This window comes from Pygocentrus nattereri, chromosome 1 (genome assembly GCF_015220715.1).
Source record: "Pygocentrus nattereri isolate fPygNat1 chromosome 1, fPygNat1.pri, whole genome shotgun sequence".
Lineage (NCBI taxonomy): Eukaryota > Metazoa > Chordata > Actinopteri > Characiformes > Serrasalmidae > Pygocentrus > Pygocentrus nattereri.
The window spans coordinates 5841128-5966614 of record NC_051211.1 but is presented as its reverse complement, the minus strand read 5'-3'; the positions used below and the strand labels follow the sequence as shown (position 1 = coordinate 5966614).

The 125487-nt window shown below is 41.8% G+C and overlaps 1 protein-coding gene and 1 long non-coding RNA gene across 3 annotated transcripts; one reads left to right on the top strand and one right to left on the bottom strand.

The window, feature by feature from the left end:
* Nucleotides 1-4573: 4573 nt before the first annotated feature.
* LOC108429096 lies at nucleotides 4574-11985 on the bottom strand. Its single transcript, XR_001857978.2, has 2 exons — nucleotides 11449-11985; nucleotides 4574-4859 (listed from the first exon to the last, which is right to left on the bottom strand). It is a non-coding gene; the product is annotated as an uncharacterized LOC108429096 (long non-coding RNA).
* tshz1 (teashirt zinc finger homeobox 1) lies at nucleotides 11001-69407 on the top strand. 2 transcript variants are annotated; one of them, XM_017700603.2, is made up of 3 exons: nucleotides 11001-11299; nucleotides 13578-14247; nucleotides 64822-69407. In XM_017700603.2, exons 2-3 carry the CDS (start codon nucleotides 14208-14210, stop codon nucleotides 68208-68210), a joined length of 3429 nt encoding a protein of 1142 aa, XP_017556092.1. In that variant the 5' UTR covers nucleotides 11001-11299; nucleotides 13578-14207; the 3' UTR covers nucleotides 68211-69407. The 2 variants fall into 2 exon arrangements, with proteins under 2 accessions (XP_017556092.1, XP_037394557.1); XM_037538660.1 differs by lacking the exon at nucleotides 11001-11299 and having other exon boundaries at nucleotides 13082-14247.
* The last annotated feature ends 56080 nt before the right edge of the window (nucleotides 69408-125487 follow it).

Here is a 125487-nt window from a genome sequence, read left to right as displayed (position 1 = left end):
AAATATATATGAATAGAATAATTTTAAGCTTTCAATTTCATGTTTTTTTTTCTTCTACATATTTGATGGTGAGTGTAAATACTGGACATTCCTGAAGAGACATGTGGAAATGTTATAATAACACATTCGCATTCTTTAAATTGGTTATTCTTTTATTGATATTTATTATAACATTTGTATTTTTAACAAATAAATGCTTTCTTAGATTATATATACAACACACACACACACACACACACACACACACACACACATCTTCTAAGCTGCTTATCCTTCTGGGTCATGGGGGTAGCTAGAGCCTATCCCAGCAGTTTTATATATATATATATATATATATATATATATATATATATATATATATATATAATATTCATACAATAACAAGGGTAAAATAAAAATAAATGTAAAAAATGGATAAAGAAAATGTTTTTATGCCTGGAAAGTTTGAATACATACATTTTTCTATATATTTGCTAACATATTGGAAAAAAGTATATATATAAAATGTGCCAGGCCACGTTACATGTTACATGTTATATGTTTTATGTATGTTTTATTTCCTCCCTCATGTGTTAAAGCAAATAAAGAGTAATTGTGCATTCAGAATTGAGCGTTTGTATGCTCTCCACTCACTCTGGGTATATGTCTATTATATTTGTACACGCATATCTATACCACTCATATCATATCTTTACCACTCCGCCGTCCTTCTGCACTTCATATGTAAATCATACTGTATTTCGCACTTCTGGTTAGATGCAAACTGCATTTCGTTGGCACTCTGCCTGAACACTGCACAATTAGTGGGGTGCCTACACTTTTGCATGGTATATATTTTTTAAGGACTACACCAAACCAGCATCTGATCATTTACATCTGAGAACATTCCTCGAGCGTCCGTCAGGCCACAGAGGCGGCGTGTTCTCTCCCGCCACTGTAAACGTGCCACACTGGATCTTTCTTCATCAGCATTTTGTGGAAGTACAGGAGTAATGAGTTATGTAAAGCTGTGATGTCTCTCTCTCTCTCTCTCTCTCTCTCTCTCTCTCTCTCTCTCTCTCTCTCTCTCTCTTCTGAACGAGCTGACATTTTAATTATCCTCCCTTATCTGATGGATTCCCAGATATTCCTCAGCACACAGCACAAGCCTGCTCTTTATTGTTTTTTATCATATATCCTTAGATTCAGCCTGTCAATGAATGTATGAAACTCATTTGGTTTGTCGTTGATTGAAGGTCGAAGATTTTTATACGTTGCGGAGGAGTTTTTCTCTTTTATCAAGACCTTCAAATCTCTCATGTTCCAAAAGTGTCTGACAAAGAGGGAGAAAGTAGCTTGTTATAAAGTAAGTCAGTGTGATGAGACCTTTCATAGCAAAATGACCCAATCAGTTCGGAATGTACAGTAACTGACCGCTGGATTCACTGTATGCAAAGGTTTGAACACTCCTGGTCAAATTAATCGAACCTTTCTCGCACCTTTTACAGAGAATAGACTTAAATACGTTTATTTCTTCCTAAAACAGTGCACAATTTCTATGTATGTGCGGGGAAAAAAATAAATAAAACAAAGTATACTTTTGCACAGCTTAATAATCAGCAAATACATTTTTTAAAAAATGTGCATTAAAAGTAATTAATTACTTATTTTCTCTCAGAAAATCAACAAAGCGTAATATGATCGGGGTGCCAAAACTTTTGCACACAATTGTACCCATCAATGTAGCTCTTTTTATATAGAATATACCTTTACTTTGCATTTTGTGTTCGCAAATATATACATAAATATACACATATCACGTTTTGACTAAAGAACACACACCACTACCTTGTTTACTGTAGTTGTTTATTTATTTGTGCAGGTAAATCACCAATAAATACGTTATTAAATGCTCCATTCTCAGCCTCAGCCCTGGATTTGAATTCATTGTTACAGTAAACATTGTTTTTGCTAAAGATTCCAGCCAGACAAGATCGAGGGTGTTGTGAATATTAAAGCAGGACACGACAGACAGAAATGAGGATTTTGGTCCTGTCAATCATTTTTCAGGTTGTTTTTTTTTTCGGATTTGATTAACATCACCGCAACTGATAAACATGTCAAAACCCGGCGGAAACGTGTTTATTTCAGCGTGTTTAGTCTGAGTGCATTCAACACAGTCTAGCTGCATTTTCCAAAAGCAAGTTGCATGAAGTCTTAGCTCCGCCCACATTCAGCAAATGTCCTGTCATGTGTGGCTGAACAGCTCCTGTCCTGCAGAATCCAACTAGAACATCCAAATACGTCCGTTTCCTTTGTGCTAAGCACAAACGGCGCACGTTGGCTAAGGCCTCATTTTTGAAATCATTTTTTCTCAAAATCAGCTTTTCTCTACATTCAGAACCAAAAACCTCAGCTTCTCAAACATCTGCATGCCTGGAATTTCACGAGCTCGTCATTAAACCTTGTCCTGAAGACTAGAGCACAAGGATTTCCTAACATGTCATTCAGAGTAGGATTTATGCTGCACTTGACTTGATACAATGTTTTTTTTTTTAGTAACATTGAAAAAATAAAAACAACAATATTTCCAAAACTCTGCAAATTCATCTTTTCTCTGAACTAAATTTAAGAAACTGTAAATAAACATTTTCATTCTAATGTCATACAAAGGCTAAATCTATCTATCTGTATATCTATCTGTCTATTTATATATATATATATATATATATATATATAGTTTTTAATAGGTAAATATGCGAGTAGGAATATAGGAATATATCACTGTTGTCAGAAGAAAACCTCATATCTCCATATTGGTGACTTTACAGGAGAAGGAAAAAACCTACTTCACTTTTTATGTAAGTCAATGGAACCAGACGTCTTTCCAAGTCATTCTGGGTCATTTCCAGTAGACCTAGCATCATGAAATTTACACACAAAACTGAAAAATGACAAAAATGGAAATATGAGGTATATATATTTATATATATATATATATATATATATATATATATATATATATATATATATATATATATATATATCAGTTTTGGACATACTTTGAAAATGCCTGTTGCTCTTTATATTGTGTGTGTGTGTGTGTGTGTGTGTGTGTATATATATACAGTATATATATAGAGCAAAATTTTAAATACCAAAGAATATATACTTGTTAAAATGCTAATAATAAACTAACAGAGATTCACCGTTATCTCTATTGTTTTACAAAATTACCCTTTTCACTCTCACTGTCTCACCTTAACATGATAAACATTACCATTACCAAAAGCTCAACAAAGGCCACGGCGGCAGATGTAGGAGGGCCGATGGAGGCTTTCACGGCCCACTATTATAGAGGCCCCAACAGTGTCGTAGTGCAATGATCATTACAGCGTGGTGGGGCACTTATAGACTCACTTATAATGGGCTTGTTTTGAGGAAGAGGCCCTGGTCACCTGTATTGAGTCTGTCACTACAGTGTTAGTGCTAGTCGTATTGATAGTATTAATATAGGTGATTTATCTGCAATGGCCTAAATATGACTGCATGTAAGAGCACACAAAAGTCATAAAAGTAAAAAGATATGATGTCTTTAAATAAAAAGTCTTCATGTAATAAAGACAAAACGCATAATTAGGCCGTGAGTTCTTCACTATAGCGAGGCTGAGTGCAGCTGCTGTTGTGCTAGAAGAGCAATACTCACTACCGTATGAGTGCTAGTAGTATTGATAGAGGTGGTTTATCTGCAATAGCCTAATTATGAGTTTTATTGCATAAGGATTTTGCATTTATAGGCCCCATATCTGGTATGCTCTCTGTGAGGTCCATTTATGACACTATGTGGTATTTTATAGCGAAAAATAATAATAATAATAATAATAATAATAATAATAATAATAATAATTTTTACATGACTTTACAGCTGATATATGTGAGTGGACGGGGCTAAACTGCTGTGAGCTGAATAGGCAGATATATATAAATGTGCTGACATTACAAAGATAATTCATTTGAAATGAGCTGCTTCGCTTCCATATTTAGACCTTTTGTATTTTTACAGAAAATGTATTTATACTACAACAGTCTATATATATATATATATATATATATATATATATACTAGTAATAGTTGACAGATACTTCATCATAATTCCCCCTCCCCCTCCTATTTAATATATTCCAATATTTACCCCATATTTTTACCTTATTATTCAAAATTTGGAAATATTTGCCATAATGTTATAAGTAATAATAACTTATATAATGTTCATTTAAATGCTACAAACTGCTCACCAAGATGTTTTTTTTTTCCAGATGTTTTATTTAATATTTCAAGATTTGTGTGAATGAATGAATAAACGCATGAATGAATAAATAAATAAATAAATAAATACCGTCATTATTCATTTGCATTTTGTCTTTGGTCAGATTTCCTAGAAATTTGATCTCCACTATTGAAACCTGATGAATTCTGGACATTGCTTTTATTAGGACTATAGTTCTCCCAGCCATTTTTGACTCTACAGCTGAGGAACGTTTTTCTTCTATCGTTTACTTCAAACTTAAGACATTTCAAACATTAGAATCATAGTATGCATGTATCTGTAACCGTACTGGTTTAATATGATCGAAAACATTCATTCCAAACTTTTGAATGGTAATGCATTCATATATTTCCACAATTATCCATATTTCCATTAAGATTTAAAACTTGCAACGTCGGTACTTCATGCGTGGGAATATGAAAGGACCAGAGTGACCAAACACTTTAAGAAGCGTTCAGCGAGCTGCCGAGTGTTCGGCAATGTAACCATGAGCATTAGGGCCTCTGACCTGTGGGTTGCCACGTAGAGCGCTCTGAGGGATGATGTCATCACCTGTAGGGCGGGAGGAAACGTTTAGGAGTGTTTATATTTAGTGAAATTACATCATAAGTCTCTGTAAGCCTAAGTCTTAACCTACAGCATAACAGAAAATATTAGAATAATTACATTAAAGGGCCCATATCACCGAAAAGTCTCATCTTCTTTATTAATATGTGAGAGTCCAACACAATACAGCAGCTAGGCCCCGCCCATTCGTGTCATAACATGAAGTTACAAGAAGCTGTTTTAATGAGATACAGCATAGGGCAGCCAATCAGAGCACACATATCAGTCTTAAAGGTACAGTAGCAAAAACAGCCAGTTTAGGTCAGAAAATTTCAATGTAAAACCAAGTTTTTGGCTCACAAACACACCAAATGATGTGGACCTGTACAAATATGAGAAAAATGCCAGATGTGGGCCTTTTGACATAATATCATCATTTACAGTCGTGTGCAAAAGTTTGAGCGCCCCTGGTCAAATGACAGGTAAGAACACATCAACTTTATCTACATAGAACTTAAATATGACATTTTTCTGAAAGTTTTAGAGCTGAATTTCTACTTATTCACTGAATTTAACATATTGGAACAAATGGAACGAACAAAAAAATTTTTTTTTTTCCCAATATGATATTAAGATTTGACAAATGAGCAGTAATTGTGAATTAAACTGCATATTTACACAAAATCAACACTGCGCGCAACACGATCTCCCTCGCAGATATCTGCACACATGCGTGCGCAGCACAAGTCAGGGCATTCATAAAGTCACAAAATCGCTGTCCAACCACACTAACACAACATTTGCTGCCCAGAAATTCAAGTGTACATGACAATTATGTTAGAACATCGTGCTGCTTTAAAAGGGAAGCATGTTTTTTTTCTCCTTTTCCGAAGAGAAAACATTGTCATCGTGACAGTCGACATCTACAGAGGTGCTCCGCTGGCAGGGAGAGGGGGGCTGACGCTGCTCTACGTTTATTGTTTATAGATGTTTAGATCTTGACGTACATATCTGCGGACACGTCCTGCGCCGTATAGCTCGCGAGCGATCGGGATGAGAACGTTGATCTAATGTGACGAGCTGCGCTCCTTCAAAGACCAACACTTCAAATCTCCCTCTGCACTTCGCTTCTAATCCTGTCACAGATCCCGCACCAGATACAGCCTCGGTTTGAGGACCAGCTCCACAATAGTGCCGACTCTCAACGCGCGATTGCAGTGAGATTGTGTGATAGTCTAGATGGGAAAATACATAAACAATAAACGATACATGGTCTGGTCCAGGGGTGGACGTTAAGACCGCTTGGAGGAAAACCTAGCCAAAACGGGAATTACACAGCAGAGGAAAACACGTAGCCTTTAAGTTAAAAAAGACGGTTCTTCAAGGGTTCTCCAGTAAAGACATATGGAGCCATGAACACTTCCAGAACCATCTGCATGCTTAAATTGTTCTTTGTGTGGTGAAACTGTTCTCCAGATTGATGGAGAATGTGTTGTATGTGGTTCTATATAGAGCATTTTTCAACATGACACCAAAAAGGGCTCTTCTACTGCAAAGAGCTTGACATCATCACAACAGCAGAACCCTTTTTAAGCCTACATAGAACCATTTTCCATAAAATAAGCGTTCTCCATCAATCTGAAGAACAATTTCACCATGCACTAAAACATTTAAGCATGCAGACGATTTTCTATATATATAGAACACATGGTTCTAGATAGAACCGTTTTTTTAACTAAAGAACCATCTTTTTAAAGAATGTACAGGGTTTTATTTCAAGTGTTTTTCAAACATTTGCATGCGTAAATTGTTCTTCAGATTAATGGAGAACGTGTTGTATATGGTTCTATATAGCTCCCTTTTGGAAATGGCACCAAAATGGGTTCTTCTATTGTTACAAGCTTGACATTGAAACAATAGGAGAACCTTTCTGACGCTGCATAGAACCATTTTCAAAAATATACAACACAATCTGAAGAACAAGTTCACCATGCATAAAAACATTCAAGCACGCCAGTGGTTCTGTGTAGAACGTAGGGTTCTAAATAGAACCATTCTTTTTACGAAGAACCCTTGAAGAACCATCTTTTTAAAGAACGTACAGGATTTTATTCCAAGTCATTGTGAACCATTTGCCTGCTTAAATGGTTCTTTACATGGTGAAGTTGTTCTCCAGATGGATGAAGAATGCGTTGTATATGGTTCTATCTAAAGCCTTTTTGTGAATGACGCCAAAAAGGGTTCTTTTACAGTTACAAGCTTGACATCAAAACAATAGAACACTTCTTGAGGCTACATAGAACCATTCTCATTAAAATATACACATTCTCCACCAATCTGAAGAACAATTTCACCATGCTTATGGTGAAAATGGTTCTATATATAGAACTTATGGTTCTACACAGAACCATTCCCTTTACTAAAGAACTTTTGGAGAACCATTGTTTTCTAAGAATGTACAGGATTCATTCAGAACCCATTTTTATTCATCCACTCATGATGAAATGTGCAGGCAACGTAAAGAGCAGCTGAAGAAAAACACTGAAGAAAAGACTGAAGTTAAAAGCTTTTAACTGGCCGGTGAAAGACTTTCAGCACTGAGAGCTTTTAGATCAGCTCGTTTTACTGTTAAATAAACACCTATCTGCTCCGGCTGCTCACCGCCGAGGACCCCGATACGCCTAACAGTGTCGCAGTCCATCTCGTGCACGAGTCTCAGCACCGAGCTCCGGCGTGAAAGAGCAAAATGCAGGCGTGTGCAAAAGTTTAGGCGCCCCCCCCTCCCCTCCAGACAAACGCCACGTTTTGTTGATTTCCAAAGAGGAATTAAGTCAACACGTCCTCTATGGAGAACACAGTTCTGCACATTTTAATGCACGATATCCGTTTATTTGCTGAACCGAACATTTTAGCAGAAACAACAGACGAGAACAGAGGCCTGTGGGGATGACTGTCGATGTGTTTGACTAAATAAATGACAACAAAACATGCAATTTGAGCAGCGGGTTCAAACTCTTCCTCCTCAGTTCCTGAGTCACAAAAGAACAGCCTTTGGCTCCCTTAAGAGCAATGCTTACAAAAGAGAACGCAAGCATGAAGAACCTTTTGATGATCACAAGCCCGTTAAACATAACGTGAACCTCGGGCTTCTTAACAGCACGCTGCTGCCGAGACATGACCTTGTATCTCCACTTTCATCTTTTGGGTTTTTTTTTTTTTTTCCAGTTTTTAACATCATTTGAAAATGTGTTTCCCTTTACACTGTGTGCACATGTTAAGATGAACAGACCACAAGAAACGGCCCAAAATGACTTCATTCTGGTGGGAAAACCTCTGGTTCCATTGACTTACGTTCAAATGTAAAGCAGGTTTTTTTTTCCTTCTCCTGCAACGTTACCTTTGTGGAGATATGAGGTTTTGTCCCTACAGCAGCAATTGTGCGGTGGTTCTCTTTCTCTCAACTGGAAAAAAACCTTGATTTTTAAGGAGGCAGGGTTGCACTGATGTGGGAGCTGTGGGCCGATGACGATACGTCTGATATTTTTCACATATCTGCTGACATACGTGAATGTGCAAAAGTTTAGGCACATTAAATTCTATTTTAAAAGACATCGTTCTGGGCAGTAAAACAAGCAAAATCAATAAAAAAAATAACATTTTCAGCATGTCAACGATTCCCAAAGCCCTCTCTCTGAACAAGTACTGTTTGTAAACATCATCCAACGCCTGCTTGACTAACCAACAGTTCATTACTACACCGAGTGAGCTGGTTGTGGATTTGAACACAGCCACGCAATGACTTGGAGCGTCCAGGGGAAATCTAGAACCAAATCTGCGTTGTTCTAAGCTGCTCCCTGTTTCTATTTCATTATTTATTTATTTATTTTTTTTGGGGGGGGGGGGACACAACAACAAGAAATGATCTGTCTGCAACAAGACATTCATTATTGCCTGTTGGCATGCATTCTGACGGCATGCAGCGCTTTTGCATGCTTTATGCATCCAGCGTCCTAAGATAAGTGGTTTTTAAACAAAGCCAAAACTTTTGCACAGCACTGTATATTTACATTACCCGTTCATAAAATGTAGGAATTGGCACCTGCAGAGAACCGTAACACTTATACGGGGCTACAAATGCAATAAAACGAATGAAACGCATTACTGTAAGCCAGCGTCACCTAAACAGCCTGTAGTACAGTCTTTGGTATAATATGTACAGTTAATCATAATTAAACATCATTTCTAGGTTTGAAATACTGGTTCACCCTAAACATCCACCAGCACATATGTGCTGATACTCAGTCGGCTATCATCATGCGTCCCTACTTCGCAGAGTAAAGGGTGAGTGTGAGCCTGGCTGCGTTCAGGCTGATCTAGGCCACTTTTGTGATTAAGAATGCAAAAACGCTGCACTTTAAATGCCAAACACGAGAGAGCTTTATGAATTAAGGTTGATATCTCGGGATGTGTCTGTGGCACGAAGCCAGGTACGTTCTAGCCTGAGTGCAAGAGGGGGGAAAGAGGGTGTCCACGGTCCTTGCTCTCTTGCTGCTTCGCCACAACCTTAACATCATCTTCAGTCTTACGGCAGACGGACGGACGGCCAAGGACGGCCTGGAATCCTCCCAGAAATTCCCTTCATCGGCGACGTGGTAAGTGAGCGGATCACGGCTGAAGACGGGTCACGCCGGTATGCTGAGGCGCGAATACGCATTTCAGAGAAGCTTCCGCACTTCCAGACGATTAAATCGGAGTTCAGGTGAGCTCGCACCTCCTCCCCTCTACGCTGTGTCCGCAGGGTGACGTACGCGACCTACATACGTGCGCGTCTCCCCCCTTTAACCCGTCCCAGTAACCGCGCAGTCAGGATGGTATAGAGAGCCATACATAAGCCGGCGTGGCCCTGTGGTTTACCTGCGCTGTAAGTCAGGGCTCCACACCAGGTTCCACTCTCAGAGAGCTAGAGCTTAGTCAGAGAGGCAAACAGAGAAACGGGGTTCGGCAGCTGTGAGGATCTAGGCTGGCGCACAAGCAGACAAGGCGAGTTCCACGCATGCAGAATAATCAATAAAGAATATAATGATGACGCTCATAACAGTACGAAGGCTACCACACCCTTAAAAACGGTCCTTTAGTAAAGACGACGGTTCTTTATAGAACTGTGAACACACATCTGAATGCAGGAGTGGCTCCCTCTATGACGCAGCACGTGGTTCTCTGAGGAACCTTTTGGAGAATGGTTCTAAGTCGCAGTGAGACACTCAGGCTGATGTACAAGCAGACAAAGTTGTTGTTTTTGGGTTTTTTCTGCACGAATATTCAATGAAGAATATCAACGATGACCACGACAACCACCAAAACGGGCTCTTTATAGGAGTGGGAGCAGTTAAATGGTTGTCTCGATGATGCAACACATGGTTCTGTAAGGAACCTTTTCGGTTCTAAGTAGCAGAGAGACATTTGCAGACAAGGCCTTTTTTTTTTTTTTTTGCAATATAGTCAATAAAGAATATTAATGATGAATAAGAAGAATATAATGAGAATGATTGTGCTGATAATAGTACCACAGCTACTACACCCTTAAAATGGGTTCTCCGAGGTTCTTTAGTAAAGAAGACGTTTCTTTGTAGAACTGCGACCGCACGTTTGAATGCATGAGTGGCTCTGGGCACGGTTCAGTGGTTCTCTCTAAGATGGAAAAACGTGGTTCTTTAAAGAACCTCGTTCTAGTTAGCAACAAAAGGTTAAAGAACCCTTTTATGGGTACTACATGGAACCGTTTTTGCTGGGACGACTACAACTACTAATAATAATAGGCTTAACAACAATGCATTCAAATATATAATAATAATAATAATAATAATAATAATAATAATAATAATAATAATAATATGGCATTCTAACTCACCTAACATTTGTATAACGGTAATATTACTGGAATTAAACATGTAAACACGTTTATTATCACAAACACATCCAGAGGCTGGAGATATCTAACTAGCTGTACCACCAAATCTGAAAATTTCATTTATTATTATTATTAATATTTTTATTCTATGTAACAAACGCATGCACGCGCACATCTGCGGGCTGTTTATTTCTATGTATGTACATATGGATGCCCTACCGCTGCTGCCATGCTGAGCGCTGCGTGATGACTTGATGGAAGCGTGCGTGATGGAAGCCTGGTGACGTAAGAGCCGTCAGCAGCGACAGGCAGGCGCGCGGCGGTGGGCGCGAGGATGGACGGACAGACAGACCGGCAGACAGACGGATAGACAGACAGATGGAGGGACGGGCGCCCAGGCGAGCGAGCGAGCGGACGGACGCACGTCGGGGCGGGACGCTCTCCACATGATCAGCCTCCGCCGACGGGCGAAGGGCGCGAGGGATCAGCAGCGCGGAGGCAGCTGGCGCGAGCCGGAGGACGCGCCGCTCCGCCAAAGGTAAGAGGCTCCGCGAGACTCTTCCGTTCCTCCTCGGTGGCGAACGGGCTCCGCTTTTCTTGCCCCCCGTCTCCCCGCGCGGGCTAAGTTACGGTCGCGTGGCGGCACGCGCGCTACTAGCGAGCGCAGGCGAACGTGCAACAACTCACCGGAATCTCAATCGGTGCGCAGCGTCATCATCACCATCATCATCATCACCATCATCACCATCATCATCCTCCTTTTTCCCTTCTTCTTCCTCCACTTCTTCTTCCCCTCGTGCTCGGTAAAGGGAAAGAAGGGAGCGCGCGCGAGCGAGGAAGGGAGCTTTGAAAAAAATAAACAGACATAGGCGGCGAGGCCAGGCGCGCGCGCCACTACTTTTCAAGGAGGCCGGCCCCAAAAAAAAAAAAAAAGAGAGAGAGAAACAAAAACAGCCCCCCTCACCCCCCACCCCCCCTCACCGACTCCCAGCTCTCCCGGAGTGGACAGAGTGGACACACAGCGTCGAGCGGCGAAGTTCAGCTTTCTTTTAGTTCGCTTAGTGTCAGAGAAAGAAGGGAAAGAAAAAGAAGGAAAAAAAAAGAAGGGAAGACGATGTTTTTGTTTTCGTTCCGCGACGCGCGAGAGCCGCAATTTCGTTTACAGCTGTTTTTGCACTTGAATGAATAAGAATAAGTAACGCGCGCGCCTGCGGAGAGAGAGAGAGCGAGAAAGAGGGAGAGAGAGAGGGGGGGGGGGGGGGGTGCTCTTTCTCGCGCGCGCGCGGCCACGCTGATCCCGGCCGGCAGTCCCACCCCTTCCCGTGCAAAGTGCTCACTTCCTAGTAAGGTGGAACGAATCAATCCGCAACTTCCAACTGTCTTTCACAGGGGGGGCGCGGGGGGCGCGCGGGAGGGGGGGGGCGAGGGGGATACCGATAGGAAACACAGAAACGAACATGCCTAAATGATTAGACGAGCCGAGGGTCTCGGTTCCGTCCTCATTCAGAGCAAACAGACGGCAGAACCGCCGGGAGAAGCTGACTAAATCTGCCCGCCGCCGTGACCGCAGCCCGAAGGGGACGTCCAGCGAATTGGCGGAGTCAGAATTCAGCGACTGTAGTGTGAACCGAGTCCGAGGGGTTTGGTGTGGCGGAGAAACTCGTCGTTTCTTTCCAGTGTCCTTGGGAGGGAGGGGTGGGGTTGGGGGGCTTTGGGGGGGGGGTGTGTGTGTGTGGGGGGGGGGGGGGTCACATATAGGCAATATATACGACGAGTGACCCCTACGGACACTGCTTTGTGCGGCTTTTAGGCCAAAATCTTACAGCCATACTCGCAGCCTTTAGGCTTGTCAGTCGCGGGGTCCTATCAGCGGATTCTCTCTCCTTTCTGTTAAAAGATGAGTTTGAACGCACATCTACTGTTTATCTGTGTATCTGGCAGCACGCTCACTCTTCAGACGTCTGGTTCCTATCAGTTTCAGTATATTAAACCATAATGACAGAGACGACCCCCCCCCTTTTTTTTTTTTTAAATATTGGTGGAGTTTCCCTTCAAACCCCCTCAGAACCAAAGTTTCGGGAGCCTGAAAACGCCGCTTTGTTCGCGGGAGCAGACAGAAACCCAGTCCCGGCGATTCCAGCGCGCTGTTTACGTTGTTTCTTGTCGACTGTGTTTGACGAGAGTGAATAAGAGTAAAGAGTCGAGCGGTGTGATTTCTGTGCCCCCCCCCCCTCCTCCTCCTCCTCCTCCTCCTCCTCCTCTCCCTTCTCCTTCACTCCTCACTCCTCCTCACTCCCAGCCGACCCTGTTTTGGGGAGGAGGGAGTGGAGGAACAGGGGGAAAAAAAAAAGAAAAAGCTGAACAATTAAAAAGATTGACAGGTAGGTTTTCGCTGTCAGAGTGACGCTCCTCGGAGGGGTGGAGTGTAGAGAGGGAGCACGGGAGGCGACTCGATGCGTCTGTCTATCAGTTGAGGCTGTCTGAAACGCTCTCTCTCTCCGTAATTCCTCAGTCAGGAGACCGAGCACCGAGCACCGGAGCCCGCTCGCGCTTTCCTCCCCGGCTCGCGCCTTTTCGCTTAATTACTTCCCCGCGCGGCGAACGCCTTTCATTCCTCCTTTCTTCCTCCTCCTCTTCCTCATCCCCGCGCTTCCTAAAATCGCGCACATGCCTGTTTTTTTTTTCTTCCTCCCTCTCTTCGTCGAGGCTGCTCCCGCCGCTGAAGTGACTGACTGACTGACATTAACCGATTAACCGTCTGCTCTCCTCTCCTTCTCTCTCCCCTCCCCTCTCTCCCTTCTTTCGCCTCGGCCCAGAGCTTGAAGTCGCCCGGAGTGGACATACAGAGCGCGCGCAGTTGGACGAGGCTGTTTATTTATCTTGCTTTTTGTTTGTTTGTTTCTTTCTGCCGACCGTGGAAGTTTTTTTTTTGTTGTTTTTTTTTCTTTTTCTTTTTTTTTTTCTTCTTGTTCTGGCGAGTCCTCCGTCCTCCGTGATCCCTCCCTCCCTCCCTCCTTCCTTCCCTCTCTCTTTTTGATTCCGGATGGCAGCGGGGAGAATGAACGAGGCGGACGATCATGTCGAGTCCACCACAAACGCGTCAGCCTGAACGATCTCCGCTCGGGAGGAGGAGGACCGCGCCGGCTCCGCTGAGGGACGAACTCGCGTCGTTTTTCCAGAGCAAAGACTTTCATCCGCTCCAGTGAAGGACAGAGAGACACAGAGAGAAAGAGAGACAGAGACGGGAACTAAAACAAACAAACAGAACATAAAAGTAAAGACCGTCTGCTTTGATCCAGAGAACGGAAACGACTGAGAAAAAAAAAAAACAGAAAACGTCACACGTATCATTTTCACGTTTTTCCGTTTTTTTGCGTTTTTACGTTTTTTCACATATATATCCCCTTCCTGTATGAAAAGTCAAGTGGAAAGAGTTGGAGACCAGCATGCCGCGGAGAAAGCAGCAAGCACCGAGGCGATCCTCAGGTAATGGACCGGCCACAGGCACCAGCACTACACTGTTTGTTTATTTATTTACTTAATTGTTTGTTTACTTGCATTTTGTAAATAATACCCATCATAAGAATAATGACACAAACCAGCCTACACAGCTTGCGGCGCAGGCCTCATGAAAACAGGAGCCAAGCCGGGCTAGTTGTGTCACTGGACCCCCCTGTAGTGACCAAACGGTGTAATAAGTTACTTTTACTTTATTTTTTTTTCTGTGTATTTTAACATTTTGGTAAATTCTCACAACAGCTAATTGGTAGAGGCGTGCAGAATATGGCACGGGGTGGCCCCCAGAAGATCAAACGCACTTTGCAGAGTTTTCCAGCGCTCGTGTTTTGGTCGCGCGTTGCCATCCTTCATTTGATGCTTGATTGATCGCCTGTCATGTGGCTCCCTTTGATCTATTCAGTCCCGATAACCATCAGCGAATCATTCACCATGGAAACGCGCGTGTGCGTGTGTGTGCGCGCTCTCTAAGAGGAGGACAACTTTTGCCCCCACTGGTGGTGGTGGGGGGGCATTCTTTTACTTTTTTTTCCTTTTTAGAGAGAGAGAGAGAGAGAGAGAGACATTGAGAGAGAGAGGGAGAGAGAGAGAGAGAGAGGGAGAGAGAGAGAGGAGGTTGCTGGGGCGTGTCACTGAAAGTAACACCCAAAAACATCTCTGCCCTTGATAGAAGGTGCTGATTGGGAGCTTCAGAAGTGCTTGTAGGTCATGATTTGGTGGTAGAACAAGGCGCCCGGATGAGGACGGGCTTCTCGCTTGGTTCTTCTGGTGTTTGTCTGCTTTTCCGAGGGATGTGGACGTGTGCCAGAGATGGACACATCAGTCCACCCCTTCATAAAGAAAGTAAGAGAGTAAGAAAGAAAGAAAGAAAGGCATGGACAGACTGTGAGGTTCTAATGAAAGGCACATTTAACCCCAGAAACAATGAGAGGAAAACGAGCCCCGATACAAAGCCGCCGCAATCGGGTTACGTTGCGACGTGTTAGAGCCCCCCTGCGAGGTGGTGTAACAGGCGGGCTTCAAGGTTTAAGGCTTCGTCTTTAACCTGAGGTCGATGCCGTACGGCTGCGATGAGGGACGTCGTCCTGAAATGGAATGTTTCACTTCCGAAACTTTCCTGGCGGCGTCGGCTCATCTGGAGAGACTGTCATCGGGAGTTAAAAGACTGGCGGAGTTGAGATGGCGGCTGGTAATCTGACCTGGCAGGTCCTACCCAAAAACAAGCCATCAACCCCTGCTCCCCCCACCCCTGCACCCGCCTCCGCTGAATATTGATTTAATTGTCTGTCTTTTGACAGGCATATACATCATTGGCTGTAATGGTCAATCAGAATTTGGCAGGGCCTAGTTTTCCATCAGTCCCAGAGCCTGACGCTTCCCCTAGCACCATCAAAAGAGTCCAATCGGGGAGAGGAGAACAGGAGAGTAACCAGTTTGATAAGATTTAGCACGCAGCTACGATAGATTGGAGCAATCAGGCACTCTGTTTTTCCGCTGCTCCTCTGTCTTAGCCGTTCGAGCGATTTGGCCGCGGAGTCCGGTCCTGCTATGGTCGTTTTGGTGCAGTGGGATCGGAGCGGCCCTCCCAGTGTCGGCCTGCTGCAGCCATTCGTTTTTATTTGCTGCTTTTCCACCGAAGCTGGCGCAGGCCTCCCGTGTTGAGCCTGAGCAGCAGCCGAGGAGGGCAGGAGAAGCTTGTGTCTACATTCGAAGGGATCTAGACAGTCTGCTCGATCCCTCGAACTGAGCGGACTTCAGGTCCAACCTTTACACAGTTTATAAGCTGGCTGACTCGTCTGTCGAGTAAACGTTGTGCACCTTTTTTACCAGCTGGCTGGCTAGCTTCAGTTAAATCCTTCTGCTTCCAATCCTCTTTGCTATTGTTGTGTTTAAAACAGGCAGACAAATTAAGAAGCGTGGCCGTGGCAAAGCAGCAGCAGACAAGGAGCCACCGAGCGCTTGGTTTTGAACCAGCACAGGGAGTCATTAAACTCAGCCCTTTCCTGAGGACGAAAGGCTTCTTAATTATCGGGGAGAGAGAGGCAGAGAGAGTGAGAGAGAGAGAGTGAGAGAGTGAGAGGGGGGAAAAAAAAGGTAACAGTTCCTCTGCTGCTTTCGTTAGATAGGGGCCCTAATTATCTGAGCTTCTGATGGATTTGTGACAGCTCCTAACGATTAAAGCTGACAAATTCGGCTAGGTGTCAGCTCGGCAGCTGCCTTGATGTAATCAAGTTGATATTATACAGTTCCCATAGCCCGTAGTGCCGTATTAACTCAATTTTCAGGCGCAGGTGACAAATGGACTTTGCTACCTGACTAATCACGTCACCGCGGCGATGCTGCTTAATGACCTCGGTAATCCTGGCTTTTAACCGCACCGCTGGGCCCACCGAGGCTCTCGGCCAATCAGGGCCCGCGCTTAGTCAACACGCCGCCATTATCTCCTGTGTGTTAAATCACCCCCGCCATTCCGTATGTTATTGAACACGCCGCCGGTCCGGGCTGCTCACTAACCACTGAACTCCTTCTGAACGTGTATCCCTATTTGTGGTCCGCTCTTACATGAGACGGTAAAAGCAGAATTGTTTATGTAGTGTTTTTTTTTTTTTTTTGTCACTTTTAGTTTTTTGATCGCTCTTTTATTTCCGTTTTTTTACTGGAGTAATTCGGCTTTCGTCTTGCGGCAGCTCGCAGATGTGTTCAGCCTGTAATCTCGCCCTGATCTGATGAGGATCAGGAGCAAGATCGCTGCTGTTGTGGTGTGTGTGTTTTCCCTACGGAGTGACCTTGACTGTTTTAAGCAGTTTTAACATGAGATTTGCTCATATTTGCACTGTTGCATGTGTCTGATTTTATCTAAGAAGAGCTTTTTTACTATTTTTACACTCACACAAACATGCTATTGTGTTTCTGCGCATTTCCTAGTTGTGTTCTGATTCCGATTTTCGGTGCCCGTTTGCTTTAAAGAACCAAAAACAACATGTTTTCTATCATAGAGAACCCTTTTTGTCACAATTCTTTAGAAAGCCTTTACTACACTGTTAGAAATGAAGCTTCTGGGCAGGTACGTTTTTCAGTCACCAAGGTACGAACAATGTAAATGTGCCCTCGAAGCTCCAGCAGTGGGTTGAAGGTCTGAAGCTTAAATCAGTTTCTCCAGGTGAAACGTTGGTATTTGTACCTTTTCATAACCGAATGCATTAAAACAGATCAGTAGAATAAAAAGCCTGGAGGCGAGTCGGGGTGTGTGGAGTCAGTACAGCTTAGAAAATATAATTTCAGTGGATTATGGTCCAGGTATGTTCGCTGTACCCTCGAGGGTCCCACCCCAGTGACAAGAGGGGTCCTGCCCCCTTTATTTCTGAGTGTACTGTTAAAGAACTGCTGTTATTTAAGGGTGTAGATCGGGGTGCCAGAACTTTTTGTCTTGGGAGCTAAAGCGTAAATGATGGGCGGAGGGCCAAAACGACAAAATAGAGTTTTTATAAAATGTGATCTGTGATATTATGTTCTATATTGTGACCAAAAAGCTTTAAATAAAGAGTAATAAAACTAAAAACGCAGCTGGGCGGAGTTGAAGTTTAATCGCACAGATTTAAAAACCAGTGGATGAGGCCCAAACGGTGTCCTGGGCCAACTTTGGCCTGGCCTGCATTTGGGGCAGCCCTGGTGGAGATAATCCACCGCGCATAACACGATAGAAAACAGCACGGCCGGACGCCCGAGGCGACTCGCTGTCATTAACCGGTGACATTGACCTCTTTAGTCGATACTCATGTTTACACCCACCACTCAAAAGTAATAGTTTAATTTGCATTCGGGGCATCAAAGTCAGTGGCCTATAGGAAATCAAAGAGGATCCAGTTGTTGGGGAGGTGATAACCCCCTCCCCTCGCTCAGAAACGTGGAGGTTGAGTTGAGTAATGAAGACAGACGACAGGTTTTATGGGGAAAGCACAGATTGAAATGAAAATATGCTCGGGCTTTACAGTACGCCAAGAGTATGACTGCATGTAGCAGCGCCGCGCTGCGCTGCGCCACTAGTAAAGCTATCCCCGAGCCTAATGAGCTTTTTACACGATTGGGAGTTTTTAGTTTCCACATAAGTTATGTCAACTCTCCATCTCTCCTCAGACTGAATTAGGAGTCTCTCCAGACTGCTTTCTCATTTTCTGTGCGCGCCTCCGGTCGCTCGACGCCTCGGTCAGGAAGAAAAAAAAAAGCGCACACACACACACACACACACACACACACGCAACTGCTAAGAGGTAGCGTGACACCAGCGCAGGCTTGGAATAGCATAGGGGCAGCATAGCATTATGGGAAACTGAGCTATCAAAGGGACCAGATGCATTTTATCTGGCTATCTCTCTCTCTCTGTCTTCTCTGTATCTCTCTCTCTCCCTCTCTTGTCTATTCTGATCGTTTCTCAGCTAATTTGGTCCGCAGTGAGTCAGATAGAGAGAGTGAAGAACGAGTACAAAAGAGAGAAAAGCCGAAGTCGTGACCCAGAGAGGAGAGTTTCGGAGCTGGGGGAGTACGCGAGGGTCAGCGCGGACCCCTGGGAGCCCTAGTCCTGACTGCGCTCCGTCCTGCGCCGCTCTCATCTGTTGCGGTTTTTCGCTCTGCCTCTTTGTGTCCGCTCCGAGCGGGGAGGGCGGCGGTTGTTTTTAGAGGCTCGCTCGAGTTTTCTCATCCCAGTGTGGCGTTTTCCTCGGCGCACATCCGCATCAGATAAGACACAAACTGCAGGACGGTACCACCGTCACATCTACTCCGGGCTTTAGAACACGCCTGCAGGGGGGGGGCGGCCTTTGATGTGCGCAAGTGTGTTTTCAGTCCCTTCAGGAATTTGCGATCGCAGATTCACACAAATTCAGCCGACCCTTACACTATTCACACGGTTTGTTCCTGCGCCACATCATTTGCGCATCAAACATGTAAAAGCGCAACATGCCTTGTGCCGTGTGCACCATGTGTGCTCATCATGTCAGCGCCACGTGTCATGTGGTGGGCTAGGGTGGGATGGGGGGGGGGGGGGTATAATCGATAATCACGATTCTTTACAATGAGAAAAGATGAAATGGCTGAGTGATTCAGTTTTGTGTCGTAATTGCAATTTGAGCATTTTTTAAATGGCGAAATCTGAATTGCATCACAATTCAAAGCTGTTTTAACCCGTTTTAAGGGGGACAATTTGACCCGACAACACAATTTATAGGAAAATAATCACAATATTGAGAAAATAATTACAGTCAGATATTGACATCATCCATCCTGAGAATATTGTGGTCATAAAATGATTTAGACTTAATTCAGAGGCACACTTTTTCAGACTGCACTTTTTTTTCTTTACTTCTTTTCCTGAATAATATGGAGCTTGTTGTAGCTTCATTGCATCACTTCGATCCAAAAAAATGTAAAAAGTCTTTTCTTTGAGAATGAAAAAAAAACAAAACATTAAAATAATTTGTAAGCCTCATTTTTCAACTTTTTAATTATTATTATTATTATTTTTTGCAACAAAAGCAGCGCTTCATTACACAGAAGCTAGTGTGCTGGTTAACCTATAGCGATGTAATTTGCCACAACCTGATACTTTGTGTTGGTACATCTCTATGAAATCGGATTGAGTTGCGTTTGAGGCCAGTGTAAATATGCTTGACATATGCGACCGATGACGCCTCACAGCAGCTTTATTCTTTATCGTGCACTCACTAAAAGCTGCTGTGATATGAATGGACTGCCAGCACAGACCACTGCGTGTATCTGACAGATGAAGTAAGAGCCGGTCATCCAATCAGTTTGCTTAGGACATGAGGCTGACAACTCATTTTCTTAACAACTTATCACTTACATGTGATAAAAACAGTGTAATGAATGGAATAAGTCACTCGTGATAGTCACTCGTGACTTATTGCTCATTTGCCTGCTTATATAACACAAATCAATTAAGATGCTACGTTAAAAGGAAGAGGACAGTGTCATGTATAATAATGCTATGACATTTTGGGGCGGGTGTAGCCGCAGTATTGAAATCCAGTGCCTCACGTTATTAACCTCATACAATCTCCACACAGGTCTGCCAAAATCAAAATAATAAACTAGCTGATTATGTTTAGTGCAGAAAGCTACTGATTTGCGAGCGACCGTGCATCCCTGCTATGTATGTGTGATAAGTGGGCTTGCTATTGACCAGCAAAGGGTGAAGCTTTTGCACTCTGGTGACAGTCCGGTGACATCTGTGGCTCATTGATTGTTCACATGCCCTCAGTGAACAACAGCCAGTGAATCTAAATCTCTGTGTAAAAGATTGACGTGACTCCTCTCTGTGAAGCCAAGGCTAACAGGACCGTAGACGAGCCTGTCTGTCTGCGTTCAGCCGCATCAGTTTTGACAGATGAACATGAAACAAAGGGAAGCTCTTTGATGATGTTGGGTAAACACGTGTAAAGCCCCCTTAAACTCGGGGAAGTCACGTCCTGGGACTCTGTGTTCCTCCTCCTCTACGCCCCCTCCCCTACTCCAAATATCCTGCGCGGGTACAAAAGACCAAAGATGAAAGACGAAAGAAAACGCACTTTGTTGTTACCTTATTTTCTTAAACAAAGGCGTTTTAGCTATTTTGCCTCATTGAGAGAACGAGATAGGGAGGGAAATAAAGAGAGTGAGAGAGAGGAAGAGAGGGCGAGAGAGAGAGAGAGCGAGAGAGCGAGTGAATGGGGCCTAAAATAAGAGATTGGAGCGCGGGAATAAAGGAGCGGTGCTCAGAAAGGTATTAGAGCTGACAGATGAACAGAAGTGGGGAGAAATTCTCCCGCAGCAGCTGGCACCGCAGTCATTATCCTGACAGGTGTCAATTAAGAATTACTGCCTGCCTCAGTCCTCCGCATGGCCCAGCTGTCTCCGCGCCGCAGAAATAACACTTTACCCTTGTCACTTTGTTAGTTCTTTCGCCCTAGCCTCCGAAAATGAGCCGCCCGAGCAGTAATCGATAACCAGTGTATTAGCAATTATTTTGCACATTGATTTACGAGGGCCAACGACTCCTACTGTGCTGTTATTAGCCCTTGATTAGATCTGCCCGAAAACACACTCACACACGCACGCACAGCCCTGTTGCCAGGTGGATATATGTTTCCTCTGAGGCCCTGAGGTCTAGAACAATCTTAGTGCACAGCGTTAGTGGCCCTGTTGGGCCCTCCATCACGAGTGGCCGTTACAGAGACAGGCCCCTCTTTAGAGCCCCCCCACCCCCCCACTCCACAGTGCACATATACGCACACCCATTTCCGTGGGCTGTGAAATACAGTCCCATCTAAGGCAGGGTCTGGGTGGATGCTGGAGGAGGGGGTATTAGAGCGGAGTCGTGGTCTGTTTGAGCATAATGGATGGCCGTTTGGCGTGTAAGAAGCACCTGCTTACTTAGAGCAGGATGAACAGGGAGGGAGTGTCTGTTTGAAAACACATCCGGTCCTGTTTAGATGCCAAAAATCTGGGCTTTGTTTAGACGTAGCCAGCTTTAGATATCAGCTTCACGTTTGGTTAGAACACAATTTTAAACCGTAGTCATTTGAATGCAGTTGCTCCTTTTTGTGCATGTGCTAGGGACCTGAGCCATATGCAAATTACTAACTATACTATTACTACCATTTGACTGCTTTTATTGGCCAGTATAGGGAGAAAAAACATTGTATAGATTGGTCTATATTGATTTATACTGGTATATATTTTTCAGTACTAGTATTACAGCCTTGGGAAGAGAAAAAAAAGACTGGGGGAAAACCGTGGTACTTTCAGCTAGGGAATTATTTCAATATTGCAGTATCTTGCATTAAACATTAACGTTGCATTGACTCTACACACCTTATCAGGCTTTTCATTGTAGTCTTCTTTTTAAAACCATACAAATATGCACCTTTCCTCTGGGAGCGGGAACATGGCTTGAAAACTCATTTTAAGGTACACAGCCGGAACTTAAAGACCCTTGCTGTTGCCTTAAGGATATATTAAAAGCCCCTTGATACAGTAAAGGGTACAGTAGAGACCACTTGACTATAGTTGCATTGTTTGCACCTCTATCTGTGCAGTATCCCTTGTCTGACCGTGTAAGAAGATGACATGGGCAACAGAAACTGTGCTGGTAGGAGAAGCTCATGACAAACTGCCCACATAAAGCTGCTGAACTACTCTAAGTAAAGTCCATTATGCTGGTGGAACAAAGTGACCTTTAGCTACAGATGGACTGGCTATATACTGAGGATATGTATCTTCTCAGGGTTGCGTATTGCATTAATATTACACCGAGACATATTCCTCGTATGTCTGACTGTACGGATCCAAATTGCAGTGTGCATTCTATAAGATTATTTGTGTTTGCATGCATATAAGTGATTCTGATATGTTTATGACAAAGAGCAGTCCATTCCACTGCTTGACCACAGAAAATCAATCAGAAAACCTCCAGAATGTTTAATTAAACAGTTACTTTGTAAAGCACCACACTACAACTATTATTATTATAAGTATTAAAAGTGATGTCAAGTTGATTTAGACTCCTGGGATCCATAAAGGCTGCACGATATGTTGTTAATAATTGATATTCTGTATGTAAGTGACATATAAGTGTATATAAGTGATATACTGTAGTGCTGATTTTAAAGGCTGGGCTTGATCATTTTAAACAGCGTGTTGCATTTACAGTATGAAGCCATAACATTGTATCAGTGTTTATTCCTATGGGGCAAGTGATGAGCATTTTGAAATGCTTTTAAAAGCACTGAAATATCAACGCAGCCCAGAAAGTTCCAGCCTTTTAAGAATGTTGCATATCGCTGCTGTTGGGACAAAACCTTGTATCTCCATTTTTGTCATTTTTCAGTTTTTGAAGGAATTTGAAAACACCCGTTGCCCTTTACATTGTGTGTAAATTTCATGTTGGAAGGACTTAAAGAAATGGCCCAAAATGACTTGGGAAAAATTCCGGTTCCATTGACTTGCATTAAAAGTGAAGTATGTTTTTTCCTTCTCCTGTAAAGTTACCGTTTTGGAGATATGAGGTTTTGTTCAGACAGCAACGACATGCAGGGTGAAGTTCAACATTTCCATTCGTTTACATTCCTCTGTTTGCATTGCTGTGCTTTTAACGAAGGTGTGCCTTCTTAAATTCAAGTATTTTAACACATCCAGTATCTTCACCGTTTAAATCTGCATCGAGATTGCTGCAGATCTATAGACTAAAATGTCTGTAGACTTAAGAACGGTTGGTTCTGGATCATTGATTCCAGGCTTGATCAGGGTAAAGACGAAGCTTCCTGATCCGCAGTAATCTTGACCACTTCTCAGAGCCACAGCAGCACACATTATGGAGACAGAGACAAGCCTTCAGCCGCCGGTGACACCCTGTCTCTTTCTCTCTCCGAGCCCGTAATGCATTACTCCGAAGTGGCCGAATAAAGACTCCTCTCGTCTTTTATGAGCCAGCTTGAAGCACGTCTTAAAACGGCCACGCAAAAAAAAAAAAAAAGCCTCAGCCTCCTGTGTTTTTCTCGTGACACTTTCATTGGCCATTTTTCGCAGAGTGTTTAGGGCCGAATTTGCAGTCCATCACTTCTTAAGCTGGAGAAAGAGGCCTCTGTCACCCCCCCAATCTTTTATTACCACACTGATAAAGGCCAGCCTGCACTGGGTAAGACAATAGTGAGGTAGCGTGTGGAGTAGCAGTAATTTCCAGCCAGCGGGGGAGAAGTTGCGTTTAACTGATAGCAGGCAGAGAAGTAATGAATATCATTTTTTGGGGCGCCAGTTTTATGGCACTGATAAGGCAACTGGGAATGGATACGGCAGAGGACCGTCATTCGGCCTGGAGATGGACAACAGACAGGTCATCGGCTACGATTTAGGCTCTCCCACTCTCAGCCTTGTTTCTTTGCATGCATGTCGTTTACTCTCGTTTACTATTTTGCCTCCCATGATCTTATTGAGGATCTCTAGACTGTCTAAAGGGGCAGATACAGCAATCGATGTCATTTCTCAAGCGATATAATAACCAGAAAGTGCTTTGTCTCAGTTTTAAAGCAAAGAAAAGTCTGATGTAGACTGTTTTCCTCTTAAGATGGACAAATGTACACCTCACAATGGCTGCTATTACTCTTTTAGCTATGCCACATGTCTGTTTACATAGACAGCCGTATCACAAACTACATCGGTAAGGCCATTTGAGATGGCTTAATGTTTTCAGGCCAGGATGTGATGATGTGCAGTCAGCATAGTGCTAACCGGTCAGGTGTGAACGTCCAATACTTGTTAGCTACAGGAGCTTTATAGCTCCAGGGAAAGATATGTTGGCTGACCGAGCTCATTCAGACTAAATCTAAGGCCTTATGAACACCTCGACTACATAAGTATTCAAGTTGGCTTGCGTGTGGTCAACACAGACAGGCCAGCAGGTTCCCGCATTGACTTTAAAGGTATTTATAGAGATCGGACACGATCGCACCCAAACGCCAAATGCCACATGTTCCGGTGGACTAAAGCTTATTTTAAGACCGTGTCAGACAGGCAGCGTCAATCAGAGCTATAAGCTTATAAGTCTTACATCTGAGGAGATCTGGTGGGGGGTACTCCCTCCAAAATCTGTCCCCCCTCCTAGACTGTCCAGTCAGTCTAGCTGCTGCTGTTTTGGCAGAGCAAAGCAAAACGTATCCCGCTCACTGTTATATGATCAAGGCCTTGTGGAGTATATGGAGCCTCTGACTCACATACAGTCAATCACCAATACCTGTCTCAGAAATGACTGAGCCTACATGTAATACACTCAGGCTTACATAAAGGCTTAAAGGTGATCACAATGTCTGCTTAATTCAGTTATGGGCATATAAGAGGGAAGTGATGCAGAGAGGTTTGATGTGAAATGTGAAAGACTCTGATTTCTTCACAGCGGTGGTGATAGGATCCAGGGACAAAATGCCTACAATATAAATAAAGCCAATTTTATTTGCTGTCCAACTCACCATTCAACCTATACATCTTCTGAGTTTTATATGCGATATTGATGCTGGCAGAATAGTGATAAATCTGACCAAATAAGTTTTCTTTGGGGGATATTGCACCAGATCAGCACACACATAAGCAACGCAATAAGTAAGAGATTAAAATATAAAAATAATAAGACGAGTTACATAAAATAGGGAAGAAAAAAGTGAATTAAAGAGGTAAAAGAGCAAAAGCGAAAAAAAAAAAAAAACATAAGATGACGAGTAAAAAAAAAAAATGGTATTGAATTAAAACTATTAAAACTATCTTACTATTTAAGATTATTTTATGCAGTAACTTTCTGGGAGCTTTTAAAGGCTGTTCAGACGTCTGGTTCCTATCACCGCCACTGTGAACACTTCAGACTTGGGAGGTTTCTCCAGCATCTCTAGCATTGCGCATGACTTTGTTTACATCTCATCAGTTTAACTGTGCAGAATTTGTGGTGGAATGCCCCTGTAAGGGACAGTTCAGCAAAAATCTCACTTGTAATTCTGAATTGAATTCAATTAAAATGATAAATTTACATATTAACCCAAATGAAATAAACCTGGAGTAAAGTACAGATAAAATAGTTGCTAACACATTTTTTAGCTAATGCCACATGCTTTTGTCCATTTTTATAGACAAACATTTCTATTCCGTGTTAGAAACCACATACGCCAGTCTATTTGAGATTACTTAAGAACTTAACACAGTTTGAGGCAATTGTTTGATGAATTAGGCAATGCTAATCGATGTACATAAGCTTTGTTAGTTAGTTAGTAAGTCCAAAACCAAAGAAACGAGCCTTAGACACCAAACAGACAGTACTGTGCGAAAGTCTTAGACTTTAAAATCTATTTGTGTAGTTTCTGTTTATTTGCTGAGAAAAGTGTTAATATTTGATTTGAATAAACAAAATTAATAGGATATATATATATATATATATATATATATATATATATATATATAAAATAAATAGTGATTTTCTGGATGTTGGTGTGTTTGTTTACCCATCTCCAAGCCTCTCCTCGAGGAAGCCCAGTATTATATGTAGTTATAAAGCAACTCCTGGTTTGACCAATCAGTGCTCAGTAAATTGTGCTGTAATTTAATGTGCTGCATGATGTAATTAATGATATTAACAAGTGGTGGCAGTCTCGGGCTGGAGGTTAGGGAACCAGCCCTGTGACCATAAGGTTGCCGGTTCGATCCCCTTGGCTGACAGTCCATGATTGAAGTTCCCTTGAGCAAGACACCTAACCCCCAGGTGCTCCCCGGGTGCTGTGGATAGGGCTGCCCACCGCTCTGTAGTGTGTGTGTTCACTAGTGTGCGTGTGTGTGGGTGTTTCACTGCACGGATGGGTTAAATGCAGAGGTCTAATTTCACAGTGTGCAAAACACAGAGACAAATGGTTCAGTTCTCTATTCTATTCTATTCTAAGTCTCTGTGGCGGCTGTGAAGGTGTCAAGGAAAAATATGGACCCAAGAAATTCTTGTTACTTTTTATTGTTTTTATGTTTATTTGAAATATGAATATGAATTTATTCTAATGTATATTGTGATAAACTCACTGCTAAGGTAAATTATTTGCTTAGATGCATAAAACTTTTGCACAGTACTGCATCTTGGCTGATCGACTGCATTTTACATTACATTTTACATTTACAGCATTTAGCAGACGCTCTTATCCAGAGTGAGTTACAAGAAGTGCTTTGTCTGTCTAGAGAAAGTATCTTTATTAGTTATGAGTAGGTTAGAGAGAGAGACGGTCCTGAGCTCAGATACAAAGTTACTGTTGATACCCAGAGAAAAGGAGCAGAGTTGAACACAGAACAGTGCAATACAATACAAAACACTTCACTACACTACAATACACTACAGTACACTACATTCCAATACACTACAGTACGCTACAATACATTACAATACAATACAATACAATACAATACACTACAAAACACTTCACTACACTACAATACACTCCAATACATTACATTACAATACAATACAATACACTACAGTACGCTACAATACACTTCACTACACTACAATACACTACAGTACACTACATTACAATACAATACAATACAAAACACTTCACTACACTACAATACACTACAATACACTACAGTACACTACATTACAATACAATACAGTACGCTACAATACATTACAATACAATACAATACAATACAATACACTACAAAACACTTCACTACACTACAATACACTACAATACATTACATTACAATACAATACACTACAAAACACTTCACTACACTACAATACACTACAATACATTACATTACAATACAATACAATACACTACAGTACGCTACAATACACTACACTACAATACACTTCACTACACTACAATACACTACAATACACTACAGTACACTACATTCCAATACACTACACTACAGTACGCTACAATACATTACAATACAATACAATACAATACAATACACTACAGTACGCTACAATACATTACAATACAATACACTACAGTACGCTACAATACAATACAATACAATACACTACAGTACGCTACATTACAATACAATACAATACAAAACACTTCACTACACTACAATACACTACAACACACTACAATACAGTACGCTACAATACATTACATTACAATACAATACAACACACCACAGTACACTACATTACAATACAATACAATACAATACACTACAGTACGCTACAATACACTACACTACAATATAATAAAATACACTACACTACAGTACGCTACAATACAATACATTACAATACAATACAATACACTACAGTACACTACATTACAATACAATACATAAGTGCAGTACAATACATTACAATCAATATTTAATTTGGATTGAGGGTGAAAACTGTGTAAATGTAATGGTAATGTAAAACCCATTGCTGTTACATAGACACCTAGAAAGAGATGAGGCTCCAGTGTTAACATGTCCCCACAGAATAAAAACAGCATTTTTCAGTGTAAGTTTGACAGCAGTGTTGGTTACTGACCTCTTTCTTTCAGATATATTTGTGCATGTAGGACGCCACACCTCCAGAACGCGACTTACCATCACACAGTTGTGAGATAACAGCAGATGCAAAGTTAGAAAAGAATGAGTGACGTTGTTTTGTAATCAATAGTAAGACAAGAATAGATTCTGCATTTTTAATCTCCTTATGTCTGTTCAGAGTCAGCGCGAGTCACTTAGCCTGAATCAGTGCTGCGCATGATAGATGCTTGTTTGTCATTTTACATTTTCGCGTCACATAAAAATGCCCTGGCTAAGTAAATTTCTAACGACTGTTTTCTTAAAATGCAAGCACTTTCAATTCATCTCCGCTCTCGGGTTGAGACGAATGACGCTGTGTGTGTGAGCGAGTGTGAGTGAGTGTGTTTAGCTTGTCTGGGATACTGCATCATCCCCATGTTAAATTGGTTATGGCAGTGCAATCCAGCCCTACTTATGGCCGTCAGAGCAGCCGCAGCGGGTGACGAGCCTCAGTGACGATGGGTCATAAATACTGAAGCTGCGAGTGTAGCACTGTTTCAGGGATCACTCGTCAATATTCCCAACCCCGCACAGCGCTAACTGCTTTGTGTGAGTAAGGGATGTTGAAAATGAAGGTTAGGTTGGTTGCGTGAGCTTTGTGAGAACACTTTGTGTCATATTTAGGGGTGGGAAGTATAGCAATATTTATCATTAGTGTGCTAAACTATGTCACAGCATTTGCATTTACCTTTCTGAATTTGGCAAATGTTCTTATTTGGGGCAATTTATAATTTAATCATGTTAAAGATGTAGCTGACTGTAGAGTTAGGAGTCTTGCCTAAGTTCTCTTATAGAATAAAGACAGGCTCACTGTTTTTATTCAGCCAACTATAATACTTCATTGTTTTGGGCCAATCAGATATAAGGTAACATTACAGAAGCGAGACCCTTGTTTTGTAACTTTCACAAATTCAGATTTTTTTTTTCTTTAGTAGCTTTTAAAAGTTGTGTGGAAAAGGTTAGTGTAACTTTAGAGTAAAAGAATAAGAGGAAACTATCATCAAAGAGATATCAAAGACAGTCATTTATTTCATTTATTTTTTGTTTATGAACTTTTATAACTGCTGTGGCAACCGTCTGCAAATTCACAAGTGGTGATCATCGGGGTCCAAGCACTATGAACCCATAAAGGAGCAATTCGCTGCTGTCGGGACAAAATCTCGTATCTCCAAAATGGTAACTTTACAGGAGAAGCGAAAAACCTACTTTACTTTGAATGTAAGTCAATGAAATCAAACATTTTACCAAGTCATGTTGGGCTGTTTCTTTTGGTCCAATCATCATGAAATTTAGATGCAATGTAAAGAGCAACAGGCATTTTTTGGATGTTTTTGGATGTGACATTTTTGTATAGTTGCTGAACTCAGTCAACTAAATAATTCCACAGCAATTAATAGCACCTTAGTCTCAGATTATACCAATATTTTTGTGTTAAAACACTAGAATTTCCTCCTAAGAGTGTTGCCACTGGACCTTGCTTCATGGGATTTTTTTAAACGTCTCACCTTTTTCAATTTTTCGGAAGTTTTCACGTCTGTTAAAGATAGAGCATGGTACTCTCACAAAGGCAGCGTATCAAATCCCAGTTTACTCATAGTGTTACTCACTATAGTGTCTTGTATCATGGATATCAACAGAGCTTAAAGATCTTAGATCTTTGCCTTACTGAAAGAACTCCAAAAAGAACATAATTGCCTAATAACAAATTCTATATTGTGCAACCCTTTCGCTGTATCGTCACTGTCCAAAGAAAAACAAGTATCTCCAAAACAGCAACTTTACAGAAGAAGGCAAAAACCGTCTTACTTTTCACTGTAAGTTAATGTAAAGATGTTTTATTCTAAGCTATTTTAGAGTATTTCTATTGGTCCATTCATCATGAAATTTTCACAGTGTGTAAAGGACAACGGGTGTGTTTAAATGATATAGAAAAATAAAAATGGACAAAAATGGAAATAAATGGTTTTCTTTGGACATTGATGATGTATAAAATGTGTCATAGTATTTTGTAATTCAGAGATTTGATAAGAACCAGCAGTAACATTGCATATATTATGCTGCCCGAAATCCAGTTAAGCAGGACTTGTGGTGTCTTTGTAATGTATTGTTTGAGTACTGATGATATCTGCAATATGACAGGTCAAGTATATTATGGTAATTTGTAATAATAATAAGTATTGTCGTAACACCCACCCTTCTGCTGTTGCTGTAAAATTGCAATAATGATGAATAAATGATATATCATGCTGCCCTATTAGTCCACTAGGGCAGCATGAGCTACTATGCACTTTAAGTAAGTTCTGAAATTATGAGAGTGAGGAACTGAAACGTGAACCCACGTTAGGCCCTTAGAGCTGATAGGGTTTAAAAGAGAGTTCAGCCTGAATCCTAGTGCTGGGTTTGTGTGAGCCAGGCCAGAAAGTGTGAAGGGGGGTGGGGGGTGGGTGTGGGCTGGGTGTCAGTGTTGTCTAACGCTCATCACTCACTGGTTAATGATACTCTTCTCTCGTTTATTCTCGCCATTCCCTTGCCATTCCCCTGCCATTCCCTCATTCTCATGGGCCTTCGCGAGGCAGAGCGGGGGTCATCCAAAGTTCACGACCCCCAGGTGGTCACCATAATACTGCTGTGTCCTCAAGCATGTGTGTGTTTGTTTTTGTTCATTTCTAGGACCTTTGGGGCCGGTTTCCCAGACATGGATTAAGCCTAGTCTTTTCACCGTCGATAATTCTTTTTAGTCCAGGTTTCGACTTCATTTGTAATGCCAGAGAAAAACAGGGAAAACTTACAATGCAGGCAAAAAAAAAAAAAAAAAAACGCTCCCACCTTTGTAAAGTATTTTACCAGCCTTTGCTTTACTTTTAAAGTATTTTAATCGGACCTCCGTTAACACGCATATTACATGCATATTACGTGCACGGCTCTTATGAAAACACCAAAAGTTCTAACTTCTGACTGATGCTGTGACACTTTTAGGGGGCGTCAGTGATGCTTGTTTATTTGAGCTAAAGCTGTGCTTGTCTTCCATTGGGAACTACTAAGTACTGGCAACCTGCAGCTAATCAGACAGTTTAGTGACTTTAGGCAGCATAGTTTTTGTATTTTAACCCCTAAAATCCCAGTATTATTACATACTAAGGCTTATTAACCGGTTACTACAGAGACTATAATGCAAACTGGCTGAGCTATTCTTAGTTTATAGAAGAGTGTAATAAAGCCTTGGGCCTCCTGGTGGGCCTTGACCATTTAGAGAGTTAATTATCTTATAGAAGAAGAGAATTCACTCATTAAGTTAGTTCTGTTGTTTCTACCTCTGATATTGTGACCAGTGCATGTGTGTGCAGTAGGTCAGTTGGGCCAAAATGGACAAAACTTTGAAATTTGTTTTACATTTTTTTTTGCAGCCTGTGTGTAGAACGACTACTATTACTACTTCTGCTGCTACTAACAACAATAATAATGCTATACATTTAGCACCAGAGGCCTCTATATAGTACCATGTAGAAGTATATACAACAGGTTTTCCATCACGGAGAAGGACCATGTAAGTTTGCGGATGACAATTTAAACAGTCAAATGGTCCTTTGAGATGTTAAGGTTCTATACATGACCGCTGCCTTTAATAAAGGGCCCTTGAATAACCCTACACTCAAAATCAGAAGTAGAAATAAATGTTGTCTATGATGTTAATCCAAGATCTCACATCTTGCCCTGGTTCTACATTTTGTTCATTCTACCACGCTTGTTTTTGGTCAGTGGAGTCAGGGATCGGGTTAGGTTTAGGGTTAGGCTTTGAACATTCCCCGACCTCGCTGGTTCTCTCTGCCTCTGTGAGCGAGTGCGAGGTGTTTTGTGAGCAGAATGGCAGATTTATAGGCTTTGTGCTGTTCTCGTGGTGTGAGAGTTGAAAGGAGTCTCTCTGGTGCTGTCACTGAAATATGTCAGCCTGTGTGTGCTTCTCTTTTTTTCAGAGGTGTTGGTTGATTGTAACATGCTGAAAGTATTTAGTACACGATTGTCTGAGGATGTTTTTTTGGCCGTGTTTGTGCTGCTCTTGCGTACGTGTGCGTTATTCGATCGTTTCTCGACGCGTCCTGCGAACCATCACATATCAAAATGCGTAAAAAGGAAAAAGCTCCATTTCTCCCACACCATGCTGCCCTAAAACCCCACCCCCCCCTTCCCAACTCTTTTTTTTTTCTCTGCGCTGCTCCCTCACTCACTCTTTATCTCTCCTGCATCCTTTCCTCACACCAAATTTGGGTCACAGCTGTAAAGGCAACCGGCCTGATTTGTCTCGTTCCACTGTTTCTACCTCTGACAGTCTGAATTGTGCAAGTTTACACAGAAATAAAACATTCCAGGGTCAGTTCGGCCAAAGTGGACACAATTTAGAATAGTTTTACATGTTGTGTAGCCTGTAATAAGTTTATAATACTATTACTTTTGCCATTACTCCTGCTAATAACAATATAATAATAATAATAATAATAATAATAATAATAATACTTAGCAGAAAATGCCTCTATATAGTACCAAAAAGTTTTCCCAAAACTACTTGGAAAAACGTCTGGTTCCATTGACTTACACTGAAAGTAAAGTAAGTTTTTCCTTCTCCTGTAAAGTTACCAGTTTGGAGATACAAGGTTTTATATTAAAAGTATCATTGTCAGATATCTGAAGAAAAAAAAACATTTCATTGTGTATTTGTTCTCCAAAAGAGCAGAACATGCAAATTATATTTATTTTTGTTGAATTTTTTTTGCATTTGAAAGCTTATAGAAGTGATTGAGTCCCAGTTTCTGCATTTTATAGAGTTGTGTTTGACCACATTGGACCACAATTCCCATATCGGCACATCCTAAACAAGCTAAAGTTGTATGGAAAAGTTTCAGCATCCTGGTTAAATGACATGTTTTGCTGATCTTCCGAGGAAAAATAGGTTAACGTTCTCTAAAAAGTAAAACTGTGGCCTTTTCGTCATTGTCAGAGCAAAACCTCCTATTTTCATTGTTTATGTTTTATTTTTTTTCACATAATTTGAAAGTCTTCACTGTTGTTTACATCAAAATTTCATGGGAAACAGACCAACAGAGATGGTCTAAATGACTTACAACAAAATCCTGTTACCTGAATCTTTAAGAATTATATAAAAAATTTAAAATGTTCTTCTGTAACGTTACTTTTTTCGGAGATGTGAGGTTTTGTTTCTGACGATATGTTAAATTCAGTAAATACATAATAAATTGTTAAATGTGCAGAAAAATGCCATATTTATGGTTATATAATAAATGCATTGTGTTAACTTGTTTTAAAAAATCAGCAAAATGCCTTTTGGGTGTTCAAACTGTGCATATGCAAATATATGCTAATATTTTGGGCCTATTCAGCTTCTACATCATCAGAGCGTCTTTCTTCATATGAAGCGCTGGTTTTCTTTTCTGAGCTCTTAATAAATGCTAGAGGTGACATGATGCCACTTTTTTAAGACCACCATCGTTGCTGAAATCTTGAATGAGTTAAACTGAAACACCACTTAAAAAAGAGCCTCTAAGCTTCTCCGAGGAAGGAATATTCAGAGAACACTGTGTGAGTGAGCACTGCTTCAGGATCGATTTAGTACAGATTCCATCTTCTGTCCGATACCTGATCCAGCATTTTGGGCTGATACTGATGAGTGGTGTCATCTGCACTGGAATACGTGTAGCCTAAAGGTGCTTTAAACACCAGAAAGGTTTGAGTGCTGACATCACAGCGCAAGGTATATAACACAGGGTGTTCGAATGATTTGATAACTTGTTGTCTGTTGTGATTATTAAGCTATTGTGACACATTTGGTACAGTTTTCACCTGGTTAGTTGCAAAAAAGCCTGGTGTCCCGGTACTTTTGGTTCAGGCAGCATATTTTCGTCAGCGTAGGTGTGCGCACGCCTGCACGATCAGATCGAGAAAGCCCAGAGCCGCGGAATTAGAGTGTTTACCCCGGCTAACGTCCCTCTCTGACCCGCGTCCAGCATTCAGCGGCTGGCGGCCTTAAATCAATCTTCGCATTCAGCGGCCTCACAAAGGGCCCTCTCGTTAAAAACGCAGGAGAAAGGAGAAGGGGAGGGGAAAAAAGAGCCCAGCAGTTACAGTGCTCTCCTTTGGAGGAGGAGGACGAGGAACGGGGGTGGTGGTGGTGAGGAGGGGGGGGTCTAGGTTGGGGGGGGGGTGCTTATATAAAGGGCACGGTCTGCGTCCATGCCAGAAAAGACGGTGATTTCCTTTTGCAGCGGGGCCATACATCAGAGGGCCTCCCAGCTGCACTGTCACAAACTGACAGAATGACATGTGTCATTTATCAAAGGGGGGCCAAGGCTTGGGAAAACTCATATGACAAAGCCTGGGAGAGTTCACTCCCCTGCCTACACACATACACGCTTTCACTTCATCTCTCTCACTCCCTCTCTCTCTCTTTCTCTCTCTCTCTCTCTCTCTCTCATTCCATCTCTCTTCCCTCTCGCTCGCTCACTCTCTCTCTTAATCTCACACACACACACAGTCCCCTCCCACCTCGCTTGCCTGTTGCCAAAAAATGGGCCTGCAATATTTCTGTCATCCCTGCACCAATGCTCCCTCTTGTCCTCTCTCTCTCTCTCTCTCTCTCTCTCTCTCTCTCTCTCTCTCTCTCTCTCTGTATGCGTGGGGCGAGAGACATGCACAAACAGCAAAACTTCTTTCCTCCTCGCCTGTTTACCAGCGGTTATTTACCGTTATTTACAGTTATTTATATTTCGCCGCCTTTGACAGTCGTTGTACAAGCGCGGCTGGCATTGTTTAATCAGTATTACCAGTTAATGGGACTGATTAAGGCTAATCAGCATGCTAATTATATAATCCTCTATAGTTAAAGAGATAAAGTGCTCCGCGCTAGCTATATGCACACAGCCGCCCCGTGACCAGACTTTACTCTTTAAGTCCTGGGTGGGGGTGGCGGGCGGGGGGGGTCAAATACAGTTCAGATCGCATTGCTCTAGTCTCCGGGGAACAGTCCTGTCTTTCACCATGTGATCTATGTATTTCTTTGCTTTCTAGCACCGGATCTTAACTCATGTCAGCAGTTTAGTGTCCTTTAGTTTGCGTGCTTGACTATTAGAAGTCGCAGTTATGGCTGACAGTAATGAAAAGCATGTTTATTTGAATTATTTCTGACCTGCGTCTCATTGAAACAAGGGCAGATGCTTGACGTTCAGTCTGTATCACATTTGAGTTTCTGATTAGAACAAGAACGCCTCGCTTACTGCTGTAGAAAAAAGCTGTTTTTGGTAGCCTGTCAACACAGAATGCCAATATAATTTGCATAACTAACAATGTAATTAATCGTTTCATTATATGATTACATTTAGAGTGTCTAGCGCAGAGGTTGCAACCCAAATGTTAAGAAGAGCCATTTTGCAACCAAAATCAAGCCACCTTGGGAGCCACAACGTTTTATGCCCATTTTAGTGAAGTAACACTTTACCACCTTGGTTGTAAACGTGTCTTAATATGTGCGAATGTCTTAGGAGAGACTAAAAAATACAAACGAAAACACCGACGAAAACAACTTGCTCTGCTTTAAGCTTTAGTTCAGCTATAGCCGCTTTTCTCACATCTCTGGCAGGAAACTTTTCTGCAAAAGTAGAAGTTTCTCGTAAAACGTCTCTCAACTTTTTACGAGGCTGAGGTCGGCGTCTCTTTCACCAGCTTCTCATTTTAATTCCATTGTTCCACTTTAATTAGTGCCTGAAATGCCAGAATGTAGCTGCTGCACTGTTTAAGGTGGAGTGGGAAAATGACCGCAAGCCGGCAATTGAGAAGTTGACTTCAGCCTTGTGCTTTCTTAGTGTTCGACCATTAAACATATCAGCAAACCAGCTGGAGTGATCCTAAATGCAAATAAGTCCATTCGTCTGTAAATCATTGATGTCTTAAATCTTTCTCTTTGCCTTCTTTTTAGCTGCTAGCTGGGCAAAATGTTTGTCTGCATTGCTATGGTGATCATGATGATTTTATTATTGACCTAAAATCTAATTCTGATGTGGAGCCGCAACGGGGCATTAAGAGAGATGTTGCCGAGCGCTGAGCTAGCAAATACAGTAACAGCTGCAAAAAATTACAGATGAACCTCTGCCTGCGGTGTTTCATCATGTCGTGATAAATGATGTCACATTGCACCACAATACACTTTTTTTTGGATGCACTGTTTTTTACTAAGGGCACTGACCAAATGCATGTTACATGAAAAAGCTAAACTAGGCCTGTTGAAGTGGAATAAAAGTAAAAAGTGAATAAAAATGACATATTATTTGATAGTATTTTTTAAAGGGAACCCTGACTGTTAAGACTTATGAGCTTCAATGTGGCATTGAGAGCTATTAAAATAGCTTGTACAGTATAAAACAAGCAACAGGTTCTGTGTGTGATTAAAAATAGAAAAAGCTGCTTGACTAGTAGGTCACCATTTTTTGTTGCAGCCTTCTTTAAGCGCATTGAGTGAGGAGCATATGATTTAGCTCAAAAAGGTAGTTCAGCCTTTCAGACTTGGTGGTGTAGCGCGTTTTATAATAAAGCAAACATTTCCATTTGCCCTGAATATCAGTCACATGATTTTGAGGCATAGAAGTCTGAACTCTCAGGTTTCCCTTTAAGGCAGTTGCCAGCTTATCGAACTTCGAGATGCATATTGTGTATCGTGAAAATAGTATCGTGATATCGTAATCGCCCACCCCTAGTGGCAGTTGCGTAGTTATGAGAAAGTGAAGCGCAGTTGTCGGCCATCGCGTCCCACAAGCTGGGAGGGAGAGGAAGAAAGGAAAAAAAAAAAAAAGAAGTGGATGATGTGGTCAATGGTGCGTCACACACACACACACACACACACACACAGACAGACACACACACACCGAAACGTTTCTTTCTGGAACACACTCTCCCCAGGCCGCCTCTCATCCTTTCACCCACCCCTCTCCTTCCCTCTGTCTCTCTCTCTTTCTCTCTGTGTGTGACAGGGCAGGGTTTTTCATTTGTCTTCATAAGCTTAATTTATTTTTGCAGCCAGATGTGAGCTGACAGGCATCAGTCAGTGACCCCCCCCCCTTCAACCCCCCCTTCCTTTCCCCCCATCCTGCCGTTCCTGGGTCAGTACAACAGGCCCGTCTCTCCATTTGACTGAGTCCCCCCATCAGCATTACACAAGATGGATGTGTCTTTAAAGGCCAGATTGATTGTGGATATCAGAGTTATGGCATCATTTATCATGGGAAATATTATTCAGGTGCAGGGGGACAGAACAAGCCAAGGGGAGGCGGTTGAGTGGGGGGGCATTGTTAGAGGGCAAATTGAAGGCAGCTAAAGTTTAATTGTGTCCGTGTGCGCGGCGTTTTCCTTAGATTTTCTTTTCATGGCGAGCGTTAGACCTGTCGAGGCTACTAGTGGTCATCAAATGGGCCGCAGTATCACCACAGAGTTATATTTAAAAATGATTGCAGTTAATTAAGCTGACTAATTATTCTGGGTGTGCTTTCATCAGTTGGGTGGAGACCAAATAAATTTGACCATAACAGCAAAAGCTCTGACTTCTGGTGCTATAACACCTTTAGAGGGCAGCAGTGAGTAATGTTTGTTTATTTGAGCTCTAACTCTGTCATCATTTGGGAGCTACTAAAGTATCAATGGCTTCTTTGGAAGGTTGCATAGTTTACAAAAAAAGGCAATTACAGTTATTATTATTATTATTAATCGCGGTTATTTATATGGACAGTAGTCGTCAGCTAAAATGGCATGATTAGTACAGAACTAGGTCTAGTGAATACACTGTGAATAAACCAAGGTTTACGCTCTCTGTACATGTATTGTGATGGATTAGGAGTTTATAGTCTTATATTTGTGCTCATTTTAGCCCGTTTAAATCAGAAGGATTTGAATGAATGAGCAGTTCATTCTAGACCAAAGATTATTTTGCATGTATTTCCATATTAACTGCTTAGAGCAACACTAAATATTGTCCGAGCATGAAGAGCGCTATAGGAATTTTGCAAACATCCAGGAGGGGGCGCTCTCACTGGTTTTACTCGTTGATTAAAGGACAAAGATGGAATTTTCGTGTCTTTTCAACATCATATTTCAATAAAAGGATTATTCCCTTTTTACAGGCCCCCTTAGTGTCCGTTCCAGCAGTTGAATGGAAATCGATTCATATTTTTAATATAATCAGACAGACAGACAGACAGATAGAATAACTAGGTCTCTGTGTGTGAATTGTCTCTTGTGTTGAGCTGCTAGTGAGCAATGCATGTTAAAAGGGGAGGGATGAGAACCTCAGGGGTGAGAAAATGTTTTATGGTTACTGAGAAAAGGGGCTACTTTTGTGATTAGAGCTGTGGCTAAGCTAAATGTTTAAAGACCAGAGCAGACACATTATAATAGAGCTAGCTAGATGCTGCTCCTCTGAAACAAGCCAGCTCTCCTCTCCGCTGCTGTATCTCGCTGCTGTGTCACCTGGGATCTGAAAGAGGTGCATCTTTACATTTGAGATTAGCCTGAGCATTTTACTTCGGCCAGGAAATGAGCACATGGTGCGTAAAAGCAGACTTTAGCCTACCAGTTGCATCCAAATGTCTGTACCTCAGCCAAGATGGGTGTGAGTTTGGCCTAACGGACCCCTGGCTTATTTAAGGATAGAGGAAACACTGCATCTGTGTAAAAGGACAGATGTTTTCCCTCGTTCACAGCGGCCTGGTGAATCTTCAGTGCCTCGTCTCTCTCCGGCGGTATTAGGTTTTGATGAGAGATGGCCTTTTTTTCTCTTTTCTCTCTCACTCAATTGCAAATGCACATGCATACTCCTCCTTTCTGCTGTCGATGGTTTGCTAAGAGATGTCTTCCTGCTGAGAAATCTGCTCTCTCTCTGTCCCTCTCTCTCTCTCTCTCTCTCTCTCTCTCTCTCTGTCCCTCTCTCTGTGTTATTGATTGTGTGTGGTGTGGGCCTCTGTATGATTTAGTGCTCCTCTCGGACCCTCCACACACCCTGCTCCTCCGTCCGCCCACTTTCACAGATCCTTCTGGAAAACAGAGCACCTCCCTCCTCCTCTACTTCTTCGTCTCCGCCCCCTTTCTCCTCTCCAGGGTCAGCGGATTGTGACTTTCAGCTTCTCTCACCACGGAATCCATCATTATGAGTCCGGTTTGAGTCACTCAGCGTTCAGTGGGAGAGGAGATTTCTTAGTGATTCTTCACAAGGCACAAGCGCTATTACCAAACATTAGGCTCAGATCACAGAGATGTAGTTCTCTCCCTACTTTGGAATGAGACAGAGACAGTTTTACAGCTTAAATGTACGACAACTTATTATATCAAACGGTTTAAATGGCTGCAGCAGTAAAACACACTAATTAGGCTAACGATTAAGGTTACAGCAGCAGGGGTACTGAAACTTTTTGTCTCGAGGAGCCAAAGTTGAACGTTTGTGGGGGCTGAAGGCCAATAAAGATGAAACGGTGTACAGATGAAGAAGATATCGCTGCTGCCAGAACAAAACTTCGTATCTCCAAAATTTTACAGGAGAAGAAAAAAAACTTGCTTTACATTTAATGCAAGTCAATGGAACCAGACTTTTTTTTCCAAGTCATTTTGAGCTGTTTCTTTTGCTCCATTCATCATGAAATTTATGCACAATGTTAAGGGCAGCAGGCATTTTCAAATTACGTCAAAAAGTAAAAATTATAAAAATGGAGATACAAGGTTTTGTTCCAACAGCAGCGATATGTAGGCTCAGAGTTTTTAAAAATGCCCTTTTTAAGCATTACAATATATTTTACTACATATTTTCCCATTTTAAAAATACAGTTTAAAGGCAAAATAAGAGTTTGTTAAGTTGCATGTGTTTGTTCTCTCATTGGGTGAGTGGGGTGGCATGCCAGACATGCTCAAAAGCCACGTTTGGCCCGCAGGCCACAATTTGGGCAGCCTGGCTGGCAGTACAGCCTCAAAAGTTGAGTCTCACTCATTTCTGAAGGTCTCGTGAATCATTTTATGTAGAAACCACTGTCAGTGATCAAAACTAGGCATCTAGGTGAAGCCTATCCGAGAACAGCAAGCACAGATGGGGGCGTGGCTTATGTTAAACGTGCGCCAACGCTGAAATGACTGGGCTGGTGTGATTTTTGGTGTTTGTTTTTGTAAGAGGGGGCAAAGTAGGTGGTGAAAAAGTTCTAATGGAGACCCTGTGTTTATCTGAGCCAGACTAATCTGTGTATAATAGAATTAGAGCTCTGTACAGTTATGTTTTAACACATAAAATATCGGAAATTTAATCAAACTGTGACCTCGGAATTGAAAAATGATATCAAACCAGAAAGGATTATGAATAAAAGTACCCCATATTCCAGAAAATCTTCATGTATCCTGGTACATATTAATTTGTGATCACTTACCGCATATTTATCGTGAGAATTAATCAGCCAATTGCAGTCTGTTGCCAGCATCGAAAATGCATGAGTGAATCAGTAATGTGACACGGTTGAAGAATGGCCTGCATTATTTTGAGCAAAATCATTATATCTTGATACATCAAAGCTCACAGAAACACTCACGTGATTGGTCACAGCGTATTTGCATATTGCAGCCTTCTGCAATATCAGTATTGCAAAGGCCAGTATCACAATAACAGTTAACAAATAATAGCCCTGTTAGCCGATTAACACTCCTGTCTGTAGTTTTATATTCATCAAACTGAAACACACGGCTGAGCCCTTAGTATCTGAGCCTAAAGCCTCGCTGCGACGCATCACCTTCTTTGCTGTAGTGCTTGTGACTGCTACACCTTCTCCGTCACCATTCGTCTCCTTCCCCTGCAAACATCATCAAAGCAGGAGCCTGGATCTGCCCGGGAGCGGCGATGGGACGAGGCGCTGCACAGCAGGCGCTATGCTACTTGTATGTCTGTGCTTGTATCATGTGTGTCTGCTAAAAGGCCTCAGCAGCATGTCCTGCTTTATGAGGAAGTGTTATTTACGAGCGCTGCCCTCAGAGATACTCTTCAGAGAGGAAACTGACACCAGCTGGTAGCGTTCTGGACTGTGGCTAACGTTTATGGCGAACTGACCTACTGAGGCCCCTGCAAGCTTAGTGTGCAGTCAGAGACACCACAGAAAAAAACAAGGCGTCTTGCACGAGAGCGCATTACAAGTCCACAGACATGCCACCTTCACCACCTTCCTGCAGGATTATCGTTCAGATATTAGTCTTAGACTTAGGCGGTAAATACTAGGAAACTTTGGGAGTGAGCAACTGCAGTGTGGGCCCACCGTAAGACCCCTGACAGTTTGCTGGGAAATCACGTTTTTGTATATTTGTCATTTTTTGACAGTAACATCAAGTCTTGTGTCTTCAGACTCAGCACAAGCTCAATTAATGAAATACATCACTCAATAAATACTCTGTATCTTATAGTAGGAGACATGTTAGACACAAAACAAGGTTAGAGAAGGACTTTAACGCTTACAAACCCAGCAAAACTGTTACAGAACAGAGCAGTAGAGCCTGCAGCGCACCAGGAGAAAGAACTGTCACTGTTTCACAAATCTATGTGATGAAAGAAGGAAACAGTCCACAAACTGGACAAACTACGGTTCAACTAGTATCGCAAGTTTAATGCGACATAAATTGTAATGTCTCCAATTTACAGTCCTAAGAAGCTCATAACTTCAACACGTATCGATTCATTCGTATAGTTATTTAATAAATCGTAGCAGCTAATATGTTGTCATGAGTCTAGGGTTACAGTGCGTTTATTATGAGGGTTTGCATGAAAGTAACGGATCAGCCAAGATCAAAGTTGTTGTTTTTTAACGGCTTAAATGACCACAAGCTGCGTGTCCAGGCTACTTATCCTAACTCCTATAACTTAACAGTAACTGAGACAGTTTGGATCAAATTCCATCTAGAAATTCAATATTAATCCTTAAAAAAGTGGTTCTTCAGGGGTTCTTCAGGGGTTCTTCAGGGGTTCTTCAGGGGTTCAGAAAACGTAAACAGTATTAACAGCATAAATTTGGTCTTTGCATGTTTAAATAGTTCTCTGTGATGGAAAACCTGTTAAATGTGGTTCTTTAAAGAGCTTTAAAGAAATGTAGCTAGAACTTTTTTATTGTTTGAATGGATACTAAAACAACCATAAAATGTGCAGTATGAAAATAAGTAAGTAAAATTTGATAAATTGGATAAAAATAGTTGGTTGTGAACAATTTGGGGTGAATATGTAATTGAAATTATCCAGAATATATGTATATATTTTTAAATTATTATTAATATTTTTTTGTTTTGTTTGCGAGTGCAATTTAAATGTGGCTATTTTCTTCAAACCAAACTCCGCAGTGTGCCAGTTCATAAGTTGTGCATTATTAGGTTATATTTCTCCAGTTAAAACAACAGAAAATAATGTAGGATAAAAATAAATTTGCAGATTTAAAAATTGCTGTCTAAAATTTCAGTTGCAGTGTACAATCTATTACTTTGGGGGGAAAAATGCATTAAAATAACTTTTAAAAACTACGAATACAGTGACTTTTATTGAGCGTTACACATCGCTGTTGCTGGAGTATAAGAGTAAACTATCATCAAGCAGATATCAAAGACAGTCAGCTTTCATTTATTGTTTGTTTATGAACTTTTATAACTGCGGTGGAAACCGTCTACAAATTCGCAAGTGGTGATCATCGGGGTCCAAGCACTGTGCACCCATAAAGGAGCAATTCACTGCTGTCGGGACAAAATCTCGTATCTCCAAAATGGTAACTTTACAGGAGAAGCAAAAAACCTACTTTACTTTGAATGTAAGTCAATGGAACCAGACTTTTTTCCAAGTCATTTTGGGCCATTACTTTTGATCCGTTCATCATGAAATTTACACACAATGTTAAGAGCAACAGGCATTTTCAAAATATATCAAAAACCGAAAAACGTTAAAAATGCAGAAGAGTTTTCTTCTGACAGCAGCGACATCCAGTCCAGCTAAACAGGACTAGTTAGGCTTTCTTTGTAATGGAACGGGCAGCTGGTCAGTGCTCTCACTCACAGTAGAGATAAGACTGTCATATCGCCCATTATTAATCTTAACCCTGTAATAACAGTGGATGTAAGTATAATGTGAGTCTGAAAGAGAGAGCAGAGCTGAACGAACGTGTTCTGATTCGAATCATCCTCTGAGCCACATGTGCTATCTGTATGTGTCACAAATGAATGGCTTCTGCCCATATTTGTCTCCAGCTTGTGCGGGGTTTCCCGGTCAGAGAAGGGTCAGATTCTGGGAATGTGCGCGAGTGCGCGTGAAGGGAGGGATGACGGTACTGGGGGAGTTGATTGATGGGTTATTGTGCAACCAGACTCAGCTAGACTGAACTGGTGAGGTCATGGCCTGAACACAGACTCTTTTTTTTTCTCCCCCTTTTCTTCCTCTCCCTGCCCTCTCATTTCCCACTCCTTCTCTCCATTCTGCCGTTTTTCTCTCCCTCCATTCGCACCTCTCCTCTCTCTTTTACTCACTCGCTGGCTTAATCGCCCTCTTCATCTGCTCCCCTCCCTCTCCCCCCTTCCACCCTCCCTCCCTCCCTTTTCTGCCACACATCTATCTCTTTTTTTTTTTTGCTGACCATCCCCTTTCAGTGCTCTCTCTTCTCTCTCTCTCTCTCTTTTTTTGTTTTCTTTGTCTCTCTTCCACAGATTCCTCCTGTACTTTTTTCGTGAATTATTCTCTGCAGCCGCATGTTGATTACGGCAATTCATCAGACGTGTCTTCCTTTCGAGCAACTTTTCAACAAAGTGCTCTCGTCGCAATCACTTTTGTTATGGTTTAGAACTTAATCTATGATCTGCTATCAAACCGTGTTTGTACTTCGCTGCAGCCATCTTTTCCTACCTCGGAGAGAGAGAGAGGGAGAGGTGGAGAGGGGGAGAGAAAGAAGGAGAGAGAGAGAAAGAGAGAGAGGGAGAGATCATCACTGTGAGCGATGGCTTTTCTTGCACTTGCTGCACTACAAGGCACTGAATAGTGCTCCAGTACATGGTAGATCTCTCTCTCTCTCTCTCTCTCTCTCTCTCTCTCTCTCTCTCTCTCTCTCTCTCTCTCCTCTTTCATTCTCTCCAGATTAAATCACAAAATATGCTGCCTCAAACTATGCGCTGTCATTCAAACACAGCCATAGCAGAAAGTCTTTGAGCCGTGATGAATATGATAACAATCGTAACAATATCTTTTTCTTATTATGTATTTGTGTCTTTATTGCAATATTGCAGTTTCCAAAAAAGCAGTGTGTCCGAATCGTGCGGCCTTATCTTAAACCATGACACATGGAAGTACGAAGAGCTTCACTGCATCGCAGGTAACACCACTGTATCCTCTGCCATTCAAAAGTCTGGAATCACTGCGTTCTGTAATATTAAACCTCTTTGTTTAGTGCGCACAAAAGTCTCTGATTCGCTCGTCCTGTGCAAATTCATCGTTTTCACATAATGAGTAAGGCAAGGAAGCTGTAAACGGACTGTGCTCAGAGTGAGGAAGACTGACTGAGAAAGATTGAGAATGTTGAGAATGTTAATAAAATGTTGAAATGTTGAAAAGTTAATATCCAGGATTCATTATAGGGATTCAAAAGTGATCAAATCTTGAGATAGATGATAAAAAACGAATGTAAATATTTAATCGTAATATATTGATTATATATTAATGACTTCTGGTATACAATTTTTTTTTAAATATTGAATAAAATAAAATAAAAAATAGTAAAAAAAAAAATCATGATGAATTGACCAAAAGAATTTTGGTCCAAAATCTAGTTGCATTGACTTACATTAAAAATAAAGTATGTTTTTTTTGCTCTTTATATATATATATATATATATATATATATATATATATATATATATATATATATACGCATTTCTATTAAAACAGGAAATATAAAGAAAAGAAAAAGAAAACATACAAAAATGCCCTTTTAATACCTTTCAGATCTGTGAATATAGTCTACATTTAAACCTAATTTCTGATATAAAACTGGACCTTAAGCACCACTTTGAGGGTCCATTTACATTATCTGTACCATGGGGGACAGAAATGTACCTTGTTTCTGACAGTGCATAATTGCATTGTGGTATTTCCTCTGTGCTGTGCCGTCCTCTGAGCCACGCGGTTAGGTCGCTTTAGCGTGTTCGCTGTGTTTAGACACCCTGTGTGGTGTTTATTGCCGCACTCCCAGCAGTTGCAGAGGGTTTTTAAGCAGTAAAGCTGTACTTCAACCTGTCAGCCCTCGTCAGACAGTCAAATGGGCGGCCCTGGGAAAGAGAGAATAAAAAGGCCTGCGATTGTGTTGGAGCAGAATGGAGCAGGGGTTGCTGCGGGGTCATCAAGGTGTAGTGCTGCGCCTCTAATTGTTTTCCATCTCCACTCTCCTTCAGAATGGCCTGATTTATGGCAATTATCCATCTTTAGGATCATCTATCAACCTGGTAGTTGCTAGGCAATGGGAGCAGCTGCTGGTCTGTGTGTGTGTGTGTGTGTGTGTGTGTGTGTGTGTGTGTGTGTTTGGTCTACTGAGTTTTTTGTCAGACATTCAGCACAGGTGACGGTCTGGTCGAGACTCTGTTCTCTGGGATTTACAGAAACAAAGGCTCCCTGTCTCGCCTTTTCTGGGTCTGTGTGAAACATACCATGTAGCGATTACGTTGCAAGATACTGCGATATAGCAATACATATCGATGAGCCCGGTGAGGCACGTGGTAAAGGACTGGCTGCATTGTGTTCAGCTCAGTTGATTCTTGTTTGATCAAGTAAGTGGTGTAGGTTTTGGCACCCCTAGACAAATGGTGTTCAGTCGCTTTATTGCATCCTCTACAGGAACGAAACTTAAAGATAACAGCTTTATTTCTTTATTTATTTGCTCGGTTTAAAGGGCCCATATCCTGCACTACTCATTCATTTAAGGTCCACATCTGCTATTTAAATTGCACCAATTTCTAAGCACCAAAAACAGCCATAGTTCATTGTAACATGACTGTGTGTCAGTCTCTCTTTTATCCCTGAGAGACAGGCAGGATCTGTTCCTGTGCCTTTAAGACACGTATAGGCATATGACCTCATTCACATTTATAGGCGGATACGTTTAAATAAGTTGGGTTCACCACAGATGGGAAGCTTTGGTTTTATATATTATACATTATATAGTGTATATACACATATACTCTACTTTTAACATAAGTCAGTGGAACCAGACTTTTTTCACCAAGTAATTTTGGGTCATTTCTGTTCATTTATAGTACATTTTACACACAATATGTAAAGGACAATGTTCAAGTTATGTCAAAAACTGAAAAATGAAAACATAAAATATCAAATAAATGTCACATATTAGTAATAGTGCATTAAAAATAGGCAGAAGCATGTTGACAGGACATTTTAACTAATTTGATTGGCATATTCAACCAGAGGTGCAAAAACTTTTACACAAAACTGTACAGACACCCATAGAATGTCTGTGATTGGTCATAGTGCAGACAATACAGTGTCAGAGGTTCATTTGCATACAGACATCTGCAATGTCTATAATTCAAAGGCTGATATCTGTCTCTCTCTCTCTCTCTCTCTCTCTCTCTCTCTCTCTCTCTCTCTCTCTCTCTCTCTCTCTCTCTCTCTCTCTCTCTCTCTCTCTCTCTCTCTCTCTCTCTCTCTCCCCCCCATCCCTCTACATGGGGGTCCTCTGTGTGTTCTGACACTGTTGTGTCTTTCTGCTGCTTGTGTGGAGCCTTATCAGTCTTCCAGTGGAGGAATGACGTAGGACGCTCCTCCGCTCTCCTGGTGTGTCCGTTCTGACTGTGTTTGGATATTTGAGTGTCCGTAGGAGTTCAAAAATCATTTTACACGAGTTTTCATGATTCAGCAGTGCCTGTATTTGTGTTTGAAAGTATTATAAAAATACTGCATTAGAACATTGAATGTACAGTAAATTCCTTTCACCTGGCCATATGTAGATTGTCTGCCCTGTATTGGGCTTCAGTCAGAAAGCAGGCTGTGCTGAAACACTCCTTATAACTTCAGTATGAATGGGTGGGGCTAAACTGCTGTAGGCTCAATAGGCAAATGTATTGCAACTACAGTATGCATGCCTTGAGGGCACATTAGTGTTTTTAGTGACCCAGGTCACATTTTCAAAATCTATTTATTTGTGTTTATTTGCTGAGAAAAGTGTTAATATTTGAATAAACAAAATTTATAGAATATTTATTAATTGTGATTACACACACACACACACACACACACACACACACATATATGTATATATATGAATAATAAACAGTGATGTTCTGGATGTTGGTGTGTTTGTTTACCCATTTCCAAGCCTCTCCTCGAGGAAGTCCAGTATTATATGTAGTTAAAAAGCAGCTCCTGGTTTGACCAATCAGTGCTCAGTAAATTGAGCTCATGATGTAATTGATGATATTAACGAGTCTTTGTGGCGGCTGTGAAGGTGTCCAGGAAAAATATGGACCCGAGAAATTCTTGTTACTGTTTATAGTTTTTCTGTTTATTTGAATTATGAATACGACTTTATTCTAATGTATATTGTGATGAACTCACTGCTGAGGTCAACTGTTTAAAAATTTGCTTAGATGCCTAAAACTTTCTCACAGTGCTGTGTGTATAAAATGTGTGTAAATATAAAAGTTTTGTTCTGATAGCGGCAATTTATAACTAGCCTACGTCTCAACTTGCGTATAGCTGGCTGAACCAACCCCTCGACATTAAATTATTAATCACAAAAAATCTGTGCTTTATTGAATGGGTATACATTTGACAAATATGAGCCTGGGACGCGCAACAATCCGCCATCATGACCGTGTTACTGTCCGAGTAGTAGCTACTTTCAGGTGTGACTGTTTCAGCTTAATAAATGCAAAACGTAAAAACTGAACAATAATATCCGTATTTAAATACTGGCACCTGTAGCGATTAACCAAGCATCTGATCACCTGTGCGCACCCCTAGTGCTCCAGCGTCCGGGACAAGAAGGCATGGAAGGTGCCGATGGGAGGAGGGACTTGAGGCTCTTATGATATAATGGCCATTGTCTCACGGCTGCACGGCTCCTCTCTGACAGCACGGAAAGGTGATTTATAGACTGCGCCTGACGGCATGGCGGCCTCCGCCTGCTCCCACAGAACAGAGGGAGTGAGAGAAAGGGCGAGAGAGAGGGAGAGGTACAAAGGCAAAGGAAAAAGATAGAGCACTGCAATGCAGGAGCACCTGGAAGGAGAGAATGTCCGAATTGTCTTCATGTGCCGAAAGCAAAACACACATTTTCTTGTGGAGCGAAAGCCCTATTTTACATCTGATCAGCATGTAAACTCAAACCTCTGCCTTTTTCCCCAGAGCTTTCAATTCCATCATCATTCCAGCCCAGGTTTATTGTTTTCTGGGGAAAAAAAAAAAATCCCTACTGATTAACACTCATAAAAGCATAAGACGTTTATTCAATTAATTAAATTAATTAGTTCAGCCCAATAGCCTATCAAATTAATTTCCAGCCATCGTTAAGGATTTCCATCGACCCCTCTTTTGAATTCCATGGCAATACGCTTGTATTTAGGATCCGTCATATAAACACTCTCTCAGCAGGACTAATTGGGTGCAGGTAATTATTTGTGGAGGTATTCAGGTGAAGACTGAAGCGCCCTCAATTACTCAGCAATCATGGACGGTGTTTGAATTAGCTGAGCCGCAGCTTCGGCCTGTGTCCCAAACGGCTATGCTGGACACGTAGTAGCCATTATTTGATGGCCTACGTGTGCACTACATAGGGAGCAGGGAGCCTTTTGGGATTCAGCCACAGCCTCTCGTTTGCATTCCACAACAAGCCCGCGAGCAGCGGCAGACCTACAACTGCTGGAAAACTCGGCCGAGATACGAACGTTATCCTCTTGAAAGGCCTTTTAGAAATTCAGGTGCGCGGAGACAGGAGGCTCTCCCAGGAGGGCTTCCATTCATCGCGTAAGCGGTCTTGTTGCACACAGAGCTTTATCCCTTCTGGATGGAGAGAGGTAGATTTGCAGTTTGATATGTCTTTTTTTGGACTGCAGGACATCTGTTACCTCACACTTACCGTATATTCTTTGGGAAACCATGCCGGGGGGCTTTGATTTAGCGAGCCGCTAATGTTGCGCTTATACTGATTCTTCCTGCTAGGCAGTGTTGAAAATGTATTTATTGATTTGTTTTGGCAGTCAGTTCAGTGAGTTAAGTGATACTTTTTTAATCCCACCTCCACATTTAATCCATCTGTGAAATGAAACACCACACACACACTAGTGAATACACACACACACTAGGGGGCAGTGAGCACACATGCCCGGAGCGGTGGGCAGCCTAATCCATGATCCACGGCGCCCGGGGAGCAGTTGGGGGGTTAGGTGTCTTGTTCAAGGACACCTCAGTCATGGACCTTCCGCTCACAGGGCCAGTTCCCTAACCTCCAGCCCACGACTGCCCCCAGTTGATCCCCTACTTTTTTTGCATTTTTCAGTGTTTTTTTATTCCTTTGTACTAGCAATTCAAAACTAACCACTCTTCAGCCTCTGATCAGCACATGCTCACGTGCTAAGCTACATCATAGGTCACGTCATTACGTCATGCCGCTCTTCTAAAAGCTCCTCTGCTTCTTGTTTTGGCTGTTCACTGCAGTCGTGGGCTGACAGTTAGGGAACCCACCCTGTGGCCGGAAGGTCGCTGGTTCAATCCCCAGAGCCGACAGTCCATGACTGAGGTGTCCTTGAGCAAGACACCTAACCCCCCATGGATAGGGCTGCCCACCGCTCTGGGCAAGTGCTCACGTTATGCTGCTCTTTACCATCTACTCCGTGTTTTTTCTTGGCTTTTTATTATATTTTATTCCCTGAATTAGCAGTTCGGTGAGAGCTAACTGCACTTCAGCCTCTCATCCCGTGCTCACGTGTTGAGCCGCATCACAGGTGGCTCGATTCTTACGTCGAGTTGCTCTCCTCAAAGCTCTTCTAGTTCTGTTTTTGGCTGTTTTTAAGAATTAAGGACTCATGGCTAGCTAACTGCACTTTAGCCCCTTCTGGCTGCGTGCTCACATGCTGAGCCACATCACAGGTCACGTGATTTTCACATGATTTCATGCGGCTCATAATAAACAGTTCTTTTTATTGCATGTCATTCCCTGAATTAGCAATCTGGTAACGGCTAACTGCACTTCAGCCTCTTATTCTGTGCTCACAGGTCACGTGGTTCTTACGTCATGCCGCTCTCCTACAAGCTCCCCTGAAAAAAAAAAACACAGCCACTAGCCTGGGCACTACCTCAGAGATGCAAATGGCTGTTAATAATGTGTTAATCGAGCTCTTTCATTATTCAGCAAGCGTTTTGGTTTTACCGTTTAAGCGGTGTTGGCGGGAGCACAGGGCGCGAGGGCTTTGTTGCGGTTAGCGTGCGCTGCTGCTGCTGTCGCCTCCCCTTTGGTCTCCCCTCTGCATTGTCAGGAGGCTCATGTGAACCGCACTGTCTATATGACCCATTTTAGCAGCCCATTAGCATAATTTGGCTGTCGCGTGGCCACTGAGTTAATGTACTTGCAAATGACAGGGAAAGTGTGTTATACGACCTTAGGGTTTTTTAAAAATGAAATGACAAAGTAGGCCGCACTCTGCATCGAGGATGGGCCTGGCACTCTTGCATACGCATGTACAGTAGCAGTGATGTTTGTCTGCAAGGTGAGTTTAAAAGGTTACAGTAGACTATATTTAGTATTTTGGGGCTAGGGAGGACCGATGATTTTAAAAATAACAAAAATGGTAAAAATAGCCTACAGTAGACGCAGCATTGAAGACAGTAGAGTGGAATTCCTATGAAAGATGAATTCTGCCATTTTTTCTAAATTTCCTAAACTTACTGTTTCTTACCAGGGGTAGGGATATCAACAGCATAAATATAGGCATTTTATTTTCTGTCCAAAACAACCAGTGAATGTACACGTGTCTTCTGAGTTTTTAATAACTGTAAATAGTTTTCAATCTGAGAGAAAAAAAAAAAAACAGTTTTTTCTTTGGGGACTAATTTGGCACAAATTTGCATGTATGTCTCGGCAATGAATACATTCTTAATATATGTTTATAGCTTATTGCATAACTATTGTAAGGCAACGTGTGAGGTATTAGGTATGGTATTTCTAACAGTTACATCCAATAAATGCCTAATCGAAGCTCTACTAAACTCTATAGACGTCTGGTTCCCATCGCCGCCACTGTAAGCAATACAATTCTTTTTGCTAATTTAGAAAGGAATCACTAATAAACATCAGCTGAAATCAAATGTGTCCATTAGTTGCTGGCCCAGAGTGAATCCCCCCTGTGATATCAGTAAAATATTTATTAATGTTAATGTTAATTAATTGATGACAGGAGCCAGAGGTGGGGGAGTCCATAGCACAAATATGGCCTTTGTATTTTTTATCCAAAACAACCAATGAGTGACATCTATCTTCTGAATTTTGGGTAACTGTCAATAGTGGTAAATCTGATCATTTGCAACACAGCGCCTTGCATGTACGTCTCTGCTGTGAGCATATTTTTAAAAAAAGATATGTTTTATTGCACAACTATCATAAGACAATGTCTGAGATATTCGCATATGTGCAACCATTACATCCAATCATCTTCTAAACTAAACTCTTCAGACGTCTGGTTCCCATCACGACCCATGAAAGCAGTTCTACTCAGTAAGTTCCTCTAGAGCCTTTCATATTTAATCAAAGTGCTCTGAATGACCATTTTCATCTTAACCATGTAATTATGCGCCACGTTTTAAAAACCTTTAGAACTTCACTGTAGATGTTATGGTTCTGGTGTGATGAATGGCTTTCAGTATTTCTTTCTGCTAATTTAGAAAGGAATCACTAATAAACATCGGCTGAAATCAAATTTGGGCTTTAGTCGCTGGCCCACAGTGAATCCACCCTGTAATATCAGTGAAATTTATTTTGTGGACAAATCCATGTTGAGAGGCCGCACAGAGATCACATGCGGGCCTGGAGTGCTCCCATCCGGCCATATGGCAGCCTGTTACGTTCAAACTGGCCTTTTTCATGAGCGAGCGCTCAAAGGGATTCATTTGGAGACGCCGCAGATCGCTGACAGCGGGCGAGGAGAGGTGGGCCGGGTCCTGTGGAAAACGCCCGTCTGCACTTCAAAGCCTCCTTTTGTTTAGTCTGTAATAAAGTTAGATGTGTCTCGCGGAGAAAAGTGCCAGAAAAAGCCCACCGACAGACGACAAAGACGGTCCTCAGAGCGAGGGATGATGAAAAATGCGAGTGCTTTCTCCTCGGCGAGGTTCACGTTGGGCCAGAGGCGGGGGGGCGGGGTCGGGGCGGTCGGGGCGGGCGGGGGTGCGGATCAGAAATCTGTCCATCCCTATAGCGAGCTTGTTACTCCTCCAGCCGGTTCATTCATCAGTGACCACGCTCAGAATGGAGGCTATAATCATTAATCACCATTCACACAGCGCTATGAGTAGGGGAAGAAAAAAGTGCTTACAAAAGGGAAAAGCATTTAAAGCGGTGTAAGAAAGTGAAACGGGCTGTGATCCCACACAAGGCCAGTGTGGAGCCAAACTATACTTACTAAAGTACCAAATCAGACACCGTCGACGGAGCCGTCGCTAAAGGCTCCTGTTGGTTTATAGTTTTGCCCCGATTGAGATTTTTCGCGCCCCCACCTCCAAATCTGATGGATAATAAAGCCACACAGTTCACACTTTATATAAAGTTACCTAAATCAAGTACAAGAGAAGTTCGCTAGTGTCCTGTTTACTTCAAAACATTACAATACATTGTTTTTTTTAGCTTTTATTATTATTATTATTGTTTAATAATTGTGTATTCATGGTGCTCCAACATTAACACATGCTGCTAGGTAATTTAACCCTTTAAGGCCAAAGCAAAACATTATTTCTGCTATTTAATCTGCTCTGAAGCTCTGAAGCTCATGATTTCTCAACACTGCTGTTACTATTATTAATGTATGTGATGTAGCAAAGATTTTTATTTCATTTTGATCCCACAAAACTACAATTTTGATCAAGAAAACGTGGAGGAATATACAGTACTTTACAAAAATACCTTGTATCTCCAAAATGGTAACTTTACAGGAGAGGGAAAAACTTACTTTACTTTTAATGTAAGTCAATGGAACCAGACTTTAGTAATTTTTGGGCCTTTTCCTTTAGTCCATTCATCATGAACTTCAGACACAATGTAAAGGACAACAGGCATTTTTACATTATCTCAAAACCTGAAAAACGAGGTTTTGTTCCGACAACAGCGACATGTTTAAAAAAACTGTTTATCTGGGCCGTAAACATTTTTTTACTCACAGAAACATCATTATAAACCTCTCCTTGATGAAAGCCCTGTTTTATTTGTAGCTATCCCCCAGTACCTAGTTTGTCTGATCAATCCCTCTTTAATTAAAGTCAGGTGTTCTGGTGGCTTTTAATAAGCATATGATGGCAGGAGTGCAAGGACTTTTTTAAAGAAGAAGAATTTTTTTTTTTTTTACTTCCAGTGCATAAACATTTGCTTAATTTATGCTAATGTTATACTGTGTTTTTGCAAGCAGAGACACACTCTCTGCAGAGATAAATGGTTTTAAGCAGTGTGTTTGGGTGCCAGGACTTTTTCACAGCACTGTAAGTCACACAGCAGTGGTGTTTTATCATTCCTCTGATTAAACCAGACAATAATAAGCACCTACCAGTCCAACCTGCGCTCTAAATGAGCTTGCACAGTCACTTGGACTTGCACTTACAGTGCATCCAACAGTAAAGATGGACTCATGCATCTTTTATACACAGATAGGAAACACAGCAGCACGCAGTAAGGTCTGATTCCGTCTGATAGCTGGAAGCTCACATGTTTCGCTGTGTCTAACGTGCTGTATCTCCTCTGGCGGCAGATTTAACACGTTTAAGGGTCCATCTGGAAGTTTTCAATAGATGGCAGGACGCTCGGTTCCATAGGCTTAGCATTAATTGTGTTTGGATAAAAGGTGGTTCGCTTAACTGCAGTTCAGACAGTGGCACCTGCAAATATTTTGTCTGTCGGTCTGTTTTTTTTTTTTTTTGTTTGTTTACATCTGAAAACATTAACAGTGGAAAAAACTTGGCTACACTGATGTAAACAGAGCATGGCATGGGACAGAATAGCTTGAAGAAAGGATCTGGCTTTGTATGTTCATTAAAAAAAACGCCCTGATCGGCTCCACTCCTTTAATCATTCACATCAGGGAGTTCCCTTGCAGTTCTGGGACGAGCGCTGGCCTGGCCTAGGTGCGGAGGCTGCGACCGCTTCTCCGGCAGACCTAGTAGATCACTGCAGGCCATGAACAGACTGGAGCAGACAGCATCCAACCGCCCTGGAAAAGAGGGGGGAAAGAACGAGGGAGAGAGAGAGAGATTGCTGCGTTCCCACTGACATGCTGTGCATTACCATAATTGGCTTTTCTACATGATAGGACAGAGGAAATAATAATGTCATTTTATTTACAGCCTTCAGTGTCCCGGCCTTCCCCCTTTCCCTCCCTCCTCCTCTCCGCCCCTCTCTCTCTCGCGCTCTTCCCCTCGTCTCCGTCCGCCACTTCAGCAGGCCGCGTAGGTCAAATGACATGGTTTGATCAGGCCTGTCCAAAGGCATCAGGGCTGAGTGGCATGTAATGGAGACCCGGTGACAAACCGCATCGGCCGGCCAAATAAGACTTGCCAGTTTTCCCATTAAAATGTCGGCTAAACAGCGCGGCTCTCCGCTGGCCACTCCAAAACCACTGTGACCGGCTAAATCAGCCGACGGAGAGGAGGCAGAATTGGACATTAGTACTGCAAATGACTGCTGTGATTGCCCCCTCTCCTCCTAAATAAAATAAATAAATACGGATGGGAGGGGAGGGATGTAAAGGTGGGAGATAGTGGCGGCTGGGGTAGGAGACAGGGGGCGATGGTCTTTTCTGCTTCGTCCATCTGTGCACCCCTGCTGCATGTCTTCTTTCGGTTTAAACTGATAAAATTCACCTGAAGGGCTCCATAAAACCTCTGCTGAAGGAATATTTGGCAAAATAAAGCTCCCTCCTCACCCCGAATGAAGCTGATTAAGGAAGACACGTTTGTTGTCTGAAGTTTGCTACTTCAGTTTTGCACTTGAGCAGTGAGGCTACAGAAATGGGCCGGCTCCACGAAGCCCACTGCTGGTTTATAACGCGCAAAACGTCATACAGCATCAGAAACCAGTCAAGACGATTAGTGATTACTTAACCACTTCACACGGGCGCTAATCGCTGGTGTTCAAGTTTCCACTTCTTCGTACCTTAGACGCCAGAAATGTCTTGGCTCATCAACGTAGCCGTCTGCCAAACTCATGAATGATTCAGCTGCACAGTGAACACAGACTAAAGCTCATGAAATTAAAATGATAATAATAAAAAAAAAATAAATAAATAAAAAACCTACTTTAAAAAGTCATGCCAAACTCCAGGCTACGATACAGTAGCGTCTCAGTTCGCTACATTTTTTAAAGAATAGCAGAAATAAGAAGTGGCTAAAAAAGTGCTCTGTGGTAATAGCTTAAGGCTTCGGTTTTTAATTTGAGCAGTGAAAAATCGTAAAAATACAAATAAATAAATAAATAAATACATGACGTCTGTACTTTAAAGTGTCCTGGTCTAACGCTGTAGCCAGAAGCTAATCTGTTAGCCCCACTAACTACAGGCTTATGGGCCAGTCATGGATACAGTGATGCTAAACGCTGGGATGCGGTGCAGTGTGTTGCGTTGTTACATCTCTACTGAAATAAAACCGTAACTGAACTGGGGACTTGGGAAAGTTGGTTGATTCTGCTGTGCTGGGTATTTGATCCATGAATCATTTGCCGTGGTTTATATGTTTAAAGGAGAACCGATTTTCCAAATGTGTGCGTAAGTAAAGGGTCAAGAAAAGTCCAATAGAGTAATCCATAGTGTTTTGATGCGAAATGCTCTGGAGAAACCACGTGAGTCAGAGTCGTTCCCAGTGGTGGTGATAGGAACCAGACGTCTGCTCCGTTGGAGGAAGGTATGGCATGCGCTGGCTGTGAATTCCCTGCATGATGCTCATTGTTTTATGACAGTTGTGAGAATGTTTTGTTCATTTTATTTATTTATTTATTTATTTCATTCACTCGTATGGTATGGAATAACGTGTTAGAAAAATAGTAGCCAAAAAAAAGTCTTTTTTTTTCCAGATTCATATTATTTAATCATGAAATTGTCATATAAAAAATCATGTAGCTTCACATGGAACACATAAAATGGCTTTATTTGTGTTGTAGTCTTCGTGACGCCCGGTTCCTATCACCACCACTGTAGAGAAATCACTAGTTTCTCTGTAAGGAAAGATTTCACGATTGTGCAAAAATGTTCAAATTTGGTGAAATTCCCCTCTAAAGCCTGTTCTTTTTAGCTTCCTGCAGCTGAGCTGTTGTTTGTGTGCGGTTTGTGTTTGCGTGAGTTGGGGTTGTGTCATATTCCGCAGCTGATCTTTGTTGGTTGTGACAACGAGCGCTGTGTGTGTGTGTGTGTGTGTGTGAGCTGCTCATGTCCTGCTCGCGTCCCGTTGCTGTGTCACCTGTCCAAACTCAGTGAGGTCTCAGCAGCCGCAGTGACAGCTCCACTCTGGACACAGATGGCCTCGCTCTCCTTTTGCGCCACACACACACACACACACACACACACACACACACACACACACGTACACTCACACAGCCTCCACACAGTCTGATTGCTTCAGATACTGGTATGTAAAGATGCACAGGTCATAAATTGTTATGCATAATTCTGATTTCTTTACAGCCATATTGGCCAATATTTTGGCATTTTTTTATTAGCTGTTAATTTTTAACTTGAAGCTCACACCGTGTGGGCTAAATGAACACATGAAGCACACCAGCACCTTTCCAGTACTTTCTATTAGCCAAAGTCACAATATGAATAACATTGTTTCCTCTTAATGAGCCAATCTGGCTTTTTCAATTAATAAATGAAAAGAATAACCTGTAAAAATGGCAAGAACTGGCAATTTAACACAATGTGTTATGCATACAAGCAATGCGACAGTGTGGGAATTGCGAGCTGGTGCCTGTATCTGATATTGTACACATACATACGGTCGTGTGCAAAAGTTTGTGCACCCCACTCCCCCTACAGAGAACACGTTTCTGCACATTTTATTGCACATTTGCTGTTTATTCACTGAAATCAACATATCGCGGGAACGTAAAGCATTAGTATGTGGCCCGTGCAAAAGTTATGGCACATTTTCTGTTTAATGTGATTATTTTTCAACATGTCAAACTGAAAGATAATAAAAAGGATGCGTTTAGATTCATAAAATGCCATATTTTTGTTTCTCCCGTCACCAAAACACGTCATTTGTGTGGAATTTTTCTTTAAGCGAAAGTCTCCAGAATGATTCCGATATCATCTCTTTTCATAACACTGCAAAAAAGGATGACACCTTCAAAAAAAATGTCATTTTCTCATAATTTTACAAAAATTATGCATTATGCAAAAAATACATTTTTTCATCTTCCATTTTTTCACCAAACAATGGTTAAATAATAATATTAATAATAGTAATAATATTAATAATAATAATAAGTTCAGTTTATATAGCGCCTTTCACAAACCCAAGGACACTTTAAAAAAAAGGAGCGTTATCTTCCAGTGGATTGACAATTTCTCTAGATAAAATGACTCAGGACAGGCAAAAAATGTCACATTGGCAGGTGACATCTCAAATATAAGGAATATATGTAATATTTTTCATTATGAGTCTGTTATTTACTTTATTTCACACTTTAAGTATCTTTGCTTTTTTCAATGCTTGAAATCAGCATCATCTTCCCCTGAAATGCCACGTTTACTAGATAAACTGACTCAGAACATTAGAAAACCTTATGAGGCAGTTTCATCATTATAAATATGATGGTTTTTTGTCATATTTTCAGTAGGTTTAAGCATTTTCACTCGCAAAGGCATCATTTTTCAGCAAAACGATACATTGGGCAGCCCTAATCTGCAGTATCCTCTTTCATGTTAACACAGTTAGCACTTCATTACCATCATTTCGTCACTCGGAGCTGCGCTATATCTGGGAATCCAACTTTTTTTTTTCCTTCTCTCCCTCCATCAAAGCATCGTTCTTTTTTTAGTCACTATTGATTCGTCTAATTGTATGTATTCTTGAAAACTTCTCTGTCCCTTTCCCCCCTCTTTGACAGTACAATGTGGGCTTATTTTTTTTTTTTTTTTTGACTGACAAACACAACAACCCCCCCAATTCCTCTCCTCCCTCCTCCCCTTCCTCTCCTCTTAATCCCTCTCTCTTTGTTCGGCGTGACGCTTAAAAGCAGAGAGGCTCAATGAAAGATGTCAGCAGTCAAATTTCTGATTGGGTTATTAAGTGCGAGCGCCATTCGTGATCGTCTGGCGGCTCCTTGACGCAGATGGAGGAGAGAGAGAGAGAAAGAGAGAGACGGAGAGAGAGAGAGAGAGAGAAATAATAAAAAATTGCCTAGTCTTGATGTGCGGACAGTGACACGCCAACACGCGTGCCTGTCACACGCCACGTGGCGTCAAAGGCTGAAGAGAAACGTTCGTTTTAGTGTCAGGTTCTGCCCATCTTCTCTCAAACGCCTCTCTCTCTCACTCTCTCTCCCGTTCCCTCTCTTCTTTTCTCTCTCTCTCTCTCGCTCCCTTGCTCTCTGTGTAATTATAGTGAAGAAGAAAGTTCTCTTTTCTTGTTGTTTTTAATGTGATAAGCTGTCGTAAAGTGCCGCATCGACTTGAGGGAATTAGCCGGGGCCTTCGGTTCTCAGAGCCAACGTTATATATTCCTTTTCACAACAATTTCAGATAAGTGAGTTATTTGACAGTTCGTAATGTTTATTTCCAACGAGTCCTGTTGGTTTACCGCGTCCGCTTGATTTCTCAGCGGGTCCTGATGGATTGAGAAGTTTAAGGCTGAGCGAAGTCGGTTCCCTTTAAGAATATTCCGCTAAAAGATCAGCGGCTATAGTCTGTTATGTAAGTACATGCGCTGCCCATCAAAAGTTTGGGGACAGCTTTTCTGATTTTTGAGGCACTATGTAAGGTCAAAGGATTACAGGACGCCCCGAAATACGGTGAGGACCCCCTGCGAAGCCTGAAACAGTCATTTAAAAGTCAGGGATGCTGGACTAGAGTTCGCGGGAGTTTTTCACGCCGTGCCGTACGCCTTTACGTTCATGCACAGGCTCAAGAAGGAGGTCCAGCTCAGTGTTGAGGTGTGAAATGTATACTCAGCACTATACCGGCGAAGGTATGACGACATAGTAGATGAATCACGCATCCTTCGCCGAGTTCTGACCGAGGTGTCTTTGAATTATGTTACAATTATAAGAGTCATCCACTTTGGGAAGAGCTCTGAAACACAACCGGCACTACAAAGACACGTTGCATGCAATTACACATTTCCACAGGAGTGGTGGAAAATCCCCAAAACTCAGTCTTTTAACATTTTGAGGTCTCAATGATCATGGATGGATGGATGGATGGATGGATGGATGGATGGATGGATGGATGGATACATCACTTTATTAATCATCTGTCATTAATTGTCTTAAGGCCTCTATTATTAGGCAAACCATCACAATGTAAATGTAAACGCTACACATTTTAAAAAATGGTAGAACCATCTAATACAGAACCACAAGTTCTATATTAAAAGACACTGAGTTTCTATATATCACCAAAAAGAGTTCTTCTAATGATGAAACCTCGACATCATAACGATAGCAGAACCCCTTTTGGTGCTATTTAGAACTATTTTCAAAACAGTTCTATATAAAACATCCATCACCAAGCAGAGAACCATGTAAGCATTAAATGGTTCTATATAGAATTAATGGTTCTAAATGGAATCATTATCTTTACTAAAGAACGATAGATCCATCTTCTTATGAACAATGCCAAGTCCTCCTTTTTTATGATGGCAGCACTCAAACCTTTTATGTTTACACCACTTTTGGTCTAACAGGGTTTCAGTGCTGTTTGGAGAAGAAAAACTGTCGGGTCGCAGTTTTAAACTGCGTTTCATACCAAAGTAGATGAACACGAAGCTTAGTGTGGAATGTAGAGCTGACACGATACCACTTTATCTTTTTTTTTTTTTGATATGGAAATCACCGGAGTAGGCATGATGATAATATTTTAACATCTTGATGAAGTATCAGGCGTTCTTCCATGCTTATAGTATCCAAAGACACTGACAAACTGCATTTTATATAAGGACAGCAATATTAGGCCTGTTTAAGAGGATGTACAGTGTGTAAAACGTTCCGGTCAATGGATCTGGTCAGTTTGGATAGTAGTTTTTTTAAAATTGTTTTGGGTAGTTAATAAAACGACTCTTCCCGTTTCATCAGGCCGCCCCGAGCGACTTCGTTCACCTCTCATCCGCTGACTTGCGCAGACATTTCCACGATGCGTTTTTCGCGCATGGCGCAAACGTCACAGCGAGAAATGTCAACAGCCGGGCGTCCCCAAACTTTTGACGCGCAGCGCGTATCGATAAAGGCGAATGAAAGTAGTTCTGGAGAAGCGCGCCGCCGTTCCCGTACACGTGCGCGCTCGCATCAGTCAGTGGCATCTGCTCCTGCGTCCCCCCCACCCCCCCACCCCGCCCTCCTTTCAGCTTCTCCCATGCAGCCATAAATGGCACCTAACAAACATCAGGTATTGTGTCCGGTCTGATTACAGTACGCTCAGTAGCACGCTGTTTGAAGCTGACAGCACATCTGCTTGGAGCGCCTGAGACGGATGCTGGCATCTAGGACAGATAGCTGCTGGTGGCTCAACCGACGTCGAGGAGCAACTCTCAACTCTCAGCACTGTCTGTCTCGCTCTCTTCTCTTCGCTCTCGCCCTCCCTCCCTCACCCCCTCGCTTCATCTCCTCCTCTGCTCCTTCTTTTCCTCCTCTGTCTCTTCCCATCGCCTTCAAACTACTACTACCGGCTGCTGCTGTGTGTGCTGTGTTCAAAATGGCTGATAAGAACGAGCCCCCCCAACCCCCCCGAACCCCCACCCACACCCACACCCGAACCCCCCCATCCACACAGGAGAGAATAGGAAGGCTTTTCATAGCTGGACACATTACAACCAGAAACGCACGTATCAGGCGGAGGCGCTTTGATGTATTTCAGTGTTGCTCATTTTGTTTATCTCCCGCCGCAGATCGAAAGCAGCTGATGAAACAGAAATTTAATCCAACCACTCCTCATTAAGAACTTGGTCTCATGGCCCTTTATTCACTTTTCATTAAGCAAATTAAACAAGTAGTGTACCTCTCTCTCTCCCCTCTCTCCCCTCTCTCTCTCCCTCTCTCCCTCTCTCTCGTTCTTTGTCTCGCGGCTGCCGCGACAGTGTGCTATTATTCTGTTTTCTGTCATTGCTCTGACTGCATACAATACGAGGAAACAGCTTTTTGTGTCTCGAACATGAAACCTCACATTTGCGAACGTCGGTATTGTTTTCGGCTACAACCGGCAGTGTCTCTAATTCAGACGTAGGTAACCGGAGAGAGGAAGATTTCTCTGCCAGTCTTGGGCGATACAGCCAAATACAACGACTCTGCTGCTGCACATTTTCTCAGTACTCACTACACATCACAGGATGCAGTTTTGTTAAGTTGGGACGGATAAAAATAAAAGTAAAAAATGATCAGAAACTGCAAGCCGAGTGATTTTTATCCAGAGTTTTACAAGCTGCTCTAAATTCAGCGAAATCATTTAGTTACCATTTCAAAACATTTTTCAAATGTAGTATTATTATTATTGTTATTATTATTATTAGTTTTAGTAGTATTAATAGGGGTATTGCCTAATATACATTTTTCACATTTTAGAATAGTAGTAAAAAGAGCAAAAGTATGAAATGACATTATGCACAGATCCAAAAATTCTATTAAAAGTCTATTTTAGATTATTTTTGAAAGTTATTGGCCCTAAAACGGCTGCAGTTTTACACACTTGGACAGTTTAAAATAATAGTAAATAGTAGTGATATGCGTAAGTGGTATGTGTGGTGTGTGTGTGTGTGTGTGTGTGTGTGTGTACACATAGTCAAACTGTATTGTACTGATTTAGAAGGAAAAAAAAAAGTTTAAAAAGTGAACACATCAAATTCTATTGATTTAGTTGAACATAAAAATATAAGTGAAACAGAAAATGTAAAATCTGCCATTACCTGTTTGGCAGATGTTTAATTTTTTCTCAACATGCTACATTTAACAAATATGCAGCAATTGTGTGATAAAGTTAAGCAGAAGTGTGTTTTTTCACAGAGGATGTGTTCACACGATTTGACCAAGGCTGTCCAAACTGTTGCACATGATAATATAATGGGCATTATATATATATACAATTATAAAATGATGTATATAATTTCATACATAGAAATAAATAACTGCCATGAGCTTCACTATTTGTAATTCTCTTAGAAACAAATTCCATTCGTGTTTAAGCTCAAGTCATTTTGAGAAATGCGAACACACGCTCAGTTTTGAGGGGCACGACTGGGTCCTTCAAGACGTTTTCACTGTACAGAACTGCGTATCATGATATTTAGGATTTCTGAGGACTCCTAAGTTAAAACAGATGAAAAGCTAGTGCCACTCACCATATTGCTCTGCCCTAAATCCAGTTCAGCAGGACTAATCGTGATCTCTTTGTAATGAAAACATGCAGCGTGTTTTAAATACTGACAATATCCACAATAGACCTTATCATAATAGGCGTGATATGCTACGGCATAACATCATAACTAACAAACTAGCAGTACTCTGAAGCACTACCACTGCACTTCGTCGCACTCACAGCACCAGAACACCCGGGATCTGCTGTTTGGTTTGGATAAACGGTGAATGCAGCTCTGTAGATTATTATGCACCACAAATATTTCGAAATTTTAATATTTTTAATAACCAACTGAAACCCAGAGGCAAACCAGCAGGCCAGGTTTTACATCATTTTCCACTCTCTCTTTCTCGCACGCTCGCTCTCAGACATGCACACAGTAGGGCAGCACACACAGTGGACTCCCTGAGATTTAGTACAACATGGACCGTGACAACATGACATGTCATTTCCACTCGTGCTTCTGCGCGACACTCTGCAAGAACTTCTACCGCTGCTGCCAACTGCACCGGGGTGAGCTGTGCGCAGCGCCGCATCTTTGGCAATAACTCAGATGCAATCTCCTACCCAGAAGAGCCTGACTTGAGTGGCACAGTGGCAGGGGAAACTGGATCAAAGTCACTCACAGCCTGTGCCCTCTAACTACCAGGAAGAGAGTGAGGGAGGGAGAGAGACAGAAAGAGTGAGGGAGCGAGAGAGAGCCAGTCAGTGGAGCTTCTTTTGTAGGTAGTCTGATATGTCTGGTAAATGGGCTGGCTATCGACACGTGGCGGTTCATTTGCGAGGAGGCCTCATTTAAAATCGTCTTTCAAAGAAGTGGCCAGTGGTTGAATTGATCTGTAGTAATAGGCTCTATAATGCTGGCTGTTCAAGTAGTGGTGGACAGTATGGCAAAAATATGGCACAACACCATAAGGAATTTTCTTGATGCACAAAATGAATCGCAGTGTTTTTCTGAGGTTCAATAAGATGGAAAAGACCAAAAGGATCACATTTAATAATCAAAAATACCATAAAAGCTATGAACACAAAATTCCACTAAAGCCAATTAAACAGGTCTAATTTTTAAGTACGGGTAATTTCCAAAATATGCTCACGATTGTAATAAATATGATCATGTTGCCCACTTCTATTTTCAGCCAGGCTCGCTGTATAGTTTTTTTTTTCTTTTCTTTTTTCCTTTTTTTCAAACTGTCTGATCTCATTTTTTCATAATGTTCTTTTTTGCTGTTGTCCCTGGTTTTCATCCTCAAGGGGACTTATTTTTCTTGCTCATCCATGCTCCCCTTTACCCTTGCTGAGCTGTAATATTCGATAGCTTTGTTAGTCTCAGCAGTGAAGGGTACTATCTATCATAGTCAAGATATGGATGTTTGCCACTTTATAATTGCAAACCTGTGTCCTCTGCCAGGACTATTGACAAGAAATCTCTTTAGGATCATTATGTGGACGCGCACACACATACGCTCACACATGGATGAAAAATTTATACAACAAGCGATGCCTTCGACGATTCAAAACCACAATAACTTCTCAACATCTAAATCCATTTTGAATGTTGCATTTTACTCTCTCTTTGGACCTCATCATCATTTTTTGTTCTTTTTTTTCTGCTCTGTGTTTTCACAGCCTATGTGCCTGAGGACGAGCTGAAGGCAGCCAAGATCGATGAGGAGCACCTGCAGGATGACGGCCTCTCCTTAGACGGCCAGGACACAGAGTACCTGTGCAACGATGAGGACGATGCACGTGAGCAGCTAAGCTATCAAAACTCCCCTCTCAGCAATGGCACCAACCCAGACGCTGGGTACGGCTCACCCCTCAGCGACACCAGCGATCACCTGGCCGACTTCAAGAGCACCTCCTCCAAAGAGGGCCAGGACAAGGAGGAGGGCGAGGACATGGAGACAGAAGCTGGTCTTTCCTTGCAGGACAGCCTGGCGCAGATGAAAGCCGTCTATGCAAACCTGATCTCGGACGCCTCCTGGTCCAGCATTGCAAAGGACATTATGAAAAGCAAACAACTTAGCGCCAGCAGCAACAGCACGACAAGCAACCACAAGGGGAGCAATAGCATTGTGAACAGTCATGCAACTAACACAAATAGCAGTGGAGGCAGCAGCATTAGCACTGCTAGTGGTAGCGCTAGTGCTACAACAACCACCTCCACCACCACAAGCACCAACCCTGCAAAGGCTGCTGCTTTTACCAGTCCTAAAAATGGAAACATAAGTGGTACCAGCAGTGGAGGTGTCGCTTATGACTGGCACCAAGCTGCACTTGCTAAAACTTTACAGCATACAGCGTACCACCTCTTGCCAGAACCCAGTCTCTTCAGCACGGTGCAGCTGTACCGGCAGAACAATAAACTGTATGGGCCTGTATTTACTGGTGCCAGCAAATTTAGATGCAAGGACTGCAGTGCAGCTTACGACACCCTTGTAGGCCTCACAGTACACATGAACGAAACAGGCCATTACCGTGATGACAATAAAGACCAGGAGGATGATTCAGGCAAGAAATGGTCCAAGCCAAGGAAACGTTCCTTGATGGAGATGGAGGGCAAAGAGGATGCTCAGAAAGTCTTGAAGTGCATGTACTGTGGACACTCATTTGAATCCCTGCAAGACCTCAGTGTCCACATGATCAAAACAAAACACTACCAGAAAGTGCCTCTCAAAGAACCAATGCCAGCTCTTGCCTCAAAGCTGGTGCCCTCTACCAAAAAACGAGTCTTTCACGACTTAGTGTCCCCATGTTCACCCGAGTCCATCAGTAGCACCACTGGTGTTCCACTGGCAGAGTCCACACCCACCAAAGACCAGAAGGTTTCTAACCCCTATGTTACCCCTAACAATCGCTATGGCTATCAGAACGGTGCAAGCTATACCTGGCAGTTTGAGGCCCGAAAAGCCCAGATTCTCAAGTGTATGGAGTGTGGAAGTTCTCATGACACCTTGCAGCAGCTAACAGCCCATATGATGGTCACAGGGCATTTCCTCAAAGTCACCAATTCTGCTTCGAAAAAGGGTAAACAGCTAGTATTTGACCCAGTGGTGGAGGAAAAAATTCAATCCATTCCTCTTCCGCCAACCACAACACGTCTGCCAATTCCAACCATCAAGTCGCAACCAGAATCTCCATTGCACTCCTCCTCAAATGAAGACAGGAAGGATTCACAGGAAGAAAAAATGGAGTTGGGTGAACCAGAGAAGAAAATCAAAGAGGAGAAAGAGGATCCCTCTGAAAAAACTGAGAAGCCTGAGAAACCTGGTCAGTACAAGTATCTCAGAGAGGAGGATCTGGAGGAGACTCCCAAAGAGGGTCTTGATATTCTCAAGTCTCTAGAAAATACTGTATCTAGTGCGATCAGCAAGGCTCAGACTGGTACCCCCACATGGGGAGGCTATCCTAGTATCCACGCTGCATACCAGCTCCAAGGTTCAGTGAAATCTCTCTCGGCTGTTCAGAGTGTCAAAATGCAACCTACATACAGCGCTAGCAGCTTGAAGTCTCTGTCAACTGAAACCAGTGCCCTCATCCATTCCCCAAGCAGTCCGTCTCCACCACCAAATCATAAGAACAATGTCCTGGCCATGGAAGAGCTAGTGGAGAAAGTAACAGGTAAAATTGTCTCGAAGAAAGAGAAGGAGGAAAAGGGTATTGAACGCATCCCAAAACATGTCTCCGCGAAATCACCTTCACCTGTACCCAAGGAGAAGAAAGATCTGCATCAGCCAACTGACCTTAGCAAGCCTACAAAGAATGGCACCACAGAGGAGATTGAGTCAGCTGGGAGGGAAGGAGAACAGAGGGAGCGCCATGCAGATACGCCTGACAAGAACGGGATGGATGCCCTCAAAACGCCAGTCAGCAATGGTTGCAGCAGTTTGGGAATTATCACTGATCACTCACCAGAACAGCCTTTAGTCAACCATCTCAGTGCACTGCAGTCTATCATGAACACTCACTTAGGCAAGGCTTCCAAAACTGTCAGCCCACTCCTCGATCCATTAGCAATGCTTTACAAAATCAGCAACAACATGATGGAGAAGCCCATTTACAATCCTACTCAGGTTAAACAAGTTGAGTCCATCAACAGATATTATGACAACGATGATCAGCCAATGGACTTGACAAAATCCAAGAGCAGCAATGGGCGCACAAACAATGGCTCCTCCACTGTCATAAGCAACAGTAACAACAGCAGCATCGCTAACAGTAACCGACCCATTCTGTCCAACTTATCTGAGTCAGTGTCTTCCCCTCTGCGGGAAAATGCTTTGATGGACATCTCGGACATGGTGAAAAACCTTACGGGCCGCCTGACACCAAAGTCATCGACGCCCTCTTCTGTCTCAGAGAAGTCAGATGCAGATGGCAGCGCTTTTGAAGATGCTCTGGAGGATTTTACCCATGTGCAAAAGAGGAAAGGAAGACAGTCTAACTGGAACCCTCAGCATCTGCTGATTTTGCAGGCTCAGTTTGCATCCAGCCTTCGTGAGACCCCCGAGGGGAAGTTCGTCATAACAGACCTGGGTCCTCAGGAGCGTGTACATATCTGTAAGTTCACAGGTCTCTCCATGACCACGATCTCTCACTGGCTGGCCAACGTGAAGTACCAGCTTAGGCGGACAGGCGGAACCAAGTTCCTAAAGAACATTGACTCGGGCCAGCCTCTGTTCCTGTGCAGCGACTGTGCTTCCCAGTTCAGAACTCCCTCCACTTACATTAGCCACTTAGAATCCCATTTAGGGTTCAGTTTGAAGGACCTTTCAAAGTTATCTCTAGACCTCATGAGGGAGCAGCAGGCGGTCACAAAAATGATAACGGACAAGACCTTCAATTCCCTGGCCTTGACCGAGGAGGACTCTAATTCCATCTATCAGTGCAAACTGTGCAATAGGACTTTTGTCAGCAAGCATGCAGTCAAGCTGCACCTCAGTAAAACGCATGGCAAGTCTCCAGAGGACCACTTGATCTTTGTCTCTGAGCTTGAAAAGTTAGATAAAGCGTAGAGGAGGAGCAGGCCAGTGGCAGTGAAGTGACTTGCTCAAGAATCCTTGCACTACATCACTGTACTGCACTGCACCTGAACTGAGCCTTCAGTCAAAATCAGTCAAATATTTGTTGTGCAACTGCCTGACTGGACCATGATCTGTTTCTTCTTTTATTATTTTCTTTGTTTGTTTTGGTTGTTGTTTTTTTCACTCTCTTGATTTCTATATCTTACTTTGTATTGTATTTATATATGTGTTAACTTTGTGCATGTTTTTTTTTTTTCCACCAGTGACCAGATTCAAGCAGATTTTTCCACTGTTTGTATTCTGTGGAATTGAGAATGAGACCAGCATGGTATCCATGGGCATGGTCAAAAACAAGACTGAAGAAGTAATACGTGAATATAGTTGAGTCTATCATACTGTACACTTAACCGATAAATGTGCAGGAACCATTAAGAATATATATGAAGTGAGAAAGTATTTTGTTATTTTGAACTCAAATTCCCAAATTTGGCTTTATACCAATACAAATTCAACAAAACGATCTGTGAAAATGATACATTGAAGGCAGCGATCTTTCAAACCTCAAAGGATGTTGATGATCAATCTGCTGCTTCAGATGATACAGTTTGTGTTTTCAAATGACTTTGTTTTTACGTATTTGTTGGCAGTTGTTTTGTTGTTAAGTATCATTTTTTTACAGTAGCAATTTGGAAATGTATGCTTTGGTACCGACTTTTCTCTTTCTATAGGTTTGCTTCGATTTCGACCTGTAAAGACTTAATTAAATCCTTATATACAGTACATATATATTTAAATGATCTGCAATGATGTACATGTACATTTTCATCATCATATCTTGCCAATTGCCGCAGCATTGTTTGTATGGTGTGCATTCTTTTATATTGTCATTTTATATATAGTAAACAAAAACGAAATAATATGTACATAGATATATATGCAGACAGTATGTGACCAGTAGCGTCAACGTTCATCCTTTTGGTCCTCCAGTGTGGTTAATATTAATTGATTTGATGGAATGCATCCTCAGATGCACAGTACGTGTGAGTGAAAAGAGCAGTGCACAACAGGAAATCCAGTGCATTTCAATGTTTTTAATCATTGCCATTGTGAAATGTCCCATCAACTCATGAAAAAATATTGTTTTTGTCCCTCAATTGTAAAATAAATCCTGACGCAGTTCTTGACTAACTCTCTGTCCACCAGTTTTTGATTCTAACTGAGTCATGATGTGCCACATTTGAGTGTAGAAGCTTTCAAGAAGCAATGCATCTTTACTCACCGCATAAAGGAATCCTGCTAGAATCTGTCTACCAGCTGGAAAAGCTAGTCCTGACGGGGCCTTTGAACAGTGGTGGCTTTTTCTAAAATGTCCAAAGCTAATAGTGATCAGCAGCACGAGTGGGACTTTTTTTAGACCAACTCTACTTTCTCACGCAAGACGTTGCCTTCATCCACTAAGAAGCCAACAAGAACACTCTCAGATCTGAAAACCGCCAATAGGTCTTTTTTACTACGCAACAGCTACTGCAGTAACTTAGGAGAGAAAGGCTAGTTAATGGCTGTGTTCAAATTAGGTTAACTGTCTTTTCTAAAATATCCGTGTTTTCATTTTCACATTTCCTGCTCTCATTCATTTGCTACAGCGAGTCTAACAAGCTGGGATGGAAGAAAAAAAGGCTGTTAGATCAGCTGATTTGAACACACGGGTTAACCAGCCTACTGCAGTAGCTGTTAGGTTAAAGAGTCATTTGCTGCTCTCATCAATGTGCTACAATGAGACTAACAATCTGGGCTGACTAAATGAACATTGGAGAGCTTTAAATGAGAGAGAATTTTACACTAGCTGCCCACCTGCTCAGATATATGAGGTATTTTGGAGCATCCTCCTTAATTGCTGCTTTCTTCAAATGATTCACATATGACTCCTGCAACACTGGTAAGCAATGCAGAAGTGGTGTAATTTGTAGAATGCTGTTTTATCAACTTCTCTGCCAAATTTAAACAAACTAATCCCTACCAAGCTGACCAATTACACACTGTTGGAAATAAAGCTTCTGTGCAGGTCATTTTCATCCATCAAGGTACAAACAACGTAAACGTTCCCTCAAAGGTTCAGCTGTGGTTGTAAGCTCCAGTTGTGCACCTTAAGTAAGTTTTCCCAGGTGTATTTGTACCATTTCATAACAATGTTTTAAAACAGAACAGTAGAATGAAAGCCTGGAGGCGAGGCGGGGTGTGTGGAGTCAGTACAGCTTAGAAAACATCATTTCAGTGGATTATGGTTCAGTTATGATCCCTGACTGAAGGTACTGAGATGGACCCTTGAGGGTTCCACCCCAGTGGCAGTTTTGGGCCTTTTTGCAGCAAGCAAACAGGGGCTGTACCATTTGAGGAGAGGGTCATGCAATGTTTACACTTGTCTGTGCATACTTCTGTTTATGTGTGTGGGATGATGCGGATGCTGTTAGCCAGGCCAACATATTACTGGCCCACCGTGATTTCCCCTGACTCTTCCGAGTACCCACTTTGGTTTGATTGAACTCACCACAGCCAGAGTGTGTCAGCAATGGATTGCTTTTGCAGATAAACTACAAATTTTTGTCGAAATGTTCTGGAACATTTTCACTTTCATCAGGCTGTCAATGCAGCTTTATACTTTTGTTTTGTATGTAAATGAGGGAATGTTTCCAGGGACGAACCCTTCTAGTAAGCAGCGAGCGCTCTCTCGCCACAAAAACACAAACTTGTGGATTTAACGCTGCTCGGTTAAACCCGTATATCTGTCTCGCCAGGACTGATGGCAGGAACACAGATCCAGCCTTCTCCCTTTGTTAAGGATCTTAGCGCAGTCCCTGTACGTATTCTATGTAAATCACTGTAATCACAACAAACGGTACAACCTGAGTACCTGCAGAGCAAACTGAGACATCAGCAGATAGACGCTGTTTAAGCAGATTTGCGTGGCTTTTGCCTGCACCAACAAACATTTTTCCACAGGGATTCACGGGGCTTTTCCCAACTTGTAGGTAAATGCCAGATTTCTTTTGGGAATCCAACAATTTACTCTTTTCAACTCAATTACTTGGTGATAATGTGCGTGGACACTGGGGGTTTTAGAGGGACAGAAACCTGAGGGGGCCGAGGACTGAAGCGCATGGCGTTTGCACAATGATCTAAACCTCCATTCAAAGCAGCTTCAGGGAGCTGCAGCAGCAAACCTCCTGTTAGTTGTCCTATTTGAGAGTACAATCTCACTCAAATTGGCATGTTTTGATTTCCCAGCGGTCCCGTAGTGTATATGCTGAGCCTCAGCCTTGAAGTTCTGGTTTCCTCCAATTACTGCAATTTGTCATTCAAACGGCACTTTGTGCTGGTGGAGAAATAACTTGAAATCGTCAGAGATCAAAATGCATACTTATACAATTAGATCTATACGTTTCAGCAGAAGGTCAGAAGACTGCTGTGGGCGAGAAATGTTTTTAGGAAGCCGCGGTAGAAGGGAGGAGGTGTAGGAGTTCACGCCCCGAGTAGGCCTCGAGAAGAAGTTGGAATAAAACTGACTTAACAGCGAGCAAGAAGTAACATTTTTTATTTTTTTGCCTTCAAAATAAGATGAAAGGAACATTGTTATTAAAATCATACCTTTTGGGGACTTAGCAGATTCAGGTGTATTATAAAATTAAGCCTTCCATTTTTCTCGACACATGGGGACGTGACTCTCGGTGAAGATAAAGGGGGCACGGCAGGTTCCTCTCCAGAGGAATTTCAGAGAGTGACTTCCTGCCTCCCTGCGGTTTTCTTTTACACTTGCCGGAGGCGTCGCGTCGAGAAACAATAGGACGTCACCGCGTTTCACAGCTTGTGTTCCGTACCTTAAAGCTAGGGTTCGATTCAAGCCTGGAAGCTTAGGGTGAAATGGTTAAAGACAACAGAGAAGGTAAACACTAAGGCGCGGAGATTTAAGAGGGGCCTCGTTGGGTTTGTTTTTGTCACTCTTTTTTTGAATATGTAATGCCAAGTGGTGGTTAAGTACAAGATGAAACTTTGCTCATTCCTTCTGCTTTTCTACAAAGCACCCTGTGTCGAATTGATAAGTTGCATTGCTGTTTGTGAGGGGTTACTTTTGACAGACATCCAAATTCACGGCCCACTTTTAGCATTTTGTAGTCCTCCTGACGAGAGCCTGCATCCACCGCTGCAGTGCACACGTAAGAAATAAGACGCTATTAAATCAATCGAAATGATAAAGGTCTCTTATAATAGCCCGACTCTTTGTCTGTATCCTCCTACAGTCATTTTTCTCTGAGTGTGCAGACAATGTATCCTGTAATATTAATTTCAGAAAGAAAAATATCATGAATATTGAATAGCAAGTCTTTGCTCACAGTGTCGGATGTTGTCATCTCAGATGTAGACAATCAGTGCGACTCCACCAGACGGATCCATGTGCTTTTCTTTCTCTCTCTCTCTCTCTATTTCACTTTAAAGTAAACAGCATAAATTGGCTCTGTTTCATTCCTCCTACTCGACCTCATGTGGGGGGGGGGGGGGGGGTTGGGGGGGGGGGGACTAGGCAGAAATATGAAGCTACACAAAAGCATTCAGTGACAGTGGGAGGATGATGAATTCTATCTGTTTACAATTTGTAATAATCAAAAGGCAAGGCAGCGCAACCGGGCTCGAGAGCAATTGAAATGTTACGTTTTTTGAAAATGACACTCGTTCCGTGTTCGCCGCACTTGACGTTAAATGGAAAACAATGAATCTGAAGAAAAAAAATAATAAAAGGCCTCGCATGGCCCACACGGCACTGAATATTCATGTTCCTCTCAGCAAATTAAACAATGCGAAAGCAGGAAATCATCACGGAAGCATCAGCTCATCCAGTGCGCTTTGCAGCGTTATATTCCTCTTGTTCCAGACCTGCAGTTCCCAGTCCCAGTCTGGCAGACTTCGCGCTGTGCACCTTTTGGTGCATTCCCAGAAATAAGACACCTGAGCCATGCTTGACATTCAGCAGACGGGATCAATCAGGTGTGCTAGATTACGGAAAACACGAAGGCGGTTTTGTAGGCCTGAAGATGGTCTATGCCAGGGGTCGCAACCCAAATGTTAAGATGAGCCGTTTTGTCCTTTCAACAAAAATCAAACCTCCTTGGGAGCCACAACATTTTATGTCTAGTTTACCATCTTGGCTGTTAATATGTCTCAGTGTGTGCTAATGTGCTAGTACAGGATAAAATAAATCGAATATCAACAAAAACACGGATTTACTTTGCTCTGCTTTAAACTTTTACTCAGCTATAGCTGCTTTTCTCGCATCTCTGGCAGGAAACTTTTAGGCAAAAATGGAATTGTTCATTGTAAAATGTCTCTCAACATTTGAGTTTTAAGTGGTTGAAGTCTCTGAAGTTTCTCATGCACCAACTTTTTGTGTGGATTTTCCTGTTCCACCTTAAATGGTGCCTGAGGCGCCAGAATGTAACTTGCGCCATTTAAGATGGAACGGGAAAAATCGAACAAGAAGCTGACGAGTGAGAAACTGACTTCAGCTTCGCGACGTTTTAATGTTTGACGGTTTCTCGCTGCAGATTAAACGTATCGCAAATAAGTCCATTTGTCTCCAAATTATCGATGTTCATCTTAAAACTTTCCCTTTGCCTTTTCGTTAGCTACTGGCTAGACCAGGTTATCTACAAACCCAATTCCAGTGAAGTTGGGACGTTGTGTAAAACATAAATAAAAACAGAATACGATGATCTGCAAATCCTTTTCAACCAATATTCAATTGAATACACTACAGAGACGAGATATTTAATGTTCAAACTGATAAACTTTATTGTTTTTTGCAAATATTCACTCATTTTGAATTTGATGCCTGCAACACGTTCCAAAGAAGTTGGGACAGGGGCAACAAAAGACTGAGAAAGTTGAGGAATGCTCAAAAAAACACCTGTTTGGAATATTCCACAGGTGAACAGGTTAACTGGAAACAGGTGAGTGTCATGATTGGGTATAAAGGGAGCTTCCCTGAAAGGCTCAGTCGGCCACAAGCAAGGATGGGAAAGAATTCCACCTTCAAAGCTTCAACAATTAGTGTCCTCAGTTCCCAAACGCTTATTGAATGTTGTTAAAAGGAAAGGTGATGTAACACAGTGGGAAACACGCCCCTGTCCCAACTTCTTTGGAACGTGTTGCAGGCATCAACTTGCTTTATACCCAATCATGACACTCACCTGTTTCCAGTTAACCTGTTCACCTGTGGAATGTTCCAAACAGGTGTTTTTGAGCATTCCTCAACTTTCTCAGTCTTTTGTTGCCCCTGTCCCAACTTCTTTGGAACGTGTTGCAGGCATCAAATTCAAAATGAGTGAATATTTGCAAAAAACAATAAAGTTTATCTGTTTGAATATTAAATATCTTGTCTTTCTAGTGTATTCAACTGAACATAGGTTGAAAAGGATTTGCAAATCATCATATTCTGTTTTTATTTATGTTTTACACAACGTCCCAACTTCATTGGAATTGGGGTTGTACGTTGCTATGGTAACCAGTCATCTGGATGCTAACCTTCAGGGTTTTTTGCAATCCATGCAAAAAAAAATTGCCAAATGTATCAAATAAGCCTTGAAATGTTGCAACCTCCTCTAATAAAATCCTGTCATATTAGACTAGCTTGTAGGTCAAAATGTTTATGTCTGTCCCAACTAGCCTTTGCTGGTGTTGTGCTGAATTCCGATTCCCTGAGAGAGTCCGACCTCCCTCTGCATGCACGTGCATTACTCAAGGATATGGACGCTACGGATTAGGTTATTTACACACAGAAACAACTAAAATCACGAGTGTAATCATCATCAACATCATCATTAACCGCTTAGTCCAGATAGGGTCACGGTAGAAGTTGGGAGAGCAGAGAATCCCAAATGATCCCTAAGTGCTAAGATCCCTAATCTGTAGTGTCCATATCCCAGCATGATCTGTGTGCATGTGAAAGGGAACTGGATTCTTTACCCTTCAGCTTGTCAACAAATGCACATGTACAGCTGTCCATGGGTGGCAACTGGACAGTCTTGAAGATGGCTCAGCTGCTGTACCACAGCTTTATTTGTTTGGTGTTCCTGCAACTAGGCAATGGAGACTCAGACCACAGGGCCTCCAGGACTGGGATTAGCAGCTCAAGGTTCCCAACATATTCCAAGGTAAGCACTACTTTTGGATCAAAATCGTGAATTACCAAACCCATCTAGCTTGTGAAACTCACAAAACAGCTTCTATAAGATGTAAAAGGTGTCAGTCAATATCATAGCCTGGTTTATGAAAAGATATGACTTTCAAAAGTGTGGCTGTAAATACACCAAATCAATCGGATAATAAAAGGGCAGTTTGTGACGTTAAAAAAATCCTTTCTGCCCAAACTACTTTTCAAGCTGAATTTGTCTTTCTAAAAACAGTCCACATTAGGTCTATCTCCCAGTCAGATGATGGCTGTCAAACGAGAGAGAGTAAAATTGAATCACAGTCGAACACACAGACGAAAACAAAGGCCTGTCAGATAAATACACGAGGCTGAATAAATTGTTAGCACATTTGATTGGCAGGCCTAGAACGAAACGTGCGTTTCAGAGAATAAATACCGGGGAGAAAAAACTTTAGAGTCCCTTCCTGTGATGGACTCCGAGATCATTTCAACGAGACTTATTTGAAGCTTTCTTCGGAACTGACATGCGCAGCGTTGGAAGCCGGCATCGTAAACGGTTGTGTTGCTGTCAAAAGTGAGCCGTGTTTGGAGATGGGACGTCTGTGTTAGTCATCAGAGCGAGGAGAGCGCCGTGAAGAATGGAGATGTGACAAAATCGCTTCTTTATAGAATAATGATGGCTGACACAGGGCGTAATGGATGCAGTGTTTTTAATCTCGCCTCAGTGATGGACTCTGCTGGCAGGCCTACAGGTGTGCTGTGACAGCCCGTCTCTTCCCCTACTCATCACTTACACGCGGCAGACAAGGCTTCAGCCTTTTCCTCTTAAGCGCTACGGGTGATGTGGAAGAGCCGAGAAGGGGTCAGTGCCGCTTGAACCACAGTTTGTCCCTGAACGGTGGTCGGGAACTTGGCACATCTTAATCTTGAGATCCCAAATCTTGAAAAATCTTTTTTTATGGAACGAGAAGCTGGAAGTCTCGGTGATTCAACCTCTATAAAAGTGCTCTCACTGTGTTGTTCTCACAATATCTTAGGTGTAAAGAAGCCCAGAAGAAGCCTAGCTAATCCCAGTGCTACTACATGTTGATTCAATCTGTGACACTTTCAAACCTCATGCATTTCCTACATCAATCTCTTGCTGTTTCTCACCTTATATAGGCTGTTGCAAATGTTTATATCACTTAGATCACCAACACATATAAACAAACAGGAGATGAGATGATGAGTGAAGCTGTGCAGCTCCTTTCATCTTTGCTGTGAAGACAGCCAATGTGGGTTGCTGTTGGGAACAAATTGGGATGCGGTAGCGTTCACGTACAAATGTTGTGAGGTCATGAGCATTTACTGTGATCACAGTGCATCTCTGAGATGCAATGGACCCTGTTTACACCTTTACTTAACAGTGTCCGCTTATGATCGTTGGAGCTGGTCCATGTTTCTGAATAGGGCCTTAAACATCTCTCCACCTCACGCATGTTTCTCTTATCTTCTTCAGACACTTTTTGGCTAGTCTTAGTACTCAGAATGCTGGTCTTCACCATTTACAACATACAGTGTGCCCCTATATTGACTTTCATACTGTCTAATCGTGTCTAAACGTCTGCTTACAGCAAATTGATCAGCCAAAAGAAGGTTTAATTTGTTTGGACAAAAATATTTGTATGTTTTATTTTCAACATGTTCTACGTAACATATTCTCTTTGCAGAACTAAAGATGAAACAGCTGTGTATTAAACAAGTAAGGGCTCAGCACATCTGCACCACACAGTGTGAAAAAAGCATGGTAGGGAAAGTTTATCCAGACTAAAGAAATGCTTGAATGGATGTACTTGCGATTAATCAATTTGTTAAAGCAGAATTGACTTCATTTGAAACAGCTGATGATTTTCTCATAGCAGATTATTTTATATTGTTTTAAGTTTTATATATCTGTACTCGTCATTACACATTAACCAGCACCATCCTGTCAGGACCTAAAGTATCTCACATAAGTGAGCGCACCCCTCACATTTCTGCAAATATTTTATAATATCTTCTCATGGGACGTCACTATAGAAATGAAACTTAGATATCACTTACAGTGGTCAGTGTGCAGCTTTAGATTTACTGTCCTCTGAAAAGAACTCAAGACACAGGCATCAATGTCTAAATAGCTGGCAAATAGTTTTCCAACATGATAACGACCCCAAACACACCTCCAAGATGACAAATGCCTTGCTGAAGGTAAAGATGATGGACTGGCCAAGTATGTCTCCAGACCTAAACCCAATGGAGCACCTGTGGGGCATCCTCAAGTGGAAGGAGGAGGAGCGCAAGGTGTCTAACATCCGTGATGTCATCATGGAGGAGTGGAAGAGGATTCCAGTAGCAGCCTGTGCAGCTCTGGTGAATTCCATGCCCAAGAGGGTTCAGGCAGTGCTAGATAATAGTGGTGGTCACACAATATATTGACACTTTGGGCACAATTTGGACCTGTTCACTGTGAGGTTGCCAGCTGTTTAGACATTAATGGTTGTGTGTTGAGTTCTTCTCAGAGGACAGTAAATCTGCACTGCTATACAAGCGGCACACTGACTGCTTTAAGTTGTATCCGAGTTTTATTTCTACAGTGTCGTCCCATGAAAAGATATAATATTTGCAGAAATGTGAGGGGTGCACTCACTTTTGCGAGATACTGTATAACATGAAAGTTTGGTTCAGGTGGGGTCAGGATCGGAGAGAATTTTTGGGGGCTCGGGACGGGTTCGGACCCAAAATGTGTTGTCCTGCATCAGGTTGGGCTCAAATGGAAAAGTTTCAGCTATGTTCAAGTTCAGACAAAACTTTAGATCTGATTAAAGCCAACAGACCTCTGACTAGCATCACTTTGACTGACTGGGGGGCCAGCTGTGCTCTCTTGGACTCCCAGCCACGGAGGGTTATCGCATCACCAGGGATCAAACTCAATCTCCTGATGATAGGGCCAAAGCTTAGATGGTTACATCACTCGGAATAAATGTTTCAATGGAAAGTTCTACCTGATTTTGATGAATGTAACCTTGTTCAAAATGGGCAAGTTGATCTGAAAAGGTTTTTTTCCAAACATTTTACAAAATCTTTAATGCATTCTACTCAGTCAGCCTGGGACACAGTAACTTGATTTCTCTGAAAATGCTCCCACTGTGTTGGTATGCACAATATTTCTAAAGAAGCCAAATGTGTGGTGCTGAATTCATGCTGCTGCTGTTCAGCCATGCACAGAATGATGGAAAGAATCTGTGCTACTTAGGAGTACCTCACATCACATTAGAAACTTTAGAATCATTGGACATCACATTAAAAAAAACCCATATCTCCAGAATGATGACTTTACAGGAGAAGAAAAAAGCCTAATTCACTTTTAACGTAACTCAGTGGAACCAGACTTTTTTCTGAGTCATTTCTTTTGGTCCATTCATCAAAACATTAAGACCCAATGTAAGGAGCAACATGCATTTTCAAACTTTGTCAAAAACAAAACAAACAAAAAAAAGAGACACAAGGTTTTGTCCCACAGCAGTGATACATACCTCACATAGACATGAGAACCACCTTACATCAGTGCCATGTGATATTTTATTGGATTTTAGCTACATCGGACATCTTCAGACACATTGGACACTTTTGACTAGTCTGAGTACTGGCCATAATCATGTAACCACACAAAAAGCCTATATATTAACATTGATCTATTATCGCATCACCAGGGATCAAACTCGATCTCCTGATGATAGGGCCAAAGCTTAGATGGTTACATCACTCGGAATAAATGTTTTAATGGAAAGTTCTACCTGATTGAATGTAACCTTGTTCAAAATGGGCAAGTTGATCTGAAAAGGTTTTTTTTCCAAACATTTTACAAAATCTTTAGTGCATTCTTTAGTGCAACCACACAAAAAGCCTATATATTAACATTGATCTATGTTTTAATAGAAATTGCTTAACATACGTGACTTTTGGCAAATGCAAAACAGATCTTAGACCTAAAAGCTGAACTGATCTCGGACCAGAAGGTGATAGAAACCAGCCCGCAACCTCCTATTTCACTAATACATCAGTAGGTCTTAGACATGACACTGCGCATAGCAGAACATCTCATAAAAATCCAAGTTTAGTCCATTTTTAATGCGGCGCTTTCAGTTGTTGAGGCAACTGCATTAAATTGCTCTCAGCTTGGGACTATTTTTTATAACTTGTCTCCTGTGTATCTTTGCCTCGGGTCTTTTTTTCATGGTTTTCTCTTTCCTTGCTGAATTAAAGGTTAAACAGTTGATTCAAATCATGCAAAGCTCCCTTTAAAGCAAACATCTTATAATTTCGAACCTCCTTCCAGTAGTGGCTGTACATATTTTCCACTTAAAGTGATTTACTGACATGCATTCACTAGTGAATGATTGAATTTTGCCAGGCCTGAGTGATATTTGCACAGCATGTAATTGCAGAGGGCGGCATTGTGAAACAAAAGCCTCTGCACATGTTGCTATGGGATTTCAGTGCAATCTCTTCTTAAATTGGTGTTTAAAAAAGAGAAAGAGAGCGAGAGGGAAAGAGAGAGGTTCCCTGGCAAATTAATGATAGAGAAAAATGGATCTGTACCCATTTTCAAGAAAAATATAGTATATTTCTACTCCCTGGTGCCCTTAGCAGTCAGGGAACAGGAGCCAGAGCCTCGAGTACAGCTGAGTTTGACAGTCTGTGAGATTCAGTAGTGAGTATGTGGCTATTTGACTGCTGTTTGCCAAAGATAATCTGATATGTTGCCACTATATTTGTACACCACACATAACACACTTCATCTGTTGATTTTACATCATGGTGCAGAACAAAAAACCCCCAGTATAATGTCCTGTACACGATAAGTTTGATTTATTAGTGCAATTTATTTCAATATTTAACGTATCCAACTTCTATGGATTTCTATGGGTGATGATTGGTCGGCGGTGCCCCTTGACAAACTTCGAGTTTGTGCCCTGGTTCAGTGCATGAAGTGTTACTATCTCCAAAGCAACTCCACGGGTACCCAAAGTTTATATGAAAGGGCTTAAAAAGTTTCAGGTCCTAAATGAGGTGATAAAATCTCTGAGCTCATTTTTCTTTTCAGAAATGGCAAGCAGATTGTACTGTAAACAACAACAACAACAACAACAGTAGTAAGTGCAGCAGGGTGCCAGACTTAAACCTGTTTGTTTATTTTTAGGAGCCCCATTAGCTGCTACCATGATAGCCTTTAATCTTCCTGGGGTCGGGAAGACATACAATACATTTACATACAAAATAGTGCAGTAACAATCAACGAAACAAGTCATACAAAACACAAAAAAGAAACGGAGAGAAAAAAGCGCACGATAAATGGAAAAATAACATAGTACGACGGTTTAAAACATAAAATAACAATAGAAAGACGTATGAAAACGGAAAAACCACACTGAAAGAAGAGGTCATGTGGTATATCTCACAAAGACCTTAGCCAGCTCTATTCTGGTAAGTATCTACATCCCTTAGTAACAGTAGAGGTATGTTTTCTCAAAGATGGTCAAAATCTGTTAAATTACAGTCTTTATTTTTAAAGAAATACTGCCTTTTGCTGTAATTTAACAGTTTCCTTAATTCAACTAGTCATTCCGACATAACTTACCACAATAATAACTACCATTAGAGTAAATACAAATGTCTGTAAGATGAAAGTGATCATTTGTTTTTGTGAGTTTATGTTCCATTTCTGTGAATTTACAGCAGCAGTGTTACAGTATAGCATATGTATAATTTATTCACATGCACTTAAAATCTGGATCATCATCCTTACTGCAAAGTAGGCGATGACCATCATCCTATGGATGGTCAATAATAAGAAAGCATCAGTGCTGCCAGAGATTAATCATGGTGGAGCATAAACTGGGCCACTTTATCAGGAAAATATTGTTATTAGCTTTGAACTACATAATGATGATTTCAGGGGAGGATGTCCATTAAAAAATGTAATTGAGTCCAGAATGTGTTTCTCTAAAAAGCTCGCCCTTAATATTTCTCTAAATATAGAGGCTTATTTGCCTCATAATCAAATAATGAAAGAATGAGCATTCATTCAGTGAAAGAAGATTGTCAAACTTAGTCTAAGGCCGCCTTTGTGGATAGTGAATGCCATTGTGCCCCCCCGTTGACCAGCGGTCTGACCAGAACCTTGTACGTTTTGCTAGCTACCGTTGCCTATACACACAAGAGACGGGTCCCAGTATTATAATATCACAGATAACTTGTTAAGTGGACTTAATAAGTGACCAAATTAAAACTTCCTAGGTAGATATACTTCTGAGATTTTTCTGCAGCCCCCTTTGTGCTCCCATGCTGCCTTCCAGGGGCCATGACCCCTATTTTGAGAACCACTGTTTTAAAATAAAGATGAGTTATTTCAGGCAGACAGCAAAACCTTTAAAACAAAATACAACCACGAGCTTTGAGAGCTCTTTGAACCAGAAGGTGGAACACATTTATCTGCCTACGATAGAACCAATTAGGTTAACGGCGAACACCTTTATTATATAAATATATTGACATATATGAAACAAATACAGTTCATAGCAAGCACGCCATGTGGTATTAAAAGTGTAGGCCAGAGGCGGCCCTGCTCTGCTCTGTTCCGAGTTGAAGTTTTGGCCCTATGTGGCACAGCATCCCCGCCGGTGCTACAAACAGCACAAGCATGTCCACCCCATTTCTAGCTTAACCTGACACTAGCCCATGCTGTTTCCACATGCCTTTTCTTGTTTTGGTTTGTTTTAATCAGATGGAGGGTTCTAGCGACGGTGACATGTCTTGGCTCACGCACACACACACACACACACACACACACACACATGCACACACACACACACACAGAGGCACTCGCACGCCACACAGGCAGAAGGACAGTGGGCTGTCCGGCGTAGCATCATTAGCTCAGCGGAGACATGGCGGCCCTGACACATGTCGGCCCGCTCGCAGCCAGCCCACGGACGAGCGCGAGACGCGCGCGCATAATTTGGAGGTAACGCCACGTTTGTGTGCAGGCATGCTGTCAGCCCATGCAGCGGGAGCCAGGGGGACACTGGGGCGGGGGGGTACGTGGAGATCAGGAGATGGAAGGGTATTATACGGAGAGTTCTGCTGGGCTCAAATGACTCGCTTCCTTGTGAAGTTATAAGCAGGCAGGGCGGAGGGGTGGGATGGAGAGAGAAGGCTTGCGTTCCACAAAGCCACTGGAGCGATCACAGCCTTCGTCCGAGAGAGGACCTGCCAATGCCGTTCCTACTCAAACACCATCCAGCTGGGATTCACTGTTTGGTGAGTTTTGGACATGGCCGTTCAGGCAGATGCCTGATGTCATGCAATTGAATCAGCATAATTTGGCAGAGAAGACGTGGCTGGCGCCTGGTTTTTTTATGTTAAGCATAGGGATTTTTTCCACAGTGCTGCTAGCTGCTACTCTTAACCAGCAAAGCCAAGACGAGGAAAGGTAATAGGACAGCTACTCCCTGTACCTCCATCAATTAGGTAATAAACAGCAACGTTTTTTCCAGTGAAACCCTTCTGATCTAATATACTTTAATCATGTCTTAGCAAGTAGCCGTACTTCATCTTATAGGTACAATGCAGAAACCTTCATGTTCTATCCGCGGACAATCGATCAAAAGTTGGGAGTGAGTTCTTCCTGTTTTCCAGCTCGGTGCTAATGTATGCAGCCGTGTTGCTCTGTGGGTATTTTGCCCCCCTCATCCATCAATCCATCCATGCATTATGCATATCAGGGGTCATATTGGTGGCTGCCTCCCCTGCAGAGGCACTAATCCTTATCTTAGCTGTAATAACAAGATTAGCCAAGGTAAGGGGCTTACAGCGGGCTGCTGGGGGTCCCGGCCTGACCACAGCGGGGTTGACAAGGCCAGGGCGGTGAGCAGATCCCACATGCTCTGCTGAGTGCAGCTCATTGATTACCTTAACACACTACGCAGGCCTGGGGTTGGACTCAACGCGCAAGTCTCTTGGTTAAATGGCAGTTAGCTTCACACAGCAGGGGCTAATGTCATGCAAGTGGTGCTGCGTGGGTTGTGGTTGGGCAAGCTGTGACTAAGACTGACTTCACATTAGGCCCTCGTTAAGTGGTGGAATATCGTGTAATTGTTTAAAAGAAGGCTGAGGCCTGCAATGCTTGGCGTTTTGCTTCTCTATGGACCTTCTTTAAGGAATTGAGACCAGCAGAATCTCATTATTCACTTAGCATGTGAACAGGTACCCGAGTGCTCGGTTACCCATTCATAGATGCCAGTATTGAAATACTGAAGTCCCTGTTTTTATGTTGCATTGCAGCAAGAGAGAAAATACACAGACCAACAATCCAGCAAAACACAAACTGTGAAATGCCCCAGATGTGCTGATGTTTGCTATCATGTACGTATATCATATTGTACTTTTCTAGGGATGTGTTGCTAAGGACATGGCCAGGAAGGCAGAGCTAGTGTGGCTTCATCACTAACAAGGAAAGTGCAGCTACTCTAGCTGATGTTAACTATGTTCAAAGAGAAATAGTTCAAATATGTATATTTTTTCTAGCAAAAATGAATGTTTGCACATCGTCTGCTAAGGTTAAAAGATCACTGGGAAGCGAATGGCCCTCATCTGCTTCCAGTGCTCCACTGGTTAGTTGTAGTTTTAGCTCATTAGTTTATTTGAGGCACTTCTGTTGCTCACACAATGTGAGAAACATGCTTTCAAATGTGTGCTAGTGCATGTTGTTATTATTATTATTATTATTATTATTTGCAACACCAACACATTAAAATCAGCTTTTAAAATCAGCTTTTAAAATCAGTTTTTGTGTTTTTTTTTTTTACCTTCCCTGCCTAAAACATTACAATTACAATACACGTCCCTGCACTCTTGGAAAAAAAAGATATGAAACTGCCACTGGGGCAGGACCCCTATTGTCACTGGGGTGGGACCCTCAAGGGTACATCTCCGTACCTTCAGTCAGGGAACATAACTGTTCCATAATCCATTGAAATGATTTTTACTAAGCTGTACTGACTCCACCCACCCCGTCTCGTCTCCAGGACTTTATTTTATTGAAACATTTGGTTATGAAAAGGTACAAATACGAACCTTTCACCTGGAAAAACGTATTTATAGCGCACCACTGGACCTCAAAAACACTGTTGTAGCCTTGAGGGCACATTTATATTGTTTGTACCTTGATGAACGGAAGATGTACCTGCACAGAGCCACAGTGTAGTGTTCATACTCATAAGAGATGTTATTGAAAGATTAAGGTTAGAACTACTGGTGGGTTTGTCTTAGTAGAGCCCTCGCATTGACTTTAGAGGAAAATGCTTGAGTTTACACGTCATGTTGTTGCTGATTGTGTTTTATCAACACATATTTTGTTCATGTGAACCTTTTTCAGCTGCTTTGTCCCAAATACCATGAGATTCAACACATTCCATTCCATTCTTGACCCCTTACTACCTCAAATCCCATGGTGCGCTCAGTGCTCCGAACGGCAGTCTATGACGCTCTCACTTGGGGATGCCCAGCATGAACACAAGCTCCATAAAAGCATCAGCCATTAAGTTTTTCTTCTTCAAAAGTACATGTCCCATATCTGTCATGGACAGATGCTCACTGGGACTGATATATGCCCACTCAGGACGACACGGCTAGCTGCTTTGGCTGCCAATGTTTAGAGTCTATTAATTTTACAGTGCTATTTGGAATTATTCATCTGCTTAAAGGTTAACTGCCTCCTTGCTTATGAAGAGTGCATTTCCCAGCCACACCCGTGCCGGACGTGAGCGTAAGAGAGTGTCCGCAGCTCTGTTGGTCCAGGCAAAGCCCATAAAGGTACGACAAGCTCAGCACGTCCCTTCCTCCGTTTTTATCACCGCGGTTCGGACGTCCACTTCTTTAAGAGATGTATTAATAGGGGGACGAACAATCCACTTAATGCCCAAAGTGAAGCGGGGAGGCGTTTTTACAAGTCCGCGGATGAGCTTCGCTTTCATAGCCGCTGATTTAGTGCACTGGCTGCCACTCGCCTGTCATTCGGGGCCAGAGTAATCTCCCTTTGTCAGCTGCCAGAGGGGGTGAAGTTCATCTTTGCAATAACGTTAAATGCACCGGTGCTCCTCGTCTCATGCATATGAATGGATATATAAATAGGGAAGTTGAGGAGCAGATAGATCGGTTGGCTGTCACTTCAAACTTCCTAATCATCTCCACTAAAAGCATGCCATGCCAGGCAACACAAGCCACTGGGACTTGACATGAACGGGGGAAGGTAGCTACCTGAACATTCTACTACAGAACCTATCAAACGTAATTCCTTCACAGGCCTCTCCTGGGACTTAATATCTACTGCAGCCGGCTCTAATAGCCTGACATGCAGAGCATTTGATAAAAATGATAAAATGATGGATGTTATTATAACGTGTTATAACATAACATGAAGGCATCCCATCACGGAAATCCTAGTTTTCTGATTGCGGCCTTAACAGGCCTTGCAGAAAGATTTTTTGATGGCATCAACAGAGGCAGTTGGGAGTGGTGGGGAGGGGGTGGAGAGACTTCTCTGAAAAGGGTTTCTTTAACACCTCTCTGCAGGCTTCGGTGCAACATGGCACTATTTTTATTGACACCCTTTGAAAAACAACAACCACAAGGCAAGCTGTCACTCATGCTCCCCTTTCGCTCTCTCTTCAATCTGAGAGGCAGACTCCGCTCTATCTTCAACCTGTCTCAGTCAGCACTGCCTCCACCGTAGGGCTGACACGTCCCCTCGCCGCTTGTTGTCACCTCACACACACACACACACAAGCTCCTCGACGTGCGACACTTCCAACCGAGCACACGCCCACACACGCGCACACGCACCGCCACAATGTGTGACAACTCCAACGCGACGCACCGAGACGCACACAAACATGCAGCGAGTTAATTCCCGCCCGCGTATGTTTCTTTGTCCACATTCGGCTGGTGTTAACCCAAACCGAGATGCCAGCGAGAGAGAGCGAAAGGGTGGGGGAGTGTGAGGACAGAGAGAGAGAGGGAGAGATGACAAAAAAGAAAGAAAGATGGAAAGAATAGAGAAAAAAAAAACAAACGTGCCAAAGTCAGGGGCTGCCAGTCAGCAGCACGTATTTTGACAATCATAGGCTGTCATCACTCTGTGATCAACTGTCACAGCCCAGGCGGCCAGGAGATGAGCCGAGAACTGGCAATCCTCACTTTTCCTCCCCGCAAAGCACTGTCGGGAGAGTCACTTCTGGTATTTACACACAGACACACACTCACACACACACACACACAAGCGCCACTTGGAAAGTCGACAAATCAAACATGTCACAGCAGCACACAGTGAATGATGTGGAGACCTTGTGCACCGCTCAGCGTAAGAAAGCTGGAACAGGCATATCTGCCTAAAAATAACGGATAGGGTGTCATTTCAAGTACTATTATACTTCACAGACGGCCTGTCGTATGCAGAGCCCTTGCTGTCATTACAGCGCTCTTATATTTGTGAGATTTCACTTTTGATTGAATTACAGGCCTCTCGTTATTCCAACACGTCTTCTCATCATGTGTTCTGTATGTACATCCTGGTGCACCTAAGATGCCTGCCGCGAGTATCACGGCCTGTCCAATTTGTGTAATCTGTAAATGCAGTCTCCCATTTAAGCAGATGTGGGCCAGTTCATTATGCTGATGACCTGAGGCTGAGGCTGGAAAATGACTTTCAAACTGACCACCATCTGAACCGATAAAATGCTCAGCGCTTCAACCCCGCAGACTTCTCAGTGGGGTCCAGACTACAGTTCACACCTTTAGTTTAAAACTACTACTACTATTATTAATGTTGTTGTTTTCCATGTAGTTACCAAATAATAACCCTTATGATGTTGGCATACAAAGCATATTAGAGGGTTAAGCTTAGCTCTTCACTTCATGTTGTTGCCATATGACAACATTGACTTTTTTTCGTTGAAAATATACAGAGCCATTTTTCTCTTTCTTCGATAAATTGTGCTTTGTGTGTAAAATGATATACTTTTATCTGATCACATAACTTTTTTACAGTTTCGTATAAAATGATCAAATGCAATTGTTGCCTTATGGCAACAGCATGAGCATTGAACTGCTATCTGCAATGCATACAGTGGAAGTAAATGAACACACTGCCACTGGACCAATGGGGCATTTCTATCAATTTAATTTTCATATACCTTTTGTATTGCACAAAAAATTGTATCTCCAAAATGTTAACTTAACAGGAGAAAGAAAAAACATGCTTTACTTTTAATGTAAGTCAATGGAACCAGAGATTTTTTCCAAGCAATTCTGGGCCATTTCTGTTGTCCCATTCTTCCTTAAATTTAAACACAATGTAAAGAGCAACACGCATTTCCAAATCATGTCCAAAACTGAAAAATGCTAAAAATGGAGATACGAGGTTTTCTTCCGACAACAGCGATATACTGCTGTAATGCACATGTTATTATGCATGGATGATGAAACTGATGGCTCATATGGCAGTGCATGCTTTTCCTCCCATTGTTAAATAGCAAATATAAATGGCATAAGTCATGTTGACAACAGTTAATAGGAAATTTTATATGATGCCTATAATTTAGTAAACCACACGTGATAATACACAACACATTCCAGGTAGAACGCGTCTAAATTAGCATTGTACTGTGTCTTATGACTGTTAGAAATCCACAGGAAGTGTCAGAAAGAGGCTTTCATGCTCTCTTGTTGCTCCAGCATGGACAGGGTTAACCTATCCCATCTGCCCAGAGAGCCTGCAGGGCATGGAAGCAGCTTTTTGATCTGTGTGATGGACACACGCTCAACGCTGACTGGACACAGCCAGTAACGAGAAAGAGAAACAGAGAGAGAGAGAGAGAGAGAGAGAGAGATGCATCAGGCCATCTTGTCCATCTCCCAGTGTTCCCTCAGCCTTGTCTGTCTGGGGTGTGTTGTGTGAGCTTGTCGGCCTGTGATTTTGCTCTTTGGAGAATAAGGCAAGGTAGGGGTCCATTTCCTCCCACCCCACAGTGCAGTCATGTGAATAGAACTTTCCCCACTGAGCTCAGAGAGAATGAGAGGCAGAGAGCAGAGGAAGAGAGAGAGAGAGAGAGAGAGAGAGAGAGAGCAAGCTGCAGAAGAAAAACCTAAATGTAAAACGATATCAATGTTAGCGTCTTGCACAGCGAGCGCTAGCCGTGATTGTCTTTCACAGCACCAATATTTCAAAAGCAAGGCAATATTTTAGTCTCTTGCAAAAGCCCTTAAGAGCTACAATACGCTCAGCGTTGTATCCTTGAATTATTGCTAAAGATAGTATAGCGATGGCGGTGCATACTGATAAAGCAGACGCAGTGCATGAAGCTGTAATAACTGCATTTCAAACCGAATCCTTTCCCTCAAGGACCTGTTTTATGGGTATTTGAGCATGTAAGCAACATTTTCAGGGAAAATGACCAACTTGAGAAAGTCTGATGAGGTACATTCACATCAAGGCTGATTGTTGAAATGAACCCCCGTCTAAAGCACACTATTTACGGTTGGGAGTTTGATTTTGTGAGAGCAAATGCCAAACCAGGCCTCCTCAAGTCCAACTGACCAGCACTGATGCAAGCCTGGAGAAACCTAAGAGCCTAAGTGTTTTCAATGTAGAGTTGAAGCAAGAAGGCCGAAATGGATCACTGGCCTATACCCATCTTTAAAATGTCTCAACTTATGATGCCTGTGATTTGACGTTCCCCTCTTTCCTCCCCATTACCACCGGTTGGGTCCCTGTCCAGGGGTAAGATCTGTCCCTGCTATCTCTACCTGGAAGGATCAGTGAGAGTCTCGAGGCTCCAATGCCTGGGCCAAGAATGGGGCCTACACCAAGGACTTTTTCATTTCTACTGAATTATTATCTTTCAACTTGTAAAACATGTTCCTCCTTCATTATTGCCTGATGAGTCTATCTGGCAGAACTCTTGGGGAACTCTGCATTTCTTGAGTCTGCATTTACGCTCCTTCTGGTTTCATGAACCACCCTGAAGGAGACAGAAGTCAGGAAGAATGAGGAGGAAGTTTGATGGGGTGCAAAACCGTTTTCAAAGGAAATAGAAGTGCGATATGGAAATAATTTAGAAGCTATGACTTAATAACTGCATAGTGCACTATTTTGTGGATCTGGCATTTTGTTGTGCTATCAGAAAAACGGTGCACTCTCAGAAAAAAAAAAGGTACGACACTGTCACTGTGGTGGGACCCTCAGGGGTACATCCCAGTACCTTTAGTCAGGGAACATAACTGAACCATTATCCACTGAAATTGTATTTTAAGCTGTACTGACTCCACACACCCCGTCTCACCTCCAGGCTTTTATTCTACTGATCTGATTTAAAACATTAGTTCATAAAAAGATACAAATATCTACTTTTCCACTAGGAAAAACTTACTTAAGGTACACAGTTTGACCTTAAATCGCTGTTGCACCTTCGAGGGTACACTTACATTGTTTGTACCTTGATGAACGCATCATGTACCTGCATGGTACCGTTATTCCTAACAGTGTGGGATATCCAGTGCACTCACAATGCACCACAAAAAGCATCACTTAGTCAAACAGCTAACATAGCAGTTGGAACTCACCAAGCAACTAGTATAGCAAGCTGTCTACCACAAACAGTAAAAATGCAACATAGAATTTTATACACTGTGAAAAAAACTGTCAAGTAAAATGCTCTTAATTCTAGTCGATCTATCCAATATGTCATATTTTAAGGTGGTTGTGCATTTATTACTAAATTATCTAGCTATTTCTCGACATTGTGACTATCTAGCCAATATTGTGAGATTAATTTACGCAATATTATCATTTAAATTGCCTACAAAATGTTTGGAAATAAGTTACATAATCTTAAAATAAGCTTCCAACAATCTCAACAGAAGAAATATTGGATTTATTGACTAGATTTAAGATCATTTCACGTGACAAGATACCATACCATAACATAGTGTACTTATAATACAGTCTCTTGACTAACATCATATTATGCAGTCTCTTATTTATGAGTTTATTTATAGATTGTGTGGGAAAAAATAAATAAACATTTTAAGAGTCTGCTAAAATTAGCTCTTCTTCCAGGCATGTGCACAGATAGATCACAAAGGGGGCTTGATCCCCTGCCCCTTTCGGCCTCAGAATGTACAAATGCCCTCTATAAACAGTACTTGCCTGTGACATTCTTCAACATCTGGTTTAGTGAGAAGAGATCATGAGATTCATCCGCTTTCGAGGTCAAAACAGCACAAGGAGTCTCATTATTGTTCGGGAGCGCGTATTCGCTTGTCAAAGTTCACCACAGCTGAACTTCATACGAAGTTTCACACACAAAATGCATTAGCACAATCACTCATCATGTCCTGTTCTAATGAGATGATTGCACTATTGCTTGTGAAATTTATCTGGCATAAGAAACAAGGACTGGGCCTTTAGAGTCAGTGGGGCTGCCTGGGCTGGTAGTGTTCAGCTGCATGAGCAGCGCTACGCTGCTGATACAAGGCCTCTCAGGCTGGCTGCCGAAGGGATACTCCATCACAGCATCACACCGTTTTACAATGGTTTAAATCATATTTAGTTAATAGACATTGTTTCACCGGGAAATCATTCATCAAAACATGAAGATTTCTTGTGGAGTCCCTCAAGGTTCAGTCTTAGGGCCTTTGCTTTTCTCTTTGTACATGTTACCTATAATGGGCTCTGTAGACAGACTTAACGACTGTGTGTGTCGGATATTTCTCAGTGGATGCTGCAACATTTTCTACAACTAAATCCTAAGAAGAAAAGTACTAAACAATTTCCTGATGATGCTGCTGCTGCTGCTGAACTGACCTTTCTGCTGCTGCACAGAATCAGAGTACTTAATTATAACTATTGTTTCAGCTGTTTTTCTGTATTTTAATGTTTTATACAACTTTGTTTGCCATCCGGTGTCAACCAGAGGACAGGTTCCACTTATTGAGTCTTTGTTCCTCTCAAAGTTTCCTCCTCGTGCTCTTCGGGAATCTTTCTTTGCCACTGTCACCATTGGTGACGCTCATGGAAGCTTGGACCTGGATTTTTTGGTAAGGCCGCTATATACATAAACTTTGGCTTGACTTGACTTGAAATACTGATCACTGGTACTAAAACCCACAGAAAGCTGCTTTATGAGAAGCTCAGCTCTTTAGCTTTGCATTGCAAACCTGAAGTACAACACCTTGTGATCTTAGACTCTGAGTTACCAAGTGTAAACACAGTCATAGTAAAGTTTGGCCTTTTCCATCGCAGAGCAGAGCGACACAGAAAAAGTGGTTTACGCATTTGTTACGAACAGAATTGATTACTGTAATGCTCTTCTTCCTGCACTACGCCGCTTGGTATTTATCGTTTAATTTGCTCACTGTAATTTTCCTATGTTTTAAATTGGATTAGGTAATGTCTGTAAAGCACTTTGAGCTGACACCACATGAAAGGTGCTATATAAATAAAGATGACGATGATGATTAATATTAATATTATTATTATTATTATTTAATATTATTGATGCACCTTCAGCATGGCCTGGCTAACACTGAGCATGACGACCTGTCAAAATTATCCTCTCATAGTGAACAAGGTTTCTTCAAAAATAGGAAGGGCCATTCATTTGTACACAATAATTACAATCAAAGGGCCAATTCTCCTGCCTTGTGCCTAGGATGCAGGGAAATAAACACGCCACACATATACACACCAACAAGCTCTGACTCACATCAGCTCGTGCGCCTGCTCTTCAACTTTGATGTAACTTAAGAAGAAATCACCACCCACTTCTTTATCGCATGCTTGGGCTCGTCTAGGTGCAGAGAACCCTCCAGGTTTTCTGGGTTTTTTTTGGAAGGAAAAGTAAATAAAGAAGCAGGCCTGGCACTCCGCTGCGTGCAGCGTGACACGTGTTTATCGAAACAAGCCCCAATCTCCTCTCGATGTCTAATTAACGGGGGTAGATCCTCACAACAATAAATGAATATGCAGATGAGCCGCGCGGCTGGCGCTAATTTCGTCAAGCGGCGATAACGAGGGCGAGTTAATCTCTTCTCTTTTAACCCTGATTTACTTGATCCACCATAACAAACAAACAGAAATAATAATCCTATTATTGTCTTAATAGCAGCTTTTTTTTGTTTGTTCTCCGAAGGGTTGGCGAAGAAGGATCTGTGAAGTAACGCTGCCTGTATTGTGGCAGACAAAACTCGAAATCAATTTTCATCCATTATTGCTCTCTTTCTCTCTCTCTCTCTCTCTCTCTTTGATTCTCCATGTATTCTTTATTTATGTTCTTTGTGAGGTTTTGTTTGGTTCGCTTGTTCTGTGTTTTTTTTGTTGTGCTTCTTTCAGCATCTGCAACTGTCATTTTCACTGCTCCTTGGACAGCGATAATGAACGATGAGGGCTTCAGCTGGAATTAATATTAAGAAGCTTACTGTGCTGTCACAGGCCGTCATGGGCTGCCATTCTGATCTACATTTGACATGTTTGCTCTGATATTTTGCCCCAAATCAATACACATATCTTCATGGGAAATGGTGTACATGTGACACGTGAATATGTATATATATATATATATATATAAATAATCACACTATATTTGGATGGTCCCCTATAGATGCTCTGCCGACACCTATATCATTAATAAGCTTTCCGGTGATGTTCAGTTGATTATCAACACCTTTGAGGTTAGGGTTAAGGTTAAGAGTAGATGTAAGTTTAGCCTTGAGGTTAGGGTTAAGGTTAAGAGTAGATGTAAGTTTAGCCTTGAGGTTAGGGTTAAGGTTAAGAGTAGATGTAAGTTTAGCCTTGAGGTTAGGGTTAAGGTTAAGAGTAGATGTAAGTTTAGCCTTGAGGTTAGGGTTAAGGTTAAGAGTAGATGTAAGTTTAGCCTTGAGGTTAGGGTTAAGGTTAAGAGTAGATGTAAGTTTAGCCTTGAGGTTAGGGTTAATGTTAAGAGTAGATGTAAGTTTAGCCTTGAGGTTAGGGTTAAGGTTAAGAGTAGATGTAAGTTTAGCCTTGAGGTTAGGGTTAAGGTTAAGAGTAGATGTAGGTTTAGCCTTGAGGTTAGGGTTAAGGTTAAGAGTAGATGTAAGTTTAGCCTTGAGGTTAGGGTTAAGGTTAAGAGTAGATGTAGGTTTAGCCTTGAGGTTAGGGTTAAGGTTAAGAGTAGATGTAGGTTTAGCCTTGAGGTTAGGGTTAAGGTTAAGAGTAGATGTAGGTTTAGCCTTGAGGTTAGGGTTAAGGTTAAGAGTAGATGTAAGTTTAGCCTTGAGGTTAGGGTTAAGGTTAAGAGTAGATGTAAGTTTAGCCTTGAGGTTAGGGTTAAGGTTAAGAGTAGATGTAGGTTTAGCCTTGAGGTTAGGGTTAAGGTTAAGAGTAGATGTAAGTTTAGCCTTGAGGTTAGGGTTAAGGTTAAGAGTAGATGTAAGTTTAGCCTTGAGGTTAGGGTTAAGGTTAAGAGAAGATGTAAGTTTAGCCTTGAGGTTAGGGTTAAGGTTAAGAGTAGATGTAAGTTTAGCCTTGAGGTTAGGGTTAAGGTTAAGAGTAGATGTAAGTTTAGCCTTGAGGTTAGGGTTAAGGTTAAGAGTAGATGTAAGTTTAGCCTTGAGGTTAGGGTTAAGGTTAAGAGTAGATGTAAGTTTAGCCTTGAGGTTAGGGTTAAGGTTAAGAGTAGATGTAAGTTTAGCCTTGAGGTTAGGGTTAAGGTTAAGAGTAGATGTAAGTTTAGCCTTGAGGTTAGGGTTAAGGTTAAGAGTAGATGTAAGTTTAGCCTTGAGGTTAGGGTTAAGGTTAAGAGTAGATGTAGGTTTAGCCTTGAGGTTAGGGTTAAGGTTAAGAGTAGATGTAAGTTTAGCCTTGAGGTTAGGGTTAAGGTTAAGAGTAGATGTAGGTTTAGCCTTGAGGTTAGGGTTAAGGTTAAGAGTAGATGTAGGTTTAGCCTTGAGGTTAGGGTTAAGGTTAAGAGTAGATGTAGGTTTAGCCTTGAGGTTAGGGTTAAGGTTAAGAGTAGATGTAGGTTTAGCCTTGAGGTTAGGGTTAAGGTTAAGAGTAGATGTAAGTTTAGCCTTGAGGTTAGGGTTAAGGTTAAGAGTAGATGTAAGTTTAGCCTTGAGGTTAGGGTTAAGGTTAAGAGTAGATGTAGGTTTAGCCTTGAGGTTAGGGTTAAGGTTAAGAGTAGATGTAAGTTTAGCCTTGAGGTTAGGGTTAAGGTTAAGAGTAGATGTAAGTTTAGCCTTGAGGTTAGGGTTAAGGTTAAGAGTAGATGTAGGTTTAGCCTTGAGGTTAGGGTTAAGGTTAAGAGTAGATGTAAGTTTAGCCTTGAGGTTAGGGTTAAGGTTAAGAGTAGATGTAAGTTTAGCCTTGAGGTTAGGGTTAAGGTTAAGAGTAGATGTAAGTTTAGCCTTGAGGTTAGGGTTAAGGTTAAGAGTAGATGTAAGTTTAGCCTTGAGGTTAGGGTTAAGGTTAAGAGTAGATGTAGGTTTAGCCTTGAGGTTAGGGTTAAGGTTAAGAGTAGATGTAAGTTTAGCCTTGAGGTTAGGGTTAAGGTTAAGAGTAGATGTAAGTTTAGCCTTGAGGTTAGGGTTAATGTTAAGAGTAGATGTAAGTTTAGCCTTGAGGTTAGGGTTAAGGTTAAGAGTAGATGTAAGTTTAGCCTTGAGGTTAGGGTTAAGGTTAAGAGTAGATGTAAGTTTAGCCTTGAGGTTAGGGTTAAGGTTAAGAGTAGATGTAGGTTTAGCCTTGAGGTTAGGGTTAAGGTTAAGAGTAGATGTAAGTTTAGCCTTGAGGTTAGGGTTAAGGTTAAGAGTAGATGTAAGTTTAGCCTTGAGGTTAGGGTTAAGGTTAAGAGTAGATGTAAGTTTAGCCTTGAGGTTAGGGTTAAGGTTAAGAGTAGATGTAGGTTTAGCCTTGAGGTTAGGGTTAAGGTTAAGAGTAGATGTAAGTTTAGCCTTGAGGTTAGGGTTAAGGTTAAGAGTAGATGTAGGTTTAGCCTTGAGGTTAGGGTTAAGGTTAAGAGTAGATGTAAGTTTAGCCTTGAGGTTAGGGTTAAGGTTAAGAGTAGATGTAAGTTTAGCCTTGAGGTTAGGGTTAAGGTTAAGAGTAGATGTAAGTTTAGCCTTGAGGTTAGGGTTAAGGTTAAGAGTAGATGTAAGTTTAGCCTTGAGGTTAGGGTTAAGGTTAAGAGTAGATGTAAGTTTAGCCTTGAGGTTAGGGTTAAGGTTAAGAGTAGATGTAAGTTTAGCCTTGAGGTTAGGGTTAAGGTTAAGAGTAGATGTAAGTTTAGCCTTGAGGTTAGGGTTAAGGTTAAGAGTAGATGTAAGTTTAGCCTTGAGGTTAGGGTTAGGGATAGATTTAATTAACCCTTTCACACTGAACTTCAAGTTCAGTTGCATTTAATGGATATTTAGTTGAGTGTTACGTATAAACAGACTGAGCATTTACAAAGCATCTACAGCAGTGGATCCTCCAAATAACACAACTTAAAATTCAGTTGCATTCAATGGATACTTAGTTGAATTGTACTTAAAGATATACTGAGCATTTACAAGGCATGTCATATATATATATATATATATATATATATATATATATATATATATATATATACAGTACTGTGCGAAAGTTTTAGGCATCTAAGCAATTTTTTTATTGTGAGTTTATCACAATATACATTAGAATAAAGTCGTATTCATAATTCAAATAAACATAAAAACAATAAAAAGTAACAAGAATTTCTTGGGTCCGTATTTTTCCTGGACACCTTCACAGCCGCCACAGAGACTCGTTAATATCATCAATGACATCATGAGCTCAATTCACTGAGCACTGATTGGTCAAACCAGGAGCTGCTTTTTAACTACGTATAATACTGGACTTCCTCCTGGAAATGGTTAAACAAACACACCAACATCCAGAAAATTAATATTATATATATAGTGGGTGGGGGGGTGGGGGGGGGTGCTGGAGCCTATCCCAGCGGTCGCTGAGTACTCTATATATGACATGATCTTGCTCTATCAATATGAATCAGATTCCGTGGCTGGGAAGATCACTGGAGAACACTGAACTTGTGAAACCAGTTTGAGAAACGTTTGCTTTGTCACATTATGCATTATCATGCTGGAAGTAACCATTAGCAGATGGTAAATTGTGGCCATAAAGTGATGGACATAGTCAACTACAATACTCCAATAGGTTGTGGCATTCAAACGGTGATTGATTGGTATTAACAGGCCCAAAGTGAAGCAAAACACTTTTCCCACACCCTTACACCACCTCCACCAGCATGGACAGTTGATTAAAAGCAGGTTGTGTTCATGGATTCATGCCGTTTTGGCCAAGTTCTGCCCCTACGGTCTGTGCGCCTTAGCAGAAATTAAGATTCGTCAGATCAGGCTATGTTTTTCCAGGTCTTTAGCTGTCCAGTTTTGTTGAGCCTGCGCTCAGTGCGGCCTCGGCTTTCTGTTCTCGGCTGACAGAAGTGGAACTCGATGTGATCTGCTGTTGTAGCCCATCCTCTGGAAGGTTTGATGTGTTGTGAATGTAATCAGGGTGTTTAAAGAATAAAGCTTTTTTATATACTGACAACATGCAAACTTATTATTATTATTATTATTATTATTATTATTATTATTATTATTATTAACAATGTAAAGCTAACACACTTCTAGCAGCCAAATTGTCTTCTTCCATGTGCTTTTGTACACATAGGCCAAGTGCTTTTGTTATTGTTCTGGTCTTTGTCTCCTCCCTGATCCTGCCTTCCTGTTATCTGTCTCACCTGTCTGTTGTCTCTAGCCCCAACTTCTCATTAGTCTCATTAGGTGTTTGTAGTGTGTTCCATGTGTATTTATACCCCTGGTTGTGTGCTTTGTGTTTTCAGGCCCTGTTCTCAGTTTCTCTTTAGTCCTGTTTCCTTTCCATTTGTTTTATTTTGTGAGTGTTCTTATTGTTTAGTTACTTTGTGGATTCTGTCCACATGGCTTTTAATAAAAACAAGGATTTGCGCTTGCAGCCTGCTTTTTTGTCTCTCCAAAGTTACAGAACGACCATTACGTTACTCAAAGATCCTTCTGAGGAGATTAGAGTCAGATAATCAACATGCATGAGAAAGAAGAAGTGAAAACATGAGTTTTCCAAAAATAAAAAATGATGGAATTCTGTAATTAGATAAAATGAAAAGAAAAAACGGGACTCCAAACAATCCAAACCCGCCCAAAACCGCCCCCTTCAAATAAACAGCACTTGAAGCTTCCGTCTTTGAGAGAGTGGAGAAAATCAAGCTGCTTCAGATCTGAAAACATCCACATCCATCCTCCCACTGTGAGAACGCTATGGGTCTGAAAGTGCTATGGGTCTTGTAGCTGACAAGAAAAGGTAACGGAAAAATCAAACAGTGAAGCTGCTGGTGGCCTCAGAACAACAGACGGCAGAGCAAAGGCCTGTTAGGAATTACTTGAATCATGAGAAACAAGAAGTACAACCAACTTCTAAGACTGAACTTTGGAGGCGTGGAAAACTAAAACTAATCTAAGCTGTAACAAAGTGTTTCCATTATAATGTGTTTCTGCCCTTCTAACCATCGATTTATATATTCATAGAATATACTAATAAATCCTATGAAAACACTTTAATATGACTGCAGTCAAAGCTTTTCCCCTCAACACGTTTCACACACACACACACAGTTGCATGTGCGACGAGTGTAAACGTGTGACGAGTGGCAGTGTGACAGCGTTGCAGGTGTAAGAGAGGGCTGGCATTTTCAAGGGCACAGTGAGCCCAGGGAGAGGGGCCAGGATGGCCAGAGACTGGCACAGTGGCCAACGGCATAGGGCCGGGTGGACAGAGCGCAGGCGCTTCCTCTGCAAGCAGCAACCGAGAGAGGGTCGCTGGCATGCGCGTGGCACACGGTTTATTTATAGAGAAGAGAGAGAAAAAGAGAGAGAGGGAGAGAGAAAAACGCTGCCAGGGCAGAAGCTGTATGGTGTTATTGTGACATATGGACTGATCTGTTTCTGGATCTGCCTGCATGAGGCTGTTTCTGCGCTCTACCCATCTGAAAAGATGCAAAGCAACTATATTTTACACACCGAATGGTTGCTTTTGTTGGACCCACGGTGCAGTGCGTGGAGCTTTGATTATGCAAAATGAAGCTGCAAATTTCTACAGATATTCTTCTCATAGATATGCAATTCATAAACAGCAAGCATCTTGCAGAAATTAGTTACAAGTGGGGAAAAAATCCCTATCTTGGGCGATGAAGCTCAAGCTATAAAAGAGCAATACACGAAATGGTGCTGCATCTGTAGCATATCTTGTGCAATGAAAGTCAAACTATAAAGCAGCGATACTGTCTTGCACCCAAACTATACTCAAACAACTCAAGTGCTCGAGTGCTCGTTTCATGCTCTTCAAAGCAGCTGTGAGAGCCCAGCTATTGTAAATCTACACGATCAAGGTTTAGGGTGTTTATTTGAGGTTGGGGCGTATGCGTATGTAGGTCAGAGGGAGGGCCTGCATGTCACAGTTAAGGGGTGGGGGGCTTCAGACTCGAGCCTAAAGGCATCTCTCATATCAGCTCCCACTGTAATAATGGCTCCTAATTACCATAATAGCCCAACTTATCTGATGCGTTTAATTATGATGGCGCGTCTGGTACCCACTTAAAGGGGGTGCTTGACTTTAGTGATATCTTTCATGTTGAAGGAATTTTAGTTACTGGATACATTTTTCCATCGTTCAAGCTTGCTGGATACTCTGTGAAACCTGAAGTGTGTGGGAGAGGAATGGGAATGTCAATATAGTGAATGAGAGGATGGCTACATGATTGAATGTGCATGGTCATATAGAAGGGGACAGAGTCCTCCTTTTAGTCCTTGAAACATTATGTAAGATATAGCTGGCTTATTATAACCATATATCAATCCATTTTATTAGAAACATCTACCTTGTACTGACACTTACTGGCCACTACATGACCTCCTTCTACTCGTATACAGTAGTGTACAAAAGTCAGGGACCACGTATTTTCATGCTTTCATGTGATTACTAGCTATATATACACACATATACACACACATACACATATATACACATATATACACATATATACACACACACACACACACACACACATACACACACACACACATATATACACATATATACACACACACATACACACCTATACACATATACACACACACACACACACACATACACACACACACACACACATATATACACATATATACACACACACACACACATACACACCTATACACATATACACACACACACACACACACACACACACACACACACACACACACACATATATATATATATAAAACAAACAGCATTTAATGCCTTTAAGTTGCTTCAGATCTGAAGCAATATACATCCATTCTTCCACTGTGAGAAGACAACTCAGCAATATGGCTCTGAAAGGACCACCCCAGAGTCCAGACCTCAACATCACTGAATGTGTTTGAGATAACTTGAATCATAAAAAGGAGAAAATGCAACCAACTTCTAAGACTGAACCTTGGAACTTGTTTCAAATATTTAAAAAAAATATATACAGGTGTTCCCATCCGATGTAGTGGGAGTGCTTCTGATAGAAGCTTGATGAATCCTTACCTCTAATTGGTGGAGGGACTTTCGGGGCAGTCGTGGAGGTTAGGGAACTGGCCCGGTGCCTGGAAGGTTGCCGGTTCGATCCCCAGCACCGACAGTCCATGACTGAGGTGCCCTTGAGCAAGACCCCTAACCCCCAACTGCTCCCCAGGCACTGTGGATAGGGCAGCCGACCGCTCTGGGCAAGTGTGCTCACTGCCCCCAAGTGTGTGTGAATGTGGTGTTTCACTTCACAGATGGGTTAAATGTGGAGGTGAAATTTCCCTGTTTGTGGGATTAAAAAGTGTCAGAGAAGTGTATCCTTCCACTGGAAGAAGAGAACTCAATGCTATGTAGATGTGTCCCAATTCAGGGGCTGCATCCTTTGAAGGTCACGGTCTAAGAAGGCATATCACAGCACCGCTGTTCCTGCCATTACTGCAGCATCACGAAACGCCGCTTCTGTCAGGTTCTTTTAAAGTTCTTTAAAGATAGAGCCAGAAAGTTTTTACGTTTAATTTTTTCATTCATTAGAGCTGGAGTTCCTTTACTGCTGGTGCCTGCACATTAGTATAAATGTTGCTTCAGATCACATTTGTTTTTTGTTTTTTTACACTGGTATCATTAGCTATTCAACTCAGATTAAACCCAATACTTACATTACAAGTGTCTTCTAAGCTACCTTTTCCTCGGCTGCTCCACCATGTTCTCGAATCCTCACTGGCACACAATGATCCTCGGGATATGTTGGCTGGTGAAGGATCCACCTGTTGGATCCTTTGTTACCATGGAAAAGAAAACATATGAAGGGGACTTCGAAATGGGACAGCCTAGTTGCACCACTGTGACATAGTTGGCCTTCAAAAGCAGCCTCAGAAGGATGCAGACACTTCTGTGTCTGAAAGGATGTAACTTCCTTTACTAAGAACACGAAATAAAAAAAAGAAGAAATCAAACAAAAAGAAGCTTCTGATGTTTACAGAAAAACATGACTGACCACCCCAGAGCCCAGAGCTCAACATCACTGAATGTGTTTGGGATTACCTGGATTGCGAAAAGCAGAAAACACAAACTAAAAGACTTGACTTTGGCACTAAATCAGTGACAGTTCTACGTTGAGAGGGATCTACCCCCTGAAAAGAGGAGTTCTGACCACTGGCGTCATCTCTTGACAACAGATTGGCTACAGTCTCTTACTCAAGGTGGATGTATGAAGTAAGAGTTTCCAATAAAGTGGCCAGTTTGTTGTGAGGGTTTCAGGAAAGGTGTAAACCCGTAATACTGATTATATGTGAATCATTATCAAGGTAAGTTCTTACAGATCCTACAGAGAACAGCCTACTTTACCGCTTTAACCATGATTCCATTGAAAGGTTCTTTAGAGCCCCCAAAGTGGTTCATCTATGGCATATAATCCTTTTAGCCACTTTTGTTTTGCACAGTCTCTTATGAATCTACATTCAGTGGCAGTGCTGACAGACGTACAACGAGATACAGCGGCGGATAAAAATGTAATTTTGGTGTCAGTTGAGCGTGGACACATCTAATAGCCCAAAGCACAGCCTTGGAAAAAAAAAAAAAACACCATGACACGATTGATAACACGACTGCTTATCTGTGGATGTTCTCAAGCTGTATATTGCAGCGTTTGTGTAGAGTGGCATTAGCTTGCTTACATTCCATGCGCTTACTCGAGTACACATCTGTTACTCTTCATATAAGCCCAGGAGTCGTCTGAAGGGAACTCAGAGAGTCTAGTATGTCCTTCCTGTGTTCAACTGCCTCTCAAAATGCTTTTCTTTTTCTTCCCCCTCTCTCTAATATCATCCCTAATCTCCTTCATTAACGAGCATCTCTTAATTGTCAGAGTTGCTTCTCAGACATCAGATTTAGCGTAAGCCGATTGCAATCGTGGATGTTGTCGGGCTAATTTGCTGGCATATTAGAGTTGATGAGCGGCGGTGGAGGACAGGGCCCCAGGCTGGACCGGGGATTGGAGCTGTTTGATATGAGCAGCACCCTGCTGACAGGGCTGTGGTGAGGCCATATGGAGGGGGAGCAGCCTGAGCCTCGGACAAGTGCTCGGCCCAAACAGCAACTGCCCCCGTGATCGCCTATACGCCAGGACAGCTCATTCATGCAGTCAGTACGATTATAATGGAAATGGAAATCCAGCCTGATGCAACATTTTTGAACATATTTTACGCATGTTTGGCAAATGCTTCTTAGAGGATATTGCAGTCTCACTTTATATGCAGTGTCTGTAATAACTATGTAGTTACACATGAACAACATGCGCAACATCACTGCATCTACTGATGATTTAGTCAATGTTACAGATGAATTACAGAAGTACAGCCTATGTAATTACACATGTGTATCAACTTGTTTTGCTTCATGTACTTACACAAGCGTAACTTCTACAGAGGAACTTTCCTGTAGTGTAGTGTTAAAGTTACACTTTAAAATTAGTGGACAGTCACTGTGTCGTTGTTATGTAGGCTCTGTGTAATAATGGAGGGATAATGTTATAAAAGTTATATGTTAATATAAGAGGACGTCTGCTGCTTTGTCACGCTACAGAATGGTTTTAAGCTGAAATTGGTTACACAGCACTAGCAACATTAATGCTGGCTAAATGTTAGGAAAGCTGGCAGATGCGGTGTAAACGATGTCTTAATGTAAGTTATTACATCCTTCATTTTACTGCTGGAAAAAATAAGCGTCTGAAAAAAAAAACTGCTGTTCCAGTCTGATTACAAATGTAATTAAATTTGTTGTTATGCGTGTGTAATTACATGAGAGAGAACAGGCTGTTACATCTGTTAAGATACATTTGTGTAATTTCTTAAGGTGTACTTCTGTGATCCATCTGTAACCGTGATAAAGTCATACACTGTTCACAAGTAACTACACAGTTATTAGAGACACTTAATATAAAGTGGGACCAATATTGCCAATAACTGCTGTGGAAACCTTTAGAAGACTTTTTTCCCCCTGCCTCGGTAATATGGGTTTAAGGAAGGCGCAATATAATGTAAACATATTGTTGCTGTTGGAACAAAACCTCATATCTCCGTTTTCGTCATTTCTCAGTTTTTGGCAATTTGAAAATGCCTGTTGTTCTTTACATTCTGTTTAAATGTCATGATGAATGGACCAAAACGGTCCAAAATGACTTGGAAAAAAGTCTGGCTCCATTGACTTACATCAAAAGTAAAGTAGTTTTTTTTCCTTCTCCTGTAAAGCTTTTTTTTTTCTGACAACAGTGATGATATTATTATTATTATTGTTATTATTATTATTATTAAAATTCCAATTGGATTTTTACAGTTGCAGTTCTGTCTGTACGCTCAAATCAGATTTCCAAGTACCTTTTTCGCCACTCGGAACGAGACGTACAACCACAATGTCACATCCAGCGTGACGGAAGTGCTGGGATTCAAGAAGAGTAACATTCATGCTACGCTGTTGCTACACTGTTATCACAGCAACCCATGCAGATAATTTGGTGATGTCTGGACACACACAAATCCAACCAATCACCTGCAAATAACAGCCCAGAATGTCATCTCAAAAAACTGCCTCCAGTCTGAACACCTTAAAAAGTCTTAAAAGTCCTTTTTTTGTCACGGTCATGAGAAAATCTGCGGTGTTATAGTTCCAGTTGCATCCATTGAGGGCTACCACTGCCCTGAAGACATTTCATACAGTTGGTATGGTTTGTTAGGAGTTCTGTTTTGTTCTCTTTATCCCCTGAGAAATCTGCAGTAGTAGCATTTTGCCAGGTGAGCCACTCAGGAGACTCCATTGCCTCCACACACCTGGATAGCAATGCATTCGTATAGTCAGGCATAGACTAGTCTGGACTTCAGTAGGCCAAGACCAAAGTTCCTTTGCTTGTATGTCACGCGTAGCCTGTAGATCACAAGTGTACATTTCAGAATAAAACGTTTCAATTTCACTTTTGGAACAAATCATATGGAACCGAAAAATGTCAACCTGTGGGCCTTTATTATAGGCGTGTACAGCATATACGGCAATTGTCTCTGCTGAAAGAAGTCTGGAAATTTGATTGCTTCACAGTGTAATTGGAAGTGTAATTAGGCTGAATTGAACGAACCTTGTGAAAAGTACCCCCTCCTTTAGTTACTGTTGCTATGGCCATCAAATTGTTCAGCTCAGGCCACCTGGTAGCATCCATAGCACTTGTGCTAACAGACTAAAAAGTTGAGTCACACAAAATTAAGGAGTTTGAAAATGTTATTACTCAAAACAAACTGGCTTTGTGAGATGTTCAGTGTAGATGTATTATATCACTGCTGTTGGAAGAAATCATCATTTGAAAATGCCTGTTGTCCTTTATATTGTGTGTAAATTTCCTGAAGAATGGACCAAAATGACTTGGAAAAAAGTCCAGTTCCATTGACTTCCATTGGAAGTAAAGTAGGATTTTTCCTCCTCCTGTAAAGCTACCAATTTGGAGACAGAGTTTTCTTCTGACGACAGCGATAAGCACTTGAGAACTAAAAATATATAGGAATGTAGTAGTTTTATACATAGTAGATATGTATGAAAGCAGTAGTTTTCAGGGAGAAGACCTTAGAGCAGATCTAGATCAGCTGGTTTAGTGATTGTTTAGCTGATCACCCAACATAGTCAAGCTGGTTGACCAGCATACCAGCATCCAAAACACAATATATGGTGTCGGTTTGTTCTGAAAAGTGTTTTTCTTTCGCTTGATGGAGAAAGCAGTGCTCAGAAACGGACTGAGAGGTGTGTCAATAATTATTTTGCAAACGGTCAGTTAAGTTCTGTGACAGTTTGGGCTTCCCTGACCCTCCAATTTTGGGGCCCACAACGCATCATTTCAAGCATGGCCAAGCGCTCCCATCCTTCATTTATTCCAAACAAATATCTGATAGACTTCCCAAGAGTGCTGTAACTGGGTCGACACGGCTCAGTACAGTGATGTATGAAAATAGCTGTAAACATTGTGCTATTTTGTATTAAGCAGAAGCGAGAAAATGGGCACCACACAGTATATGCTGTAAATGCTCTGATGCAGATGTCTGATAATGTTCTATCCATCATATATCCACTCTCTCTCTCTCTCTCTCTCCCTCTCTTTCTCATTCTCTCATCTTGTTCGGGATTAGATGATTCTATGTATCCTCCAGACAGAGAAAGAGAGACAGAATAACGTATGAAAATTACAATACATCAAGTAGGAGTTATTACGGGATCCGCTCCCCTCCTCGTCTCACTTCAAAGTCTCGGCAATTTTCTGATCCATGTGACATTCACCCTCCTCCAGGGTCAAACAACATCTTGCAGCCTTCACAAAATGATTAAATATTTTAAACAGCTCGCGCCCGTACCTCCGTGGCCCCCGGAGACTGATGCTGTTATCGTTTTTGTCAAAGCCACTTTCCATCTGCATTTGTCATTCCTGCTTCGCCTTTATGAGTTATCAATCGCCGCGTCAGAATGCAAAATAACTGATGTTCTTTGGGCGGTATTGGATGCGCTATCTCGGGCTTTTAATCAATGCATATTTCTTCACACTTTCCCTCCTCATTCTCTACGCACTCGTATAAATCTTCAGAGTCCCGGGCGCCTGTAATGTATTTGCGCCGAAGACGCTTTGACGGCAGCAGTAGTTATATTATCAAACATTACACCTCGGGGCTAACAGAGTATCAGGGGCTTTCACACATAGGCAATGCTGGGAATTACAGACAGGAGGAAATGACTGCTGCACACGCCCGAGAAAGGATTGCCCCCGCCATATATAAATCAACCGCTCTGAAAGCTAATCGTTCTCACTCAGAGATGTGGCATATACTCCGTTTTTTAGATTTGTCTTGCCCGGGAGAAGATCCCAGGCCAGGCGAGGCCTTTATCAGTGGTAACAAGGTTGTTAATGTATCTGAATGCGCTGTACCTTCTCCATCTTGGCTCTGGCTTTGACAGTTGTGTAAGCGACTGGAAAGACTCAGATTGAATGGAAGCTGGCGGAGGCTTTGGTTTTTGCAGACATTTGGGGGGAAATAGACAGGGTAAGGGAGCTGGACGCAGGTACGACCCTACGATGGGTTCTCCTTTTGAGCCTTGATTCCTCCCAGTTTCTTACTTTCTTCAATGTGGCATTCTGGAATAAAACTCAATTTTAACGTGTCATTTGTTGGGCTATTCAGGATAGAAGTCTGCACAAGCATTTATCTGTGACTTGTACCTGAAAATGGGGAAATTCAAGATCTCAGATCTTGCTTCAGATCTGAAAGAATCCACAAGTGTTTCTGTCCATCCTTCCTTGAAAGGATGTGTAGCTGTCAAGAAGCCTTAATGAGAAAAAGAAGTAGACAATAAAGAGAAACATCTAGCAAAGATGCTGCAGAACAGTGGACTGGCCACCTCAGAGTCCAGATCTCATCATCACTGAATGTGTTTGGGATTGATTGGGTTGTAAGAAGCAGAACCAACTTTGAAGACTGAACGTTGAAGGAAAGAGGAAAAATATCTCAGATTTCTTTGGAAAACTGAAAGAACCTATGCTGAAAAGAACAAAAGTAATCCATCGCTGCTGTCAGAACAAAACCTCGTATCTCAATTTTTGATGTTTTTCAGTTTTTGACATACTTCGAAAATGCCTGTTTACATTTTGTGAGAATTTCATAATAAGTGGACCAAAAGAAAAGTAGGAGAAAACAGTTTGGTTCCATTGACTTACATTGAAAGTTGAGTTTGTTTTTTCTTGCTCCTGTAAAAATCTCATTTTGGAGGCACAAGACAGCAGTGATAAGTTGGACTCACTAAATATTGGGAAATTTGCTATTATATGTAGTTTTTGCAGCTTCTGTGTAATTTTTGTTAAATATATATTCTGCATTTTTTTGTCCCTGAAGCTGAAAAATGAACATTTTGACTGGAAATCCAACAAACGAATAGTGGCCTCTGACGTTTTCAGTACTGGGCTTATTGGTGCTGGTTGAGCGCTAGGACATCTGGGTAGCTATTTACAACAAAGTGACGTTGCTCACTTGTTACTATGCTGTGAGACAGGCAGAGATGATCCAAAGCTCACACCAACCCCAACCCCAACCCCAACCCAGCCCCAGCAATTTACCCTGTGTCCCCCTGAAGAGCTTAGAGATTTTTGCAGGCCTTTCTGAGTCATTAAGATCAGACAATTTTGAGAAAAAAAATGTAAATCTTCAAATTGAAGCCATAAATTACATGCCTGTGACCTGTACACAGAAAACGAGCCACTTAAACCACACAGCTGGGCTGCTGTGTCCCCTAAACAGCCCTACAGCCATTATTGAGTCAAGCCCCGAATGCTACTGCTCTACTCCATCCCTTCGACAGCCACACTAAATTACCATGCTAGTCATTTTTTTTGAAAAAAGAAAAAAACCTTTGAACCTTCTAGCAACACTTTTCGATCAATTAAGAAGCTGAGCATTAATTTCACAACCCTGTAACTGTTGTCCTCGAGCGTCACTCCCTCGCGATTGATCCCGTGAGTGCTCTCTTTAGTGCTCCCTTTAACCCCCGAGTGATGGTAATAGCAGAAGGAGATGAGAGCATTAGGATGCCTTCCTCGGGGGGCCAAAAGGGTGGGGTGTGGTTGGAGGGACACCCACTCAGACACCCCCCTCTGGTGACAGCCTCTTCTCTAGCCCCTACTCTGAGGCAATTTAAGCAGAAATTAGACCTGGCGGAGCCCCTAAGAAACGTCCTGACAGCAGCCCGATGCTAAATAAATCACAATCGGCTCCTATTGTGAGGGACGCCGGGGTGGCTGAGCCTGACATGATGGCTTTTATGTTTTAAAGGAGGAAAGGTTTACCTGATGCCAGCGCTTTGTCATGACATGTTCAGCTCCTAAATGATCGTTTTAAATCAAGGTCTGGACACAAGTAGCTCAGAAAAGTGACCTGTTTAAGGCTTATCCTCTTGGAAATGGTCCACTGTCTGAAATAAAAGCTGTGGCTGGCAGGTGTAATCTCAGAACTGTCATTAGGTTCTTGTTCAAGGCTATTTGTGTGCTTGCTGATCAGGATATGGCAATCAAACGCAGGCCAAAGTTTGGGGATCACACTAACTATAATTATGCTGCATTCAACTTGTAACTTTGAACTTCCAAACTTCGACTAGGAAAAATGAAGGAAATTGTCAGCTCAACTGGGAAAAATCAAGGAAATTGTTAGCTCAACTAAGCTTTCTAGTCGAGTAGGAAATTGTCAACTCAACTGGGAAAAATCAAGGAAATTATCCAATCATTTAGGAGCTGAACATGTCATGACAGAGCGCTGGCATCAGGTAAACCTTTCCTCCTTTAAAACGTAAAAGCCATCAGTTCCCAGGCAATTCCAACCGGGAAAAATCAAGGAAATTGTTAGCCCAACTAAGCTTTCTAGTTGAGTTGGAAATTGTCAACTCAACTGGGAAAAATTGAGGAAATTGTCTGCTCAGTTGGGAAAAATTAACAAAATTTTCAATGCAACTGGGAGAAGTCAAGAAAATCATGAGCTGAACTGGAAATTAATTCAGGGAAAGTAGGAATTGTGTTCAGCATATTCATACCAACGTGGCTGCTCACACCGCCAACACCAATAAACCACCACTTCTCTACTCTTAACGAGATTACGGTGTGGTATTCCATCGGAACAAAACCTTATACCGCCAAAAAAAAAGGTCAAAAGAAGAAAAAAACCTTAACTGTCTTTGTAAGTTAATGTAAAAAGATTTTATTCAGTGTTATTTTGGACCTTTAATACTGGCCCCATGTGTCATGAAATTTTACATAGCAAAAATGACCGAGGGTATTTACAAATTATGTCCAAAAAAAGTAGGACGGCCAAATGGATGACAATGTGCTTTAGATCAAGCAGGATACAGGCATAGTGGTTGGCTAAATCTATAGCACTGACCATAAAGGTGACTGTTTGAGAAGGCAAATGCATAATTAAAGTACAGAACAAATAAGTACTGTCATTATATTTTTTCTAATAAACACACTATATGGACAAAGGTATGTGGACACGTCTAATTCAAGTGTTTCGGTCTAACCTGCTGCAAACAGGTGTATAAAATCAAGCACACTGCCATGCAATCTCTTTAGACAAACATAGGCAGCGGAATGGGCTGTACTGAAAAACCTGATGACTTTAAGGGCCAGTCCCACTTCATCCCTTCATCCCTACCACTGAACCCTTAGCCCTCTGTTTTGCACATTCACATCTAGGGTTAGGGTGTCCCAATTTTTATCAAGCTAGAGGGGTAGGGTGAAGTGTTAAGGCTACATGGCCCTCCAAACGGAGGTTTTTCAGAGACACACTTCAAACAGAGTGTTATGAGAGGAAAAAAAAGAAAAAACCAGCAAGAGTGACCAGAGAACCCCACAAATGTAAGTATTTTGTCCGTTAAAAAACTACAAGAATCATTTTATTATCTTAGTTTAATGTCATTTCAATGTATTATGGTCGTTTTCTTCATAACAAGCAAAAAAATTGCTAATAGTATGCTACTGTCTTGGTAGCTAGCTAGCTAACTTTCCCATTCCACCTTAAATAGTCCAGCAGTTCTGATGCCTGGAGCGCCAGAATGTAACTGCTGCACCATTTAAGGAGGATCAGCAGGAAATGCTCTTTTTATTTGAGGGACCGCATGTGAAGATTTTAACCACTACCCTTTGTACCTCAGTTCCAAGGGATTAGGGTGACACTTAAAAAACAAGGGATAGGGGTAAAAAGAAGAAATGGGATTGGGCCTAAATGTGTCCCCATTGTTGAATGTTACCTTTGTCACATGTCAGAGGTGTTAAATAACAGAATGCATATTACCCTTCACAGTAAAGTTTGGTGGAGGAAGGATAATGGGCTTGGAATGGGTTGGGTTCCTGTGAAGGGTTATATTCATACTAAAGCATACAAAGACATTTTAGACGATCATATTCTTCTAAATTTCTTTCAGCAGTTCGGGTTAGATCCTTTCCTGTTCTAGCATGGTTTTGAAATGAGATGTCCAAGAAGCTCATACAGGTGTGAAGGTCAGGTGTCCAGGTAAATTTGTCCATATAATGTATGTAAGAATGTAGATCTATGCAGGTTTCATTATTTTAGCATGATGTGCTACTTGTTTGAGTAATATAAAATAGTATTATTGAGTATATAAAGCTTAAGGGCTTAAGGACTTTTTGACGAGATTATGGCTTAATCGACTAAATTAGCTATTTGGTGGATCTTGAGACGAACGCTGCCTCTAAATATGGGTACAGGAATTTCTGCCATGAACAAGATTCGCAAACAAATGAAGAATTGCCCAGAGGTGAACCTTCTCAGAGTCTCTCGCTCTGTTTCTCTGGTCTAATAGAGACTCCTATTGTTAATTAGTCTGGGTGTTTGGTCAGTGCAGGGGCAGATCAGATTATTGTCCCAGACAGACTCAATTAGCACAAGATGGAGCAGTGACTGCCGTCGCTTCATCAGGTATAAACCAATAAGCACCCAGACGGCACCCGTGCTGCTCAGCCACAAGACACCTCAGGTCCAGTCAGGGACCCCCAGCCCTGCCACAGAAGAGGAAAGACCTGACTGCAAGAGAACTAACCAAGCTAATGTAATGGCACTGTCTAATGAAAGCTAATGGAGATGAATAAAACAATAAGGATGCCTAATTTGCATTATATGGGCCTTATAACTTCTGCTGCCAGAAATGTCATGTATATCCAGGAATGAGAGCGATAGAGACTGACCTGACTTCCGTAGCATCACTGCAATAAAACTTTGTATTTGTTTATGTTAGCAGGAAAAGAGATTCTTACAACTGCTCAATAGATAGATAGATAGATAGATAGATAGATAGATAGATAGATAGATAGATAGATAGATAGATAGATAGATAGATAGATAGATAGATAGATAGATAGATAGATAGATAGATGAGTAGGTGGGTAAGTAGATAGATAGATAGATAGATAGATAGATAGATAGATAGATAGATAGATAGATAGATAGATAGATAGATAGATGAGTAGGTGGGTGGGTGGGTGTATAGATAGATAGATAGATAGATAGATAGATAGATAGATAGATAGATAGATAGATAGATAGATAGATAGATAGATAGATAGATAGATGAGTAGGTGGGTGGGTGGGTGTTTAGATAGATAGATAGATAGATAGATAGATAGATAGATAGATAGATAGATAGATAGATAGATAGATAGATAGATAGATAGATAGATGGATGGATGGATGGATGGATGGATGGATGGATGGATGGATGGATGAGTAGGTGTGTAGATAGATATATAGATAGGTATATCAGTCGTCGCTGAATGAGCTGCTTTGTTTGTCCAGTGTAGCATGCAGGGGGTGTGAGGTGTGTCCAATATGGCTAACAGCTTGTTGAGCGTCCTCTATTTTGCCACAACCTCCAAAGAGTCCAGCTTGACTCGTACAGCAGAGCCAGCCTTCCTAATCAGTTTGTTTATCTTGTTCCGAGCGCTTTTGTTAGTGCTGCTGCCCCAGCAAGACAACAGCATAGAACACAGCACTCGCTCCAACACACAGGTAGAATGTCCAAAGGAGCTTGGTGCACACACGACAGGCCTCTGTTGTGCACCGTGAGTATTACAGCTCCAGTCCAGCTTGATGTCCAAGTGCACACCCAGATATTTGTAGATTCCAACCACCTCCACATCTCCTTAGTCTTACTGATGTTTAGCTGCAGCTGGTTCAGCTTACACTAGTTAACAAAGTCCTTCACCAGCTTCCTGTATTCCTCCTCCTGTCCATTCCTTGTGCACCCCACAACGGCCGTGTCATCCGAAAATTTCTGCCGATGACACAACTCTGTGTTGTACCTGAAATCAGAGGTGTACAGTTTGAACAGGAATGGGGCTAATACTGTCCCCTGGGGTGCCCCAACACTGCACACTGCCTTGTCTGAGACAAAGTCCTGCAGTCGCACATACTGGGGTCGTCCAGTCAGGTAGTCCATTTTCCATGAGATGATGGATTCATGCACCTGCGTCAGCTGTAGCTTCTCCCCTAACAGCACAGGCTGTGAAATCAAAGAACATGATCCTCCTCACAGTGCTGCCTGATGTGTCCAGGTGAGACTATGTTCTGTCCAGCACGTAAATGAGGCTCAGTGGTGGACAGTAAGTAAGTAAATGTAATTAGTTTCTGTACTTTAGTATTTTTGGTGTATCTGTACTGAAGTTTCTCCACTTTTTCCTTTCACTCCACTACATTTCAGAGTCTAATTTCCGACTTTTTCCTCCTACATTTTGAGAAATCTGTCGTTCCTTTTGGTTTCTGTGTGTATAAAAACGTAACATGTCAAAACGAAAGAAGCGCAAAGCCAGAGCACCAATCAGGGCCCAGCGGTCACTTTGTTTAGAGCTGGTTTTGACCTGTTGGTCATACTGACCCAGTGCAGCACGCGGTTCAACGTCAGCGCAGCAGCGTAAAACTTTGGGAGAGTCTGTTCAACATAAATGATGAACTAACCTAACTTTGTGTAAATAGAGCTCAATATAGAAATATGTCCACATATGCAGTCGAGACTGACGCGGCTTTTTTCTGAATTTCTACAAACACCATTTCATTTTATAGTAAATGAGTTTGGGCTGGTTTATGTTTATGAACAGACGCCTACAGATCAACATAGTAAAGGAGCTCATCTGTGATCCTGAGTTTAAAGCACATTTTTGTTCGATTTAAACAAGTTTATATTTTGATTTGTTTAAATTTAGAGCAAAAGTCTTGTTACAAAATGATAACAGGACATCAGAGCCAGAATTACTCTTTTAGTACTTTTACTTTATACTTAAGTACATTTGAAGGGAAATACTTTAGTACTTTTACTCAAGTTGGAGGTCTAAAGGGAGGAACTTCTACTTTTACTGGAGTAATAATTTACCTTGGGTGTCTCTACTTTAACTCAAGTACATGGTTTGTGTACTTCGTCCACCTCTGATGAGGCTTTACTTGTAAAGAGTTAGACAAGATTCGTAGTGGGTGAACAGGCGTGGGTCAAATCCAAAGGAGCAGAAAGAAAAAAAGGACAAACATAGCAAAGGCAACCAGATCCAAAAGGGCAGAGACAAAAAGGTAAACCAGCAACAGAGTCGGATACAAGAAAATGGCAAACAGAAAATGCTGAGTAGCTCTGCAATGAGAAGCAAGTGATTGTGAGCAGTGATTGGAGGACTGAGGAACTTCAACAGTCACATGATCTCCCACAGGATTCTGGGAAGTGGAGTCCGTGTGGGAGCTGGAGCAGGAGGGACGCATGACACTGGCAGTTCACTCGTTCAATAATATTCAAATGTATGTATTTACTGAAGAATTCACTGTAAGAAGCATACACAATGTACACAACATGAACATGAAACCCAAATGGCCGTTACATGTCTCAAACATTTATGTTTATGCTACAATAAATAGCAGAAAAAGTAAATATTCACTACTGCAAATATAATAGTGGAAATTAGCCTCTTAAACTCCTCGGAACCACCGGTGGTTCCAAAACGCGCTTCATCACGTTCTTCACATTGTTCATATTTCATGAGCTCCATTCAGAAGCTGGGCGTCGTGTGAGGCTGTAGCTCTTCTCTCCAGTCTAATAGACGGTGACGTCATTTTAAACCCTTATAATAAAAGAAGCTGAACTTTGTTTTTCTACTGAAAGTCGAGCCGTTTTTCCCCAAATCTGGGCTCTAAACTATAAACAGACGGCGTCTCTTCAGTGATCTGCTCTGGAAACATCACTTTTAGAAAATAACACAAAGAGCGCCGGAGATTTTTGGCTTTCAGCAGTAAATTATAAGCATTTAGTGATATGTGGAGATCATAAAACACACGTTCTGTTCATTTGAGGGGAGATTTTACAAAAAATAAAATAAATAACATAAAAAATTACATTTATTTCACACAGTTACTGGATAATTTGCCTAACGATTTGGTCAAGAAAATTCAGATGGACAAACCAAAATACACCCTGGAGCATAAGAGGTTAAGGTCATGCTTTATTTGAATGGTCCCCTATAGATGCTCTACAGAGACTTAAATCATTAACAGACTTTCTGGTGATGTTCAGTTGATTATCAACAACAGTGTGGTTAGGCTAAGGGTGGATGTAGGTCTTATCTTGAGGTGGCGGTGAGGGTTAGGTTTAGGGTCAGGGTTAGATTTAATACATTCTTTCACACTAAACTTGCAGTTCAGTTGAATTTAGTGGATATATAGTTGAATGTATTTAAAGGCCAACTGAGCATTTACAAGATATCTACAGTGGCCCGTCCAACTAACACTTAACTTCACAATCCGTTGCTTTTAATGGACATTTAGTTAGACGAACTGAACATTTACAAAGAATCTACAATGGACCATCTAAATACAGTGTTACTGAAATCAGCATCACGCCATCGGTGATAATCGCATTAAAAAGGTGGTTTATAGATGTCGCAGTGCTATTTCATGGCATGGACAGTCAGCATATTTTCACGATTTTAGGGCTGACTCTGTTTGCAATTAAAGTTTAAAAAGTAGTATTTAAAAAAAGCAAAAATTTGTGACACAAAAGATAAGTAAATACATGAAATACAAAAAAAAAAATAAAATTGTTAGAGTTCAAAAAACAAATTGAACCATGTACTGGGGGATGCCGGGGGGAAGGGCTGTTGGGTGGGAATACTTTAAAAAAAGACGAGAGAACTTGCAGTAGAACGAAGCTTTGCGCACACACATGCACACGCAGACCCCTTTAAACAGACGATCGGACCCTTCAGCAGGCGGTCTTACGCATCGTTTCTGTCAGCTGCTGTTTGAGTCCATTCAATCGATGCGCTTCACCTAATTGATATCAGAAACATCGTCCTGTGATTTATCGTCAAAGAAATGTAAATGCCATATCCCAGGCAGGTGTCTTATATTTTCCGCCCATTTGTTTTGCGGAGTGAGCGAGGGGGAGGCGGCATGTTTAATTAAAATTCATGAGTGAGGAATGTGCTGAGTTGCATTGGCCATCACTGATCTCTTTGGATTCAGTCGGGGGGGGCGGGGGGTGAGTGATGGTGGACGGGGGAGAGTGTTGACAAGGGCGAAGTCAGGAGCGTCCTGGTTTTATTGCACACACACACACACACACACACACACACACACACACACACACTGTAGACTATGCAACTGGCTGGAAAACAAGAAATTTGATCTCTTTTTAGTTTTTTTCACTGGTCATTGTTGCTCTTTTCAAACCATGGCCAGTCACAAATGTCACTATTTTGAACAAACTCTAATACTTTCAATCTAATTCAATTAAAGCTACACTAAATTCAACTGCAGTGCAGACCTCTATTGAAGTAAATGTAATTAGTTTCTGTACTTTTGTATTTTTTGGTGTATCTGTACTGAAGTTTCTCCACTTTTTCCTTTCACTCCACTACATTTCAGAGTCTAATATTCGACTTTTTCCTCCTACATTTTGAGAAATCTGTCGTTCCTTTTGGTTTCTGTGTGTATAAAAACGTAACATGTCAAAACGAAAGAAGCGCAAAGCCAGAGCACCAATCAGGGCCCAGCGGTCACTTTGTTTAGAGCTGGTTTTGACCTGTTGGTCATACCGACCCAGTGCAGCACGCGGTTCAACGTCAGCGCAGCAGCGTAAAACTTTGGGAGAGTCTGTTCAACATAAATGATGAACTAACCTAACTTTGTGTAAATAGAGCTCAATATAGAAATATGTCCACATATGCAGTCGAGACTGACGCGGCTTTTTTCTGAATTTCTACAAACACCATTTCATTTTATAGTAAATTAGTTTGGGCTGGTTTATGTTTATGAACAGACGCCTACAGATCAACATAGTAAAGGAGCTCATCTGTGATCCTGAGTTTAAAGCCAGTTTTTATTCAACTTAAACTTGGAACTAAGTTGTAAATAAATCTGAAACTGAAACTTTGCTTGTGTGTAAAAAGTGATTTCAGAGCCACTCGGTTCTCCCTGATGGAAACTGTTTACCTTCAGTGTTTTGTGCTTCTGATCATTTTAATAGACGTCAGCGTCACTAATTAATGACGTTCTATTAAAAGACTGGTTTACCAAGAGAGACGCTGGAGGACTTTCACCTGAAATGAGTTCATGAAGCCAGTCTGGTTATAAAAATGATAACAGGACATCAGAGCCAGAATTACTCTTTTAGTACTTTTACTTTATACTTAAGTACATTTGGAGGTAAATACTTTAGTACTTTTACTCAAGTTGGAGGTCTAAAGGGAGGAACTTCTACTTTTACTGGAGTGATATTTTACCTTGGGTGTCTCGACTTTAACTCAAGATTTGTGTACTTCGTCCACCCCTGGCATTTATTATTATTACAGCATCTTTTTACACCTCCAAAGCTCAGTCTTATGCTGCCTTTACATGTTTGCACTAAAAAACAGCATTTCAAAGTGGTTAGTGGCAAATGGCACCATAAAGCCATGCAAACATTACAATGGTGATCCAAGTGCCAACGAATATGGATGATTATTAGAGATCTTTATAGCTGAATGTGTATTCGAGGTGAAAAAGGCAGGAGGACCCTCTGTACACTTTTATTGTTATTGTACAATAATTGGTTCATCTGTAACTCAACAAGACCTTTGGCATCCATGGAACCCAAAAAACAACATCCAGTTTATTCCACCACTGCGGTTGATGACAAAAGTTTGGAGAACTGACCTCTCGATGGAGCGTTCCGTTCACCGCTGCCGTCTCAACTAATTGCCACTCCACTGAAAACAATGCAATATCCTGTTCGCCATAGTCCATCTGCCGCAAATCACAATGAATAAGTGACCGCAGTCCTAAACATGTGCCTATTCTTACATTTTGATCTAATGGTGAGAAGATTTCTTTTAGATGTTTGAAATAAAACTTTACATGAATATTGTGGAGGATTTCAACATCTATAAATTACTATACATATAAATATTATGACCACCTCCTTGTTTCTACGCTCACTGTCCATCTTATCAGCTCCACTTACTGTATAGCTGCACTCTGTAGTTCTACAGTTACAGACTGTAGTCCATCTGTTTCTCTGATACTTTGTTACCCTGTTCTTCAGTGGTCAGGACACCCATGGACCCTCACAGAGCAGGTACTGTTTGGGTGGTGGATCATTCTCAGCACTGCAGTAACACTGACGTGGTGGTGGTGTGTTAGTGTGTGTTGTGCTGGTGCGAGTGGATCAGACACAGCAGTGCTGCTGGAGATTTTAAACACTGTGTCCACTCACTGTCCACTCTGTTAGACACTCCTACCTCGTCGGTCCTCCTTGTAGATGTAAAATCAGAGACGACAGCTCATCTGTTGCTGCACAGTTTGTGTTGGTCATCCTCTAGTCCTTCATCAATGGTCACATATTTTTGGCTGGTGGACGATTCTCAGTCCAGCAGCACTGCTGTGTCTGATCCATAGAGAATCCACAGTATCAGAGAAACAGATGGACTACAGTCTGTAACTGTAGAACTACAAAGACCAGCTATACAGTAAGAGGAGCTGATAAAATGGACAATGAGCGTAGAAACGATTAGGTGGTCATAATGTTACGCCTGATCGGTGTACATGACTGGCTTTCTTTGATGTTTTATCTTTGACAAATTGAGACAAATGTTTCAAAGTGGGAAAAATGATAAAAATAAAAAATGCCTGCTCAGTGGATTACCATATTTTAGCTAGCATGCAACTCAAAACTAAAGAGAAAAGGTTTTATTATTTTTTTTTGTTTACATTTTCTAATCCCCAGTCATTTCTATGGAATAGAGTGCGTTCCAACAAAGCTTATTTTGTCCACTCATGTAGCTAAAACAACATGTGCCGCTTTTTAAATGGGAAAGATTCCTGTTCAGCACCAATTTGAGCAAATAAGACTAAGACTCGCAGTTATGAAGCAAAAAAGTACGATTAAATGTGAGTAACTGATTTAAAGGCTTGACAGCTGCGCAGAATACTAATTAAATGACAGCATGCCAACATACAAACTAGTACTTACAGCATGCAAACTAGTACGTAGCATTACTCTGTCATGCCTGCTGCGTTCCAAGTGACCCAGGTGCAGACAGGGCGGGTCGTTCGCCTGCTACCTGTCACTTTTAGGGTGGGTCACCGTACATAAATACACGTACTTCAGTCCAAGGTCACACACGGATTCCGAGGATGACTACCTGGCCTGACCTTGGCGGTAGGAGAAGGCGAAGTAGCTCTTAGCTAAGACACTCTAAGCTTCCAGTGAGTTTTTTTTTTTTTTTTTTTTACATTCAGAATGGGAAAGAGCCGTTTGTTTGCCATCAGCAGTCAGTCTCACTCAGTGACTCTAAGCAGCTGGCCTCTCTCAGCTGCATTATTCATATGACATACACTCAGAGAGTAAGAGAGTAAGAGAGAGAGAGAGAGAGAGAGAGAGAGAGAGAGAGAGAGAGAGAGAGAGAGAGCGAGAGAGAACACCGCTCACCAAAGTTACAAGATTTATGGCCCTCTGTTTAGGATATAATTCAAAGTTCATACTCACATACATCATATTTTGAAGCACATAGATTATGAGGGGGAACACATTCATCATACTGCAACACACACATACACATGCACTCTCTCTCTCTCTCTCTCTCTCTCTCTCTCTCTCTCGTTCCCTCTCTCTCTCTCATTCGCCGTGGCGCTGTGTTTGCACCAGGGCCTAATTTCACTCGGATGCGTCTGGTCCGCATGAAACAGATGAATGCTTTAGTCAGCTTTGTATTAGCTTTGTCACTGAACCCATCGCACTCTAATGAGCCTGTGCTTAAAATAGACCAACTCTCCGAGATAAGGCTAAAGCGGCAGCGTGGAGATGGAGCGCCGCATGGCTGCACCGTCCTCCACTCCAAAGACTGATAAAACGTCTCCGCCGTTTGTCACTTCAGCATCCCCGCCTTTTTTTGAAAGCAGTCCGGAAAGGAATCCAGCATTTATGGCTCAACAGAGCAAACGCTCACAACTGCAATCACGTAACATTCATCGTTGAACTGTTCCGTAGCCTAAATGTGATGAGTTGACACCTTATGAGGATTTGGAGATGTAGGTCACATCATCTTGTACCACACGTAGTTGGTATTACAGCCTCCGAGGTCTTCAGAGAACGCTTAAGGATTTCTGGGAACATAAAGAACAAAACAGCTTGGGGATTTTTAGCCCGTGTTTATTTCAGAGGCCCATATTCTACATTTTTTATTGTACTTTTTTGCTTGTTTTCCATGAGGCCCATTCATGACACGGATGCAGTCATAGTTCATTTCTTACATAGTCAATGTTCTGCATAGCACCAATATGGGTTCTGCTATTGTTATGACGCCAAGCTTGACACAACAGAAGAACCCTTTCTGGTGCTATATGGAACCCTTTTCAGAAAGAAGAGCCATTTCATGATTTCATGACGCAAGAGTCAATTAATCATGCAGTGTTCGTGGTTCTACACAGAACCAGCTTCTAAAGAATCGCTGAAGAACCATCTTTTTAAGAGTGAAGGTGGTGAATTGTGTTTCAAAACTTTTTTTTTTTACGTATTACATCAGACACTTTTTTAAAAAGTAATTCTAACTGAAATTGAATTTGTTTTCCTGTGAATTTATAATAATTATATCGCTTATAATGTAAGTTAGTATTTTTTGGTTGGACAAACAGTCTTAAAGCACTCTAATCTACTATGGGGCCATGCTGGTGACATTGAATACAGATAAAAATAATCCATGAATGAGTAAAACATGGGATTGAGATAAAGGCCCGATCCCATTTCACCCCTCACCCCCACCACTTAGCCCTTAGCCCTCTGTTTTGCACATTCACGTCTAGGGTTAGGGTGTCCCAATTTTTGTTGAGATAGACGGGCAGGGTGAAGTGTTAGGGCTACATGGCCCTCCAAATGGAGGTTTTTCAGACTCCAAACAGAGTGATGTGATAAAAAAGAAAAACTGGCAACATGGCTGCGCAAGAGACCAAAGAAACCCACAAATGTGAGAATGTTCTCCATTAAAAACTTACAATAACCACTGTATGATTGTCACAATTGGCCCCTCCCGGTGCTGTCCAGGTGTTCGTGTTTTGTTTTGGTCTAGTCCACATGTTCTTTGTTTTGGTTTCCTAGTCTGACCCCTTGTTTTGTGACTCCACCCCTGATTGTCACCACCTGTTTTCTGCCTGTCCCTCATTATCCCCGTGTTTTAAGTGATACTTTTTAATCCCACAAATGGGGAAATTCCACCTCCGCAACCCATCCATGAAGTGAAACACCACATACACACTAGTGAATACACACACACTAGGGGGCAGTGAGCACACTTGCCCGGAGCAGGGGCAGGCCCTATCCACGGCGCCTGGGAGCAATTGGGGGTTAGGTGTCTTGCTCAAGGATACCTCAGTCATGGACTGTCGGCTCTGGGGATCGAACCAGCAACCTTCCGGTCACAGGGCCAGTTCCCTAACCTCCAGCCCACGACTTGTGTGTGTTATTCATTGGTCTTTGTACTGTTTGATGTAAGGCTTGTGTGTGTAGTATATGTATTATTTGAAGAGTTTTTGTTAAGTGTTTGGAATTCTGTGTTCCTTCAATTTTCCTCCTCCTGCTCTTCGTGTTGGTTACCTGAACCTGGATTGTCTTGACCCTGATTTTGGATTTGCCCATAATAAAAGTCGCTTATCTCACCATATGCATCCACCTCCTCACTCCCCGGCATGATCTCATTCCCAGGCCTTACTAAGTCATGGCCGTGACTTAATTATAACATTCCCATGCCTTACTAAGTTGTGGCCATGCGTTAGGATCTTATTCACATGTGTTAATATGGCTTGACCATGCATTATTTTTATTATACAAGGTGTCACCAGCAGGGCTCCATACTAATCATAATTTTTGGTGTCTAGGTAGAAACAGCTAAGCAACCTCTCCCATTGATTAGGGCTTCAGGAGCTGTACTGAAGGCCTTACACATTTAATTCACTACCATCATTTGCAAATGACTACAGAATCAACTAATTATGTTGTGATTTGAAAAGTTTATTGAGACAAATGTCACTCTAGGCTTTCTTGAAGCTCTAGATACATCACTGACTATGAATAAAAGTAGATCAATTTTCAGCCTAGCTTAAAAAATGTCTTCGCAAAAAACTTCAGGTGGCACTTCCACCAACAATGATGATGTTCTCAGAAGCACAAGCAGAGCAATTATTCATCACTTGTGTTTCTTCATATTCACCTGTGATTTTGTTTGTAATCTCTGAGTCAGTTTTCAGGATAAATGGCTCTTCGGTTACATTTAAGAATGCTATGTACACAAATACTCTGCAAGAGATCTAGGCGTCTGTGCTTTCTCACACACTACAGTCACTGCAGCTGTTGAGACTACAGCATTAGACTAAAGCTAGTGGCAAGAACGTTTTGACCACTGAGTGGGAAAAATCAAAGAAAATGCCCGTTGACTAGGAATTCACACTGCTGAGGTGTTTTTAACCTTGAGTTCAGCATATGAGGTCATTTCACTAAAGCTGCAGAGACAGTAATGCAACAGTAATAAAATACCATTCCCTACTTTCTGGTGAGATACCATTCTCTACTTTTTCAGCCAATAGGAAACAGAAGGATGAGCTAAAAAAGTACTAAATGGAGAAACATTCCTCAGGAAAGAAACCGTTATTTATTAACCGTTTACTGAACTGTAGATTCCCTCCAGAACTCCTTCAAATCTGGACCGCTCGTACTCTCCCGTACAGTGACTGGCCCAGCTTTACAATGACTATGAGCTTCTGTTTGGTGAGCTTGTTGTTGAAGAGGCAAAAAGGATCCAGATCTTTTTTTTTTTTTTAACGCTAAACCCTAAACCTCCATTTTCCATGGAATTTATTTATTTATTTATTTACAACCCCAATTCCAATTAAGTTGGGACGTTGTGGAAAACATAAATAAAAACAGAATAAGATGATTAGCAAATCCTTTTCAATCTACATTCAATTGAACACTCTACAAAGACAAGATATTTAATGTTCAAACGGATAAACTTTATTGTTTTTTGCAAATATTCACTCATTTTGAATTTGATGCCTGCAACACGTTCCAAAGAAGTTGGGACAGGGGCAACAAAAGACTGGGAAAGTTGAGGAATGCTCAAAAAACACCTGTTTGGAACGTTCCACAGGTGAACATGTTAATTGGAAACAGGTGAGTGTCATGATTGGTTATAAAGGAAGCATGAAAGGCTCAGTCGTTCACAAGCAATGATGGGGCGAGGTTCACCACTTTGTGATTCCACTTTGTGATTCCGTGCAATTGCAAGGAATTTAGGGATTTCATCATCTACAGTCCATAACATCATCAAAAGATTCAGAGAATCTGGAGAAATCTATGCAAGTAAGCGTCAAGTAAGAAAACCAACATTGAATGGCCGTGACCTTCAATCCCTTAAAAACCGACATCATTCTGTAACAGATATTCCCACATGGGCTCAGGAACACTTCAGAAAACCACTGTCAGTGAACTCAGTTCGTCGCTCCATCTACAAGTGCAAGTTAAAACTCTGCCATGCAAAGCGAAGCCACATATCAACACCACCCAGAAACGCCGCCGGCTTCTCTGGGCCGAGCTCATCTGAGATGGACTGACGCAAAGTGGAAAAGTGTCCTGTGGTCTGACGAGTCCACATTTCACATTGTTTTTGGAAATCGTGGACGTTGTGTCCTCCAGGCCAAAGAGGAAAAGGACTGTCTGGATTGCTCTCAGTGCAAAGTTCAAAAGCCAGCATCTCTGATGGTGTGGGGGGGTGTTAGTGCCCATGGCAGGGGTAACTTGCACATCTGTGAAGGCACCATTAATGCTGAAAGGTACATGCAGGTTTTGGAGCATCCAAAGCAGCGTCTTTTTCAGGGACGTCCTGCTTATTTCAGCAAGACGATGCCAAGCCACATTCTGCACGTGTTACAACAGCGTGGCTTCTTAGTAAAAGAGTACGGGTACTAGACTGGACTGCCTGCAGTCCAGACCGGTCTCCCATTGAAAATGTGTGGCACATTATGAAGCGGAGACCCCGGACTGCTGAGCATCTGAAGCTGTACATCAAGCAAGAATGGGAAAGAATTCCACCTTCAAAGCTTCAACAATCAGTGTCCTCAGTTCCCAAACGCTTATTGAGTGTTAAAGGAAAGGTGATGTAACACAGTGGTAAACACGCCCCTGTCCCAACTTCTTTGGAACGTGTTGCAGGCATCAAATTCAAAATGAGTGAAAATTTGCAAAAAACAATAAAGTTTATCTGTTTGAACATTAAATATCTTGTCTTTGTAGTTTATTCAATTGAATGTAGGTTGAAAAGGATTTGCAAATCATCATATTCTGTTTTTATTTATGTTTTCCACAATGTCCCAACTTCATTGGAATTGGGGTTGTATTTGTTATTTTTGCATTAGAACGGATCTGGTCTTTTCAAAATGTCTAGATAATTAAACAGGCAAAGTCAATCAATGGCAGTGATATGGAGTCAGAATCGTTCACAGTGGTGGTGATGGGAACCAGATGTCCATCTCTAAAAGCTCCCTCACAGAAATTTACTACATAAAATGGTTAGGACTGCAATTCCTGATGCCTTTGACCAGGTATGTCAAACTGGGGACTTGCAGATATTAACATTTACCCGCATCTAATGCTCTAAATCCAGTTCATGAAGGCCTTACTCATTAGCCAGTGGGCTGAATCTGTTGTGCTTAATGAGGCAGCGTGCTGAAGTCTGCTGTGTTTTGGCCCTCAAGGACTGGAGCTTAACACTTGTACCTTAGACATTGGTTCAAGGTAAGGTTTAAGCCTAAAATGGATTTTTCCATTAATGGTGGAGGGTGGAGGGGTACGTACTGGACACTGTGAGGCCAAATTGCTCCAGATAAAACTTTTTTTTTTTTAGATTTATCACTATTTCACCATCATCAACATCACATATAAAAACTCTTGAGGCATGTAGGTTCACTGGTGGTTTTGGATAATCAATAAAATGGCAATATTTGTGTAGTAAACATGGAAACGTCCAAAACAATCGTTCAGTTTCTCTGCAATGAACCATTTCAGCCAGTCCTCTCTGAATGAGTCACTGAGTCACATGTCAATCATAGAATTACTCAGAAAACCAGTGGGAGGTTTTAAAGACAGTAACTGATATTTTGGTTCCTGTGCGTCACTTTATCAGACACTCCTGTTTTTAAAGACAACATGAGACTAATGATTTACTGGAAGAGCTCATATATTTTTATTCTAGAGAAGATGCGTTAACATTTTCAATAATTTGTCTGCTGTGTTATTTGGAGACTGGCCCACAATTCAAGCCAGAAGATGTTCTTGTCACTTTTTCAAAAGCAGAGCTAGTTGTAACTGTCCCTCCATAAGCCTCGGGAACATTATTGACAACACTGCGAATGAGGTTAATAGTGGCCGAGGCAAAATGCTGAACACTGGCTTAGAAAAATCCCCCCCATTAGCCATCGCCATGCCCGAATCAAAAAGAAAACCATCATTTGGCACTGACCCCCTCAGTCGAGCCCTCCAGCCTTCACACGTTCAAAGAGACTGGGGAGGAAAAGAAGAAGGGAACATGTCTTCTGTCTTTCATTTCGGAGGGGGTGAAGAAAAATACATTCTGTTTTGTTTATCCCCCTCTCGGTTAATCGCTAAATTATGAATCATTTCCAGTAAAGACGGAGGAGAAGCCGAGGGAAAAAGGCACGGAGGCGGGAGACAGCCGAGGAAAGAGGAGGGGAAAAAAAGAGCAAGAAATACAACTTACTTTCAAAAAAAAAGAAGGAGACAAGACTTAGCTGGGGGTGGTAGGACACACGGCTCAGAAGTCCCATTAATTACAAAATACATTAATATTTTATTAGTCCCTTATCAGTAATTAATCACACACTTTGATGTAAAGTTCAGCTTACAAAAGCATAAGGAAATGGTCTCTCAGCTTTACAAAAGCATGAGGAGATGGCTTGCCATTTCACAAGACACGATTAATCCCTACACGCCTTAAACGTGGTCTTTAAAAGAGAGAGGGACAGAGAGCGAGAGAGAGAGAAGAAGAAGAAGATGAAGAAAGTAAAACAGACATGACATACGAGAAGACAGAAATAGTGGCTACAAGGTTTTTAACAATGACACCTAACCTATGAGCGGGAGGAGGAGGTGGGCGGGGCTTACACTCGGACCATGCTGATTTAAGCAGGCTAATGTATGCAGCCGGCAGAGGACAGCCAATCACAGCAAATATGATTGTGTTAATT

Bases quoted from the DNA above. Each gene is read 5' to 3' on its own strand.
- tshz1 (XM_017700603.2), top strand. From the start codon at position 14,208: ATGCCGCGGAGAAAGCAGCAAGCACCGAGGCGATCCTCAG. The intron at 14,248-64,821 runs GTAATGGACCGG...GTGTTTTCACAG, and splicing joins AGCACCGAGGCGATCCTCAG to CCTATGTGCCTGAGGACGAG.